The 120,216-nt window shown below is 37.8% G+C and overlaps 7 protein-coding genes across 11 annotated transcripts; 2 read left to right on the plus strand and 5 right to left on the minus strand.

The window, feature by feature from the left end:
- Positions 1 to 2,567: 2,567 nt before the first annotated feature.
- On the minus strand, positions 2,568 to 7,124 carry ran (RAN, member RAS oncogene family). Of its 2 annotated transcripts, none has more exons than XM_056250265.1 (7): positions 7,026 to 7,124; positions 6,347 to 6,417; positions 4,157 to 4,241; positions 3,899 to 4,024; positions 3,626 to 3,813; positions 3,046 to 3,216; positions 2,568 to 2,953 (listed from the first exon to the last, which is right to left on the minus strand). In XM_056250265.1, the coding sequence occupies exons 2-7, from the start codon at positions 6,377 to 6,379 to the stop codon at positions 2,909 to 2,911; spliced, it is 648 nt and encodes a 215-aa protein (XP_056106240.1). In that variant the 5' UTR covers positions 6,380 to 6,417; positions 7,026 to 7,124; the 3' UTR covers positions 2,568 to 2,908. The 2 variants fall into 2 exon arrangements, with proteins under 2 accessions (XP_056106240.1, XP_056106241.1); XM_056250266.1 differs by lacking the exon at positions 7,026 to 7,124 and adding an exon at positions 6,918 to 6,939.
- A 3,085-nt stretch (positions 7,125 to 10,209) lies between these two features.
- ndufs8b (NADH:ubiquinone oxidoreductase core subunit S8b) lies at positions 10,210 to 13,437 on the minus strand. 4 transcript variants are annotated; one of them, XM_056250137.1, is made up of 6 exons: positions 13,259 to 13,435; positions 13,069 to 13,134; positions 12,901 to 12,990; positions 12,305 to 12,477; positions 12,101 to 12,229; positions 10,211 to 10,707 (listed from the first exon to the last, which is right to left on the minus strand). In XM_056250137.1, the coding sequence occupies exons 1-6, from the start codon at positions 13,326 to 13,328 to the stop codon at positions 10,576 to 10,578; spliced, it is 660 nt and encodes a 219-aa protein (XP_056106112.1). In that variant the 5' UTR covers positions 13,329 to 13,435; the 3' UTR covers positions 10,211 to 10,575. The 4 variants fall into 4 exon arrangements, with proteins under 4 accessions (XP_056106110.1, XP_056106112.1, XP_056106111.1 ...); XM_056250138.1 differs by having other exon boundaries at positions 10,212 to 10,707; positions 13,069 to 13,122; positions 13,259 to 13,434; XM_056250135.1 differs by having other exon boundaries at positions 10,210 to 10,707; positions 12,901 to 13,134; positions 13,259 to 13,437.
- A 17,373-nt stretch (positions 13,438 to 30,810) lies between these two features.
- On the minus strand, positions 30,811 to 37,841 carry rad9a (RAD9 checkpoint clamp component A). Its single transcript, XM_056250267.1, has 11 exons — positions 37,532 to 37,841; positions 37,293 to 37,363; positions 37,088 to 37,210; positions 36,234 to 36,348; positions 35,652 to 35,751; positions 35,453 to 35,559; positions 35,273 to 35,379; positions 32,247 to 32,311; positions 31,545 to 31,652; positions 31,258 to 31,453; positions 30,811 to 31,162 (listed from the first exon to the last, which is right to left on the minus strand). The coding sequence occupies exons 1-11, from the start codon at positions 37,602 to 37,604 to the stop codon at positions 31,040 to 31,042; spliced, it is 1,188 nt and encodes a 395-aa protein (XP_056106242.1). The 5' UTR covers positions 37,605 to 37,841; the 3' UTR covers positions 30,811 to 31,039.
- Positions 37,842 to 39,369: 1,528 nt separating this feature from the next.
- Positions 39,370 to 45,574, plus strand: zgc:113229 (uncharacterized protein LOC550612 homolog). Its single transcript, XM_056250269.1, has 5 exons — positions 39,370 to 40,353; positions 42,236 to 42,372; positions 42,633 to 43,152; positions 43,265 to 43,486; positions 45,362 to 45,574. Exons 1-5 carry the CDS (start codon positions 39,562 to 39,564, stop codon positions 45,557 to 45,559), a joined length of 1,869 nt encoding a protein of 622 aa, XP_056106244.1. The 5' UTR covers positions 39,370 to 39,561; the 3' UTR covers positions 45,560 to 45,574.
- Positions 45,575 to 46,460: 886 nt separating this feature from the next.
- On the minus strand, positions 46,461 to 52,124 carry p2rx3a (purinergic receptor P2X, ligand-gated ion channel, 3a). Its single transcript, XM_056250270.1, has 13 exons — positions 51,887 to 52,124; positions 50,492 to 50,627; positions 50,311 to 50,382; positions 50,145 to 50,214; positions 49,912 to 50,011; positions 49,707 to 49,784; positions 48,906 to 49,047; positions 47,690 to 47,826; positions 47,518 to 47,611; positions 47,356 to 47,421; positions 47,190 to 47,267; positions 46,988 to 47,100; positions 46,461 to 46,620 (listed from the first exon to the last, which is right to left on the minus strand). Exons 1-13 carry the CDS (start codon positions 52,018 to 52,020, stop codon positions 46,605 to 46,607), a joined length of 1,236 nt encoding a protein of 411 aa, XP_056106245.1. The 5' UTR covers positions 52,021 to 52,124; the 3' UTR covers positions 46,461 to 46,604.
- Positions 52,125 to 60,138: 8,014 nt separating this feature from the next.
- ssrp1a (structure specific recognition protein 1a) lies at positions 60,139 to 84,808 on the minus strand. Its single transcript, XM_056250271.1, has 18 exons — positions 84,650 to 84,808; positions 84,021 to 84,076; positions 82,599 to 82,784; positions 81,745 to 81,850; positions 80,616 to 80,809; positions 80,440 to 80,540; positions 78,958 to 79,087; positions 74,353 to 74,456; positions 74,140 to 74,268; positions 73,304 to 73,525; positions 72,481 to 72,553; positions 70,405 to 70,534; positions 63,741 to 63,786; positions 63,515 to 63,650; positions 63,077 to 63,244; positions 62,280 to 62,380; positions 60,710 to 60,872; positions 60,139 to 60,629 (listed from the first exon to the last, which is right to left on the minus strand). Exons 2-18 carry the CDS (start codon positions 84,072 to 84,074, stop codon positions 60,561 to 60,563), a joined length of 2,112 nt encoding a protein of 703 aa, XP_056106246.1. The 5' UTR covers positions 84,075 to 84,076; positions 84,650 to 84,808; the 3' UTR covers positions 60,139 to 60,560.
- A 2,736-nt stretch (positions 84,809 to 87,544) lies between these two features.
- On the plus strand, positions 87,545 to 98,044 carry clcf1 (cardiotrophin-like cytokine factor 1). The gene is made up of 3 exons (XM_056250139.1): positions 87,545 to 87,936; positions 94,888 to 95,039; positions 96,551 to 98,044. The coding sequence occupies exons 1-3, from the start codon at positions 87,921 to 87,923 to the stop codon at positions 97,505 to 97,507; spliced, it is 1,125 nt and encodes a 374-aa protein (XP_056106114.1). The 5' UTR covers positions 87,545 to 87,920; the 3' UTR covers positions 97,508 to 98,044.
- Positions 98,045 to 120,216: the final 22,172 nt, after the last annotated feature.

Below are 120,216 nucleotides of genomic sequence, written 5' to 3' on the forward strand. Positions count from 1 at the left end.
TGTCCGGGAATTTGTATATTCTCAAATGTCAGGGTGGCACAATGGCAAACATGGGTCTTTTATTATGTATTGACAAGGTAATAACAGTAAACATGATAATGCATCATCCAGAGGAGCCCAACTGATCCTTGTGGTAGTGAAAAGGTTTGTAGATCTCTCTCATATACTGGTCAAACCTGCTAATTTCAAGTATGGGACGGTTGGTACACTTTCCATGTCAGGTGGTACAACTGCAATTTATACATACAACTATTTGGTTGTACGGCCTGACATAAAAACAGTCAAAAAATGAATTTAAACACGTTGAAGTGTTATTTAACAACTGAAACTGGTTTAAACACATTGAAAAAAAATGCTTTACATCAGTTTTGAAGCTTTATTTGTCAGTGACCCAAATATAGACACCAGCTATTCCAATATTGACTAATCTGTTTCAGTTATACTGAATCCATTATATCACATTGCTTTTTGAGTATTAAAGGGCACAGATTCCACGTTTTGTGATAACTGACAGATAGGTTCGATAATAACTGAAATGCGTAATTAAAAAAAAGGCTTATTTTTATTAACTAATCTAATTATTATTATTTTTTTACTGTGATTCAGATACTAACTGTGCTTCTGACATGAAATAACATAGGCATATTTACTAGATTCTAATACTTACTGTAAGGAAACTTTTTCACGTCAAGACTTTTTGTCTTTACTGTGCAGTGTATCATGGGATATATATATCTGGAGTCAGAGATCATTGAGAATAGCCCACTTCACCACACATAAAGCACGAGAGCTGACATTCATTAACCCTCTGTCCTCTGTCAACAACAGCGAGAGGACGAGGAAGTGCAATCATACATCATTCACGGGTGTCTTTTTTATTATTAAACTTCACACAAACAAAATCAATGTAGGCTACAGTCAGAACTGCAATAATACATATATAGCCACATAGAAAAAGATAGGCGTACCAGGGGGTCGGCTAAACATTGTGTAAATATATTAAGGACTCATATAGAAACAGTTTGAATTGCTTTCTTATAATGTGAAAGAAAAATAGTCTTGATATATAGTTGATTTTTTTTTTTTCAATAAACAAAAACAAAGGTTATTGTGTTTTACATTAAAACGGGTATCTCAGCGATCACTGTCCTTCACGTGACGTCGCTGACGGTGATTTATTATTCTCGTCATCAGTGAAGTGAATCAAATGCAACGGACTGTAGTTTATTCCCAAACGCGACGGAATGTGTTTATGAATCATAGACAGTGAAACAATGTTTCACTATACCCTTCCTTCTGGTTTGTGAACCCTAGACTCCAAAGACTGACATGAGTAGCATGAATTAATATTTTCTGCTCTCTGGTGGCCAAATCGTAGTATTACGTAGTAGGCCTGAAGGAATTGCGTTACGTCATCAACGGAAACGCACCCGTTACTGATTATTTTACTACACTATTGTCCTTTCCTTTGTCATCAAAAACAAAACTACAAACTTCTTATACTGTTTGAAGGAGAATCTCGTATTACTTTATAGTAGCAATCGACGGCTATTGTGATAGAAACTGGTTACCAGTCCATGTTCACATTTTGCCTGGTCAGTCAACAGATATAAATTACCTTCCGCCTGGCAACAATTTATATTATAGCCTAGTACTACCAGATACATTTTAAATAAAAATCATTATAATAGATATTACATAAAGTTGCTTACATAACAGCAACGCTTGGTTTTATAACCGAAAAGGCTCTTAGACTTCAGTGTGATGAATACATTTATCATGGAATATAAACAAATGTTTGTATAATTAAAAGCATTTTATTTACTTTAAAAAAAAAGTGCCTAAATTGATTTTGGCCCGTCTCATCGCAGTCTTGACCTTCCTGACTGTAAGCAACCATAAACTATAATCATTTTAACATTAAAGGCAATTCAAATCTCACATTTAATAAATCATTTGTCTGATTAATTTGGAATTTTCACTTAACATTTATTGCATTTTTATAAGGTTAAACACTTTTCTTTTAACATTTGATGAAAACACTTCCATTATACTGGTTTTGAAAAGTGCCACATACTAACTTTTCTGCTAAAGACATTTCATGTTTATTGGCATAGCATTCATTTAAATACGAGCAACTATTCCAATAGCACATAAAAATGACAAACTTATTACAAGGAAATCCCATAATTACTTTACAATAGGAATGGATATGAAAGTAACACAGCTTGAAAGGCTTGGTGTAAAACCACATCAGACCTTAAACTAAATGAATGCGGTTTTATTTTTGACAATGGATAGATCTTGGACTCAGAAGCAATTCACAATCCACTGCATAACTCGCAGTATTTAAACATCACAACCAGTGACCAGAAACATGCCATTTTAGACCTTTCAAGCATTATGATGCACCATTGTCTCCGCAAACCCAGAGAAACATCCAGAGCCACGTATCCTGAAACAGCCTTAACATGTAAAAAAGGATTCACCATTGACAAGTAGCCCACTACAGTTTCATCATTTGCTTTAACAGTTATATTTTTTCGTAAGAAAAGACCAAGCAAGGATTATTATATCGAGAATGTTTTTATTCCAAGAATTCCTCTAAGTGCTTAGAGCTTTACATAGAGAAGTAAGCACTGGGACACTCGACCTGCTCACACCGTTGAGCGCGCGAGTGTGTCAGTGTAGGCATGTCTGCATGTGTGTGTCTGTCTGGTGGTAACAGTTAGCATGTCTACAATGAAATGAACCACACAATTTACTCAAATTCAAAACACAAAACAAACCAAAAATTGAAAAATAAAAATATTCTGCGCTGGGAGTTACAGTAAAAGGGGCAGGGAGAGGAACCATCACTGGAAAATCGCAGTGACATTGCCACAAGGAGGTCAGAGGGGTTAACAGGTTAAAGGTCGTCATCTTCATCTGGGAGAGCTGTTTCTGATGCCACCTAGAAGAGACAAACATTACAGATTAAACACTTTTTGGGGGGGGGGGGGGGGGGGCAGAAGTAACTGACGGGTCACCTGAGTGTACACTTACTTTCAAGTCATGCTCATACTGTGCAGCAAGTGATGGGTCCATAGCAATTTCAGGTGGTGCAAGGGCTGGCATCTCAACAAACTCCAGATTAGGATCTCCAATCAGTTTCCGTGCAAGCCAAAGGAAGGGCTTCTCAAAGTTATAATTACTCTTGGCAGAGATGTCATAGTACTGAGAAAAGGAAGAATCTCATTAATGGTCTATAACAGCGTGACACGCAGTCTTTACTACAGCACATCTGAGTGAAACCGGACCACAGGGGAAATGTGAGGGTGACCATTTTAAAACTCATCTTTTCTTCCATATTGTGATGCATTAGGATTAGGTTCAATTGATTGGATTTTGATGCATTGCACTCAAAAGTGGAGGCAGATGAATGTGAGCTTGCAGAGACTGGGTTTAAGCGACTAAGTGATTGGAGAAGTCCTGCATGTGTCACCGGAGAGACATTGTAAATAAACAAACTCAAAACTGCATTAATGAAATGGGCATGGATGAACTGTTTACAATAACACGCATTTAGATCACAGATGGGGTGAATTATTTCATGTCGACTTTGAGTTCAAAAGGTTCACTGTACCTGTAGATTCTTCTTACGATGGAAAACAATACTCTTTGCTTTGACCTTCCTGTCCTTGATGTCCACTTTGTTACCGCACAGCACTATGGGAATGTTCTCGCACACACGCACCAAGTCACGATGCCAGTTGGGCACGTTTTTATAGGTCACTCGAGAAGTTACATCAAACATGATGATTGCACACTGAGCTATAGAGGGAGACAGATACACATGTTAAACCACTGCTGTACAGTAAGTGGCCGAAAAGTGTACATGTGGTAAACGGCAACATACCCTGGATGTAATATCCATCTCTCAGGCCTCCGAACTTCTCTTGTCCGGCTGTGTCCCATACGTTATATTTGATGGCTCCTCTGTTTGTGTGGAAGACCAGGGGATGTACCTCAACTCCAAGTGTGGCTAAGACGACACAAAGAAACATTTAAGAGCTGCTCATCGCTGTGACTGTCGCACCAAAGCCACACATTCCTCCAGAATAGTTGCGTTGAGATGCCACAATAATGAAATGAGCAAAGACTCCAAAAGACTTACCAACATATTTCTTTTCAAACTCCCCAGTCAAATGTCTCTTCACAAAGGTGGTTTTCCCCGTACCTCCGTCTCCAACCAGAACCAGCTGTGGATGGGAAAGAGTTTGCATGAGTGAGCAACACTTTCCAAGCAACCAGTATTACAATAGCTGACACAATAGATTTTTTTTAATTCCAGAATCGATACTAATACAAAATCAATTACTTTATTTTTGTCCTTGCTTATAGAAAAGGTTGGCAGAAGTTAGCCACTTTTGTTCCAACAGAGAATGAAATAAGTATTTATCTATGAGTGTTAAGTGACTAAATTTCTCTTTCAAATGGACACGTGTGAAAGCGTTGTGAGAATGAATGCACTGAAAAGCCTTCGCACTACTCATTTGCTGAGAGAGAACTCAGCTGCACGATAAATCTTCAAACACCCAAACGATCTTCCAATTTGTCCGTCTATTAAACCTTTAACAAAATCATATTGCAACATTCAAATCTGTGTTGGCGCTGCCGCTGACCCAGAGTTGTCATGAAACCGCTTCACAAACAGTCTATTCAACCTCATAATATAATTATTTCTGTGATACAATAGTTCTAATTATCATAAAAAGTACTACAGAGATAAAAGTTTTAAGTTCAAATATAAACGATGGTGTCTATGGCAGCGATCAAAATAAAGTAAATCAGCTTTTGATAGAAACTTGGCACCCAAAATAATTACATTGTTTTGCCACTAGGTGGCAACAAGCGACTTAAATGTATTTGTTATTGATTCATTTATTCAAGAGAATGTAGTACTGTACTATGCTTCTGAAATAAAACTCAGAAAAATTTGATGAATTGTTTTTGTAAATATGACAACACACAATCAGATTAACTGGATCAGGGGCCTGTTCTTTAAACGTGGATTCCTCCGTTATCTGGATTTTACGGTTGATTTGTCATGATCCAGGATCGTTGGGTTCTCCGAAGATTATCCCGGAGTTGAGGATTAGATTGCATCTTTTTAAGTGGACGCGTTCTTAAAAGAGTACCTGATTGAACCAGGGACAGTAATCATTTAATATAACTTAAGTTAATTTGAAGATAATATGATGTGTACTCTATCAAACTATAGACACAGCCAGTATTACTGATTTATTCATGAGGGAATTACAATATTATAATTTTATTGAAGTCTTTAGTCTGAGCCATACATTGATTTGAAAAGCGGCAGCTACTTTATGGGAGTGGCTTGATGCAGCGATGAGAATTGTCCATAAACCATTGAATATGCCATTTTCAAAATATAAGTTAAGATATCAGTGGTCACATTTGTGATAAATCACAGCCTGATATTGGATAAAGTAACTGATTAATTTGCATTAAGATAGGTTTAAAAGTATTGAAAGCATATTTTATGTATTGTGATTGGTTTACAAATCTAATTTAATCTAACAGTTGCCTGGTAGTAAAAACAAAAACATGACTCCAATGGGTCTCAAATTTCCCATCAGTTACAATCTTCACAAAAAAGGGTTAGGCTTTGTTTTTAGGGGTGTTTGTTACAACTAATATTAAGTAACTACATGTACTTACTATAGGGTTAGTTGCATGTAACTACGCATACTTTATAGTTGTTACTATAGTACCTGCATGTAACAATAAAACCGTAAAATAAAGGGTAACACTATTTTACAGGGTCCATATTACATGTACTTAATAGTAACAGTAAATGATTCATAATTACATGCAACTAACCCACAACCAAAACCTACCCCTATAGTAAGTACATGTAGTTAATATTACTCAGTACTTAAATATAGAATTACACAAACAATGACACCTTAAAATAAAGTGTATGCAAATAAAGTGTTACCCAATAAAGTTTGTTACATTGGACTAAAACATGGAACAAGACGAAGGAACTGGGATTAAATGGGTTAACCAATTATAATATATACAAAAATTAGCCTTACATTTTCCTATGAATTTGAAGACACTGGTTTTTTAAACATTTACTATCATTTTAACCGTTTTCCTGATTAATGCACCATCATTGTGTGTCTCGAGGCGGTTCTCACGCTTATCTCTGCACTCGTTATCAGGAACAAGTATTCTAATTCACTTCCAAACAGTTAAGCAACTCATAGTGCTAACAACCGAACACTTAAAACCCTCATTTAATTATTTGTTGTAGCTTGTAGTTTTAGAGCTTTACCTTAAACTGAACTTGTGGCTCGTTCTCTGCCATGGCTGTTTGTGTGTGTTGGTCTTTGTGCTGCAGTCACTCTGCGGGAGAGATGGCGGGACGGTTAGTCACATCATACAAAAGGCCGCAACAATCACAAATAAACAACATAGTTACACAAAACTACTAAAAATACCACTTTTAACACGCATAGTAAACCCAAAAAAGCGTATAAAACTCAAAACAAACAACTGCGTTCATACACGAACAACTACCGCGTCTGAATAAAAGGATGCGCGCGAACACACGAGGCCGCTGCTACTGGAGCCTGAACTTCAGTCGCAGTCTGAAGGCCTCAAACAGGCCCATCAATCTGGAAATCAATATATAGCGCATTAAAGATTGTGAAAATTAACTACAATCGGTTAAGTTCACAAGAGAGTGAAACGAAGCAAGTGTTGTTCACGCGACTGCAGCAGCTCGCCAGCATCGCGCGCTGCCAACAACTCACGATGGCGCTACGACACAGATGAGCCATGATGAAACACTCACAACTCCACATCAGCGGCGAATAAACGCGACCTGATCGACTTTAGATCACCTTAGCACAAGTATAAAGACTTTCGGGTGTGTTTTGTTTTCGGCGAAAACAAAAACGTCTCGTTGAAATGAGTTAGTGATGAGAAGAGCAGCGTCGTTCCGCACTCACCGGTGGTGAAGTGATCGAGGAAGAGAGCAAATGGCTGCGCCCGCGCGGGATTCAGCGTGGCTCACATAAACGCTTCCGCCCCTACCACGTGACCCTCTGCTGCCGCGCGACAACTGCGCCACCTAGCGAAACTGAAGTTGAGATAGTCTTTTCTCCCCGGTTGAATATTGCTGTTGAGACGTTTATCCGAGGATAACTATTGATTGGACGTTTGTGGTTTGCTATTGGTCGATCTGATGTGAGTGACAGGTTGTCCCCGCCCTCGCGCCAGTATACATGTCATCAGAGAACAGATAGAAGAGAAACAACTTCTCACCCCACACGTCTGTACTATGGAAAAACAGATATGTTCTGAACCGCAACAGATCTCTGTTCTTTGAAGACTGGTATGGGAGAAATATATGGTCCGTAGCTGACTTAATGGATATCAATGGTCATTTCTTAAATTATGAACAATTTGGCATCAAACATAATTTCCAACCCTTAAAATCAGACTTCACTAAATTACACAGAGCGCTACCCCAACAATTTGTCTTTCTAATAAGAAACAGTTTGGCATATTATCCAATACAACCACAATTGGCCCCACTATCAATTCAAGGGTTCTGTATTCTAGATAAAAAATGTACTAACCACTTTATTAGAAATTGTTTTACTGAATACCTTTACCCTGAAAGGCAAAATAAAAATAACATCATTCAAAAATTTGATAAAGATTCAATTACTAAACTAAGAACAATGTATCTAACACTCCCTATACCCCCCAAAGTGAAAGAAACTCACTTTAAAGTAATGAACAACATTTATCCCTCTAAAGAATTACTGAGACTTCGCTTTGGTATAGATGATAACACTTGTACATTCTGTGAAAATGGTGTTGAAACTCCGGACCATGTGTTTTTCTCATGTAATGTAATACAGATATTTTGGTGTGATGTACATAAATGGATTAAGCAGCAGATATCTTCATTCCCAACCTTTATATCCAGAGACGACATTACATTTGGTTTGATTTTGCAAAGCAAGGATGTTGAGTTGTGTATTAATACAATTGTATGTCTAGCTAAATTCTTCATTCACAAGTGTAGAATTGTGAAATCATCTCCCAAATTTGTTTTTAAAAAAAAAAATGAATTTAAACTGTATATAAAATCCTTAAAAACTCTGAAAGGTCCTAAAGCTCAAAAAATATATGATACCCTAAAACACTTCCCAACTGAGATAAATGGATGAAAAAGTCTGAATTTACCCCTTATGTCATGTATGTTTTATCTAAATACTTATTATTTATTTATTTATTAATATTATTATTATTATTATTATTATTATGTTTTATTTTCCTTACCAATATCCTATTTTGTACTTGTCTACATTACATTCGTGTTGTATTAAGTGCTGCTCCCTCTGGCTATATTTTTCTTATATCCTATTCTGTAAAAAAGGAAGTTATGCAGCCATGTTTGTTTGTAAATCTTGATATTCAATAAAAAAAATAAAAAAAAATAAAAATAAAAAAAAACAGATAGAAGAGAAGATGCTGTTATAGGCTACTCTCTTGAGTAGGTACTTATTTTGAATAAGTAATTACTTCACAACCGCTATGTTATAATCTATATAGTATAAATGCGTGTAGTAGTAGCCTATAATAGGGACATAGACCTACTACATTCGTCGTTATCATGTGACCTACCAGCATCAGTTACAACTTACATCCTGGTTACATCGCTTCACTGCAATTCACAAATCCTGTCCCGTGGCCTCATGGGATAGTAAAGTGTCCACAAAATGCACACTTCGGAACCTACTCTTTTATGAGTATGGCTACTGTGAATTCGTACACTTCTTTTGTTACATAGCCTAGCCTACTGTTTTTCGCCGACTATATAGATGCGATTTCGGACGCAGCCAAGATATGCTGCAAGGAGGTGGGAGGATATTATGATTAAAGATTACGAGGACATATTTAAAAAAAATGCATGATAAATCATTTAGGCTATAATAAATACTGCAATATTCCATACATTTTATGAGACTTTAAAACAGATATAATATGGTGGCTGATTTAATGAAATACTTCAGTTACCGAGTAAATAAACATATATGACACACACAATTGTAATATCTGTGCCTATTATACAACACATCTCTAGAGGGCATTGTTTTTTGTTGTTTTAACACTGCGGGACACAGAAGATACAAAGACGGTGAACTGTAGCATGGGATTTGGTTATTGAAATAGACAAACTTGAGAAATATAGAAGGTAGGTATATATCATATGCAATAAGATATTTGACGAAATATTCAATGTGTGACATGAACAATAATGTAGGTGAAAGACCAGAATAAATATACTGTGTGTGAAATAACAGCAGTATGTTAATAATATAGATGTTAAAATTGTATGGTATATATATGTACAGTTTATACAACAATGTAAGTTGAATATTATACTGTTACTATTACTATTAAAGTAAAATAGCTGACAATAATAATATTTGTAATTGGAATGTGGTAAATAGTTAAATTATTAGCATTATGTTAAGAAATAGGCCTACACCATATTTTATTTATATAATTTCAATCAATTTATCAGATAATAAACAAATGTTATGTGAATGTCCTACTAATCTAATCTGACGCAGTGCCCAAGACACTCAACATCTTTTTTTTTTTTTTTTTAATCACGGGCTGATTTGAACTACATATCGTGCCCTGAACCCTCTTCAGCGTCTCCCTAAATACCCAGACCAAGGCAGAAACCTCTTTTCAAATGTAAACATGAGTTCACAATGGGAATTTGCATTAATCACCGTCCCAGACTTACTGGGGACAGAAGTTGATTTACATGGGAGGGAAAGAGATGTAGAGATGTAGATTAGGATGATGCTGAGGTGAGACTTGCGTCTCGCATGGTGATGCTAATTTCACAAGAGAGAGTTCAAATGTTCATACCCTGAAACGTCCTTTGTCTTCTCTGGGAGTGCTCTTCCTCAACCAGACTGCCCCGTAAGTGAAAAAGTTTGAATACGCTGATCGATTTGGGCTTTTATATTATATTATACTATAGATAATATAGTATAATAATATATAAGTAACAATAATACATAATAATAAAAAAATAATACACTTTATATATAAAATATAAATAGCTGACAGCAATAATATGTATAATCCAAATGTGGTAAATGGTTACATTATTAGCATTATGTTAATAAAAGAAACACACCATATTTTGTTTGTTATTTTATTTACATCATTAAATCACTTTATCAGAGAATAAGCAAATATGTGCATTTCCTGTAAACATTCACATTCAACTGTAATATCTGCCCCTGAGAACAACCTATTATGTTTGAATGCACTGCTTTAAAATGAACAGATAGATGAACATTCATTGTGCATTGTGTTTTGTGCGTTTAGACAGCAAATATATGAATACTTTTTGTGGTTCTATACAAAGTGTAATTTTTAGTTTCAGTAGATGATGCGGGTCGCTAATGAACTGATGTCGTCTGCTGTTTGTGTTTCTGTCAGCAGGATGTTATTTGTTCATCTGTACAGGTAATCTGCCTGAATGTTAGCAGCAATCTCGGCCTCCCATCGGTCTCCATTATTCAGCAGCTTCTCTTTATTATACAGCAGTTCTTCATGAGTCTCAGTCACATACTCAAAATTAGGGCCCTGCCACAAAAAGAAAGGAAAAATGTTTGTATCAGTGTATAATATGAACTGTTTTGGACTAAATAACCCTCAGTGATCAATTAAGTATCTCAGTGTAACATCGTGTGTACACCGGACGAGACGAAGCGACCGTTGCAAGTCAATTTGTCCTTCATGTCCGAAGTAGCGCGAGCACTTGGAGTATGTCAGGAATAAAACTCGTCGCATCCAGGAATTTGTCGTGCCGCATCCAGTGAATATCACTGGTTATAATGGGGTCTGTTTGCGTTTGTCGGGTTGAGCTGCGCTGCTTGCGTCTGACTCCTGTTCAACCTATATATGCTCCCAATGAGCCAAATAATGAGAAAGAACCGAATCTCTTACCACAGCTATGCAGACGACACACAGCTCTACTTAGCCCTATCGCCTAACGACTACAGCCCCATTGACTCCCTGTGCCAATGCATTGATGAAGTCAACGGTTGGATGTGCCAAAACTTTCTTCAGTTAAACAAAGACAAAACTGAAGTCATTGCGTTGGAAACAAAGATGAAGTTCTCAAGGCGAATGCATACCTTGACGCTAGGGGTCTAACAACTAAAAATCAAGTCAGGAATCTTGGTGTGTCTCTAGAGTCAGACTTTAGTTTCAGTAGTCATGTCAAAGCAATAACTAAATCAGCATACTATCATCTGAAAAATATTGCAAGAATTAGATGCTTTGTTTCCAATCAAGACTTAGAGAAACTTGTGCATGCTTTTATCACCAGCAGGGTGGATTATTGTAATGGACTCCTCACTGGCCTTCCTAAAAAGACCATAAGACAGTTGCAGCTCATACAGAACGCTGCTGCCAGGATTCTGAGCAGAACCAGAAAATATGAACACATCACACCAGTCCTCAGGTCTCTACACTGGCTCCCAGTTACATTTAGGATTGACTTTAAAGTATTATTACTGGTATATAAATCTTTTAATGGGCTAGGACCTCAATATATTGCAGATATGCTCACTGAATATAAACCCAACAGATCACTCAGATCATTAGGATCACATCAGCTAGAAATACCAAGGGTTCACTCTAAGCAAGGAGAGTCTGCTTTTAGCTATTATGCCAGCCGCAGCTGTAACCAGCTTCCAGAAGAGATCAGATGTGCTCCTACAGTAGTCACATTCAAATCCAGACTCAAAACACATCTGTTTAGCTATGCATTTACTGAATGAGCACTGTGCCACTGTCCGTCCGACTGTTTTTACTGTACTTTATTTTTTATTCTAAACTGTTTTAATTATTCTTATTTGTTTTGATTATTTTAATTTCTTCTATGTAAAGCACTTTGAATTACCATTGTGTATGAAATGTGCTATATAAATAAACTTGCCTTGCCTTGCCTTTATGTAATATATCTGTGTACCTCTACGATTGCGTCCACAGGACAGGCTTCCTGGCAGAATCCACAGTAGATGCATTTGGTCATGTCAATGTCATAGCGAGTTGTTCTTCGGCTGCTATCTGCACGGGTCTCTGCTTCTATTGTGATGGCCTACAGGAGACAAAAGCAATGCCGGTAGGTAATCACAGATGAGGAACATGCACGTGTGTGTGTGTGTGTGTGTACCTGAGCAGGACAGACAGCCTCACACAGTTTACAGGCAATGCAGCGCTCCTCTCCGCTGGGATACCTGCGCAGCGCATGCTCGCCACGGAACCAGGGAGAGAGAGGGCCTTTCTCAAATGGGTAATTGATAGTAGCTGGTTCTCTAAACAAATAACTCATGGTCATGCCCAATCCTGCCATACAGACAAAGAATAAAATAATCATTTTTTTATTATTATGTATTTGAACAACACAACTTTATATACTGCAAAATCTCAGCATGCAAGTCCACATGCAAAAAAGTACCATATTCAGGAAGAAAAAAAAAGTTAAAGTGCCCCTATTATGCAATTTTAAAGGTTCCTAATTTTGTTTTGCAGGTCTCCTACAATAGGTTTACAATAAACACTTTCATTTTCTCATAATATTGTAGCATCAGTGCTTTTTTCACCGTGTCTAAAACGGTTTGTTAGCAGGCAGCCAATGAAGACCATAGGCTGGCATTATGCAAATTTGTTACATTGTTACGTAGGTGTGTAAAAGTTAGGGAGACTGGAATTACTAATGGCTCGTTTCAGCAGTTCGGGTTCTTTTTAAATAGCATTATACATACAGACCCCTGAAAAATTCGGTCCACAGCAGTGTTTGTGCTGCACGGTCTGTGATGGACTTCATGTCGGTAGGCAACTCTTCAGCATTCACATATTCTACAGAGAGACAGAGAGAGGCATTGTAGGACACTGTGTGTTTAGGGTGTGAAAATGTATACCTGTGTATGATCTCACTATAGCCTCCCCTGTAGACGGTAAGGCTGAAGGGACGGACAGGTCCAAGCCTGACTGCGAAAGTGCCTTAATGAAATTAAACATAATTTTGCTTCAGTAGGAGAATCAAACTATTCCACTATGGCAGCATCTCACAGTTCATGGTCAAATGATCATTTTCTGACTGCTACATCATATCAAATAAACTCACTTGTGCGGCATGAGGAATATATTATGCGCAATGTCATCTTCATCCTAATCAGCCAAAAAGACATAAACATTTCTGTCCATGATTTAGGCAATTATGACAGTGGTGCAAATATAGACTTCTACCCCTTATATTGAGATTGAAACATACGGGGCTGTATGTCAAATGAACAGATTTGCCTTATAAGCCTGCTGGTAATCTCCTTCCTCAATCTGTCAGACCTTTGAAAATAACTTCTTTCATACAAGTAAATTATTGTTTAACAAATGCCGTATGTAAACACATCCACTTGTGTTTAGGTAGGCTAAATTTGTGTCATCTGTGTGGTTCCATTTTATTTATCATGATGATATTTAGACAGCAAGCAGTCTAAATAAAAAGCAAGCAGTTTTATATTTGTTATAAGTTTTTTTAGCTATTGTTTTTATGTAGGCTATTTATTTACCATTTATTTAGTTTACACATCTAGGCTAAACCTGACCCGCAGACTGATCGTCAAGCGTTAAACTGCATTAAACAATGTAACTCCATTGATTACCTGAATTATTCGGAAATATAGGCCTATATTTGTAGCTGTTGCGTGTTTAACTCAAAGAGATGCTTCCGTCAGTCGGTCGATCGGTGATCAGAGGATCTTGCGCTTTCAGTCAAGAAGAGCCGGTTGGTCACGTGGTGTTCCTTTACCTGCAGCGTGACAGACAAGAGAGATTTACTTTTGAGCGTGTCATTTGGCATATGAATGGAACAGGTCTAATATAGGCCTATATTTAAATGTCATTGTATTCAATCAACTTTTATTCAAGACACAGAGGTCCATAGAGACAACACTGTACAGATATACATATAAATGTAAAACAATACAAAACAATTAAGAATGATGCGGATGAGGCATCATTTATAAAACATATAGGCCTACAGGCTTCGGGTCCAATGTTTCCAAAAGCAAGATGTATACCTTGTGTCACTCTTAAAAACATCAGCTATGGAGACAATGATCATATTCTTAGACCCTGTCAGTCTTTCAACAGCGTTAAAAGTAGGCACATTGTTAGACACAAACATTTCACTGGCACTACTCCACCTAGGAATTTTATGCACTATTCTCAGTGCATCCTTATAAGCTACTTGAAGTTTTTTTCATTTTCGACTCACTAAAATTACACCACAGGTGGGCAGTATACAGTGGAGTTTTTGAAGAGGTTTTGAAGAGTGAGATTTTAACATCAGGAGTGCACATGTGGAATTTGCGTGCCAGCATGTTTGCTTACAGTTTTCCACACTGACGCTGCACATCATCATCATCACAGAGGTCATCTCTTATCACAAGTCCCAGATATTTAACTTTCTTTACAACCTCTAGTGGTTCACCTGCCAATAGGAAAGAAGGATAGACACACTTCATATCCTCCTTGGTTCTGGCGATCAATACCACACTCTTCATTGAGTTAAATTTTATATCAAACATTAGTCCATATAAGAGCCCGACCGATATGGATTTTTGGGGGCTGATGCGATGCCGATACCGATAAAATAACGCCAGATACCGATATATCGGCCGATATTATTTATGTGTATATTATAATACAGTAGCAATATTATGTATGTGTATTATAGTACAGTTCCAGTCAAAAAATTGGACATACTTTCCTATTGGTGTGTACAAACTTTTGATGGGTACTGTATATAGAATACACCGTATAAACAGAATAAATATATACACGTTTTGCAATGATCTCAAATGTGGTGATCAAACCCTTGTGTGACAAAGATGTGTACATGGTGAATGATAGAATGAGAATGATACATTTGAGCTGTAACCAAACTAGTTTGGATTGCATGTTATATTATATTATATTATATTATAAATACTGTTGCATAATCTTCACTAACAACTTTGTCTTTTAATGTAGTCACATTATATAAAACATAACTTGTATCAATAAATATATCAAAAGTGTCACTGACAAAACCTTATTATCTTCTATTTGTAGTCTTAATTCCTCTAATCTCTACCAGTGGAGGAAGAACTCAGATCTTTTTACTAAAGTAAAATTAATAATATCATAATGAAAACGTTTTTAATTACATATGTACAGTACAATTTTTAAATAAGTAGTAAGCAAAATGTAGTACTAAACGTGAAACAGTGTTATAATTTTTTAAATTATTGCTTGTGTAACGTAGTGTTATAGGCAGAATGAGCTTTAACACTGTCTACACCGGACGCGGCCTTTATTGCTCGCGTCGCAACAGCTGTTTACAAAAAGCGCCCGTTACAAAGCAGAATGGGGCATCAGTTTACTGTCGAAGATTTGTCGCTCGTGCAACACATTTTAATCAATGTTTCATCAACCAATTGTCTGGATTTAATAAATAAGAAGTAAATATAGCAGACAATATAATCAGGACTTCTCAGCTGCGCGCTTTCCCCAGTCATCACAAGCTCACACAATACGTGACAGAGGCTGGTAGCAGAGAAATGAATTCTGTGAATTACACTAGGCAAATCAAAAGTAATAGGCTACTACCCACCGGATGAAGAAGGGTTGGCTCTCAATAGAACATAAAATATTAATTTTATTTTTCGTGTTCGCATTTACGAGGAAAAAACAATGTTACGCACGTGACAAGCTCTAAAAGCGGCACTAAAGTGCAGAGACCTCGCTCAAACAGAAAGCACAAAGCCTTTCATTAAAGTGAATTTCGTTTTGTATTAATTGTATCTTAATTTTAATCATCAACCAATTGCCTGGATTTAATAAATAAGAAATAAATATAGTGGACAATAGAGAATCTCGACACGGAGGCGCCGGCGCGTGAACTGCAACTAGTCTCATAAATGAACCGAAACTCAGCGTATAGACCTGAGAAATATATATATATTGAAATGTCTATTTTTAAACAGAACGATTCAAAACGAAAGACAGACTGCTCTCTGCTGTAATCCGTATGAAATGTGCATTTCTCTCTGGCGTGTTCACTGAAGATCGCGAGTCAGCGTCGTCAACTTTGCAGCGACACTGACTGAAAACACTTGTTTATTAATAAACAATTAAAATGTCTCCTTGCTATATTTGATGTATTCACAATCATTACTTTTGCCAGTTCTTTGTGACAGCTTTAATGTGCTTTATTGGCATCGCCACCCTTACATGAATCACGCACCTGCATTTAAATTAAAAAAAAAAAAAATTATCGGCCATTATAAATGCCGATACCGATAGTTAGGAAAATGCCTAATATCGGCCGATAATATCGGCCCGCCGATATATCGGTCGGGCTCTAGTCCATATTGAGAGCATATTCTAAGTAGTTGCTTAAGGCCAGCACTGGAGGGAGACAGTACCACCAAATCATCAGCATAAAGCATATGATTAATGAGACTATCCCCCACCAAGCAGCCAGTTCAGCCCTTTAGCTCCCTAGATAAACTATCTATGTACAGATTGAAAAGCAGCGGAGACAGAATTCCTCCCTGCCGCACTCCATTGGAGACATATATGGGGTGTTGACAAACTCATCTCCCACCTGACTTGCATAGTTTGGTGAGAGTACCAAAACTGCAGTATCCTGATTAGGTAAGAGGGGACACCACGCTCATGTAGTTTACCAAACAGTTTCCCATGGTAGATACGATCAAAAGCCTTTGACGCATCCAGGAAACACATGAAGACTGTGTTATTGCGTGATCTGCTACGGATAATTTCTTTAAGTGCATAAATAGATCAGTTCCATGCTTGTTCTTAAAACCAAACTGATTATCTGTTGACGCTATGTATTCTGCAAGCCTTTCCATAAGGATCCCTTCCAGTACCTTAGATAATGTACTTGCAAGTGCAATAGGTCTATATTTATCTATACTAGTTAATTTACCAGTCTTATTTTTAACTACAGGTACTAGCAAGACAGATAACATGGATCCAGGAAGTGTACCATGCTTCATTAACCCAGAAAAGCATAGAGCAAGTAAAACTGAAACACTCAGCCTCCTTTATACAATCATGTGCATCAGCTGTAGATATACAATGGTCCAACAAGGATGTAGTATGCCAAGCTTCACTCACATGTGTATAGCTATCAGCTGGCAATAATTCCTTAGTGGACAACAGAACCTTGTTACCATTGCAGAATGGTGTCAAGTGTTGACCAAAAAGTGAATTAGTATCTGATATATCAGCATTCAGATCCCCCAAGACAAATATGGATGTATATTCACTTTCCCTTATAAGACCCTATAGAAGCAAGCTTATTCAAGTACTCATTTTCATTTTTGTGACATTCATATGGAGTGTATACATTTAAGATTATAAAAACATTCTTATTATGCACCACCTTGATTCCTATGCACCAGTCCACATCTAACCTGATCACAGTGACCAAAGGGTCAAGTTTCTTGTGCCAGAATATGGCCACACCTCCTGGGATCCTGGTGTTTAGGTCTGTCGTGGATTCCCCTGCCCCATGGAAATCACCATTTACAGTGTTAAGTTTATCCAGATCTTGGATAGCTAAAAAAGTCTCTTGCAAACACACCACATCAGCATTCTCAAAGAGCTTGTTTATGAGCTCAACAGTGCGTTCTGCATGCTGTCCAAGCTGCAGACCACGGGAGTTATAAGACACAACTCTTATAGCAGTTTATCATTGTTTAACATGCAAGGGACGCCCTTGGTTCAGGTGCACTCATCTCTGTGTTAAGTGGTGCTTTAATACCTGCCCCTACCGCAGCCCTAGGCTTGCGATTCTCATAGAAGCGCCTTACATCCCTTCTGGCCACAGCTGCGGCGCATACATCTCTGCTACTTCCTTGCATTCAGCTGTGACTTTGAAAGAGCTGTAGCGAGTATACTCAGTGCCAATCTTCTGACAAGTCACATCTCTGGAAAGTTGTTCTTTTAAATAACTAGCCAGAGTCTCTGAGTCTAAGTCAGGAGCAAGCTTTGTCACAAACACACTCACCAGAAGTTGTCACTGGATGTATTCCATAGTTCTTCTTCTCTCTGGGGCGATTCATACTAGTCTTGTTCTGCACTGCAGCTGTAGATCGTTTTCCAAAACGTTGCTTGCGCTTGCCATGCTTTAATATACACGGCTCCATGCAGGGGACATCGCCACCTCAATCCCCCTGCCAGCTGTCTCCTCAATAACGGGCGACACCGAGGGTCCGGGTGCAGGCTCCCTGTGATTTGGTCCATGGAGCTGGGTCTCCTCACTGACCATGATTGTGGCTGCATTCCCCTTGCTGGCACTGAGTTGCTCAATCACACTCAGTCGTTTGCTAATGTCTGTAGTTATTCCACGAAGGTTCTCACATTCAGTCGACTGCTTACTCACAGTATTTTTCATGGAGACCAACTCTACACTTAGGCGTTCAATCTTACTAACCAGTATTGTATTTATTTGACCTTTTTTTTGTTGTTGTTAATGTTATTGATTTACAGTCATTAGGCTTCTGATTGGTCAATACAGCTTTTTTTTTAAAAACCTCTTCAAATAACAAACAGGCATTATCATTGTTAAACACAGCTGCAATTAATCCAAGCAGCATACATTGAAAAGAAAAAATATTAACAAGAAATAACCTACAGAAATATATAAAAACAAAAGATAACAATTAAATGAAACTTAAAGTCACCATGAAATCAAAATGGACGATAGGCTAGGCTACTTGTTTTTTATGGAATATTATTATTATAAATTATTTATCCCTGCATTTCTTTTTTTTATTTAGGCATATGTGCCCTACTAATCCCTCCCTCTTGCAGTGACTTCTCTGATGTTGTGTTTACTGGCATGAGTGCGGGGCAACCTGTCACTCACATCAGATCCACCAATAGCAAACCACTAACCATCCAATCAATTCCCCATGGACAAAATTAAGTCCTGCCCTACATTTGCTCTTGTTCTAGATGCTGTTTCACTCAGATATACGTCACAACGGGGAAGAAAAGATTAGAGAGTTTTAAGGCACTCTTCTTTTTCAGATGCTTTAAAGATTGAAATAAAATGTTCATTTTTTAATCCACATTTGTGTAAATAAAACTGACCCATAATCAAAACATTTTTACACAAAAATTCGACATCTTTGTTTTGTGGTTAATAGAGCTTTCTAGCTGCGCTAAATCACAAAATACCTGTTCAACATATTACTGTGCAGATCATTATTTTTGTACATTTCATTTACAATTTTATGTTATTTTTAAAATAACTAGTTGCCTATGACAATAAAGGTCACCACTCTTTCTCAACAAATTTTCACTGGTGAAATTCATTTATTTTATTTTGCGTGAGGGTGCAATTTTCGCAACAAGTTGGTCACATGAATTTGCAAAGTTGACCAACAAAAAAAAAAAAAATGCTAGATTTGAAAGTGACTTCTGTGTGAGCTGTGCTTCGCTACTACTGGCTACTTTATCTGCCTTCACCATAGTCCTGTAGAGTGACAAATATGTATTTAAAAGTATTCAATGTAGTCTCTCAATAAATATGAGGTTAAAATAGTTGTACATGAAGTATGGCATCATCACATTGCAGTGCACTAGTGAAACTGCACTCTCACTTCCTTATGATGGTTAACACAAGAAATCACTGGCCTATTGGATTTACATAATAAAGAATGATCCAACCTGCCTTTTCCTTCAGCCAAAGTGATTCAAACACACACACACGCCCAAAACCACACACACACACACACACACACACACGCATGCATGCATGCAAAACCACACACTAGCTGACTTTACAGCGGAAGTATTAGTCTCAGTTGTCTTCCCTCCCATCAGAGGACAACTGCACCTTTCAGTGTGGCAGAAGCGTGAAGGTAACGTTTGCTCTATTGACCTTTTTTTGCTGTGTTGTTCTATTGTATTTGTCAAAAACTCTCTGCCTAATGTGCATTAGCAAACAGGGTTTAATTTCAGATCCATACATACTACAAGTTCTTTCTTCTACTAGAACTTTGCCATGAATGTTGTGTTGTGCAGTTAAACTTCCTTTTGAAATGGCGCTTGTTTGCTTACCTGAAATGAGATTGACATTTTCGTTGTCAAATGTGACATCATGTTTCTGGATGTATCTCTCTCTCTCTCTCTCTCTCTCACACACACACACACACACATAGATGTCTGTTAAACCGGACCACAGCGAGGATGAGGAGGGGAATCATGGGCCGGAGGTCACGGTCTTGGAGACTAACCGATTTGGCTTCATTCTAGGAAATGGAGAAACTGACAGGTCCGTGTTGATGTCCGTTCACTCACGTCCATCACAGCTTAGAGCTTGGGTGGAGGTTGATTTAAGTGTTTATCGCTCCCAAAAAGCCCTAGTTGACCACGATGTGTGTTATACAATGTCTAATCTGTGGTCAAGGCATTTTTTTATCCTGTGTTGTATTGATAATTCAGTCATAACTCACAATCTTATAAGCAGCCGTTACCTTTTGCACCTCTTACTCTAGTTTTCTCCTTCTCAACATCCTGTCATGTTGCTATAGAGATATCTGGCCTGTCAGAGTGTGGTTTCCTGTTTTCTGTCTGTTTGCCTCTTATGACAGTTATGCTTTGCACTGGTATGGAGACGGCTTTAGTGAGAGTGTTAGGAAGCAGGGTAGAGGTGTGTGATTCTCTGCTTCATTGGAAAATGTTTTTCACACTGACTGCACAGTCCCAGTCTCATTGCACTATTAAGACTGAAATGCTGCAGTATATAGTGGTGTATTGCTGATTGTGTGTGTGTCGTTGACAGTGACGGTCCATGTCCAGAGATAGTGAGACATCGAGAGTCCAAATGGCTCAGCCTCATGACTCAATGGGAGCAAGTCATGGAGAAAAAGAGCAACAAGGTGTGTCTATCTCGCTGTTGTAGACTTGTGTTTGCATATGTTAACAAGAATGATCATACATCTTATCTTAGGCATGGGGGGGCCCAACCATCATTCTGATATTTATTGGAACAAAATTCTATATCTACACTAGAAAACCTCATAGAAACGTGAGGAATTCGTATTTAGCATATAGGAGACTTTTACAATTCACATGGAAAAACATGGAAAAATTGTCAAGCGAAGTTAAATGTTGTGGTGGCACCACTTTTTAAAAAAAATGTTAAATCATTCAACTTTATAATCGTGCAATAATGAGTAATAATGTGTCAATCCCTTGTGAAAAAGAAGTACACTTCAGCATATTCTTTAATACTTATCAATAATATACTTAACTGATACTATAATATACTTATACTCTGTAAAAAAAATTGTTGTTTCAACTTAAAAAAGTAAGTGTTCGTTAAAATATTACGTTTAGTTGACTTGAAATGTGAAGTACTAAGTGACAACTTGAATATTTGAGTTGACTAAACTTAAAATTTTATGGCAGCATGAACACGCTTTTAAATTGAAAAAACATTTTTTTTTTACAGTTTACTATTATATGTAGTAGGCTATATGTATTATACTTATATAGTACAATATACTTATACTATAAGCGCAAACTGAATGTAATGTTTTAGGACAGTTAATTGCATGTTATTTGAATATTAAATTAAAATGTATTATTGTTGAAATGTATAAAAGCATAGCTGAATGTTTTTTTTGACTCACTTATATATTTAGTACATTTTTATATATAATTTATGTTAAACTAAAATATACTTTAATCTTTCTGTTTCTCTGCATGTCATGAATTTGTATGACATGTTGTATGACAATTTGTCATTCCACATTTGTAATAATGAAGTTGCATTTGAATACATGTATATATTTTAACTGTAAGTATTTTAAGTGTAAGTATTTTGACTGTAATTGTAATATTGAATTAGACACTACAGTTATGATTATTATCAAGTACTTTATGTGTGCTTAAGTTTGTTAGTCAACACATCAAAATAAGTGTACTTCTTTAAAGCATGCCAAAAGATTATTAAAACAAGTATTTAAAATGTACTTTAATTATTACAAAGTGTAGCCTACTTAAGTGTGTTAAGAAACAGTCATGTACTCTTTAAACACACTTAAGTGCATTTTATTAAATTAATATTAGATTGCCTTCAAGAACAGTTTTTAAACATATACTTTTAAGATTTGAAACACTAAGTGCACATTCAATACAATTGAGAGCACTTCTTTTTCACAGGGGACAGTATAACATTTTCAAGTTATTTGTAAGTTTAACAGCTGTATTGTAGAAGGCTATTTGTGGAACTTATAAATTGATAAATCAATTTTGAGTTAATGAATTGGGAATGTGTAAATAGCCCAGCTGTTTCACAAGCTTTCACTGGTCCATTGGGAAAAAAAGTTTACTGTTTGAATTAGACATGGGGAAAAAACAATACATCAAACGTTTTGAAAATAAATTTATTCAGCTATTTCTGATCGTATTGATTCTTTGAGCATTGATTTTTTCAGTTGATTAATGTGTGAAACCTCATATGTCATTGTCAGTGGGCCCGCATATGATACAGGATGTTGAATGTCAAATACTGCAGGCTGCAAATGAGTGCTATATGTAAGATCATCTTAATTAAATAGATAGTTCACCCAAAATTGTCATTACTTACCCTCATGTTGTTCTTAACCAGTATGAGTTTCTTTCTTCTTCTGCTAAACACAAAAGATGATATTTTAAAGAATGTTGGTAATCAAACCGTTTACGGCATTGACTTCTGTAGTATTCTTTCCCTACTATGGAAGTCAGTGGGTGCCATTGAACTGTCTGGCTCAGCAACATTATTTAAAATATCTTCTTTTGTGTTCAACATAAAAAGAAACTCATACATTTTTGAGTGAACTATCCCTTTCACGCATTCGGGTTAACTATTAAAGAAATGCTTTATCAGATTTTTTTTCTGAATATGCTAAAATATCCAAGAATTTTGGAGTCATTTGCAGTCAAAACAGCATTTAATTGTCAGCATAAGTTTTACAATATCCAGCCACATCGCTCAGCTCTCTTCCTGTCTCAGGTCAAAGGTCAATGTCAGAAGGGCATCCCAGCATCCGTCAGGGCAAAGGGCTGGCCACTGCTCTGCGGTGCTAAGGATAGAAAAGACAAAAACCGTGATCTCTACCAAGTAAGTGATTTGTTGCATTTGTATCATGTTTTTATATTCTTATACACTGCTTTGCCAAAAAAAAAATTAAAAAAAATTGCTGTTTGATTTTAAATAGGCAAATGCTTAAGAGTCTGTGATTGGATCATTATTACTGTGATTATTATGTTTCTAACATGGTTGGGAGGAGCATGAAGAATCATTGTCACACAGGAATCGGCTCCTCTGAGTCCAGACCTTAAATTCACTGAAAGTCTTTGGGATGTGCTGGAGGAGACTTTACAGAGCGCTGGACTCTTGCATTGTCAATACAAGATCTTGACCAAAAATTGATGCACCTCTTGATGGAAATAACATCACAACATTTATTTCCATCACGAGGTGCATCCATTTTTGGTCAAGATCTTGTATTGACAATGCAAGAGTCAAGAAGAACTAGGGTTAGAAGAACTGTTGCCAAACAAATAAAATGTTAGAAACATAATCACGGCAATAATTTGCCTATTTAAATCCAAACAGCGACTTTTTTTTTTGGCCAGGCAGTGTATAAGCCCTGTTTGTTCTGTGTTAGCATCTAGTCAAAGCTCCAGATCATCAGGGATGGACCGATGTCATCAAAAGAGACACAGACAGACAGTTTCCCTTCCATGAGATGTTCCAGTCCAAAGACGGCCATGGGTACTGTCCTTTCCCTTCCCGTGCTGAATGCAATGCGCTCTGTAGCATTATAAATCACAACATTTCTCATTCTGTGTCTGCTTCTGTGTGGTCTCTGTATGAGTAGTCAGAAGGACTTGCTGGAGGTCCTGAAAGCGTACACTCAGTACCGTCCCGACGAGGGCTACTGTCAGGCACAGGGTCCGGTGGCCGCGGTCCTTCTGATGAACATGCCTGCTGAGGTACCACTCCTGTCATGACTATACAGCACATGACAGAGCTATAACAGAATAAACAACCAAATAATACGCAAAAGGCCGCACATTCATAATTTACACTACCATACAAAAGTTTGGGGTCAGTAAGAATTTTATAATGTCTTTGAAAGAAGCATCTTATGCTCAGCAAGGCTACATTTATTTGATCCAAAAAATACAGTAAAAAACAGTGATATTGTAAATTATTATTACAGTCTGAAAGAACTGTTTGAATGCATGTAATTTAATCCTGTGATCAAAGCTGCATTGTCAGCATCATTACTCCAGTCTTCAGTGTCACATGATCCTTCAGAAATCATTCTAATAATGATTTGATGCTCAAAGAACATTTCTTCTTATTATCAATGTTGAAAACAGTTGTGCTGATTCATTTTTTTTTTAAATGGTTGCATGGTTTCAAATAAGAGATGATCTATGGATAAGTTTGCAAATGAATGTCATTTTGTTATTGCATAATTAAACACATATGCAATGTTAAACATTTCAAACACTACCATTTATTTGCCACATGACCTTATTTTGTGATTAGGGTCCAGCTATTATTTCAGAAAGTGTATGCATATGCTACTGCAGAAATAGTTAGCATTGAATGCTAGCATGACATTGCGTAACTCATTGTCTTAATGTTTAAGGAGGCGTTCTGGTGTCTGGTGCAGATTAGTGAGCTCTACCTCCCTGGATACTACAGCCCTCTGCTGGTAGGGCATCTTTACAGTAACCACGAAAATAACGGTTAAATGTGCATGAAAATTGATAGATAAACTTTTATTATCCTTTCTCTTTAGGAAGGTGTTTTATTCGACGCTGCTGTTCTCTCAAGTGTGTTAAAAAAGCTGTGTCCAGCTGCACACAAACACCTGCAGAATCAGGGGGTGGAGCCTCTCATGTTTGCCACTGATTGGCTGATGTGTCTGTACAGCCGTCACCTGCCTTTCAACACTTTGCTCAGAGTCTGGGATCTCTTTTTCTGTTATGGTTTGTTTTCAACTATATATCTGCAAGATTTAAAGGTGCACTAAGTAATTGTTAGTTTGACTATTAAGCCGGTGCACACTGTACGATTTATAATACACTTGTTTATAATTGTATTGTTTATAATACAATTGTTTCAACCCATGGTTGGGTCAAATATGGACAAACCCAATTGTTGGGTTTAAAAATGCAATTGTAAACCAACGCTTGGATTTGTCCATATTTGACCCAACCATGGGTTGAAACAACCCAGCATTTTTTAGAGTGTAGTCTTTCGCGACGACTGTTGATTGTCAGACTGTACGAACACGATCCCCGCTGTAAGCCAATGTCACACTGTAGGATCTGTTGTCTTCAATGTCAAACTGTACTTGAGTCAGGACGCGTTAAAAACGGACGCACACAAAAAAACTCATGCAGAGTTTTACATCATCAATCCGTGACACTTTCGGTGTCTGTGAGCTGCATTACACACGGGATTGAAATGATGTCTAGCAAAGAAAAACAATCTTGAGCGTTAATTTTGAAGAAAATGAAAGCGAAGACGTGTGTGTGGAGCAAGTGGTGGTTTGTTGTTGTCTCACTAATTGCGTCATCAGGTTCTGCGCGGTCCTATTGCAATGGTTTTTTATTTGATGGTTGTTGTAGGAGAAGTCAAAGTGCAGGACTGAGCCTCAAAACTTCCGACACTGCCATAATTTCGTCGGAGGTAAAAATTGAATCGCAAAGGTCATTAATCGGCTGTCGGCGAACATGTCAAACTAGCGATCAAAGACTTCAGTCAGTTGGCTTGGCGGCCATCTTGGCAAAGCCCCTGGTCAGCTACGGATGGGAACATGGGATTTTTTCATTCATTCTTGACAAGTCTTTGTTAAAGTGTTATAATCTATGGGCCAAAACAACCAGCAAATCACAACATTACAAACTTAGATTTGAAGCCAAAAGGTGTTTGAAACTGAAAAAAGTACCAAACTGTTTACTAATGGTTTTAGTGAGGGAAATAACTACAATCCCATGAAGCATTGCAAATCACAATCGAATTAAAAACAAAAACGTAGAGATATATAAAACTTAATTTAAGGATATTCATTATATATAGAAACGCTTTAATTTTCTTTCTTTTTAATTGCAAAATGTGCACATATAAACACATATTTAAGTAGTCAACATTTAAAGTGGATCTAAACCTTTCATCAAAGTTATACATTAATTTTGAACAATACCCGTTCTTGTCTTAGGACAACTTTGATGAAGTTTTTTGATCCACTTCAAATGTTGATACTGTAGTTAGGGAGTAGCGTAAGGATACTGACTCAATTTCGTAATTCGTAGTGCTTCGTGGGACTGTCAGAGACTTTTGGCACAATTTGCTTGTTGCAATTATGAGTTTTTCTGTAGAATCATGGGTAATGTAGTTTTTAACCAAGAATTCTGCTGTTAAATACAAGCATGTAAAAATAAAAAAATAAATAAAAATAATGTGGAGCATTTACCATCGATTAACAATCTCAGAACTCACTGAAGGTCTGTTTTTAAAGGTTTATAAGTTATCGTTCAAAAACAATTTCCCTATTGAGAAAACAAATGTTTTTACTTCCAGAAACCAATGGTTGCACTCTCTTTTCTAATTATGCAAGTACAACTCAGACCTGCTTGATTAACATGTTAAATATCCAATGATATCCAAAAAACCTATTGTCTCATCTAACTGAAGAGTGGGACTTCCATTCCTACAGCCACCATTTTAAGACAGAGTTCCGAAGCATATATTTTTGGCTCTCATATAAGCAGATTAAAATGGAAGCTTGTTTCTGCCACGGAATTATACTATTTAAAAGATAATTGCGACTTTTTTCCCTTGCAATTGCAAGTGTATATCTCACAATTCTGAGAAATAAAATCAGGATTATGAGATAAGTCGTCACAATTAACTTTTTTTATTTTTTATTCAGTGGCAACAAGCTTCCGTAGATTAGACCATTAGGCACGTGAGCTAAACAAATATAGGTGAGCATTTAGTTTCTGTACTAAGGATGTCTCCATCCTCTCCTGCAGCTCTGTTACACAGCAGAAAAAGGGTTTATAGGCCACTAATCCTGCTGGAGTTCATCATTTGTCAAAAGTATCACCCTATATTTTGATTTAAAATACTTAGTGCACCTTTAGTGCATCTCTTGGCATGTTGACCTGTTGTTGAAGTCCATGAAGTGACCACAGCTGGTGTGGTGTGTGTGGCAGGTGTGCGGGTTTTGTTTCAGGTTGCAGTAGTGCTGGTGCGGAGATGTCTGGGAGAGGGGCGACAGCGAAAAGAGTGTGATGGACAGATGGAAACCCTGGAACGACTGCGAGGTGTTAAAGAGCGTGTACAAAATGAGCAGACTGATGCCTTTATCCATGAGGTAATATTACTGATATTGTATTTCAACTAATCTAAATAAAGTCTAAAATCTCTTTTTGGCTGTGAAATTTTGCTAATGTGACATCCTGTTGGTGTGAACAGGCCTTAAGTCCAGATAGATTTCTTTACTCAAAAACACTGTTACACCCTTAGGTATGTTCAGTGTCCCTGTCCCTGTCGGACCTGCAGAAACAAACTGAGAAAGAGCTGGAGAAATGGAAGAAAGACAGACCGAACTCGACCTTTGACCCACGAGGGCGCTGTTACGGATATCGGATGGCATGGGAAAGAGTGCAGGACAAACAAAAGGAACACGAAAAGAAGGAGCGACAGAAGGGGAGCCTGATTATTCCTCTAATGCGCTCACATTCTTCTCTTTCTCCTTCGGTTCTGCGCAAGAAATGGAGGAAGAGGAGCAGTAAGACTGACACAGAGGAGTGGGATGGAGGGGGAAGAAAATTCTCACGTAGTCTGGTGGAGGAGAGCGACGAAGAGGAGATGAGGAGGAAGAGTGTGTGTGGTATCGTTGGGGAGCAAAGGGACAAACGGGACAGGCTAGCAGATGAGCTCTGTACACACAAACACAAAGACCGCAACACACATCCAAACATCTCAGTGGTGGTGTCCTCTAGTATTGACTCTGATGTTTTTGAGAAAGAGCATAAAGAAGCATCTTTAAACCAACAGAAAGATAATTCAGCAACAACACAAGGTGACGAGAAAGAAAGGTGTGTGGTTGAGGAGACACACCATCATGAACAGGACACAAACCAAGATGAACTGAGTAAAGAAACGCAAGGACATCAGGATGAACAGAATATAGAAAAAGACAGAGGTCAAGATGATAAGAGCAGAGAAGCACCAATAAATCAAAAGGAACAGAATACAAACAATCAGACGTGTCAAGATGAACAGACTGTGGAAGAGAAGGCTTTAGAGCCAGATGAAAGTTCACCTGTTGAAACACCACAGGAAGAAGATATACAGACTGTTTTCAGTAAACAGGAAGAGGAAAGACAGCCAGATAGCAACATCGAGGAAGCAGAAATACAAACAGAACACTGTGAACAACGAGAAGAAACAGAAAATAGGTTGCCAATTGAAGACAACTTGCAAAATGAGGAAAGTATCCCAGAGAAAGAGGTACAGATACATGTTGTCCAGGACAAAACATCTAGCGATCAACATGAAGAACATGAACATTCAGAAAGGCAGAAAGAAAAGGATTTGTACATGCACACAGCTACAGAGGAAGATGAAGAGCCTGGTGAAAAACATGATGTAGACGAGGAGGAAGGTTTTCAGCAAGAAGAGTTTAATGTCCTCCCTGAGGAGGAGAGAAAGGAAACCAAAGAGATAACAGAGCCTTCAAAGATGTGTGAGGAGAAAGATGACAAGAGATTGGGGGAAGAGAGAGACAATAACCCATTGCAAACATCTGAAGCATCCTTCTTACAAACTGAAGAAGAGATTGAAACTGAGAATCCGGAGAGATCAGCAGATCCCGTACAGCAATCCCAATCAAGCGAGCCGGAGCACAATGACATGGATGCTACCGTTACATCCGAAGAGTTAGTGCACTGTCCAATGGATTTCACTGTGAAGGATACAGAAGGATCTGGCAACCCAGAGCAGATTGAATCGGATCCTGCTGATGGCACAAACACCCTTGAACCAGATGCAACAGTAGCATCAAGACACTCTGAAAACAGTGACAATGATGCGGCCGCTGTTGCCACATCTAGTAACAAAGAAATCAGCGAAATCAATCCCGAAAATATTGAAGAACTGAAATCACCAGGATCTGAAAATACAATATGTTGTGAAGTCAATACAACTGAAGAATCAAGCAACCTCACACACAATGCAGAGGATGATACTATCCTCTCAGAAAGAAGCAATGAAATGCATGTTTCTCCAGAATCTGGCAACCCTGAAAGCAACACGCTAGATTTTACCACTGAATGTGGCAAAGAAAGTAATGGTGTGGAAATTGCTGTTGAATCTGGCAATCCAGAGAGCAATATCGTGGATTCTGCTATTGGCAACCCTGAAAGCAACGTGACAGATGTTATCACTGAATCTGAAAAAACAGAAAGCAATGAGGTGGAAATTGCTGTTGAATCTGGCAACCCAGAGAACAACACAGTGGATTCGGCTGTTGGACCTGGCAACCCAGAATGCAGTGCTGTGCATGATAAAACTAGATCTGGCAACCCAGATAGTAATATAATAGAATCGGATGTTGGATCTGGCAACCCAGAATGCAGTGATGTGCATGTTACAACTGGATTTGGCAACCCAAAGAGTAATATAATAGACTCGGATGTTGGATCTGGCAACCCAGAATGCAGTGATGTGCATGTTACAACTGGATCTGGCAACCCAGAGAGTGATAAAGAAGATGCAGCTGTTGTATCAGGCAACCCAGATTGCAAAGAGGTGCATGTCACAACTGAATCTGACAACCCAGAGACCAACAGAGATCATGTGACTGCTGTATCTTGCAACCCTGAGTGTAATACAGAGGATTGTGCTGTTGGATCTGGCAATCCTCATGACAGTGAATGTGCAATACCAGGAAACAGCCAGGGTTCAGAGTCTCCCTTTTTAATTCAATCTTCAAAATCCCCAAACCCAAACATCCCGCCAGCTCAGCTCTGTGTGCGAAGGACTTCCAGCTCGCGGGTTTCCTATCCCACAATCCTCTCTGAGGACACCTTCAGAGAGCCACAGCAGCAAGAACACATGCCTTCAGAAAATATGACACACACACTTACACAAGACACACACGCTCAGCCTAGCTCACCGACAAAGTCAGACAATCCAAAACGTCTGGGTCTGTTCCGTCGCCTCCGTGGGGAGACCAGTAAAACCACCATCCCCAAAATCCTCATCCAGGACTTTAGCGAGAAAGAGGAGAAACTGACGGCGAAAGAGAGGAGGAGGCGGAAGAGAGAGAAAGAGCGAAAAGAAAGGGAAGAGAAAGACAGAAAGAAACGAGAGAAAGAGATGGAAAAGGACAAAGGAAAAGAGAGGAAAAAGCCTCAGACACGAGGGAAGAGTTTCCAGGTGCTCAGCAGGAAGTGTGTCGATGACGTCGTGTCCACGGGGAACAGTGGCTCTCAGACATCTCGCTCCAGGAGAAACTCGGACCCTTTTTCTGACAATTATTTCTAAATAATCAGAGACTTGACCAAATATTCGCATTTCACAGTGCGAGTGAGACGTTTTAATGTGAGCCGTGCAATGATTTGACGTGGCTTGTTATATTCACTGCTTCATCTCTTGGTTTAAACCCATTATTATTTTGATAGAAAAATAAAATCAGGAGGAGAAGTGTGTGTGTAAAAGTCTTTAGCAGTCTTTGTGAGGTTGCATGTGGGAGTCTCTTTCCACATCGTTCACTTCTGAGTTCAATCGATGGGGCGGTTATGATGTTTCTGCCTGATTTTCGTCTTCACTGTCACTTGCGAGCACTTCCTGGCTCTGTATCGTCTGATTGGTCAGCTGAGACAGCGTGGGCAGAACTGAACCGAAGAAAAGTGAACAAAACTGAAAGAAAAGAAGGCAGGGATAAATAATCAGTGAGATATGGGCATTAGGTTTTATGTTTTTAAACAAATGTTTTATTTAAAAGATTATAGTACCTTTTTGTTGGGAGGTCCTTCTGCAAGTGCTTTCTCCTGCTCCTCTTCACTGGATGGGTGTTTTCTGTTATTGGTGGGGTGCGGGGGGGATGTGGGTGCATGTGACGGTCCAGGAAGTTCGCTGGTCTCCATGGCGATGAGAAATGAGTCCATGTCGTCATTCATGAAGTCGTCTGTTGGTTGCTCGGTATCAGGGCTGAGGGGAAAAAAATGATAAAAGTACCAAATAGACATGAATCTAACGTTTATAGGATTGATTATATTCCATATTTCATGATTTGACGTACTGTTTTGTGTTGGATTTGCCGTGGTTCTTTGGATGCGAGTCCTCTGACAGTGTAGCGAGGACAAAATTAGCCTCCAGAACACTGTCTGTTACACTCAGGATTACTGGACTGAAACACAATCACATACACACATGGGTGAGAATACACTGTGATATAATTTTTAAACATACACACTACTGTTCAAAAGTTTGAGCTCAGTAATATTTTTAAAATAAATAAATTAATTTTATCCAGCAAGGACACATTAAATTAAACATTTATAATGTTACAAAAGATTTCCATTTCAAATCAATGCTGTTCTTTTCATTAAATAATCCTGAAAAAAATATCACTGATTCCACAACAATGTTGATAACAGCACAACATTGATAATAATGTTTCTTGAGCATCAAATCATCTTATTAGAGTGATTTCTGAAGGATCATGTGACACTGAAGACTGGAGTAATGATGCTGAAAATTCAGCTTTGCATCACAGGAATACATTACATATAATTACAAATAAAAAATAAAACAGTTATTTACATTTTTTACATATTACAGTACAATACATTTTACATTTATTTTGTAATAATATTTGAAACTTTTCAATGGTAGTGTACATAACATTTTTGAAAATAAATATTTAATTTTGAAAATTAAAAAATAAATAAAGTGGACAAAACGTGAATTTGGGCTAGTTCATGAGCAAATATAAACTAACCTGCCTGGCTCATCAAAATACATAGAGATTGGAAGACCAGACGACTCAGCAAATACAAGCAAACCCTGATGGAAAGCCAGAGAGACAAAAAAAAGTAATGCTATAGCATTCTATGGCTAATTCAATGGCAAAATCTTGGTTAAATACATTAAGGAGAAACAAAAAAGACAAAATCAAACATTACATTTGACACCAATCAAGTTTTTACTATAACAAATGTACCTTTTCTTCTTGTGCATGATTAATCAGGGCAATTAAAAACTAATTTAAAAAATGTAAGTCAAATGTAGGTGGATGTAGGTCATGGGCAGTTTTAAGGTAAAACGATGATGATGATGATGATGATGACAATTTAACAAAGGTTTTATAAAATTATAAATCTCACATTTCAACCTTCAAACAATTTTTAAGAAAAGGGAAAAAATGATAAATGATTATAATAAGAAATAACTATACATTTTCTTTATAAGCGCCTTTTACAACACTCAAGGTTACCTTACAAACTTTCTTAAAGGGGTCATATAATGCCATTTTCATACAAGTTAATTTGATTCTTTAGGGTCTAAATGAAAAGTTTGTAATATACTTTTATTAAAAATTCTCATTAGTATTGTAAGAAAACACTCATTTTACCTGGTCAAAAACAGCTCTGTTTTCAGCACGCCGTTTCAGTGCATATGACTTTAAATTAGGGCTGGGCGATATGGCCAAAAAATCATATCTCGGTATTTTTTGGTTAAATGGCGATATGCGATATATATCTCGGTACTTTCTACGTTTTTTTATTTGGATAAAGAAAATCTGTATTTATTTAAAAAAATGTTATTTCACATTCTGCCCAATGATATCCTACAAACAATGTTGATATTGAAGGATATGGAAACAAATATAGTGAATGTAATGTAGGCTATGCAATATATTATGTGCAAAAAGATTTTGTTTTTAATTGACTAAAGACTAAACAAAAAATGAAAATAAAAACAAAAACAAAAGCACAAACTAATTATATTAGCCTGCATTTGATTACCCCATTATAAATGGTCACTTTCATAAAAATATACTTGTAGGTTTAAAATTCCACATATAGTAAATTTATTGTCTCCAACAACAAATATTTTAACAATATGTATATTTTAGTCAGAATTATTGCGCTACTCTTCTATTGTGCTCGTCTGTTTGACGCGCATGCGCGCGGCGGCGCTAGTTCACAGAAGCTTGAATTTTAGCGGAGATTCACTTGCAGAAGCTCGTCCTCTCCTGACAGTGAAATGGACATATTTGTTAGACTCTAACATTTACAGATGGAGAATATACCTGTGAAATGTAAGTTGAGCACTGAGGAAAGCACCACATCTCAAACGCATTAATCAGCGCAAGTATTTATCTGTCAGTCAGCAACAGTATCTGTCAGAGCATCTGACAGGACAAGCTGCTTTAAACTTGTTAACTATATCTTAGGCTACCAGTTATTTTGAAGCCCTGGCTTAATATAAGCTTGTGTCATGTTTAGGACAAATTGTACTATGTAGCTACTTTCACTGCAGTAGCTCACACTGCGACCTCCGCTATTTTTCAGATGTCCTCATATCAAACTACTGTATCGATATAAACGGTATCGCCTCATTCCATATCGTTTCAAAAAAGTATAGCGATATATCGTACAAACTCGATATACCGCCCAGCCCTACTTTAAATGATAATGAGCTTCGCTCACTCCGCCCCTCTGTCCTGACACAATGCACTGGAGTGTTGCCTTGACAACAGTTGAGGGTATATTATGGAGAGAGAATGGCAGCGGGAGTCTCTGAGGACACATCTGTGCAACCGTATCAGTTTGAACCGGAGTCGGACCGGAACAAGATGACGGCCGCAAAGAAGTTCCACAATTAAGGACGAATCGAACAGGACGTTTCTGAATGGTTGGTTAACTTAATGTCACTTTGATCTATTTTTGTATGTACTGGCATTGTAACGTTAGAGTAACTTAGTGAGATGTACGAACGCTGTGTGTTTACTGATGTATACGTACTCAGTTTGTAATAACACAATAACCATAACGCGTTGTTCATTATAAACGTGGGATTATGAATTATATTGAGAACGTCGTATAGAAAACATGCCGTAATGTACCCTGAGTGTAAACCTTAGCCGCATTCACCGTGAAGCGTGCAAGCGATTTGCAAAGATTAATATAAAGGTTAATAAAATTTTACACTCACTTCTTCTGGAGGTGCAGCAGGAACACGAATAGTTGGTACCGATTCTTTTTTCAGGAGCAGCTTCTTAGCAATACCAGCTTTATACTGACCCTCGTTTATAAAGCAGTCTGGTGAGAAATGATTCGCGCAAACATGAAAGCATTGACGTTGCTCGTGGGGAATACTCCATTCGAAAACAAAACTCAGCCACTGCATCTTCAACGGTTCGGATTTAGGAACATCAAAATGACTGTGTTCGTTATTACACCGAAGAACAGAACACCACAATCGCTTAGACGCCATTCTGCTCCAGCTTATAAACAATGGCGGACTATGATGACAGCTCGCTCAGGGCGAGGATGTGTTGAAACGCTGCTGTCAATCAACAATCGTGGGAGGGGTGTCCGTTTTATTGACGTCACAAAATCGAACGGCTCAATTTGAGACAGGGGAAAACATATAAGGAGATTAAAACAAAAACACTGGAGAGATTTTTATCATTATATGATGGTTGTGTACAGGCACTGCCAACACACATTTCAGTACAATCAACTTGAAAAAGTGCATGTACCATTATATGACCCCTTTAAAAATCAGTATAACAATAATAGACAAAGCATACTATAATATACCGGTACACTGCCCGGCCAAAAAAAAAAAGAAGCTGTTTGGATTTAAATAGGCAAATGCTTAAGAGTCAATGATTGGATCATTATTGCAGTGATTATTATGTTTACAGAAATATGTCACACTGTTCTAGATGTGTTTTCTTTGAGACCTATCTTTGGGTTTGTATATATGAATGTTTGTGTGAGTTCACACACTCACCCTGAGCTCTTTGAGGCAGAAGGTGATGCTGGTCTGAGTGCTGATGGCAAAATGATCAAACTCCTCCGAGCTCAAACACAGTTCAGTCATCATTGCCCGTGATGGGTCTGAGAGAGGAAAAAACTTTGACTTGACTTGTTTTCTGCATAGCAGCAGAATGAAGACTGAAACCGCTGATACCTGCGTCCTCCTCGACGTGGTTCCTGAGCCACACTCGATCACTGCTCACTGACAGATTCACCTCCTCCTGAGATGGAGGGAAATGCAGAACTGTGTCCACCATCAACCTACAGTAAACAAGACAACATCATTAAACACACTCTAAAAGGTACTGCAAATGGGTTGATATTAATATCGAGGCATTAAGATTAATGTAAACCTGGGTTGAGCTTGTAGCACGTTTGCACAGCTTTCTTTATCAAACACGGCCTGCAAACTCTCACAGTCCTGAAAGGACAAATTATGTGTTTTCAAGAGCCCTGTAACAAACACACAGTTTAGTTGATCATACTGTAAAACATGCCATTTCTATGCAAGATTTGTAACAAGTTCGAATGAAATAAAATGTATTTGTGTACTATACCTTAATGAAGGTTAATCAAGTCAAATGTATTTGTATAGCGCTTCACACAATACACATTCGTTCAATGTGGCTTTACAGAAAATCATGATGTTAATGTGTATAGTATTTTAATATCTTTATGCCTTATAGTCGCATTTAGCAGATTAGAGATTGGTGATGATAATATAGTTTACATTTTGCAATGATACAAGCAGTTGAGATTTGCTATATAGAATATATTGTTTTACGTGAGTCTATACTGTATGTTTGTGGATGAAGTTGGATATTCATAATTTATATAATCAACTTTATATATAGAGCTATGTGATGATATGGTTTACATTTAATCCTACTAACAAAAAGCATGAAACAATGTTGTTTTTAGGGGAACGTTTTTACCGTGTTTACAGTGCAGAGTTATGGTCAACCGACTCTTTTCACTGTTCAACTGAATACGGCACTTTTCTACAGAGCGATCCAGAGACGACAGGGACTTGAACACAGCCTGAACACTCTGAAGAACACAAGAAAAAGACAAGTAGACTTCAAGAAGATTTTACATTCTGAAGCGCAAACGTGCTGCGTAACACGAGAATGAACGTCATTGGTTCTCGCACATCAAGCAAACATGCTTGAGCTTCCGTTTACCACAACTGATGTGTGAGTTGATGAATGTTTATATGTGAATAAAAGACTCAATTCAATCTGTTCATCATATAAAGCAATCGAGTCTCTGCAGAAAATTTGGAATAAACCCCTCAATTCATATGGATTAGTTTTACATTCTCTTTATGAACTCTTTGAAGTGTCAAATTGGTAGTTGCGTAGCTGTCAATGGAGGGACAGAAATCTCTCAGACTCCATTAAAAAGATCTTCATTTGTATTTCGAAGATGAACGAAAGTCTTATGGGTTTGCAACGACATAGGGGTGACCCTTTAAAATAACTCTTGAAGAAACATCTCATTACTGGTGCGAGGGCAGGACAAACCGTCACTTACATCAGATCGACCAAAAGCAAACCACAACAATCCAATCAATTCCCCACGGACAAATCAAGCTCGTCCTACATTTAATTGTATCACTCAGATATAGGCTACATAACAATAGGGAAGAAAACACTATAGCAATCTGATTCATGCCGACTTTAATAGATAGACACATTATAGTGTATACGTGATGCATTGACAAGTATTTAGTTCCCAAAATATAGAGGAACTGCAGAGACGGAATTAACAGAACAGGAAAAGTTACCTTAATGGGTATTTTGCAGCGAAAGCTCTGGTCTGAAGGAGCCTGATATTTCTGGAAGAAGAGAGGAGACAGCAGGAAGCAGGCAAAGGCTGACCGGGAAGAGTTAACCGACCGAAGGGCCAACTAAAAACACAGAACACACACAAGTCACATTATTTTAACAGCTGACATTAGTCTATCATAAACACTGGAAACAAACACATACCCCATCCTCCACAGGCTCCAAATACAGCTCCTCTCCGATTCTTGACAGCGAATGTATGGCTTTTGCTAAAACTACACACACACACAAAAAGGTGTGCATGACTAAACTTCTGTTCATAAAGCCTTTTTATATAAGAGCAGGGGAAGTTCACACAGGAAGCTTCTATGTAGCATTTTAAGTTTAATTATAATATAATTTTGAAAAACACGTCTCGTCCTGTGAACGGCTTCAGTTATTACCTTTCACGTTTCCTCCGGTTGCAACACAATCCATTATATTTTGCTTGTCAACAATATTATTTTTAAACAACATAAATTATTTACATTAATTTTCCTCCGGCTCAAGCTGGTGTAAGTTATGTGTAGGATCACGGAACCGGCCACATGACGCAAGTAGCTCATATAACGCAAGAAACTGCTCGTGAAGATACGTTTAAGAGCTGTTATCTGTTATCGCATAACATAAAGTACACAATTCAGACTACGGTGAACTTTTTAGAAGCTGATAATTTAAGATTTTGTTTACTTCGAATCCGACATGTGGCGCGTATTTTCTGCTCTAGCCAATCAGAGGGAGGTATCAGATACAGGTGTTTGCGTCATAACAAAGCGCCCAACAAAATAGAAGGTCCCAACCGTTCCAACATGAGCATAACATTACGTAAGGAAACTACTTAAACATCAAGAACAGGTTCTGCAGGATCCTCTTCAAGTTAAATGACAACACAATTATATTAATCATAATACTTTATAATTAGTTTAAATAAGAATAGAAATAAACAGCTGTTTGATAATTGTCATCTAAAATGTCTGTAACAACAGCATCACAGCAATATTCTATATCCTATGTTAACATAACGTATTTTTGTTTGAGGCATATTTTCTTTTTTCTCCTCAGCAAAATTTAGTTTGAGCCCTTTGTTAATCTGTCGTTGAAGTATTTAAATCAACATCAGCATTATTCTACTTCATTAATTTCTTATTGCCTAGTTTTGATTTACTTTACCATAGTTCTTGCATTGTAACAATATAATTTATTGTTTTTTACTTTCTAGTAATATAAATCTTTATAGTTAAATAAATCTACAGCAATCTAGCTAAATACCATTATTACTATTAGTGTTATAATAAAAACAGTGATTTTGCATTAGAGAACTGCAGTATGTTGGCTGCTTAAAGGGATAGTTCACTTTGAAATTAATTTTTGAAATGTTTTAGCTTACCTCAAGGGCATCCAAGATGTAGGTGTCTTTGTTTCCGCAGTAGTTTCAATTTTGATATTTTTAGGTCAAACTGTTCTTGTCTGTCAGTCATATAATGTAGGTCTACGGTCATTACCTCAAAGAGCATGCACAGAGAAGTCCAAATTAAACATGATTTAATGACTCGTAAATGTAAGCACACATTGATGGCCTAAGACACGAAACGAGCGGTTTGTGTGAGAAAACGAACAGTATTTATATTGTTTTTACCTCTTGTAACGCACAGACCGAAGCGCCCGCGCCCTCAGATCACTTGGACATGGCTGTGGTTAGATGATATAAATCGAGGTAAAAGACGAGGTAAAAACGATATAAATACTGTTCTTTTTCTCACACAAACCGCTCGTTTCGTGTCTTAGGCCATCAATGTGTACTTACATTTACGAATGACTGACAGACAAGAACGGTTTGACCTAAAAATATCAAAATTGAAACTACTGCGGAAACAAAGACACCTACATCTTGGATGCCCTTGAGGTAAGCTAAACATACCAAAAATTAATTTCAAAGTGAACTATCCCTTTAAAAGAAAAGAGGTGACCAATTAAATGAAATCGCTCCACGTCATAATAAGACATAAAAATGTTCTCAAGGGTTTAAAACACAGTGTCTTCGTCATTCAGCGGCTGGTCAGAGGGAGTGACAAAAATACAAAATGTTTCGTCCTGACACACTCGTCTTACCTGTCCATCTGGCTGTTGGACACACCTCTTTCCTCTCTTTCTGCCTTGAACTATTATTCATAACACTCCTTCCTTTTGCAAGATTTCATAAATCAAGAAAAGATTTAGAGAGCTAACAGGAGGGATGAAAACACGGGGAGCTGAATGGCGGACAGAAATAAATACTTGTATGGACTAACATGAGGATATAAATGAAGGATCTATGGAATTGTCCAGCATGGGTGAAAGTTGAGCGTCTAGAGTGAGTCTGCTTTATTGTGTACATCTTGCCTCTATCTGTGAGTTGACTCTACTCATGTGTGCGCATGTGGTAACATAGAGCCCAATGGAGGAGTTGAACCCTGTTTCAGACACTCATGCCTTACTTGAATCTATGCTTCAGAAATTACAGCTAAACACAACAACCAACAGTAGCTTACATGCTGATATGCAAACACGTAGTCCGTATGAAACAGGGGAGGATTCATCTAAAGCAGCAGTTTATTCGTTTCGATTTTCTTCCAAAAGTAAAGAGCGAGATGGAAGCACCTCAGTTTGGAATAAGAGGGAGAATCCATGGACTCAACAATCTTCTAATTTTGAGGGTGCATTGACTCCTAAGCAACCCGTCAAAAGGATCAGTAAACACAACTCGGGATTCTCTACTAAACCAAAACGGCCACCATTAATTTGGGGGGAACACACACGCTTTACGTCAGAGAGGACCGATGATGTCACTTCCTGGGTCGGAGACAATCAGATGCCCAGGCCAGAGAAGATGCAACAATTTTCTCTGGAAGGGAACACCAGCTCAAATGTGCCACCGTTATACAAAACAGAATCCTTCCAAAACCCCCCTGACCTTCTGGCTCCAACACTGACACCATCATCTTCAGTGGTGGAAAAACCAGAGGTCAAGGGTCAAAGTGGTACATGGAGCTGGGTTGCTGTGAATGAGAAAATTGAAGGCATCAGACCTCACGAGCAGTCAGGAAAAACGACAAAGACAAGTAGGAAGAAGTGGGGTGAAGCTAAAAGGTGGGCTCAGAATGTGAAAGAGAGATGGAGAGAGAGACACAGAAGCACAATGACCAGACAAAGAGATGATGGAGAAAGACTAGCGCAGAATGAAGTACAAGTGAGTATTTGTGTCCGCTTGGTTTAATACTGTCCAAGCCAGTTTTGTACTAGTTCTTTGTCTATTAGTGGAGCTTGCAATATTAGGCTACTACACTGAACCAAACACTGCAAACTTGCAAAGTTATTAAACTAGCCTAATTTAGAATTCACGACTGTTGTTGGGATACTTTCGTTTTCATTTTCAGTTTAAAAAAAATTTATTAATCATTTGGAAAAACAAAACATAGAAACACTTAGCGTGAGCGTACAACCAGTAGTATGACCGGTACAGTCTGTTTGGATACTGAACTCCATCCATCCATCCATCTTCTTCCGCTTATCTGGGGCCGGGTCGTGGGGGCAGCAGTCTAAGCAGAGATGCCCAGACTTCCCTCTCCCTAGACACTTCCTCCAGCTCTTCCGGGGGGACACCGAGGCGTTCCCAGGCCAGCCGGGAGACCCCGGGATAATCCCTCCAGCGTGTCCTAGGTCTTCCCCGGGGTCTCCCGGTGGGACGCGCCCGGAACACCTTCCCAGGGAGGTGTCCAGGAGGCATCCGGAACAGCTGTTCGAGCCACCTCAGCTGACCCCTCTCGATGTGGAGGAGCAGCGGCTCTACTCTGAGCTCCTCCCGAGTGACCGAGCTCCTCACCCTATATCTGCGGAGAAAGCTCATTTCGGCCGCCTGTATACGGGATCTTGTCCTTTCGGTCATGACCCAAAGCTCATGACCATAGGTGAGAGTTGGAACGTAGATTGACCGGTAAATCGAGAGCTTCGTCTTGCGGTTTAGCTCTTTCTTCACCACGACAGACCGCTACATCGACCGCATTACTGCAGAAGCTGCACCGATCCGTCTGTCAATCTCCCGTTCCATCCTTCCCTCACTCATGAACAAGACCCCAAGATACTTGAACTCCTCCACTTGAGGCAGGAACTCTCCACCAACCTGAAGTTGGCAAGCCACCCTTTTCCGACTGAGGACACTAAACTGTTCTGAAAATTAGGAAATGATGTCAAGTATAGCAACCACCTAACAACTGCATAACAGTGTGCTAAAAAACACTCAGAATGCCTTAGCAACAGAAACTGTCAATCGCCAGTTGGCTGGCAATGCAATGTTGTGAGAACATAAACAAACGTGAACGATGCTCGGGACAGTTGATGGGCCAGTGCTGCATCGTCAAAAAAGATTAAACCTTGGGAATTTAAATATTCAAACGTTAGAAGACGCAAAAGGAAACTCAATTTGTTACTTGCACGCTGTGTGGGAAGATTTGTGCGTGCACACATCTGAAGCGCACACAGAAAGCCGTGTCTCAGACAGCACAGAAATACTGAATTGAGCTTTCTTTCATGCCTTCTTGCGCTTGAATTCACAAATTCAAAAATATCCGTCTCGGAGAGTATCCTAGTAAACATAGTCGGTTATATCTTAAGTGAACGTAAATAGTAGATGGAAGAGTAGATGTGTACCTGTATCAGTGTATTATATCTTAATATTAGCCTAATATTTCTGCTGCTGTCTGTTTTATTGTGTTAATCAAACAACAAAGGACAAAGAAAAAAATCATTCACTGCTCTTGACTGAATAACCTTTTTAACTTTAATCATGATTAATTTGTTTAATTTATGCAATGAAGACTATCCACTGTTATTTTACATTTGATTACTTTATTCAGTGTCTCTACTGTTACTGTACTCTAAAACTACTGTTGTAGAGTACAGTACAGTAGAGTACAACCACTCAAAACAGCCTAATGTGATGTGCCTAATGTTGTTCCAGTAATCAGTTGCCCAAACAATTCAGCATCATGACAGAGACGTTTTGTGGGCAAGCACAAGCACCATGCAAAATGTAGAATTATTTTAAAACACTAGTCCTTTCTGCTTATATTCAGAGTAATCTATCGTCATTATCTGGGCCCAACTATGTGAACAACACACCTACGGCACCCACTGAGGCTACAGATATCCACCATGAACCGATCAACAGAGCACTGGATGAATATGGCCCTGCTTCGCTAAGCTACATGAGGTAAACACATTAGAAATATGCAGCAGACATAGTTATCATTCCACGTGTCTGATCCATGAATCACTTTCTTTTTCTTGAAAAACTCCTGTCTCATCGAGAAAGAATGTGTGACCCAGTTAGGGCTAAAATAATGAAAACACAATAAAATATGAGAGCTATTCAGAGTAAGGGTGCACCTATTAAATCCTGGTTGAGGCGGTTTTCATGACTCAACCCCTATCTTTCACCCTTCTTCTCAGTAACAGTCTTTTCTCATTTAGCACTACTTCTAATTTGATGGAGGAGATCTTCAGCGGGACAGAGTGGGCTCAGTTTCTCTCAGTTAAATGCACCACGCAGGACCAATCAAACGAGCCACAAATTAATATCAACCAATCACGTGAAGAACAGCGGAACAGTAAATGGACTCAAAATTACACAACCGATTCTCATTTAGGTATGACTAAACCTTTGCTCTCCGAGAGCTTTGCCTCCGATAAACCTGTTTACAACCAAACCGAGACGTCCCAGATGAGTGTTCCTTCATCACACGTTACTGATCTCACCACAAATACATTACAAACTTCTGACCTGTTTACAAACGTGTTACAAAACGGCAATCTGAAACTCAATGAATCTCACCAAACGACAAACGAACAATCACAGTTTTCCCAGCTTGATCCGAACAAATCAAAGGCAACTGACCATAGCGATCCACAACTGATGTCTAGTCAAGTATCTGACCCCAAACAAGGTGGGACGGAGGATTTCATACCTCTCTTGGACCTTTCACTCATTAAGGTGAAAGTATAAGCATTAAGAAACAATACTGATTTATTAGGTTGTTAGTAATTAGCAACATGTTAGAATATATGTTAATTCTTTCTTATTTCTTTTCCTTCTTTTCTCTCAGCCAATGGACAGATGTTCCATAAAATCCTATGGATCTATGAGCCGTAAAAGAGAGCATTGGACAAAAAGGAGAGATCCATTTAAACACACCACACAAGACATGGAGGACGAGGACCACAGCAGCTCTTTCATGGCCACAGAGACTTCAGACTCACCCACGTCTTCACTCAACTCGCTGATGGACTCCATCTCAGTGTCTTCTTTGGAGACTGCGGTCAAAAAGGTATGATTTACTACATGACAGAAGAAAATATGCATTCAATAAGCCAGTTTTAAAGTGCCCCAATTATGCTATTTTAAAGGTTCCTAATTTTGTTTTGGAGGTCTCCTTCAAAAGGTTTACATGCATCCACGGTCAAAAACACTTAATTTTCTCATAATATACAGTGTAGCATCACCTCTTTTCTCACAGTGTCTGAAATGATTCGATAAAGGATTCAGTCTCTATAAACCCCTCCTTTCCGAGAGTCTACTCTGCTCTGATTGGTCAGATTGTCCAGTCTGTTGTGATTGGTCTACTCTGCTCTGATTGGTCAGGTGGCCCAGTCTGTTGTGATTGGTCTACTCTGCTCTGATTGGTCAGATTGTCCAGTCTGTTGTGATTGGTCTACTCTACTCTGATTGGTCAGATGGCCCAGTCTGTTGTGATTGGTCTACTCTACTCTGATTGGTCAGATGGCCCAGTCTGTTGTGATTGGTCTACTCTACTCTGATTGGTCAGATGGCCCAGTCTGTTGTGATTGGTCTACTCTACTCTGATTGGTCAGGTGGCCCAGTCTGTTGTGATTGGTCTACTCTGCTCTGATTGGTCAGATTGTCCAGTCTGTTGTGATTGGTCTACTCTACTCTGATTGGTCAGATGGCCCAGTCTGTTGTGATTGGTCTACTCTACTCTGATTGGTCAGATGGCCCAGTCTGTTGTGATTGGTCTACTCTACTCTGATTGGTCAGATGGCCCAGTCTGTTGTGATTGGTCTACTCTACTCTGATTGGTCAGATGGCCCAGTCTGTTGTGATTGGTCTACTCTACTCTGATTAGTCAGATGGCCCAGTCTGTTGTGATTGGTCTACTCTACTCTGATTGGTCAGATGGCCCAGTCTGTTGTGATTGGTCAACCACTTACGGCTTTAGAAACCAAATGTTGCTGTGTGTCTGAATTTCAGTTCCGGATCTTCCTCAGCACTTGAAACACAGTGATACAAACAGTATCGGTCTTACTGTATCAATTCGAGCCAGAGTCCTCATCCTTTGGAAGTTCATGCAAAGTGGATTTGCTTTGGCAAACAAACAAAAACATAACAGGGGAACTTTAACTGATAAATAACCTGATTTTTTTATGAAAATTAGTATCAGTTTTGTGGTGTCATTTTTATTAAACATGGAAGAATTGTTTAACCCCTGATTAAAGTTTAGGGTGTGAACATAGTTTGTTAATACAGATGCACATGTGTTGTTATGTCAAGATGATTGTAATTTAAGATGCGTTAATTGTTGGGTGGTGCTGAGTTTTTAGCTTGTCTTATGACACAGGCTACTACGGTGTAGGTCACTACAAATTTCTTTGACAGATTCTGTAAGTCACACTTTGATTAATGTGTAACATCAGCAACCTACACTGCTATGAGGACGATCCTCATTACTTTCAATAAGCATGTACATTACCATTCAATGGTTTGGGGGCAGTAATGTTTAAAAATAAATGAGTACATTTATTCAGCAAGGATGATTGATGCTGTTTTTTTTTACTTTATAACTCACCATGATATACTGGTGTACAAGCAAGAGTTTATCTTGTTAAACCAGATTCACCATTTAAATAAACATGAATATACTGTCATATTTTTGTTTCACAGAAGAAAGTCATACAGGTTTACAGAGAGATGAGGCTATATTGATTATGACAGAATCTTCATTTACAAGTCAACTATCCCTTTAAGTTGAGTTATAGAACATAGTCCAGCATGAACAGGCCTGCAACAGCTGGTCTTTTCAAAAGGCGATTCAGTTTATGTATCCATTGTAAACACATTATATAATTTCCATTTTAATCATATTGTCCACAATAACATCATGTCATTCTTTCTATTCGTCTCCCAGAGGAGGATGGAAGGCACTCAACGACGCGTTCGATTCTCTGAGGAGGTCATCATCTTAACACCCAGCTACTTGCCAGAGAATGACGATGACGATGATGAAGATGATGATAATGATTGCCCAGAGGAGCCTTCTCCCCGGCCTTCAATCCCTAAGTGGAATGTGTCTTTAAAAGGAAAAAGTGCAAAGTACAAATTTTAACTCCCTTTGCATCTGACTCCACCCCTGAAATTCTGCAGTTCACATTTACTGTAAGACTGGCGAGACAGCACAAATAAGAGACAATTATGATTAATACATTTATTACGAAAACCAAAATCATTTTAGATTGTGATATGCCAGTGCTATATTGATATGCCATTCAATTAAATTTAAAAATAAAAGTGAAATGTTATAAAAATAATAATAGAATTATTTCACAAATTCATGTGTAAAGATGTCATTTTATAAGATTAACATTACTTACAATCTCCAAGTCAACAGAATGAAAATCCAGCTGATTTAGACTAATATTTCACACTAAACACACTAAATATCCATGAATCCTGAATGCACTTTTAGCTTCTGAAAGGATAGTGTCACATATCATCATTTTTATCTGTTACTTAATGAATAAATTACTGTTCTTTGTTTGTCATTTCATTTGCTGCTGCTTAAGTATTGTATACTACCAGTCAAGTAAAAACAAAAGTTAAAGAAGTGAAACAAAAAGTTATAGAGGTTTAAATTTTATGAACATTTTTGATGAATAATTTTATCCAATTGGCTTTATAAAAAGCAGAAGCAGAAAACAGGAATAAAGCGAGCATTTTCTTTATAGGCCCAAACCTGAGAAAATGGCACCATCTGGTGAAATGAAAGCCTATTAACAAAGACTGCATCATTTAATAGTTAAATGGCCCTGGGATTAAAAATTGTAGTTTTAATGGGGTCATTTTTGTCCTTAAGGTTAATTGTTACTATTTTGTGTACCCAGTGTAAAATAGGTTTATTAAAGGAAATGGGGGTGAAATGGTAAAATTCCAATAAAAACACACACTTGTGCCAAAATGTATGCAGTTGGCATTTACGTGTGTATTAATGGTCAAAAAAAGAAAGAAAAAAAATGTCTATAAGGATGCACAAGGGTTAAATGCTTAAAACATACATATATGAATTGTGAAAAATTGTGCATTTCTTTAGAAAATAATAGGTTGATTAAAACTGTAAAGCAGCCAACAAGTGTCCAGCAAACATGGAAACTCCTTCAAACTCCTTCAAGCCTAAATATAAGATAAGAAAAAAGACATTTTTGATTGTTTAACATTTGTTAGTTCTGTGTAACTCTCCTACTAACATTTGTTATTTCATATAATTTCGATAGTTAGACTTGATTATTATTCTAAATTGCAAAAAAATAGTAAGGATAAAAAATGACTTTTGACCTCTGGTGTATAGATGTGTGTTTTCTGAGGGTTTGAGGCTGAGGGAAGATAGCTTTACTTCAATGCATTAACAACCCTAAAGGTTCACAGACTTAAACCAAAGTAAGGTATGTATACTATTACTTGAAGAAACTGCAAATAATCTAAAAATAAGTAGTAGAATTATTTGAAAGTCTCATGGGTTTGTTCGGGCCGCGTGACTCACTCCTGTCGTCCAATAGAAAAGGTCCCTGAGTCATTTGAGCTCTTCCCCAAAGCTTTGATTGACGCCTGGCTGCCCTGGTAGGGTCTGTTTGACTCCTGCACAATCTCTGATACCTGTTATAAAGAGGGTAGAAAGATAAGACATCGCTCTACTTTACCTCTGCATATATAAGCAAACTCAAGTCAGATAAACAATCTGGCACCTCTTCAAATTTCTTTGCTTTGTACTCGTCGGCCCCTTTATGGAAGTTGAGAAGGATGATGTCACAGAACACTGTAGCCTGCAAAAATATACAACAGTCAAATATGTATGTTTTTTTTTTTTTTTTTTTTGCCAGCATTAATTTTTGCATTTCACAATGATCTTACCAATCCCACTGAAGTGAATGCTGCGACCAAATTAATCAGAAATGGCACAGTGTTAAACTTTCCCGCCTGCAAATAGATACGCAAAGTTAGACACACACAAGGCCATATGTGTCACAAAAGCTGCTTTATATAGCGTATAGGGCGGCAGTGTAAAATACCTACATTGCCAGACACTATTATTTCAAAGCGGATGGCATAAGCTTTATGAAGCGTTCGATACTCAGTCCCATCTTCGGACTGATAGTATTTAGCAAACCTGGAAGAGACAAAAACAATATGCAGTTGCAGAAAAGCCGGAACGGTGCATGAGTAGCCGAGTGTGTTCGTGCGCTACCTGAAGTTATATCCTTTAGAGGCTTTGCTGTTCTCAAAAGCAGCATCTAGGCGTGTGAAGAAGTACTTGGGTTTGCAGTTCTCCACATCATAGTCAAGATTACACTTCCAGTTGATGTTAATTCCAATCTCTCCTCCCTGACAAAAAACAAAACAAAAACCAGGCAGTAATTTCATTACATGTGACAAGCTGTTTCCACATTAAAGCAGATTATTCTAGTATTCATCCCTCTAGGCCAGAATTAAACAGAATCCAGCTCCGTCTTTTCACCTACTGTATTTTTGTTACACGTGACTACTATAAGGCTAAATAAGTAGGTGTATGGAAGCTTGTTTGTTTGATAAAAAAAGCGACTTTTAATTTTAAAGAGATACAGTTCACCCATAAATGAAAACTGTCATCATTTAGGCTACTCACCCTCATGTTGTTTCAAACCTGAAAAAGATGATCTTTTAAAGAATGTTGGTAATCAAAAGTTGACGGTAGCCATTGGAAAGAAAAGAAAATACTATGGAAGTCAATGGGGCCCATCAACTGTTTTTGATTACCAACATTCTTTGGTAAGATTATCGTGACATGCAAAGATTAATGCTGACAACAACAACAACAACAACAAAAAAACATACATATTTGACATAGGTATAGAAGGATATTTTTGAATATCCGATTGTATTTGTCTGAAAGATGAATGTCATACACGAATAGGATGGCTTGAGGGGGAGTAAATCATGGGCTAATTTTCATTTGAAAGTGAACTACTCCTTTAAGACCACAGTGTATAATCTTCTGATGGCTACTTCCAGATAACGCACCGTCACAAAGCTCAAATCATCTCAAATTGGTTTCTTGAACACGACAGCAAGTTCACTAAACTCAAATGGCCTCCACAGCAGGGACGTGCAGACAGTTCCTCAGGGGCAGGGGCTCAAATGTAAAAAAGGGGCATAGGCTATATATATACTAATAGTAATATAAGTATACAAGTAGCCTACCGGGCAAAAGTTTGGACACTACTATTTTTAATGTTTTTGAAAGAAGCCTTTTATGCTTATCAAGACTGCATTTATTTGATCTAAAATACAGAAAAAACAGCAATATTGTGAAACACTACACTTTGAAATGATTGTTTTCTATAATTATATACTTTTTGATGTAATTGATCTCTTTGGAAAATTGAAAATAGGAAGAGATGAAAGGCAAAGCTGAGTTGACCTACACGTTTAGTAATGTAGTCCAAACTTTGATTGAGTTGTTTCAGGATATGTCCCACTTTGAAGATCGGACAGAACGGGTGGCGCACCGGGTCATATGTACATGTCTTAATGTAAGACTGGTTTAAGCTTGAAGGGAAATTGCCCCTGTGAAAGTAAGACAGAAAAAGCACATCAGTAGTCTGAAGCAATATTAGGCTATTGTTATTATTTGGGCTTTCTTTCAAAAGGGCACTATATTAATTATATTTAGAGCTGTCAATAAATGTAGGGTTGTTGATGAACATTTTTATGGAATTATTGACATTAATCAAATTAATCACAAGGTGATTGAACTTTATTACACTATTGTGGGCATATTAATAAATCATTGAATATATGAACAGTGCAGTCAACATATTGAACATAAGTCTATCACTTTGGCCACAGTCCATTTTGCAATGAAGTTGTTTTTTTTTTTAAATCACATTTTAAAAATAATCAATTTTGGTACATTCATACACTGGAAAAAAATATATGAACAGTAAGTCATGACAACATATGTTTTTACATTAACTCGTCAAAAGAAGTTAAGCAGTTTTAAACTTTTTTATGTTAACTATACAATTTTCAACTCATTTTTTAATGCAGTTTAATGTAATTTAAGTTGAAATTACTTATACATCTAAGTTGATTGTACTTAAACAATTAAGGCAGCAACTTTTTTAAATGAGATTCAATTCTAAAAATTAATTTTAAAATGAAATGGCTTCTCACAACACAACAGTATATAGTTTTTAATCCTTGTGCAAAGGTAATAAACTCACCTAGTGACATCGAACAGAGGGAAGCGAATGCTGTTTTTGATGAAGATTGTGAAGTTCTCCACCTCTTTCATTGGCGTTCTAAGAGTGAGCAGATTTAATAATGTTTCTAGCACTAAAACTATCTATTTTGGATTGCAAGACAACTCCCACTGTGTAGGCCTACAGTATTTAAATTACAAGTCCAAAAGGTTGCACTTTTTCTTACCCAGAAACGTTGTCATCCTCTGCAGGGCACCAGCCTTCAATTTCACACATTCCTGTACTATTTGTACTATTATCGATCAAGCACGTGCCTGTTAAAATACCTGTACAAAAAGGAGAGGTGTATCAAGCAACCTAGAAAGTATTAGCATGCTTCTCTGCTACATGGTTACTCGCTGAAGTACTATATAAGTAGACCTGAAAGTGATGTCAGCCGTAGAAAGAGAACAAACTCACCATTCCCTATATTTGAGCTATTATTCTTATTGCAGTCATGATCAGTTGTGCAATTAAACTTCTCGTCAGTCTGACAGACAAGGGAACAGTAGAGAGAGAGAGTGTGTAAGTACATAAGGTCGCATATTTAAAGTATATTTAAAGTCAGCTGAGGTTTGGGTGTCACCTCAGGGCACGATCCTTGCGTCTGATTGGCTGTGATGACCATGTTGGTGATGATAGAGAACGATGAAGCACCCTGAAAAAATGTGTTGAAAAGTTCACCTCAGACCAGGACTTTGAAGAGAAGGGGGATCCAAAACGTAATTGTGTTTCATATTTCAACGTTGAAATGTGCATTTGCTGACCTGTGATGGAACTACATAGTCTGCTACGTCCATCACACGGTTATTGAAGTAGCCCAAGCCCTTCACTTTGGTCATGACCGCATACTCAATCCCAGTGTCCCGTTGCTGATGTCCTTTTTCATGCAGGAACACCCAACTAAAAAAAAACACGCGCACATAACAACAAATAATCGATCTAACCTGTTCACTATTAAGATCAATGATTTAAAAAAAAAATACTTTTACTATTCTCTGGCTAAAAAGTTAGTTAGTCATCTAAATGGGTAATAAACAGGCTATATATCTATAAATAGATAAATGTATAGATGGATGGATGGATAGATAAATATAGATAGATGATAGATAGATGGACGGATTGATATAGATAGATGATAGATAGATAGATGATAGATAGATAGATAGACGGATGGACGGATGGATGGATGGATGGATAAATATGGATGGATGGATGGATAGATATAGATAGATAGATGATAGATAGATAGACGGATGGACGGACGGATGGATGGATGGATGGATAAATATGGATGGATGGATAGATAGATAGATAGATAGATAATCAGAGTCATTAACTAATTAATGGTGCACTTACACCCATTTACACACTTACGAAACAAAACAGGATGGATAGATAAATATAGATAGATAGATAGATAGATAGATAGATAGATGGACGGATTGATATAGATAGATGATAGATAGATGATAGATAGATAGATAGATAGATAGATAGATAGATAGATAGATAGATAGATAGATAGATAGATAGATAGATAGATAGATAGATAGATATATAGACGGATGGACGGACGGACGGATGGATGGATGGATGGATAAATATGGATGGATGGATGGATGGATAGATATAGATAGATAGATAGACGGATGGACGGACGGATGGATGGATGGATGGATAAATATGGATGGATGGATGGATATATATAGATAGATAGATAGATAGATAGATAGATAGATAGATAGATAGATAGATAGATAGATAGATAGATAGATAGATAGATAGATAGATAGATAGATAGATAGATAGATAGATAGATAGATAGATAGATAGATAGATAGATAGATAGATAGATAATCAGAGTCATTAACTAATTAATGGTGCACTTACACCCATTTACACACTTACGAAACAAAACAGAAATAATACATTTCAGCAGTTATATTAATTAGTCCCAAACCTTCATTATTCAAAACATTTACATGTACATTTCCAAAGGTTAATTACATTTTCTGCTCTTCAATCTCAAACACCACCAAGTACAATCACTGCATTCAACCCTAATTTCTTTTTCCTTTATTTACTAGCCCTTAAACCAACACTAATATTTAAAATGAGTTTAAATTAATATTAGCAACAAGGACATAATCAAAGCTTACCAGATAAAATACAGAATAATCAACAGCTGGACGAAACGGTTGATGATTCCAACAGACCAGCTCTTCACCACAACTGATTTGGCTGTTTCGTAGACGAAGAAATCAGTGACGAAGTGCAGCACTTTGGGAGCCATAGTATTAGAGTGTGTAGTTTAATGCTAACAAGTGTACGCTGAAGAAAGTCTCGAGATCCAGTGCAGGACAAGCCAGTGTGTTCCTCACTGCTGTGCGTCTGCTGAATGAGGGATCTTCCAGTTACAACACTTGATGCATTGGGGGAAAATAAATACTTTTGACAACAATTTCCCTCCCCTTTTCATATGCATGCCTCTCCTCCATCAGACCCCAAGGGGCCTTGGCTGCATTTCCTTAATAGCCTGCTCATTTGTGTCAGGGTTGTTGCAGGATACTGAAGACGAGGGAACAGAATTTAAATGTAGCTGTTTATTCACAAACTCAGGATACATGAAAACACAGGAACTCAGGAAAACAACCATACACCGACGACGATCAACAAACACTGAGGGAAAACACAGGGCTTAAATGAACGGGGACTAACGGGATAATTAACTGAACTCAGGTGATGGGGATTACTAATTGGCTTTATGCACAGCTGCACTACTTCCTGAACTTCAGCCAGCTCCTTTGTTTCCTGTCTGCCATTATTGGACAAACTGATTAATCCAGGTGTGCCTGGCCTCAGTAATAATAATCAGGCACACCTGGATTAATCAGTTTGTCCAATAATGGCAGACAGGAAACAAAGGAGCTGGCTGAAGTTCAGGAAGTAGTGAAGCTGTGCATAAAGCCTATTAGAAAGACCGGGAAAACTAACAGGACTGAACCAAAATCACAATAGACAGGGGGAAACAAGATCACAGAACACATCAAAACGTGACAATTTGCTCATCTCTTCTCAGCTTTATTTGAGGGAATTTTTTTTTTTTACAAACCAAACCTTTAATAAATATAAACACATCACTACGTCTAATTGTAACAGTTGATTTGCGAAAGCTCTTTACTGTAAATTTACGCACATACTGTAAATTTAATGTATTCCACATTGTGACTCTGCGTTTGTTCCATTTTGTCTTTGGCATCTTCACCACACATACAGTCACTGTATGCATTACCATTGTTGTTTTAATTTCGCCTCCAAAAAGTTACAATCATATAGGTAAAAAAGTACATTTCTAAAAACTCAAAACTGTTCACCCTTGTGGCATAGCTATCAAGTCAATCATTCAAAACCTGCCAAAGTCAATCTTCATAGGGAAGTTGATTTTTAACGATAACTTTTAAACCTTTAAAGAGGTTGTTAATCTATGATATTTGCTGCTGTTGAAGCTGTCTGCATTTTTCAACTTATTTTTTAAAGTAATTGTGTTTAATAGCAGAATTTGTGGTGAAAAACTACATAACCCATGATGCTGTTCCACCAATTAGAGTAAACAAGCAAAATACACCAAACATCTCCTTAGCTCCGCCTACTCCCATGATGCACTGCAAATTAAGTAATCAAGTCGATCTCCCTACGCTCTCAAAATACTTAAATATTTGTGTAATCAACATTTTTAAATGAGTTTTATATTTCTCCATTGTTTTTAATTTGATGTCATTCGCAATGCTTCATGGGATTGTAGTTCTATCTGTCATTAAAGCCGTTAAGTACACAGTGTTGTAACCTTTGTATTTTTGTCCAATTTTCAAATAATTTTTTGCTTTGAACCAAAGTTTTGTGATGTGATTCGCCTCGTGGCTGGTTGGCTTTGTTCATGGCTTATAACGCTTTAACAAAGACTTTTTTTTTTTGATCCCAAAGGGAGAAATGACAAAGTGGCATCGCCAACTACTGGCCTGGCATGTATAATACAGCCTTTTTAGTCATTTTCGCAGATCCGTGTGAAAGGGGATCGGTTTGACAACGTTGTCGTCTGTTTTTAGTACATCGTTGTTGTGTAAACATACCCTGAGATCCTCCCCTCAACTACTACTTTCTTGCCTACAAAACCGTGATATTAAATCAAAAAAAAAAAAAAAAAACTCTTTAAAGTAACAATTACTGGTTACCACTTTTTACAGTGCATTTCATCATTCAAAAAGCATTTTCATTCAAAAAGTTAAAAACTGGGAACATTTTACTTAAAAATGATGAAGAATTACAGGGCAAATACATATATAACATGGACTATAACAATTAAAAACACAACAGCCTCATTTTGTTCAATGTTTGAGGGTCCCATAGAAGACCTTTTGTTTCGTTTTACAACTCTCATGTTCTCAGATATGGTATTTCTAGTTTTTTTTTTTTATTAAGGTGAATGCTTTGAATAAATGTAATATCAAACAAGACAATCTGCTGATTATCAACAATCTCAGATTATACACATTTCGTAATTTAACACGATTTTATACTTGCACCTACTTTTTAAGTGGATAAACTGATGTTGTTACAACTATTGCTGGTCTCTCCAACTCGCACTCATTTTAAACCAACACTATGGCTGCGTCCGAAATCGCATACTCTCTTGCGTAGGTTTTTATTTTGAATAAGTAGGCTACTTCACGACCATTAAAAAGTACGTTCTATATAGTATGAATGTGTGCAGTATGAATATAATCCGGGCGTACTACATTCGTCATGTTGTCATTATCATGTGACCTACCAGCGCCAGTTGTGTCGCCTCACTACCATTCACAAATACTACTCTCCCGTGTCCTCATGGGAGAGTGAAGTGTCCATAATATGCACACTTCAGAATCTCGCTGGAAGAAGTAGGTCATCCGGGTACTTTTTGCCTACTCTTTTATGAGTACTGTGAATTCGGACATAGTACATTTGTCACATAATGTTTTTTGCCTACTATATAATAGGGAGGCCTATATGCGATTTCAGATGCAGCCATTCTTATGGCAATTCTTAACAATTTTTTTATATTAATCCGTACGATATGTTTAGGAGGCCATAATGTTTTTTTATTTTCTAAAAATCGTATGTTTTCGTATGAAATCGGCACCTCGCGAAATTACGTTTTCCTATGAGATCAGGATTTGTAAACTGTAATGCCATTCGCCGTTTGCTACTGTACTCCAGACAGGTTCCCTTTACAAACAAGATGAGATGGAACTGCCAATCATAGAGTATCCCGCTCTATTTGACAAAGAAAATCTATAGGTAGCCTATACCCAGTGTTTGACGATTTTAGAAACGGACCACTTAACGTAAAAATAGGATCAAAGTGATAAAAAAATAAAATAAAGCTGTTCGCCATCATACTGACTAACCCATTTACTGATGGAGGATGCTCTGGCCTGGACATTTCTGGAATCGTTTGCAAATTGTGTCCACTTAAAATGAAGATCACATTTCCTCATCACTGAAGTGAGCCCATTATGTTTGTGGTCAATTACAATGTCACGTCATCTCCAACTGGAAAGCTTTCAGAGAAGCATTTTTGAGTGGACACAACTTCCCATAAATTACACATGCGTTGAGCACTGGTATTATTGATATCGCACATGGCACAAAAAAATGGATTATCCTTCAAAGACGACATACAACGACCCCCATGAGAAAGAACAGGAGTTTGACAGCGAGAGAGGCTACTGTATGTTTTGTTTTGATTTATCTATTTTATATAGGCTATACCTATATCATGTATAGGGTAATGTTATTTAAATTTATTTATTTTAAATCATTTTAAAAAGGCAACAGAAAGGAGGAGAGAGTCTTCAATTTACTTTTACATCAGACCATCAAGCACAACTTCATCCGTCTCTCTTACCCCTTCTTGTCAAATTAAAAACCACATCTTTTCAACTTCCCTTTGCTTTTGCCAGACCACATATCTTCACTGAAGGACTTCTGCTGTATTAAAAGCCACAAGCTCTCATTGTAAGCCATTACTGGTACTTTATACCCCTGATGGGGTTCATTTACTTGCCTTTGAGTGCTAACAAAATCCTTTTGGAAAGGGTGATTGGTTGGGTCATCTCAGATGTTTGACAGCACATGTGCTGCGTTGGGACAATGCCTTGCTACTTAAGCAGGTTTAATGTTCCGTAATTTTTCCGTAAAAAATGACAGGATAAGCTAAATTTAACAGATAAAGCAGGGCCGGTTCTAGACATTTGGAGGGCCCCCATCTGTCTATCTATTGCAGTAATTTGTTCAGTAGGCTCATTTATTTACAGTAACACCCAACCACTGTTTGGGATAACGAACAGTTTGCCTACTCAATACAAAAAACAAAAAAACGACATTACATAGCCAAAAAAAAAAAAAAAAACTTTCCTGGACACCACTTCAGCAAATGAACAACAGTGCTTTTATTATTTTTTTCCTGTGTATCAGGATTTCACCCTTCTTTTGAACCAATATAGCAATTGCAGTAGCCTATGCTATAGCCTATACACAAATCAACTGCTAGTGGAAGTACAAGAGACAAATACTGAACAGAAAAAATGGTTAGTTTCTTCATAAAATTAATAACAGTAGGCCTATATAGCATATTTATGGTTTTAAAACTGAAATTAAGTATTGTGAGAGCAGCAATGTAATCATCAGCAGAATTTAGAAAACGCATGACAGCTGGGGTACCACCAAATAAACATCAATGAACGTCCGAAATTTGAAAGATACAGAAATGTATCATGTCTCGTCATCGTTCAATAAGTGTTTAAACCACGGAAAGACGAGAATAAAGCCATATAGCCATTCGACCATAGCATGTTAGTTTGTGGAAAAATAAACTCTAAAGAGGAGCATTTTGCTATTAGGCCCTACATATATTTTAACGTTTAAATCAAAGATGTTATAAGATTAGGCTACTATAAAAACAGCATTATATTAATTGTGTAATGTACGTATGGGTTAATTTTAATACTTTAATAATAATACCACCTGACAGGTTTCCCTGTTGTTTACAGCTTTGGTTGAGAGAGATTTGTTTCCTTGAGAAAAATTAACATGTAGGTCTTGAAATTGAATCGCAAGCTTAGGGTGTATCGAGTCACAAGTTTTCAGCACTTCTAGTTCATCAAGTTTTTTTTTTCTCAAGGGATTTAAAAAATATACAAGTGGGTTTAAATTGCCCAAAAGTTCACTTTTACAGCCTTGTAAAGGTTAATACATAACCTTCTACTGCATGCATTTTGATGGCACATGGAAAAAAAATTATTCCACATCATTTCTTGACTAATTTGGGAACATTTTATTGATTTATTGAAAATGTTCAGTTAAAAAACATCCAGTATGCGGCAGTCCTGTGGGCGAAAATGCCTTGTTGATGCTAGAGGTCAGAGTAGAATGGGCCGACTGATTCAAGCTGATAGAAGAGCAACTTTGACTGAAATAACCACTCGTTACAACCGAGGTATGCAGCAAAGCATTTGTGAAGCCACAACACGCACAACCTTAAGGCCGATGGGCTACAACAGCTGAAGACCCCACCGGGTACCACTCATCTCCACTACAAATAGGAAAAAGAGGCTACAATTTGCAAGAGCTCACCAAAATTGGACAGTTGAAGACTGGAAAAATGTAGCCTGGTCTGATGAGTCTCGATTTCTGTTGAGACATTCAGATGGTAGAGTCAGAATTTGGCGTAAACAGAATGAGAACATGGATCCATCATGCCTTGTTACCACTGTGCAGGCTGGTGGTGGTGGTGTAATGGTGTGGGGGATGTTTTCTTGGCACACTTTAGGCCCCTTAGTGCCAATTGGGCATCGTTTAAATGCCACGGCCTACCTGAGCATTGTTTCTGACCATGTCCATCCCTTTATGGCCACCATGTACCCATCCTCTGATGGCTACTTCCAGCAGGATAATGCACCATGTCACAAAGCTCGAATCATTTCAAATTGGTTTCTTGAACATGACAATGAGTTCACTGTACTAAAATGGCCCCCACAGTCACCAGATCTCAACCAATAGAGCATCTTTGGGATGTGGTGGAACGGGAGCTTCGTGCCCTGGATGTGCATCCCACAAATCTCCATCAACTGCAAGATGCTATCCTATCAATATGGGCCAACATTTCTAAAGAATGCTTTCAGCACCTTGTTGAATCAATGCCACGTAGAATTAAGGCAGTTCTGAAGGCGAAAGTGGGTCAAACACAGTATTAGTATGGTGTTCCTAATAATCCTTTAGGTGAGTGTATAAACTATATTGCCAAAAGTATTGGGACACCCCACCAAATCATTGAATTCAGGTGTTCCAATCACTTCATGGCCACAGTTGTATAAAATAAAGCAGCTACTGTAGGCATACAGACGCTTCTACAAACATCTGTGAAAGAATGGGTCGCTCTCAGGAGCTCAGTGAACTCAAGCATGGTACTGTGGTAGGTTGCCACCTATGAAATTTCCTCACTACTAAATATTCCACGGTCAACTGTTAGTGGTATTATAACAGTGGAAGCAATTGGGAACAACAGCAACTCAGCCACGAAAAATCAGCCACGGAAAAAAGTCAATGGCTACAGACCTCCAAACTTCGTGTGGCCTTCAGATTAGCTAAAGACCAGTGCGTCGAGAGGATCATGGAATGGGTTTCCATGGTGAGCTGCTGCGTCCAAGCCTTACATCACCAAGTGCAATGCAAAGCGTCGGATGCAGTGGTGTAAAGAGCAGTGCCACTGGGACTTGCCTGACTGCATTGTGCCAAGTGTAAAGTTTTGTGGAGGGGGGATTACGGTGTGGGGTTGTTTTTCAGGGGTTGGGCTTGGCTCCTTAGTTCCAGTGAAAGGAACTCCTAATGCTTCAGCACACCAAGACATTTTGGAAAATTTCATGCGCCCAACTTTGTGGGAACAGTTTGTAGATGGTTCCTTTCTGTTTGGTGTCACTTTGGGTGTTCCTGTGCACCCAGGAACCCTGCATCTTCCCTTCTTGTAACACATTATTTGCCATTGTAAAGCATTGTTCAAGACATCCTTGAAAAGTACCCCTTACATTTGTGAACAAGCAAAATAAAAAAAACTTCATTAAAACCTGCCAAAAGGTGAAACCTACACCTTCATAGACACACACACATATTTTGTTATGTACAGTTAATGTAATTTTAAATAAGATTACTAAAGCAACTCACAACATGTGCTCCTCTGACCATGTGCCAGAAAAGGACGTCCCACCTTGATGGTGACTCCCAAACCTTATTGGACTGTTCTTTGATACTTTTTCAAACATTCTAATTGGTCGCAATCGTTTAAAAAAAAAAGTACTGAACATAGGGCTTAAGAAAACTTTCCAGGCAACGCTGTGCCGTAGAGGGTTAAGAATGATTATATATATATTTTAAAATCAAGACTGAAAGTTGTCAGACTCAGTGATAGTGACGCTGAAGTCACGTGACCCGTGATGTAGTGAGTTTATAGCCTATGTTTAGCTTTCTACTAATAATGTAATGTAGTTTTTGATTTGGGACTCAAATGAGATGGACGATAGGTTAAAACTGCTAACGCTCTGTGGCCAATTTTATCTGCATATATGTAAGTCAGTGATTTTGCGTCAATTAAAGTTATTTTATGACTCTCTTTGTTCATCATTTAACAAGAAATCTGTTGATTTAAAAAAAAAGTTATTTATAACCTTGCTCTACTTCTAGTTTCTTATCCTGTTTTCCTAAGTGTTTTTTTGGTGTGATGTATGTATCCCGTTAGCTTTTAACTTCTGTCATTTGAACTTAAGTCTTAACAATGCATAAAAGCTGTTCATTTGTGAAGATTATCATGAATAAAACATGCAAGACTTATAGGTCTTTGTTGGTCAGTCTCACAGATCTTATTTTCTGCAATAATCCAAATAAATCCTGTTGGGTTTTTGTTGAGGGAACCAGGGTGATGCCGACTAACAAAAATATGTCATCACTTCAGCACTAGGGCAAGGCATGTTAAAACACACCTGCAAACGGGGAAATATTTTGTGGCGGGGAAATACTTAGTTCACTACGTTTTGTACACAGTCATTTCCCCACTCACTGGCGTATTTACTCAACAATCGTATATTCTTGAACACAAAGGTGTCACCAGCTTTTTGCACAGTTTAGAGCAGTGGTTCCCAACCCTGGTTCTGGCTGTACTACCAAATGCCAATTCCACTGAATAGTTCTTTAGACGGTTGACTTCAGCACCGCCTGAACAAGCCAGACATAGTAGGTCTTCGCCATAGAATAGAAAAATGTATTTGTATTAGAATTTTTTTTTTTTTTTATATGTAGGGTATACTTGAACCACACACACACATACTTAATCACTCACTGAACTTTTATTGCAAAACAGTGACTAACAATTTGATAGCTAAAAATACAAAACATGTTAATGAAATAAACAAAACATTTACTGAAGTGCAGTCTTTCCATTTTGAAAAAAGGCAAAAAATTGAAAATCCTCAACAAGTAGGTCTATCCACACTTCCCTGAATTATGACAGTCTACCAAAACCGGAGAAAAATAAAATAAAATAAAAACCGGAGAGTTTCTGGTGTCACTCTCAGAGGAGGGAAAAATGTTACCGGACTATTTCCAAGTTCTCAGTCTGAATGGAAAAATATGTGAAACGTGCGTGGAGCGCAAACAGCATGGGAGCAGAAAGTCTTGGTCCAAGTACTCATCAATTATTCATTTGTGAAACCTGAGATGTGGAAATGTCTTTGTGCTGTCAGTGTGACATCAGTCAGATCCTGACTCCTCTGAGCTGGCTGGTGTGGAGGCGGCTTCCTCTTCCTCATCATCAGAAGCCTGCAATAGATTAAGACAGGTTAAATTCATGCGAACCTAAATAACTGATAAACCCAAGAGGAAACGCATCATTCACACACCTTGCGTTTGCCGCTTCTGTCGTGGTCAGATTCAGATGAGCTCTCCTCGCTGGAGATGAACTCTTTGCTCTTAAAGCTCTCGTTTCCACCTTCTTTCTTTTTCTCCTTTTCCACTACACTCTTTTTCTTCGCTTCCACCTTCCCTCCTTTCTTTTTCTTTTCCCTAAAAGCAGAAGCGATGACTGTGTCAATATAATGCAGAGCTGCAAGTAACACTCATTTCAAAAGAACAAAGTTGATTTTCTTACATTAATATTAATTCACCTAGAACACATTAAAGGGATAGTTCACTTTGAAATACATTTTTGGTATGTTTTAGCTTACCTCAAGGGCGTTCAAGATGTAGGTGTCTTTGTTTCCGCAGAAGTTTCAACTTTGATATTTTTAGGTCAAACCGTTCTTGTCTGTCAGTCATATAATGCAGCTCTATGGGGTCCACCTCAAAGAGCATGCACAGAGAAGTCCAAATTAAACATGATTTAATGACTCGTAAATGTAAGTACACATTGATGGCCTAAGACACGAAACGAGCGGTTTGTGTGAGAAAACGAACAGTATTTATATCGTTTTTACCTGTTGTAACCACAGCCACGTCCAAGTGATCTGAGGGCGCGGGCGCTTCGGTCTTTGCACCGGAAGTGATCTCTCGCGCGTGTACGTCACTCATTGTTTACACAGAACAGAGATTGTAGGTAAGACGGCTAATTAAAATGGTACTAATTTGCGCTTATCCGGGATGTTTAAACCGTCGTAAAAGAAAACAATTGAAAAAATAAAACAATTGTATGAGTGACGTACACGCGAGAGATCACTTCCGGCGCAAAGACCGAAGCGCCCGCGCCCCTCAGATCACTTGGACGTGGCTGTGTTTACAAGAGGTAATAACGATATAAATACTGTTCGTTTTCTCACACAAACCGCTCGTTTCGTGTCTTAGGCCATCAATGCGTACTTACATTTACGAGTCATTAAATCATGTTTAATTTGGACTTCTCTGTGCATGCTCTTTGAGGTGGTGACCATAGACCTGCATTATATGACTGACAGACAAGAACGGTTTGACCTAAAAATATCAAAATTGAAACTACTGCGGAAACAAAGACACCTACATCTTGGATGCCCTTGAGGTAAGCTAAAACATACCAAAAATTTATTTCAAAGTGAACTATCCCTTTAAACTGATCAAAAGATTTCTCACATCTTTTGAACTTTCTACTCAAAGAATCCAGAAAATGTATCACGGTTTCCACAAAAATATGAAGCAGCACAACGGTTTATAACATTGATAATAATAAGAAATGTTTCTTGAGCAACAAATCAGCATATTAGAACAATAATTATTGTAATATTTCACAATATGTACATCAAATATATGCAGCCTTGATGAGCATTAAAAAAAAATGGTAATGTATGATTAATCTGCTGGGTTCTTGGTTAAAATGTAATATCTTGCCTGATACAAATTGAAGTTTAAATAAATGATATACAATACAGAGAATCATTTTACATCGTAAAGCATTTTTGCACACTAACAAAGTGCGTGTTTGAGATTTGGAGATAGTTGGCTCACTTAGAAACAGATGCCGCTCCTCCTCCCCCTCCACTCTTTTTGTACTCCTCCATGGCTTTTACATATTGTTTCTTGGCCTCTTCTGCTTTTTTGTCCCACTCCTGCGAAACACACAAGAGACAATTAGCTAAACATACTGCTGAATCATATAAACAACAAGTCGATTGACTATAACAGCATCAGTTTATGCTTCAATCATCTGTCTGCAGCACAATAAAACAAACCACAGACAAAGATTCAGTAAGTGGCTAATGAATGTATTCAGTAGTGCAGCAGTTACTCTGCATATGCAGGAAAGAAAGTAAATTGCCAGAAAACTACACTCCATGCATAAAACATGGAATTTGCCACAGAACTAAAGTCCATAAACAATGTGTTTTGATTGAGGAAGTCAGGGTTGTGCAATACGTTTTAAGAAATTAATGTTTTAATATGACCACCGATAATGGCACTGTAATATTTGCGTACTGGATGTTGATTGCCATTTTCCTAAAATCGAAGCTCAACACATTTTCACTCCAAAGGTGGCACAGACAGAAGCGCTTCTGAAGTGGCATTTGGGTGTTTTTACACAGACCGTTTGCATTTACACAGCATTTAAACCAGTATATTTTGAGACTAGGGGTTGAGGTGGGTCAGAACAGGCATTATTTAGTCTGCAGCATTGTATCTATACACTCAGTAAATGAAATGATATACTAAATATATTTTCATCCCTTATTTTACTTAATAGGGATTGTGCAGACTTTCTGGTTATTGGTGTGTGTGTGTTTGTGTGTGATTTTAATGCAGCGGACCTCTTTCCGGTCTTTGCCCAGCAGCTTCCACATTTCTCCAGCCTTCTTGGAGATTTCAGTAACTGATATCCCAGGATTCTCACTCTTGATGCGTTCTCTGTTGCCGTTCAGCCACAGCATGTAAGCGCTCATCGGCCTCTTAGGAGCAGCTGCGTCTTTCACCTTTTTCTGTTCGCCACAGAGAGAGGAAGTGAGGTTTAATAAAGTGCACAAGTTGGGGTAACGTGGGTTTCGTTTTCTGATGCCAGTAAATGTATTAAGGTTTTTCACAGTGATGTTTATCGTGCGCAGTTTTACCAAACAAGAACAAACAGGCATGGTGTCAAAAGCACCACTGTGCATCTCTCTGATGTCTTTAGTCTTTAAGACATACTGATATTTAATGTAAAAACTGATATTTCAGATATTAGTGACAAGTTGCAAAAAAAGGTCCAAGACCTCTCTCCGTGGTTTTCTCTCTTTCTTCTCTTTCACCACTTTCTTGGGCTTCTTTTCAACTTTTTTCTTCTTTCCTTCATCTTCACTGTCACCATCCTCTCCCTCGCTGACACTCTCTGAAGCGTTACTGTCATACCTGCACACACACACACAACATTATATTGTTAGAGTAAAAGATTGACAAATCATCTAAAAATCAAGAAAAGAAAAGTTTAAAATCCCTTACTCTTCTGGGACGTCGTCATCCTCTTCTCCAGGGTTGAAAGACTCATCTACAGGAAGATATTAGATATTAACTACTATACAGAATTCAACATATTCCACTAACAGCTTACAATTTGAGTTTCCATTACTTGACATGCAGAATACTTCTTAAATCTTCTAAAAATTACTTTTTTTGGGGTAGCTTTTATATGATCATTTTGTAATTATTTTATACTGTACTCTTCATAAATTCATTTGATTGCATGATTTCATTTTGTATTTGAAAGTATTTATATTTTATTGAAATAGCGCATTAGTGCCCGCCCACTTTTTAAGTGCCGGCGCCTACACGTCATGAAACAAGCGCGCTCTCCACAAAAACACTTATGTGCACATTTATCTAGGTTAACATTAGAGCGAGCGGACTTGTAAAGTTGCTACTACTTCCATGTTTAAGTGATGAGACATATTTGAGGTCGATTAATGATAGGCGAAAGTTTGGATTTCCTGCCGTTAATGATCTGCCCCTCACGGACTGCGTGATTTCGCCACTTCCTGTGGAATATTTTTTCTGCGACTAACCGACTAATTTTGGTCGACCAAACCTCTTCTAGTCGACTAACGGTTAGTCGAATATTGGGGGGCAGCCCATATATATATATATATATATATATATATATATCAGTGTTGTAGTCGAGTCACCAACTGTCAAGTCTCAAGTCCCAGTGTTCGAGTCACCAAAGAAGAGTCCGAGTCGAGTCACCATTACCTGAGTTCAAGTCCGAGTCGAGTCTCGAGTCCCGTGTTCGAGTCCGAGTCGAAATTATATAGGCCTACACTTAAGCCAAATCAAGCAACATTTTTCAGGCACTCTTTCTTGCAGCTAGAAATGTGTATGATATCACTAGAATTGCCTTTGACCTTAGTTCAAATCATTGTCAGCTGTGGCACGATTATATTTATTTAATTGTTTAAATACATTTTTGGATGATCAGTCAACTGGAATGGATAAAGAAAACAAAAAAGAAAGCCTAATTGGACAGAGGAGGAGAAATGCATTCTTCTTGACGAATATGGTAAAAGAAAAACAATTTTGAAATTTTGAAAAGCAAACTAAATCCCAATGTAACTGCGGCAAAAAAACAGAAAATGCAGTGCTATAAGCAGTTGTAACTCCGCAGGAAAAGAGTGGTTGCGATGTGTGACATAGTTAAGGTCGCCGTCTAGTTTGTTAGCTAAAATAAACATAATTGTGTTATTGTATGATAAGTGTTATTGTATGACTTTGGCTCAGCACCAGCCATAGCACGAAAGCACAGTTTAAATCTGGCAGTTCTGTCACGTCACTGTACGTTCGCTCCTTAGTGGTCAGCTCAGCTGCTGCAAAGCGTGCCAAAATCGAAATTGCTGATTAGATGTAGAGGAACTTATCTAGTGTTAAATGAGTGTTACGTTATCTCTCTCACAAGAGTGCAGCGTAAAGTGAGTGACGTCAGTGAGTGTGTTGTCAAGCAAGGAGAGCGAGCGGTAGCAGTGTCTGTGAGGGAAAAAATAGATCATGGCCGGTCTAGCACTCCGAAACAGAAAAAGTGTAACATCTTATATCAAATTTTTATAACCTATTTAGTCAGAAACAACGTCCTTCATTTGATGAATGCTCAAATCCGATTTTATATATTCTCAAGCCCGAGTCCAAGTACTAGTCATCAGTCCGCGAGTCCAAGTCAACAAGGTGCTGAAAGCATTCTTTAGAAATGTTGGCCCATATTGATAGGATAGCATCTTGCAGTTGATGGAGATTTGTGGGATGCACATCCAGGGCACGAAGCTCCCGTTCCACCACATCCCAAAGATGCTCTATTGGGTTGAAAACCGGTGACTGTGGGGGCCATTTTAGTACAGTGAACTCATTGTCATGTTCAAGAAACCAATTTGAAATGATTCGAGCTTTGTGACATGGTGCATTATCCTGCTGGAAGTAGCCATCAGAGGATGGGTACATGGTGGCCATAAAGGGATGGACATGGTCAGAAACAATGCTCAGGTAGGCTGTGGCATTTAAACGATGCCCAATTGGCACTAAGGGGTCTAAAGTGTGCCAAGAAAACATCCCCCACACCATTACACCACCACCAGCCTGCACAGGAGCGACAGTGCACGAGAGAGACCGAGTGTCCAAGAGCGCGCTCGAAACTGTGCGAGAGATACCGATTGTGTCTGCGCGCGTGAGACACCGAGTGTGAGCATTAGTAAATTGCATTAGTAAATTTGTACATACTACATAGTAATATATAATTACTATATAAGAGGCATGAAAGTTCGATTAATGGACTCCAATAATCAGTATACAAACGTCTTGTTTTGAACTATTGTTTAGTAAGTAGAAATAATTCGAGCACATAAACTTTCATATGGAGGATTAAATAGATTCAATTTATGCAGTTAGACTTCACAACTAATCACTGACACTGTACCACAACATTTTACATTTCTTAAGCGTCAAATAACAATGACTCTGAATTTCATGCATTAATCAAACTTCCATAGTGCAGTTCTGCCTTGACATGTTCTCATTTGGTTACATTCTGCTATGGAATATTTGTTTTTTATTGATTGTATATTTTGGGCGTTTTATTCACGTCCATTATGCAGGTACAATGCAACTAGTTTATATTTTTGCTTCGTAAAATATATTTACACAATGTAAAATGTCAAATAGTGCCCTGTTGAAGTTTTGCTACATTTTCTTTATTTTTATTTATTCTTTAAGGAGATGCACTGAATTTTGGTGAATAAGAGGACCTGTTTTATTTTGATGCACATAGTTGTACATTAGCAGGAATGTAACACAATATGGATGTGAAAGCAGTTATAATTAGCCTATGTGACAATACAATTTGTTTTGGTTAAAATAAACAAACAATCGTGATAATTAATCGTGATCTCAATATTGATCAAAATAATCGTGATTATCATTTTGGCCCAAATCGTGCAGCCCTACTTCAACTGTTCAATTTTGGTGAGCTCTTGCAAATTGTAGTCTCTTTTTCCTATTTGTAGTGGAGATGAGTGGTACCCGGTGGGGTCTTCTGCTGTTGTAGCCCATCCGCTAGTGTTGCTTTCGTCAACGAAAATTATGACTAAATATCGTCGTCAACGAACCTTTATCACGTGACGAAAACGAGACGAGACGTAAATGCTGGTCATGTGACAATGACTATAATTAAATGTATAATGCAATATCGTTGACGAATAAAAACGAGACTAAATGTGGTTTACAAAATAAAAACTATTCAAAAATGTCTCTTCATTTTCGTTGACCAAAATGAGACGAAATGTTATTTAACGATATTTCGTCTCGTTTACTTGCATTATTATTATTATTATGCAGCATTTGTGTTTCCTGTGTCACTTCAGGGGCTGCACCAGATCGCACTGCAGGCAACTTCACATCCTCAAGCCCCACTCGCGGTATTATTTAGAAGATGCAGCAGCGCGAGTAACGGCTGTTTCACACATACTCCATGTGTAGTGCGTATGCGGTGCGTGTCGCGGTGTGTATGCAGGAGCAGAACGCGCTATTGTGCTTTCACATGTGCTGCGTTTGCAGTGCGCAACTGATCTACGGCTGTACCACAATCACAACATTTATTCTCTATTTTTTATTTCAAATCAATATTTTTAGCCTACATCCATTATGTCGTGTTGTTGAGGTACTGTGTAGATCTCTGCTCTGCTGTTATGCACGCACCGCTCCTGGAGCGCATTGCCGGACCGCATCCGCGTGCGGTGTGAGCGCTCTAACCATAGGCTCTAACCTATTAACATGGGTGCGGGGGAAAATACGCACCACATACGCACTGCAAACGAAGTATGTGTGAAACAGGCGTTAGCATAAACGACAACAAACAAAGTTAAGTCTGACAGAGAGAAAGGGATTCGTCTTTGGGAGAAAAAGAAGAAATGACATTTGGAGAAACTTTCATTTCATCATGTGTGTAGGGTAGGCTACTTCTAACATGTTTGGTTGGTAAAATAAATATCAAATCAGAGCGTCTTCCATGTCTGGAATGGATGTATTCTTGAGTCTATAAGGTAACAATAATATAATAAGATAACTATAAAAAGATAAGATTGTTTGAAATGGGTTTGGCAAAAAGAACATTTTGGTTTTGTCTATACTACTAGTTACTTATACTATATTGACTGGGTTAAATAGAATTGCATTACTAAAAAGAGACTAAAATACAATTTTCGTCGACTAAAACTAGACTAAAATGTCATCAGTTTTCGTTGACTAAAACTAGACTAGACTAAAAAGAGTATGAACGTGGCTAAAACTAATAAAAACTTAAATGACAGCTTGACACAAAGACTAGACTAAAACTAAAATTAAAACAGGCCGCCAAAAACAACACTACCATCCGCCTCAAGGTTGTGCGTGTTGTGGCTTCACAAATGCTTTGCTGCATACCTCGGTTGTAACGAGTGGTTATTTCAGTCAAAGTTGCTCTTCTATCAGCTTGAATCAGTCGGCCCATTCTCCTCTGACCTCTAGCATCAACAAGGCATTTTCACCCACAGGACTGCCGCATACTGGATATTTTTCCCTTTTCACACCATTCTTTGTAAACCCTCGTCTAGCCTAGTTGTCTGGCACCAACAACCATGCCACGCTCAAAATTGCTTAAATCACCTTTCTTTCCCATTCTGACATTCAGTTTGGAGTTCAGGAGATTGTCTTGACCAGGACCACACCCCTAAATGCATTGAAGCAACTGCCATGTGATTGGTTGATTATATAATTGCATTAATGAGAAATTGAACAGGTGTTCCAAATAATCCTTTAGGTGAGTGTATATCAGTCCCTCCAGTTTTTCGCGATTCTGCGATCGCTGAATACAACGCAAAATCAACAAAATGTCGCATTTTTTTGAGATCCTGCATAATTCCTAATTTAACCGCAAAATAATCACAAAAAAAAAAAAAAAAAGACCTCACAAAACATTAAATTATAATCACCCAATTGAAATATCTCTAGTTAATTAAACTTTCAATGCATTTTTACGTGGGTACAGATGTTGCGCACGCGTGATGTCTGTGAGCGGTCTGTCAGAAACATGGCGAAAGAAAAAGCGTCTCTCCTGCCCTCTCACATAAGCGCCCAGGCTTTCATTGTGCAGTACGGCAAACTTATTAACGAGTTTAACATGATTGAATGACATAACAAAAAGTATGATATGCTCGATGGTACTAAAAAGAATTATTAAAAGCGCAGTATACCGTGAAAGAGAACTAATTTCAGCCAGTCGAGTGACAGTCTGTCTCTGACTGCAAGTGTGTGTGTGTGTGTGTGTGTGTGTATGTGTGACTGACTGACTGACTGCGTGTCACCGCCTGTCGGCCTAGTTAGAATATTGAATTCTCTTTATAGCGCTTGAACAAATACACATAGCTACAATTACTTCAAAGTATTCATGTTGGCAAGTATTTACGTAAAACAATCAGTAATAACTGATTGGGACGTTTGTCATTACTGTAGTAGGTCTTAAAGTGACAGTAACCTAATTTACCTGCTGTTGTTAATGTTAATCAAGCAACAACAATAGGCTACAGCACAATAAAAAAAAAAGAATTTGATTAGACCAAATAAACAAGCTTTATGCATTTTGTTTGTGATTTGTGTCATGTATGACTATTGTGCATCTGACATAATACTATAATGGTAAATGTGATGTCCTAATTATAAAATATAAAAATCGCAAATTTTTTCACAAATTTCTGGAAATTACCACCACAAAATCAGTCATTTTGATTGCAAAAATCACATAAAAAAATCGTTAAATCCTGGAGGGACTGGTATATACTCTTTTGGTAGTTTAACAGCTTCTATTGTTCTTCTCATTTGGAAGTCGCTTTGGACAAAACATCTGCTAAATGATTAAATGTTAATGTAATTGACAACTTACTGAACTGATATTCAGTTTAAATATGACGTAATCTTTAACTGTGCCCCACATTTTGCGTACCACACGGTTTCCCACCATTACAAAAAAAAAAAAAAGACGATTTTTATATCATTTGGGCTTTTTACAGCATAAAGGGATGACAAGTAAATCTCAATCAGTTAATATTTACACAATGGCAGTGTTGACTGCATTCGTCAAGCTCAACCTTCAACCCAGTTACCATAAGTAATAAGATCAAACTACGGTAATCATTTTCTTTAAATATTTGTTTGAATTTATAGGAAATAAGTTAAAGGGTTACAAAAGATTATATTTAGAAAAATATGGGTAACCAAACAGTTGATGGACCCCATTGACTTCCATAGTATGGAAAAATATACCATGGAAGTCAACGGGGACCATCAACTGTTTGGTTATCGACATTCTTCAAAATATATTCATTTGTGTTCAACAGAAGAAAGAAACTCATACAGGTTTGGAACAACATGAGGGCGAGTAAATGATGACAGAATTTCCATTTTTGGGTGAACTATCCCTTTAATTGTTCCAAAATGTAGCACCTACCTACCCAGTACTTTTTCTCTCTCTCAAATTTGTTCAAATTTGATGTTTTACCAACAGAGGATCACAAGCAATATTTTCTAAAGGTTAAGCACCTATTTAATGTATCGAAAAATAAAGTTGGCATTTTGTGTTTAAGTTGTGGTGTGTCATTACCGCTATCGCCCTCGGATTCATCGCTGCCTTCTCCCTCCTCTCTGATCTTGCCCTCTTGTTTCATCCTCTCCAAGTAAGCGTCATGCTGGTCTTCATCAGAGTCACTGTAGCCTTCTGCTCCTTTCATGCCCTACCACACACAAACAGTTCGATAAATCATGTGAATCAACACATTACTGGGTATGCTGCTGCTGTCCATAGGAAGTTAATGTAGTGAAAGTGTCGCCATCAGGGGCACTTTAGTATAAACACACACGGAGTCTGGATCATAGAATTAGAGGTTCAAACGCTCTTCCTGCTTATTCCCAAGAGTGCAAATCCATCAACAGAATGGATTGTTTATTTAGTTAAGACCAGTTTCTTACTGCGCATTCATCCATGCGTTAAAGGAGAACTCCGGCGCAAAATGAACCTTTGGTCTAATTACACATTGTTACCTAGTCAACCGTTATCTGAGATTTGTTTCCATGATTATCGAATGTAAATAGTTTTATCTCTAAAAACAGTTTAGCCTATAAAGCTAGTATAACGCTAGTATATTGGGCATAGTGTAATGACAAATAAAAATTGCTTGTTAATACCACTAACAAGGCTCAAAATAGCCCCACACTAACACGGTAGCATAATGAGGGTCCCTACCTTCAAACCGAAGCATTGAGAACTTTGTCTTTTTATACGCGAAGTTGACTATGTATAAAATATCTTCTTATTAAACTGTCTGGACACTGACAAAGTTCTCAATGCTTCGGTTTGAAGGTAGGGACCCTCATTATGCTACCGTGCTAGTGCCAAAGGTTCATTTTGCGCCGGAGTTCTCCTTTAACGCTGCATACGTGTACATTTGGGTGTGCCCAGAGAAAAAGCTCCTAACATAACTTATTAAATTATAACTCAAATGACTTTTGGAACAAAACAAACACTAACACTCAGCCATCAGAACAAGCTCAACCTCAAGGAAAAAAGAAAATTAAGAAATGAAAAATAGATCCTGCGCATTAAGGCTGGGCCACATGTCAAATATTTACTTTATATTTCTTTTTTTTATTAAACAATACTGCAAATAATGTGCTGATTTTAATGCATGTCACATTTCCGTAAATCAGTTGTTTTATATACCGTTTCAGTTCACGTGATTCAATTCACATCACAGGTTGTTTCCATTCACTTTATAATGCGATTAAAGCAGTACTTGTGATCAAGTTAAGTCATAATTACTATACTGTGATTAAGCAGAGTAATCATATTCTACAGCAGTTACGGTTACTGATGATTTAATTGCATTACAAGACATGTAAATGTAATTGCATTTCTGCTCTGAACAAAGTGCCAATATGCCACTGCTGCAGATATATGACGTCTCACACTCAGGCGCCGGTTTGAAAGCATGGAGGAACAGAAGCCGCCACACTCATAAACATGCATGCGTTATACTGGTGTTTAAATGCTGTTTTAATACAATTTTGTATTGAAGGTTTAGTATTTTAATATATTTTAAAATGTAATTTATTCTTGTGATGGCAAAGCTGAATTTTCAGCATCATTACTCCAGTCTTCAGTGTCACATGATCCTTCAGGAATCATTCTAATATGCTGATTTGCTGCTCAAGTTATTAATGTTGAAAAATGTTGTGCTGCTTAAAATTGTGGAAACTGATACATTTTTCAGGATTAATCAAAAGGTTAACAAAAACGTATGTTTGGAAAATAATGTTTTGAAACATTATAAATGTCTTTAGTGTCCCTTTTGATCAATAAATGTGCCCTTGCAGAATAAAAGCTACATTCCTTTGCAAAATAAATAAATTAAAAATAATAAAAACCTTGCTGATCCTAATCTTTTAAACGGTAATTTCCTTCGTTTAGTGAAAAACTGTGTAGATAAAAAATGTATTTTTAGATAGATTCTTGCTCTAAATATAATTTGCTTTAAGGCGGCTTGACTTTTTCCATGCAGCAAATGCAGACATATAATTTTAAACTGGAATGCAATTAATTTTGATTATAATGCATAGACTGTGCATAATTCTTTTGTGCATTTTGGCTCAAACCGAAATGAATGTTTGAAACACAACATACCTCTTTAAATCCTCTGTTCTTGATGTTCAGTTTCTTGGCATTGACAAAGTCGAAAAGCTTTCCATATTCTTCCCTATATAAGACAGAAGAGACGTGATCATCATTTGTGAGGACTGGAAAGACTTGACGCTTATGCCTAGTTAATAATAACTCGTTACATTTATAAAGCGCTTTACATATGGAAGGGGGGAATCTCCTCAACCACCACCAAATGTGCAGCACCACCTGATGATGCGACGGCAGCCATATTGCACCAGAACGCCCACCACACACCAGCTTATTGGTGGAGAGGAGACAGGGTGATGAAGCCAATCAGTGTATGGGGATTATTAGGAGGCCATGATGGACAGAGGCCAAGGGGCAAATTTGGCCAGGATTACGGGTTTTACACCCCTACTCCTTTTTTTTGGAAGGACATCCTGGGATTTTTAATGACCACAGAGAGTCAGGGCCTCGGTTTAACGTCTCATCTGAAGGACGGTGCTCTTTGCCAGTATAGTGTCCCCGTCACTACACGGGGGCGTTAGGACCCGCACAGACCAGAGGGTGAGCGCCCCCTGCTGGCCTCACTAACACCTCTTCCAGCAGTAACCCGGTTTTCCCAGGAGTCTCCCATCCAGGTACTAACCAGGCTCAACCCTGCTTAGCTTCAGTGGGCAACCAGTCTTGGGCTACAGGGTGATATGGCTGCTGGTTAGGACAGGCTGCTGCAGATTGCAGAAATGTTGAGAAAGACATTCTCTCTTATGATTGAGAGATGAAGGACACTGCTGTCTGTGTTTTTTAGGGCAAGGTGTGATGATTTGTGGGTAATGTAGTTTACCTCTCAATGTTGCTGAAGGTGAACTGGTTTTTCTGCTTAGTCTCTATTTCAAAGTCAAAGGAGCGAGTGGTGGTTGTTCCTCTGGCGAAGTTAACGCAGGAGATCTCCTCGAAGCGCAGGTGAACCGGTGGCTTGTGCACATAGATAAAGCCTCTTTCCAGAGGATACAGCAGCCCTGAGCTCGCCTTGTACGCACATGTTATACACTGAGACCCGGAGTGACTACACACAGAGAGAGAGAGAGAGAAAAAGACTGACATCAGTAAAGACATTTCATTTCAAAACTTGATCTTGACACATTATGAATATGAGAACTACGGGTGGGCAATATAAGCAATTTATATCACAACATTTTGGGCAAACATTTTTTTGTTACTAATAACGAGGTCAGACAAGGAGGGCAACTTTATAGTAAAAACTGAAGTTGTAATTTGAATTGAAAGAGACTGTTTTTTCATGTTTAATACTGTAAAGCTAATTGCTTTAAAGCAATCTATTGTATAAAGCAATGCAAATAAGGCAGTGGCTATTTGCACTAAGTGAAAATAGCATATTTTCTTAGCAATAGATTCTATTTAAACTGTAAAAAGAGCACTATTTTCTTTGCAATAAGTGTAAATAGTAGTTAGATAGTAGTATTTATACTTATAAATAGTGGCAGATACTATTAGTTTCTTCAGTGTTTCCGCACCGTTGGCCCTAGTCGGACGCTGTTGTTGTTTTTTGGCCGATTCAACCAGAATAGAAATAATACTAGAATATCGTCCACCCCTAACGAGAAACAGAAAAACGCGGAGCATAATAACTTCAGAAGAGCATTTGCTTGTGAGCGTTACCCCTGGAAGTTTCCAGGCACTGTGATCTTCCTGTTGACCAGAGCCTTCATGACCCTGCTGACAATCTCATAGAGCGGACCAGACATGTTCTTACTGAGCTTCCCTTCAAAACGCTTCTCCACCTCATCCCTAGAGAGAAGAGAAACAGATGCCATCAGCAGAGCCAATGGAGGTCAACATCTGAGAGACAGACAGAAAATCCAGAGAACTTACTCGTTCATGTTGAGAGCAAGACTGAGGTCTTCATCTTTGGAGAAGAGGAGGATGAGGAAATGATAACGTGTCTGACCCTGCTTAATGGGCGGGTCGAGACTGATCTGGAAAATAAAAGGATCAAGACTGGGTCAAGAATAAACCGACTAAATAACCATGAAGCAGCCTTTTCACAAAGATTTACTGAGCTCATTATGAATAAACCTGTGATGCAACATTTAACCAGCAGGTGGCGGCAGCACCGACGCATTATTTAGCATGGGACACATTAGGTACATTTACATGCACTAGTAGTCGGAATGAATCCAATCTGATATCAGATTCAGGAAGTTCTATATGAACCCTAAATGGTGCAATCTGATTGACATTATTTACATGAGCACTGAGTATTTAACATCAAATTTAAGACATTTTAAGGGTGGGTTGCAACAATAAATATTATTAACCCTCTGGGGTTCCTCATTTTAGACTCACACTCAGGACCTTCGGGTCAAAAATGACCCGGAGGGCGGCATTAAGATACATTTTATTTGAGTAAAATCAATGAAATATATTTTTGTTCAATAATATTTTTTCTTTTCTTTTTTGGTGTTTTGAGATAATTTTATAATTTATAATTAATATTTATGCAATAATTAAGACCCATTTTTTCCCATTGAATATAATAGAAAATTTATATATATATATATAATTAAAAAAAATTTTTTATTAAAGCTGTATTTCATTTTAGAGTCAAGTCTAGACCTCATGAAAGCAATTTTTGAAATGAGATCGGAGCCATCTGGTGGACACACTGAGCATTTTTATCACGCAATAGCACATTTTTACCACTAGTGGATTTACAGCTCTCTGTAGAAACCTATGGTAGAAACACTCTAGTGATTTTTTCACATATTGTTTAATTTTTTCAGGTTTTTGATTTGAATATATAATAACAGATTCTCAAAGACTATATTTGTCATTTTTTTTAATAAAAAAAAAATAATAATAATTTGGTTGGTTTAAATGGTAATTTTAAGAGGCAGTTTTACTTTATAATACAGTCAAACCTAAACATTGCATTATAAAGAGAACAAATGGAAAAAAAATTGTCACCCATTGTTTTAAGAGATTCACCCCTTCACTGTTGTGTGCTTTTGTTCTGCATCCTGGCTGTTTTGTAGATTGTATGCACAAAAAAACTCTGTATTTTCACATTTTTGCCAATTTCCCATTCATTTCCTATGGGGGTCATTTTTGACCCGAAGACCCTGAGTGTGACTATTTTTTTTACGACCACTTAGACTTTTAAAATCCTTTCCCCAATTTTTTTGGGTGTTCATATACCAAGTACCAAAAAAGTCACCAAGTTTTGGACCATTCCGATGAAGCTACGATTTTTAACATTTTTTTATTTAAACGCTTCGGGTCATTTTTGACCCGAAGAACCCCAGAGGGTTAATCTTAAATCGAGGTTCATTTAATAATTCTGTTGCACCGAACTTTAAACTAGAGATGCACCGATTACAATTTTCTAGGCAGATCCCGATTTCCGATTTTTCCTTGAGTTTGACCTGCCGATACCGATTTTAGCCGATTCCGATTTCATTTTTTCAAACCACTTTACAGCACACACAAATATTTATTTTCTATCTTCTCTGTAATAGAACATTTTGCATAGAACTTTTTTTTAACAGATAATCGCTATAAAATAGAAATATATAAATTACTCCTGGTGTGGGAAATTCACACAGATCTAAAGTGCAGTGTTATGGAAGAACCATTTCCTTTTCACATCCAATATCCAACTAAAATAAAACACACACACACACACACACACGCCTATTGCAAACACTTGTACATCATTGGCAAGTTATATTTCTCAAACAGTTCTTCTCTCATCTGACACATGTCCAGCCAGGCTAAACAGGACAAGTGGAGCATGTGCAGGGAAACGATTGGGAAATAATAAAAACAAGTTTAAATGGGTAAATTTTCTATAAACGAGCTCCCGACGAGCTGGATGGCGCCTTGTATGGCAGACACCGCCGTCGGTGTATGAATGAGTGTGTGAACTGTGAATGGGTGAATGTGAGGCAAATGTAAAGCGCTTTGGTGGCCATTGGGTCTGTGAAAGCGCTATATAAATGCAGTCCATTTACCATTTTAAATATTTTTGAGTCTTCATTTTCTTTTCTAACATAGCCTAGCCTACGTCAGTTCTTAAAACACACCAGACATGCAAATTCTGTGCATTTTGGGCACTTTTTGGATGAAATCATATTTATTTTGTCCATCAAAAGTATGTTTTCACTTAAATTGAGCGCAGCATAAATAGACTCGGCGCCGAAACCCGCGCTTCACCGCTGCTCACGCGCCGCTCCTGCTCGACGCTCACGCGCTGCTCCGGCTCCCGGTGTGAATGAACTCACTGATTAACATGCACGCCGAAGAAAAAAAACGCGCTGCTCCCGCTTGCCGTGTGAAACGGCCGTAATTCATGAGGTTTCCTACATGTGCGCGTTCCGTGAGCACGTGTGATGCTGATGTTGCGCAATGTTAATCATGCGGCGCCCGAGTGCATTTGACCGGCATAAAATCGGATTATGTCAGACTGACCGGCCGGTCGCCGATCATGGCCGATCACGTGAAAATCGGCCGATTCCGGTCACCAGCCGATCAATCGGTGCATCTCTACTTTAAACCTTGTTTTAAACTAAGCAACTTTACATTTAAACCATCATTTTGATCCTGGATTTAATTTACATTTAAGATAGATTAACTTTAATCCTGTTGCTCCATAACTTTAAACTCAGATTTAAATCTCGATTATGGATTCATTTACAATATAAAATATCTGGCTGATTGAACAAAGACAAAAATGGTATGTATGGCAAGAGATCTCAGAGAGGCGTTTATTAAAAATAAAAATGAAAGCGCATCGAGCCGGCAGTGAGCTTGCGCCTGCTATCGAGTCCGGGATGCAGATTCGTCACTCATCTCGGTGTCGGACAAAGAAAAAAATATAGGAATGTTTATTATTGCCAGCAGAGGTGATGATGAGGTGAGCTAGTTTCTCATGCTCGCTCCACGCGTGTCGAGCGGTCACAAGCGGTGTGTTTGCGCTCTGGAGAAATGTCAAAGGTTTCTATTTACAACGTGTTTTTGCAGCGTTGATCAATGTAGCCAATCACAAACATTGATGTGAATTTCTAGCCTGGAGTCGGCCAGAGCTACTAATGTCAAGAGTTTTTGGTGGTCAATAGAAAAGGAAATGGAACATTAATATTGTTGCAATGGCGAAACCATCATGGCGAAGAACATTAATCATAAATGGAGGTTTAAAATCACAGGTTAGAATTCTAAACCTAGATTTGTTCATCTGTGTTTAAAATTAAGTGGTGCAACAACTCGATTTAAAATAAAAACCAGATCAAAAAATCCTTGATTAGCTTTAAACTTTGATTAATTTAATCCATATTGGTGCAACCCACCCTAAGAATATTTATAATCACAATATAAATAAACCTTTACGTTAACGTATACTTTAATCATAGCTGTCAACAATTGGTTTTCAAAATCCGGGAGATTTGTGTGTGTGTGTGTGTTTTGGGGGGGGGAGGTGTGCTCGCTTTCAGGTTGAGCTTTCCACGACTGCGCAACTGGGGTGTAGGTTGCCAGGTTGAGATGACAAACGGGTTGAAATTGTATATGATGTGTGGATTGTGTGAATATAATGCATTTAATACAAGATCTGGCAACTGGTCAACATTACACAAACATATTGGTCCGATTATTCATAAAGGAGTTTGGGCCATGCAAATTACGGGAGTTTCCCGGGAGAAATAACAAACCGGGAGGGGTCCGGGAGATAGGGCTAAAAAAACGGGAGAAACCCGGGAAAAACGGGAGTGTTGACAGGTATGCTTTAATGCTCTGCCATGACGGTTTAAGCTTGACGTCGACTAGTCGCTGATCACGGCCTATAGAGGGCGCAACAGGATAAAGCTTTGAAGTCCACTTTTACACTGTTTCCAGCAGTTAAAATGACAAATTATTGCATACTCCACTACATATGTTTGATTATACTATCTGGAGCTTATTGTACACGCAAATTATTCGCTGCTCAAAAGGCGCTGCTGCATTGTAACACACACACACACAGTAGCTCGCACATCACACGCAGATCATGAGCACACAGGATCATTCAGGTGCGCAGAAAGGTATTGTCAACACTGCTCTGTGATTTATCAATAAAATAGCTTAGAAACTGAAACCTTCTAGCATATACTTCTTAGTAACTAAAACACACAGCTTCACTATTTAGTAGACGCTGCCAGATCAGCGACTAGTCGACGTCCACTCGACTTTAAATCACATAAATGTCGACTAAAAACAGTCTGAAGTTGTTCAACTTGCGTACGTTTGTTTTAATATAAAATGTACACGGCCCCTTCCAAACAGTTCGAAATTTCAGTCAGATCAAAATTGCGATGTTTACATTAAGCTTTTTCAGTCCGAGTGGCCATCAATCTGATCAACGGATTATTTTGACAAGTTAATGTAGCTATTGTTGAGTTTCATTTATCTCTGGTGGGGAGGAGCACATAAACACACACAACTCACCACAAAGAACATCTGCCTCTGGTCCTTGTGTGGCAGCAGGAAGAGACGCAGGACAGTGGTGTAGGGGATCTTATAGTCAAAAGTCTTGCCATGCAAGTGCAGGAAGGAGGGGTAGATACGAATATCATACCTGAAAGAAAAACACTAACTGAGCCAAACAAAAGACTCATATACACGTGCATCACTTAAGAGACACGCAGAGCTCCAGACGGTTGCAATGCAGTTTCATTTGGTGTAACAACATTCAAAATCAACTAGTCAGTCAGCCTTCAAGGGATAGTTCACACAAAAATGAAAATTTTGTCATAATTTACTCACCCTCATGATGATCATAAGACTTGTTTTAGAAACATAATTGCTTGACGCTTAAAAACGAACCTTGTTGGTTCTCGCACACCAAGCAAGCGTATTTTATCTTCTATTTGCAAATATTTGCCATATTTGATTATCTTCTATTTGCCATATTTGATATATATATATATATATATAAATACACACACATGCATGTATATTTAAGAAAAAAATATTATTTATATATAAAATATTTATATTTATATAAATGATATATAAATCTATATACAGTATATACATGAAAATATTTCTTAAATATATACAAGCATGTGTGTGTATTTAAATATATAAAATAATTATACACAGTGCACCCACATATATTATGTAAAAAAAAACTTATTTTGGACGTGATTAATCACGATTAATCATTTGACAGCCCTATGTAATATGTAACGATGAAGTTTGCAGTGGCTTCATAAAAGCACTATATAAATGAAGGTGACTTGACCGATACCAAACTGCGCATTCTCACTCTCTCTTCTCTCGGACAGCAAAGTGACACACACCCGCCTCCTCTCACTCTCTCGTCTCATTCGCTACCGTTGAATAGTGCTTGCATTGCGTGTAATTTTACTCATTCGCGCAGGTTTCACGCTCAGACTATTCATTTTCTATTAAGAATTAAATCACTTAATTTTTTACATTTGATTACTTTAATACATTTCTTTAGTATTTCTTACCTGAATACTACTGTTAGACCCACCTGAAAAACTTAAAGCCATGTTTATTTATTTTGTCTCTTTATTCTATTGTATTTATTTGTGCTATGATTTTCAAAAATTTTTTCTTATTATTTTACTACAGACTGTTGACTTGTCTTTTTCTTGTAAATGTAGTTCAACGATTCAAATAAAGCTGTGTGTAAGCTATTACAACAAATTCCTAAATAATCAAAAAAATGCTAAGATAAATGATCTGTATGGCAGTTTTCCCTGTGGTATTGAAAATGGTATCGAATATCGATTTTTTTTTTTTTAAAGTATCGTATCGAAGTTGGAAATTCCAGGATCGTGCCAACACTAGTTTGGAATGACATGAAAGTGATTTTCATGTTTGGGTGAACTCCCCCTTTCACAACTAGTCAACCATTCTGGCCAAAGATGTGTATGGTCTTAACAAAAGACAACTTGCCTTCCTCTCGGCGTAAGGCACTGAAGTTCTTTAAAGATACACACGGCATCTCCAGTAGCTTGGATGACGTCTGCCTTTGAGAGGACATTCTGAGCGAATGCCTACGTCAGAACGAGAGAGAGATCATCAGCATCAACTGGTCGCAAACCGACAAACACATTCACATACACACGCACCTCCACGGGGTCTGTGCCGTCGTCTCCAGTGTTGGGCGGGACATAGAAGCGGACCTCCATGAGTGACACCTCCGCATCATCGTTCTGATGGAACTCCACCGTCACCTCGTTCTTTCCCGTTGCACACTGGGATACGCTGGACAGCGGGATCTCAAAGACAGGACTTTCGCTCACCTCAAATGACAGCAGAGACCCTGAGCACACACACACACACACACACACATAAGTAACCACAGCAACATTAGTGTTTTTTTGATTGGCCTAGCTCTTATTTCAGCCTCACTATCTTAAAAGCAGATTTTTTTTTAGTATACCGTTCAAAACTTTGGGATCAGGAAGATTGAGAGAAGTCTCAAATCAAGCCTGCATTTATTTGATAAAAAAAAATACACTGAAAACAGCAAAACTGAAATATTTCTACAATTTAAAAGAATTGTCTTCTATTTTAATATATTGTAAAATGCAATTCATTTCTGTGATGCAAAGCTGAATTTTCAGCATCATTACTCCAGTCTTCAGTGTCACATGATCCTTCAGAAATCATTCTAATATGCTGATTTTATGATCAGGAAACATTTATTATTATCAATGTTGAAAACAGTTGTACTGCTTAAAATTTATGGAAACACAAGCAAAGTTTTCCAGGATTTGTTGATGAGCAAAGTTCAGAAGAACATCCTTGATGAATACATTTAACTTTAAAAAAAAAAGAAAAAAAAGTTACTGACTTTTTTTTAACCATCTTTTCTACAGCAGTTGAATATTTTGATGCCCGAGGAGATATTTATTGGGAATATGTTTTGAAAAATCCAAATAAACATATAGTGGAGTTGTGTATTGGAATATATAGGTACCATATTGTAATTGGCCAATAAGTTTATCACCATCAGTAGATATTGTTGGTATCCATCTACAGTACTGTATATTAAATTGCACAATGCTCACTAAATTTTCATGTTTAAAATAATAATTTAACAACAATTTTGACATTACAGAACTTTTAATATCAGTCATTGAGTTATCAGTCACATTCAGTTATCAGCCATAATATGAAAATAATTAGCAGCTTGCCATCAGACAATTTTAATTTCATGAATTACTAGTAGCATGTGTAGATAGGTGTGTGTACCTGAAAATTTGGCGGTGCCCCAATTCCAGCCCTTCACACACATATCCTTCTCTGCCAACTCCAATTTGTAGTTCGCTTTGAAAAACGCTGAGATTTTCTCAAAATCCTACGGGAGGGGGGAAGCAAAAAGGAAGGAGAGAGCAAGAGAAGGAAGAGATAAACAGAGTTAATGCCTCACTTCCCCTGACTCGCTTTCTCATCCAGCCCTGGGTTCATTAATAAAGAGAGTTGGCAGCGGCGCTCGGCCCGCTGGGACGGTGGAGGTGTGTGTAATCCGGCCGGAGGCTGATGTGGAGCACGCTCAATCAGCCAGTTTATTTATCCAGCACTGCACAATCGCTTCCACATGTCACTCCACCAGGTGTGTGTGTGTGTGTGCGTGCGCTAATGAGCTTGGCACTGGGCGACAGAATCCCATCACTTTAACATTACACAAACCAGCATTCCCTGATCCTCAAAATATTGCCTTTTTTCCCTAAATATGAAGACAATGACGATGCTGGTTCAAAGTTAGCTGTTAAACAACACATCTAAATACACAGCAAACAAATACACACTCATGTCAACTTTGTCTATGTTACATGTAACAGATTCTTCCGGAGTTACGGTACACTGCTTAATAATAAACACCACACACACACACACACAATGACTTCATACAAACACACACATACAGAGCAAATCCATTATATAGGAGGCCAGTGATTAACCCCGGGAGAAAAGCATTCCTTAACATCTTGAATTACACACACATTCCTTTGACAGAAGAAAAGACACATTATAGCATTAAAGTATGTTACATTTATGGATATGCAGCTCTGATCAGTCAACTATTGTTTGCCCAACACACTCACTGTGTCTTTGAAGCCGTCGTATTTGTAGATGTGTCCAGTGCTGGTGACCAGTTTGATCCCGTGACCCAGGCAGACCCGACGCCACTGCGCGGCAGAGAGTTCGGGCCCCGGGATACTGTCCACCTTCCCCGTTTTGTGGCTTTTATAGACCACAGACTGCTTGCTGAACCTCAGACGGCCATCGTTCTGACAACAAACACAGACAGAAAGAAATGTGTGGAGAGCAATTAATTATAGATCATTTACTATGCTTCTGATGTTATTCTGTACGGTGAAATAACCGCATGTATATTACATATTTTCTGTACATTCTTCAATGTTTCCATCTAAAGACAAAGCTAGCAGGTTCCTGAGTAAGTGTGTTTGGAAGGGCACATTATTGCTGTAAACAGCATGCAAATTGTCTCAATGCATTGACAAATGTATGCAACACTGCACAATGCATACTTCTGTGTATTGATTTTAACCCTGACATATGAAATAGTGAGAAAACTCATATTTTGGAAGAGTTTATTGAACATTTAGACAAAATATTAAAGACTTTAAAAACGTTTTATATCCTATTTGTTGTTGATTGTGAGAATATGGAACCCACACTCGAGGAATGTAAAAAAAAAAAAAAACACACCCTTTTAATTCAGAGGCCGAAACTGAGCAAAAATATGCAATTCGCTGCAGTATTTACAGGACCAAAAAGTTTGACGAAATTCTGAACGGCTGTAATGTAAATCAACGAGATCTTTGTAACACTATAGCAGACTTCCATAAAATGCATATAAATACCAGTTGTTAGTTGTCACTATTTAGATGTCTCAGTAAAATGATATTTAAATGCTTAGTTTTTGATCAAAGCACTGTAGTTTTTACTGTGGGGGCAAAACATATAATGACGATTGATAGATGAATAAACAAACGTTCCTCAAAATCAAATCATATTTGATACTTACATTTTAACATGCTTTTTCTAAAAATTGATATCTGGATAATTTAGTAGGAGTTGCTTCAGTCCAGTAAGTGTTCATCTTGAAATACTACTAACAATATAAATGTTTTTCTTAAGATTTCACAGCTTAAGGACACATGTATCACATCTTGAAAGATGTGCATTTTTACAATTATACTAAAAGGCCTTTTGTATGCTAAAAAAGTATGAACTACAGACGGCAGTAGATTGTGTACAACAGATTTTTCAGCAAAGTTTTCATCGTGTTGATAATTTAGAGGCCTTTGAAATGTGTATCAAAAATGAAGCTTTATTAGGGTGGAGATAGTAAGCAGTATTCAGTAGAGTGCAAGTATTCTAATCTAAACACAGCCATGTTCTGGTGAGGAGGTGAAAGGTCAAACTGCGACACCTAGGGGTCACTCCACTGTTTGCTGTGTGTTTTTTTCCATCTTCGAGTGAAAGTTAATGTCACCTACCCAAGATCCCTTCGACTCTTGATGGATGTCATTAAACTCCAGAGTGTCTCCCATCTCTGTAAAATATAAATATTAATATCAACACAGAAATAACACAGGAACCGCATACTACTCGTACTATTTCTACCATTGGAAATGTATGGTTTAAAAAGTAGTACGAGTAGTATACTAACATGCGGTTCCGAATTCAACACGCATTCATAAAGAGGTGATTGATATCAGTTAGTCTTGCTCTGAAGGCTTTAATTCACTTCTTCACGAGCTGTATTGTGTGTCCAATCATATTCAGAATGGGAGTTGCTAGTGTTTCTCCCTCATCAGTGGTCGTGTCTCTAACTTCCTGAGCTGCTTAAGTTACGTTACCTAGACAGCATTTTGTTCATCGTGCGTTTCAACCTATTTTTTTTACAGTCTATGGTTTTAACAGTTGAATTCTAGAGATAATTTCAGGGGATGCGAAAGCGCTAATGAGGACATAACATGCTGTCTATGTAGGAAAGCTCGCTGTGTTTTGGGACACCACCACCAGTGTTCGCACACTGCAGTACATGTGGAGCGGGCGAGATTCATTCAGCCGGCTTGATTTAAGATCATCATCAGTACATTACACAAACGTATTTAGCACTTACTTTGGGTGAAGACCGATTTTATGAACGTATAAGCGTGTTTCCCGGTGTTGAAGAAATTTGATGAAAACACAAATAACTGCAATGATCAAGCTCTTCTATTCTCCTGTTTCCCGCGTCAAACCTCCGGGTTCTGAAGAAAGACAGTAACCCGGAAGAAGTGTTGAAGGGTCACGCGTTTCCATGACTCCGCACTCACATGTTCCTGACATTTTAAAAATATTTTTCAGAAAATATTTCCCGTAAAAACTAATTTGCTTTAATGACTATTGTATTATATATTTTAAATTTCGAAAGTAAAAATACATTTAAAATGTGGTTATAAAAAGATAATCTATTCTGCATATATAATTAGCCTTGATTGTAACTTAACGAAATAAAATATTTAAGCTCATATAATTAAAAACACGTTTAATATTAAAAAGGTGTTATTAATAGGCTATGAAATAATACAAAACTGCTTAATTAAATTAAATTAAACCTCACATAATAATAATAATACTTGAATATTAAAATAAAGTCTGTATTCGTTCCCTTCCCTTACATCTTTGACGTGCAACTGGGTGGGTTTCTAAATGCTGAATAGTTTTGTACAATAAATGTTTAATAAACATGACTTTAGTTTTTTTCTTAATAAATGCCCATTTATAGCCTAACCACATTAGCTACCTAAAAGTTAAAGATAAAATAATCTTTCTACGCAACTTTATCCATGTATTTTCATTATTTTAGTTATATTCAGATGCACTTTAAAATATTGCATTAGATATAGGCCTGATAATTTAACGGTGTCCAAATATCCTCCTGGGACCCAGGAATAGACTTTTGTCCACTGTAGTGGACGTTATATTTTAGTGAATTTCTTTGACATCATACATCACATGTCACACCTGGGTGTCCTGTAAAGAGCACATTCAGGGCTTTTCAGAGATACCAAATGTTTTGTAGTTTCACCATGAAAACAACTTCTCCTTGGTCTTTAAAAAGGTCTGACATTAATTTTGTCATCAAATGTAGCACTCTTATGGAAATATGATAATATATTATAATTATAACTTAAATTACTACTTTTCAAATTGTATTTCATAAAGCAACATCTCAGGAAACCGTTGTGGGGTTTCAAATAAAAAAATGACTTTCTGTTACAGAACAGGACATTGATTTCATTCATGTCCACTGTAGAGGACATCAGGACTAAAATCATGTTTATCAGGCATTTTGGGAGACACAACAAGTGAATATGGAAATAAATTATACATCAATATTCCTATGAAATATTAGATATTATTATTAAAATGTTCCTAATTATTACTCCAATTATTACACTTCTTTTTTCATTAAATGTTACTCCAAGAACACATTAATGTGCACATTAGATACAGTGTATAGATACATTACATTGAATGGGAATATTAATTTATGGCCATTTAACCCACATATTGCATAAAGTAAAATGGTGTATCAATTCATTTCGTTATATCTTTCATAACTTAGTTGAGAATCATCTTTATAGAAATTTTGCTTTAAATTTTGCCGTCTGCCCGTCTGCCCGTCTCCCCGTCTGCCCGTCTGCCCGTCTCCCCGTCTGCCCGTCTCCCCGTCTGCCCGTCTGCCCGTCTGCCCGTCTGCCCGTCTGCCCGTGTTTGTATTGGAGCCTTTGGACTTTGAGTCTTCAATCCACACCACACCGTGACACCTATAGTCTCTCACATTATCTGATTGACACTTAAAACTTTTAGTTTAACTAACTAGCAATACAAAATGTGATGGATTCCTGAAACAATATGAACAATTCCTTTGTAATGGCTCTGTTCAGGTTTAACCAGCTTTCTCTCATATTATATATTATAATCATATATTTTCTCTTTTCTATCTCTTGTTGTTTCCTTATGTATAACCCTTTATCTTTATCTTTCTCTTTATCCCTTGTCTTTTTTTATCCTCTTGCAAATGATTCTTAATACGCTGTAAAAAAAATATTACAATATTATATGTATATATTCCTGATTTGTTATCACATTTTTTTTTCTTTTGTCAACTCAATTTAGATAATTTAAGTTGCTGTTGATTAAACCTTTCTCCCTCATTGTATCAACTCAAATTTTTTAATTTCAGTGAACTTAATATTTTAGACAAGGTTACTTTCTTTTTTAAGTTAAAGCCACAATAATATTTTAGGATATATTTGACACTTTACATACCAATGATATTTAACTGTAATGTTCCCCTGAAGGTGTTTGTATATTTGCATCTGTTTCTTGAAAATGGTTAAATGATGAAGAGCTGTAAGATCCCAGTGCTAAACAGCAGAGGACGCCAGCAGCATCACGAATCATCACATCTAACACCAGGACGGTGATCAGTCAAACATCACAGGCTCACAACAATAATCACAATGTTAATCCCGTCTTGTTCTTTTAATGTCATGTTGCCTGTGAAATGAAGTGCTTATCCACTTACACACCTCTGAAATAACCCACGCATGTAGCATTTCAAATCTCAATAATCTCACTGTCAATAAAGGTAATACCAGAGGAATGACAGTAGGCTATGACACACATCAAGCACGAGACTAGGTCAGAAAACACACCAGTCTAAACACTGCCCGTTCTCAATGAATAACTCAATGCCAAATTATAATTGAGTCACCGAATCCGAGAAAAAAAAAAACACATTGTCTATGTTGTTGGTGAGAAAATAAATGGCACAATTATGAAATATCTGTCAGGAGTGTAATTCCTCCCAGCTTTGTGGTTTCAGAGTCTCGTGGCAGGGTCCTCACTTCAGAGAAGATGAATCAACAGTGAATCACTGAAGAGGAGGAGAGAGAGAGGGACTGGGGGAGGAGGAGAGGCCGGGGGACAGAACTTTCTCTCAGGCATGTGTATAAAATCACTTCAGTCAGTCACTCAGTCAGTTTCATCGACACTCACCTGGATATCAGAGCACGCGCCCGCGCGCGGTCACCCGACAGCTGTCAATCACTTCACGCGCTCACTTTCTGAGACTTTATTTAGGCTACTGTATTTATTTACTTTTTTTTCTTCTTTTTTTTTTACATTCACATTACAGGTATTTTATATATTTCTCTTTATATAGCGCTACAGGCACGCGCAGACTAATCCAGGTTTGAAAAAAAAGCTCTGGGAGAGTTTACTAAATCACCGGGCAGCGCACGAAAACAACAGTAATTTTTATTTCATCAAAAACTCCTTCAAAACCTCAAGAAGAATAAACGGATTGGAACGGAAATAGGGGATTCCTTTCAATTAAAATGCGTCGCTGGAAAGGTAAGTGATGAGCGACTTTGGCTTTTCACAGTTCATTTTGGTATTGACAATTATTATTATTGTTAGATTATTTTGAAATATAATTATTTAAATATAGGCTAATTGTTTGTTACTTTCGGAGCGTCCACAATGTTTGGGTGTGTGTGTGTGTGTGTGTGTGTGTGTGTGTGTGTGTGTGTGTATAGCCTATGTTTGCTAAATTTGTTTGCAAGGTCGCCAGAAGGAGAAAATATAGTGAATGCATCTTTAGTTTGCTTGCGCATGTGATACACTTTTCTGTTCTAAAAACAATTTCAAAAGCTCTCAAAGATTGATTCCCTGAAAGTTTGTTTTTGAGAGGCCTAAGCATTGCCATTCAGTGCAGCAAAATAAGTGAATTTCGTTTAAGCAAGTTAACGAAAGGTATTTTATAGCTCGGAAATAGCTTTTCTTTTCGTGTAAAATAATCGATTAAATTGTCGCTCTAAAGGTCAGTTATTTTTATTTGCATAAATCAGTGAAACTTGACGTGTAATAGGAATTTTCAGATTACAATTAGACTTCAAACAATGTTGTAACACGAGTAGCCTAAATAAATTTGAGTTTATCCAGTTTGTTGTGAATTTCACAAAACATATTAAATGATAAAGAAAGTGAATATGGATTATAGAAATTACACGTGTAGGCCTACACTGTAAAAAAAGTTATATTTTTAAGTACAATCAACTTGGATGTTTAAGTCATTTCAACTTAAATTACATCAAACTGACTTAAAAGATGAGTTGAATCTTTTATAACTTATAAAAAAGTTGAATATTGCTAAACTTATTTTGATGAGTTAAAGCAATGTAAAAACATATGTTGTCATAACATCTATCATATCATTTTTACAGTGTTCAGAGATTATTTTGTTCTAATAAGTCAATTATATATATATATATATATATATATTTAAAGTAGGTATTTTTAATAAACAAAAGTTGTTTTTTTCACACTACAATGACTTTTTATTACTAACTATTACAAAGCATTTCCAAAAATATCAGTATCAAGCTCAAAAACTAGTGCTAGTATCTCAATAGAGCTGCTGTTATTCCTAAACCCAAACTCTCACACAAACCTGTTGATTTCTGAAGATTTAAAGCATTTTAGACTTCTTGAAATGTCCTCACACGCTCATTTTTGTCATGTTTCACCCCATTTCCATAATTCTGTTCCCCATGAGCATATAGCCAAACCTGTGGACACGCACATACTAAGACTAGTTATGCTTCTCTTCTTGTTCTCAAGTGCATGTGGTTCATAGGGCAAGCTCGCCCCTGTCTTGTTAACCGACACTGATATGAGAAAGTACATGATTCATGTTAGTCAGGGTCTAAACACACAAACCCACACACATACACACCACCTGTCTTCAGGGAGCCTGTGAAAAGGAGGAAGAGTGTGTGACGAAATGATGCGATTTACGCCTGAACAAAGCAGCAGAGCAGTCTGTCACGCTCACACACACACACATTCTCTTTTTCCGTGTTACAGTTCATTTTGTCCCACATGCACGCTTGCCCCAAATGCATACATGCATCTATCACACACAGCCCAAACTGCCAAATATACTCAAACTCACACAGATGGTTTCAGAAAAAAAGAAGCCCCAAACCGTTAACATGTCACAGCGCCCCATGCATTTGCATTTTAATCCACGCAAAGATGCGGACAAGACAGTGGGTTTTTGGGGAGGAGAGAGAGAGAGAGAGCATGTATAAGCGAGGTAGAGGGATGAAGAGCTTCAGGAAGTGCAGGGCTTAAGGAGAAAGAGAGAGACGGAGTGATGGAGGAAAGGAAAGAGGGTTAACACAGCCCAGATTCCCTCTAAAAGAAAAAGGAGAGAGCGAGCACAGGGGAATGATATAAAATGAGTTGGTCACGGTTTGAACAGTTACACATGCTGTTTACATTTTTCCCAAATTAACATGGCCCCTCGCTTCACCAAGCCCCTTTCTCTCTCCCACTTCTTTCTTTCTTTCTTTCTTTCTTTCTTTCTTTCTTTCTTTCTTTCTTTCTTTCTTTCTTTCTTTCTTTCTTTCTTTCTTTCTTTCCTTCCATCTCTTTCTTTCCATATTTGATCTTCTAGATTGGACGTGCAGATAGTTGCTCTTCATTTAGTTATATTTATTTTCAAGAGCGGGTCGTTTTGGGCGACGTTAAATGAGAAACTTGAGTCAGAGAGATGGGGAAATGGTGAGGGGGGAGGGAAGAGATAATTAAAAAAAGCAAGAGAGAAAAAAGGAAAGGTAATTACAAAGTGCACCCGAATTGGACTGAAAAAAAAAAGAGACAAAAAAAAAAAACCATGAGAAAAAAGATGTGAGGAACGTGAGGGTTTTTGTTAACGCAGGTTTTATTGTCCATTCCTGCTTTGTTCTGAAGGTCCTTGGCAAAGCCGGCAACGTTTGAGGCCAACTTCCATCAATTTAAATTTCAAACTAAGTATCCTCGGGGAGATTGAGGAGTGTATGTCCCCTTGTAGAGATCACGGAGAGCAAGTGTGTGAACGAGCGAGTGAAACCTGGTTTGATGTATCTAGAAACAATTGATGTCCATCATGCATGTAACGGATGCATTTATATTCTAACATCCTTCTGAGTGCCCTGCATGTTAGTTTATATGTGTGTGTGTGTGTCTAGTCAGTGAAGGAATGCACGTTTGATTGAGTGCAGACGGCACATAAATCTCTATACTTTAACTGTACACAGACACACAACATGACCCTGACCCCTTTCACAAACACACACTCGCTCATGAATATGAAAGACTAGGCTCTTTGTGCACTGAACTGACCAGCCCATCATATGGGCAATATAACTTTATATGATGTGATAGAAGGGAACATGTTTTATGATATTGCACCATAATGCTGAATTCTTGGTATTGTTGACTGGAGCCTCCAAGACTCGTCTGTTTAGTGTTAACACAGAGGCAACAAATCAGTCAGAAGATGGAAGGCGAGAGGCTACGTGTGCATGTGTGTGAGACAGAGAGAAAGACAGTGCAACTGACTGATATACCGATTTGACATCATATCATTGCTGCCAGCTGTAGGCTCTTTGCAAAGACACACACGCACACAGAGAGAGAGAGAGAGAGAGAGAGAGAGAGAGAGATCTGTCCTAATGAAAGCCGTGGTTATTCAATAAAGTCGCGGGGGATTTGTTTCTGGGGTTATGTAAATATGCCAGTGCTCTGTTTTAGAGCTGTTGTGCTTACATCCAAATAAGCAATAAGAGAGAACAACATTCTTCATGTGATTCTCGATTATATCTACTATGCCATGAGAAAAACAGCAGTTCACAAATCAACAGAGAGTTAAATTGTTTGCTGAGAAACATCTCTATTATTATTGCTCAAATGCATATGGATAGGAATTAAACGCCGTGATGTCAAATCATGCTGATTGTTGAGGAGATTTGTGATGTTGCTTTTCTAAGCAATCAGATTTTTACGATTTCTGCCCGGCGACAATCATCGAAGGACTTTTGTACAGGCAAATCCCACTCATGTTTTTTCTTTTGAAGTATGGATATCATAATAATGATGTTATTAGTACTATATGTGGCGCCTTTACTTTCACAGGAAAGAGAGAAAACGAGATCTCTTCGATATCGAGATCTTCTCCAATTTTTTTTCCAGAGAAAGAGACCCGTATGTTTCTTAGAGTTTCTCTCGAAGCCAAGATACCAAAGTCTGCATTAAAAATTTTGAGATCTCAATATAAACTCAAATATTTTGATCAAATTCTAATGTCAGACGTTATTTTAAAGCTTCAATATTTTAAACTCTTAAAAAGAAAGACTCCAAAAGATGCTGTCATTGGTTCACAAATAACCATATTTAAAAGAACATTTTTTTTTTTGTGCGATGGAAAGTTCTTCATGGAACCAACCATCAAAGCCATAAAGAACCGTTATTTATATATTGTACAATAACAATTGTCTATCACTATTAGTCCTCGGAAATATAAAACATTTGAGTCAATGTTAATGCTTTAAAAACATCTCTTGAGCTCTGAAAGAGAAACCTTGGAGCAATAAAATGTTCCTCACGGTACTCTTATCCAGTTATTTGTTGGAACAAAAGACAATTATAATAAGAATAAGATGTCGGTCAGTGTTTATAAGACGTTAATGGATGATGTTAGTGGATCTCTTTTCTTATATGTTGCTATAACACACAGAAACATGATTCAATATCTGATGTTTTCAATAAGCCGATTATGTTGGATCAGCATTTTGGATCCATCTGAGATGCACTGCTGAACTCTTTCACTCCTGACTTATCTTCCTGAAAGACTTTGACGATTATTGTGACCTTGGGTTGAGGAAAAGGTGTGTCAGGAGTGTGTGTGTTTGTGTGTGCGTTTCAGGTAGCGTTTTAGATGAGCGTTTCATGAGAATTCTTCCCTCTTGAAGGAGAATGAGTGAATTAGAGTGGAAAGAATGGGAGAGAGAAAAAAGAGAGGAACAGAGTTGAAAAGAAAAACTGGCTGGGCTAATCGAGGTTAATAAGCTGTTGTTATTTTGGCCGGGGGCAAAAAAGAGATAAACCACTTTAAAGAAGGGGAGGAAACATAGGCGTGTGTGTGAGAAGCTAAAAAACTTGACAGGAGGAATATGAGGGGAAGGAGAGAGAAACAATGTGTGACAGCGAGACAAACGCGTGATCGTGATGAAGAGAGCCGGGAGAAGAAAGGATTGAGAAAAAACGGGGATGATGGGGGGTTCAAGAAGAGGAGACGAACAGAGATAAAAAGGAAAAGCAAAGGGGAGGAGGTGCACATATTTCACACCTGTTGAAAACACAATGCCTCAAACAAGTAATTACACATCTCTGCCATGTTCCTCTGAATGCTTAACACAAAAAAGAAAAAGAACAGAGACACTGAGATGTGTTTGGGCCGGATGACTCCCTGAGGCTCGCACACACACATAATAGGAGCACTGTGTGACCCTTTTCGAAGTCCGAGGTTCATTCTCATTTGCTGCCATTTTCCCAGCGTGATTTCTGAGGACACTGGTCTAAAAGGGTCCTCTGGATGGGCACATTTACACACACACTCACGCACCATACCAAATGTAACAAATGCACTGGTCTGTGTACAGGCATGTATATACACATAATCCAAAACAGAAACCTACAAACACACTCCAAAACAAAAACATGTCCCAGAGTAGAGGACCACACACACTTACACCCTTGAGCTCAAACACACACACACACACACACACAAAAGTACTGTGCTATTTGTCAAATGATAAACTATAGATAAATGGTTGAAAATGATGACTACATTTATTGACACTTTCTGATTGACAAACAATTTTTTTTGCAAAAAATAGCTCAGGAAAGTTAGGTTAGCTCTGCAAGCATAGCATATTCTCTTTTAGGGCTAATTCACACAGAATGCGTTTAACATTTTTTTAATGCCGTGTCATGGGAGAAATTTTGTGTATATTTGAGCTGACTAGCGTAGCATACAATGGTCAAACATGTCCATGTTTACATTGAAGAACAATGGAAAAATAGCGCAGTGAAATGAAAAAATGCACAATTTATGTTTGAACGTTAAGACATGTCCATTGAACGGTTCTTTGAGAAACTGAAAATGGTTCTCCTATGTGACATTTCTGCAAAACCAAAAAAAAAAAAACCTTTTGGAATCTCTAGTGTTATTTAATTGCAACTTGCTTTGAAGTTTTGTTATTTATGGGTTGACTTAAGGAAAATGTTAAGTATGGATTGTGTTCAAATATACGTTCATGTAAAAAGTGATCAGTTGACTTAACTTAAAAAAAGTGAGGAAACCCATTACCTTAAAATGATTAAGTAAATAAACTTAATGCGTAATTGAAAAAAATAAGTTATGTGGAATTGTCAAGTTCACGTAACTTAATTTTTTCAATTACGCATTAAGTTTTTTTAAGTCAACTGATCACTTTTTACAGTGTATCATAAAAAAATCTCATAAATGATGAAACAGAAACGGATCATTTCTTCTGTATTGTGACATCTGACTGAAATTAATTATCAAAAAAAAAAAAATGAAATGTGGGGGGAGGGCTCACCATAAGATTGGGTTATGACATTTTGGTTAAAAATTACAAGGTCAAAAAAGAAAGAAAGAAAGAATTTAATTTCATGCTGAATTTAATGCATTAAAATATTGCAGTAAGGGACATTTTAGCTGTAAAGATATATGAAAACATATCGGTGTAATATACTGTATATAAGATTTATTTCAACCTTTTATGGCCCGCTTCAGTATGAACACAAATCCCTTTAATAATCCTATGCAGAACTTCTCTCTCTCTCTCTTCAAACAAACTGTACCAGAGGCCAGTAGCAGAAGCAGTGCCAGACATATCCGCATGAAATTGTAATCTCTATAATCAAAGTATAACATAAAACTAACTGTTTAATTCTGAATACCTCAAAAGAATTACAGTTAAAACCACTATATTACAAAAATGACGCACCATAATCTCTGTGAACTCATATAAACCAAACATTTATTCAGAGCTGATTACAGACAGATTTTCTCTGCTTCATGTTATTCCTCAAACAAAATCACAGTCTTCATTTGTGTTATTTGAGAAATAACAAACTTATTACACTGTAAAAAATTATGTGATCAGTACGTTATGACAGCATGTGTTTTCACTCATCAAAATAATTTAAGCAATTTTCAGTTATACAAGATTCAACTCGTCTTTTATTCAGTTTAACGTAATTTAATTTGAAATGCCTTAAACATCCAAGTTGATTGTACTTAAAAATTTGAATGCAGCAACTTTTTTGTTTTACAGTGCATTTTTACTAATGCACTGACAATAACCAGACAAGAGAATTGGACATTAAATTGTCATTTGTGCTTTTTCACGGGACTTCAATCCCTGTTTTCTCTGCTTTGTATTCCAGTTGCTGAGGTTGCTGTACTGCTGTTTTTGGTGGGGTGTGTTCATGCACTGGACCGCACACTCATGCTGTCCAATGAGAGGAGCTCGATAGAGAGGACATACGAGCTGACCAAATACCTGGACCACCAGCTGAAGGAGATCAGAGACACCTACGTGAGTCACAATCTGTGTGTGTTTTATCAGTGTGTGGCGATGAATGACGTTTTTGTTTATAGATGTTTTCCTCTGGATGCTCTCGCTCTTTTTTTATCTCTTTTGCCTCTTCTTGACTGTATTGTGATACATGCTCTAGTTTTATAATTAGCTGTTTTTCTAGTATCTCGTAACTGACCTAACTTTTGCCAGCTAATGGTGTATAAAGACCCTTTTAAATGTTTTGATAGTAGTTTTGTTAACTGTGTTTATGTGTTTACTTGCTAATGAAACAGCTATTGAAACAGGAAGTTGGGGTGGGACACACCAGGGCATGTCCTTTTCATATTACCTAGTCAATATCCTTTAGTTAGCTTAAATATAGCATGAAATGAAAATTCACCCTATTTTCTAAATGTATATTATAATTCGTAATGCGAATAATTAATCCGTGTGTATGTTTAATTTTCTTCCTGGTGAACTATGCAGGACTTCTCATATCATTTAGACGATTAAACCCGTCCATGCATGCTCACGTTCATCTGCCTCCACTTTTGAGTGCATAGAACCAAGTAACCAAGTACATATAGAACCAAGTTTTCTTTTTCAATATTCTATTTCATCCAAAGTTCCAATAGTTCATCCAAATTATGAATATTCTGTCATTACTGACTCACCCTCATGTTGTTGCAAAACTTTTCTTTCTTCTGTGGAACATTATTTTGAAGAAAGTTTTTGGTTTCCATTGATACCATTTCACAAAATAAAGAAAGTCGTAGAGGTTTGAAACAACATGAGGGTGAGTAAATGATGAGAGAATATACATTTTTGGCCAACTAAACAAAAACATACCAGCATACCGTGACTTGCTACTTTCTAGTCAGAAGCAGATGGTATGTAATATTTAAAGGGATTGTTCACCCAAAAATTCAAGATATGTCATCATTTACACACTTCAGGTTGTTCCAAACCTTTATGCATTTATTTGCTCTGTTGAACACAGATATTTTGAAGAATGTGGGAAACTTAACAGTTCTGAGCCACCATTGACTTTCATAGTATTTTTTTTCCTACTATGGAAGTCAGTGGTGCCCTAAAGTGGCCTAGTTACAAACTTTCTTCAAAATATCTTCCTTTGTGTTCAGCAGAACAAAGAAACTCATACAGGGTTGGAACAACCTGCGGGTGAGTAAATGATGACAGAATCTTCTCACACTCCTAAAATATAGGTTCCAAAATGGAATTTTCATTTTCAAGAATATTTTGGGTTCCCTAAAGAACCTTATAGTGATCAGTCCTTAAAATAATAATATTTCAATAATCTAAAGAACATGTCCACGATAAATAACATTTTCTGCAATGGAAAGTGTTAAATGTTCGTCATGGAACCATCAATGCCAATGAAGTACCTTTATTTTAGAGTGCACTAACATGCAATTTTGATTTCATGGGGTCTTGAAGTGGGACATCTAAAACCTGACAGAATCAGTGTAATTGTTTTCTAAATATCTCTCCTCATCTCTGGTCCTCAGCTGTCGTATCTTGGGCCTCCATTCAGTGATCCCGGCTTCTCTCCTCCACGTCCCAACAGCTCCTCTCTGTCCGTGCCCAGTGCAGCTACACGCGTGGACTTGTGGCGCGGGCTGGAGAACGGTGCCCGTCTGGCACAGAACCAGCGGGCGTACAGCATTCTCCTGTGTGCCGTGAGGGAGCTGGCGCGCTCCACCCTGTGCCCGTACCTCCAGAGCTCTCTCCTGCACTTCTGCTCCGGCCTCAGCGGGTTACTCGGCTCAATATCCGGCCTGATGAACGCCCTGGGCTACACCAACCTGCCGCCCTCCACAGGATACGCCACGCCCGCTCAAGGATACGCCCCACCCATGTCGTCACAGTTTCAGGGCGTGAGCGAGAACAGCCCCGCCCCTCTACGGAGTTACGTGCCTCGAAACAAAGGCGCTCACACCGCCTCCGGTGTGAGAGAGGGAACGACTCGGGCGGATCTCAAGCGGGACAGGGAGAGGGAGCGTAGGAGGAGAGGGAGGAGGAAAGAAGGAGAGAGTTGGGTCGCCAAAGAGGAGGGAGAGAAGGAGGAAGGAATGGAGAGATGGGGGAAAAGGAGAAGACTGCTGAGCTTGGAAGAGGAGAAAATGATCAAACTGAACAACATGAACTACACAACTTTAAAAGTCGGAGACGGATACCGAAAGCAGCCCCTACTCTTTTCCTCACCATCCCTCCATCCTCGTCGATCTATCCGTTCCCTGCCGCCTCGTCACGCTGGTCTCTCTCCTCTCTCGCTCCTCTATCAGTACGGAGGGCCGGCCGCTGAGGTTCACGCTTTGCTGGCGGCCCCTGTGATGTCATCACATCCCACTCCTAATGACTTCTCCCGGAAAGTTGAAGGATTTTGGGTACTGCGGGAGCTGCAGAGCTGGCTGTGGAGATCCGCGAAAGACTTCACCAGACTGAAGAAACGGCTACGCGCTTGAGAGAGAACAAAGGCTCTGGTCTAAAACCTAGTGAGCTGCCTCGCTGCCCTCTAACAACTTGCGGTCACATTGGTGAAATTTCATGGACAAAAAAGGGTTGTCTATTGACAATAGTGTAGCGATGTATGAAGGACAGCTCACACAGAAGTCACTTTCAGACCTAGCAGTTCTCTGCAAATTCACATGACCAACTAGAACCTGTTGCGAAATTTGCATTGATGCAAAATTCCCAATTGCATGGATTCCTATTGAAATGACTGGATTTCACCCGCAAAAATATGCCGGACAACAGTGAATGTGGCATACAGCATCTTAACAAGGATGATTGAAGCCTTATAAATGAATGATCCAACTGATTCCAACAGAGGTTGATGATAGCTTGTTGCTAAGCTACCAACATGACACTCCAATCAGAATAAAAAGCACAAAATGCATACATTTTGGGTAAAACAGTCAGGCAGGCAGTTACTGTGAACTTTTGATACTTTTCAACATTGAATGAAACATACATATGTTTTAATCGAGATTTCTAATGCTTCAGCCCCATGTTTAATTCACTTTTTTCACTAGGCGAGGATAGATGATTCACTAGGATAGATGCAATGCTGCCTCACTTTGGTCAAAACCAAATGTCGTCCATGTCAGGAGCTTGGATATGATGCCTTAAAATGCTGCCTGTGGAAGCAGCTCACTAGGTTTTGGAACAGAACAGAAGTGTGTGTGAAACAGATTGATTCAGGCTCTATGGATGGAGATCTAAGGACTTCAGATGGTCACGCTTTGCACTAAATCCCCAAACAGAAAAGAGCCGCCAGTACGTCACAGACAAAGGGAAGAGAGCGCTCATTGAGAGAGCGAGACGTGATTCAGCAGAAGGAAAGTGAATCATGTTTGGAGTCATGCAGTAGTGAAAGGGTCAATGGGCAAAGTGGAGGAAATGTGGCATAACTAAAGAGACAATGGAGATTTTTTGCTGCCTCAAAAACTGAGTCAGTAATGCCTCATTGACACTGACTCGTCTTTTTCCAGACACACACAAATACACACCCACACATTTGGAAACAAATGCACAAATTTGATGCTCAGATGGTGTGTGTGTACGAACAGAAAAGTGACCATGAAAGTATATTATTCAAAAAGGTTTATAACATTTTCGGGCATGGTACCATGGTAATACTGTTTTCTAGAAATGTACAATGAGAATAGCATGGTGATTTTTGTAGACACGTGCAGTACTATGTAAATACCATGGTACGTGAATGTGGTAATAATTCAGTACCATGGTATATATCAAAGTACCACAGTATTACTATGTTTCTTGGCACGATACCATGATAATACTGAGTTTTCTGGAATGGTAATACCATGGTATTTTTTAGGGAAATGTGAAGTACTATGTAAATACTATGGTGTGTGAATATGGTAATCATTCAGTACAACAGTATTCCCATTTTTAAAAAAGATAACAGTATTCTTGAAGTTTCATTGGGGTATTAGGGAAATACCGGAGTATATAATAATATATGGCATTTACATGATACTCCAGTGATACAAAAAAAGCACAAAAAGTACCATAATGTGACATATTTTTGTGGAGAACATGGTATTCTTGGTGTACCATGTAAATTCCCTGGTGCAGGAGTTTCAGTACCATATAAACTACCATGGGATTTGATTTTTAACATAGTTTCATGGCAATCGGTCAGTACCATGGTATGTTTTTTGACAAGGCACACCATGGAACTCTTTGAATTTAATATAAATACCACTATATATAAATATGATAGTCATACAGTCCCATAATATACTATAGTATTACCATTCTTTTACCATGTTACCACCACAGAGCTTTTTTTTTAATAGATAAGGGATTCTACAAACATGAAAATGAGTTCTAATGCAGATGAGAGGGTGTATAAATATGAGTGTTTGTGTTCAGTCTGTACATTTTTGTATGTGTGTATATGTCTGTTATATTTATTTAATACTATTTATTCTCTGGGGCATGACATTATGATGTCACATGTTTTTTTCAGAGTACAAAAGACCTTTACTGACTACACTTTGGGTGTGTGTGTGTGTGTGTACTGTTACCCCTTGAGGAAAAACCAGAGGGACTGGAAGGATAGCGAGTTTTATTCGTCTGTCTGAGCGAAATTTATGACCACTCCATTCTTTCATGTAATCCCACATCCTCTCATCCCTCTCTTCCCCTCTATCTCTCTCTCACGCCTCTCCTCTTCCCTAGCGCTCACCTACTGACACACACACATACACACACACTTACTTCACTATCTAAATGGGAACACTGCATAGACTTCTATTGTTTTTATGTTAAGGCCCCACTTCATATTAAGTGACTGTAGTAAGATTTTAATTAATAATTTGAAACAATGCACTTATTGTGTACATACATGTTTTTGTATTTTAAAAATACATGCGTTAATTTCTGCAATTCCATACACTGTTGGGTAACACTTTATTTTACAGTTACACATTACTTTGTGTACTTACTAACAGTAAATTATGCATAATTACAAGTAACTAACACTAAACCAAACCGTAACCATACCTCTATAGTAAGTACATGTAGTTAATTAATATTACTCAGTACTTATTTGAGTAAGTACAATGTAACAACGTCACCTTAAAATAAAGTGTAACCCATTGTTGGCCTTCCATTAAACCATTAAACGTCCCCATACCAACAATCTGTCCCTAAACTTAACCGTATCAGAGCTCAAAAAAGCAGAAGTGTTTTGCAATATGAACACAATAAGTATATTGTACCTAACAGTTATTATTTTTTAATGGATAATTCGTTTAAGTAATTTTTACAAGGTTGGTAGGTTTTTATCAGGTTTAGCTCATTTCTGGGTACAAATATGTCCCCAAACATGTAAGTACACACACACATACTGTACATACACAAGATAAAAACAAAATGTCACATGTCATACTGACTTATGGCACAAACATCACAGTACAACATAATCAAATTAACGAAAGTTCAGACGCTTAATGTTTCTTTTCCCCAGGCTATGTTTGGGGTAAAATTAAAGGATCAATGATAATTTGTGTTTACCTCTGAGCAACACACCTGCACTGGAGTTATCACGGGACAACCACACCCACACCCACACCCACACACACACACACACACACACACACGGGTGTGACGTTCTTTTATGTGTAATTATCACAAATTACGGGAAAACATGAGTTTTGTGAGAAGGGAACACTTTCTCTCTCACATACACACACACACACACACACACACACACACATGGCCGACGACTCAGCGAAATGCGTAATGCAGAGTCCAGTCGGCTTCGGCCCCTAAATGGATGACCACACATCGGCAACAAAGGCCGCATTGTGCGCCTGTGTGTGTGTGTGTGTGTGTGTGTGTCATCACGTGTCGCGTCACTGAATCAGCGCGGGAGACTGTTTATGCATCTGCGCGACTGTAAAGTAGTTTTATTTGTTTTACTTTAAAAGGCCCTTTTCCGACGCCTCTCATCTCGTGCCATCATCGCGTCTGCCTCTATCTTTCAGCCATATGTGCAGCAGGTCGAGAGCAAATCTCCACTGCCAATCACGCATTAAATCACTCGTCTGTCATCAGGTCGTCAGCAGCAGCCTATTTAGTCCATCTTTATAGCTCCCTCCATTCTCATTCTGTCTTTTCGCCTTCTTCCGCAGCTCCTCGTCAGTTTTTCTTTCCCATCCTCGCCCATCCTTTCCCATCCCCCCCCCCCCTCTCTCCCCCCCCCCCCCCCCCCCCCCCCCCTCCGTGTCGAGCCCTGATCACCTGCAGCACATAAAAATTCCTTTTTTCTCTCTCCAGAGGATTGCGCCGCTGCCTAGGGAGTTTCTGCATTCCTGTTTCTCTCTCTCTCTCCGTCTGACTCTGCCTCCTCCTCGATCCTACTGTTTTTTCTCTTGCCGTTCGCTTTGTCTTTCCCTCTCTCACCTGTGGCCCAGCCCTTCCTGTTACCTCACGGCACCCACCACCTGCCGCGCCCCCGCCCGCGCCGCGCCGCGCTTCTTTGGCTGCAGGGCTGGGCTGACTCTCCCAAAACGCTCGGTGCGGGGGAAAGCTAGGGCACAGGTTGACTGATTTATTACCTAATCAATTGATCCTCCCAGATAAGAGTCGGTAACCACAAGTTCATTTATGTACGCGAATGTTGACTGAGCCCTCGAGGAAAAAACTGACTTTAATGTACCGTGGCGTGTTTTAGTGTTATTCAACATGCTTTCAGAAAAGATTATGGATGATTGTTTTGGATTGCCTACAGAGAGTTTGGTGTAGGCCTACGTGTGTGAATATGGGTGAATGAGTCAAGTGTGTAAAGTTGCACCTGTGAGCTGGTTATATCTACCGACTATGTCAATATCTTAACTGAAAAGACACCCTGATTTGAAATGCTCTACAAAAACAATGCTCCTCCAAGGCGGTCTATAATACCTGGAGAATACATAATACATTATCTCACTCAACTAAGTGGTTGATGGCACCACCAGAAGGTGCACAGTCCATTTTATGCTCTCCAAAAAAAGAAAGAAAAAGAACCAGGCACTGGTAAACCATCATGAATTATATTCTGAAATATTAGCCACATACAAACGTTTGGGGTCAGCCATTTTCTTTATGTTTTTTAAAGAAGTATCGCTAGTGCATGTTGTAAATATCTATTAACCATTTCATGGATCATGCTAACCAGCCAATCTCTTCCCCGCATCTGAATATGCCTACATCTCTACAATATTAGTAGATGAAAAGCAGTAAGCAAAGTACACTGTGAAACCAAATGAGTCAAGTTAATTCATTTAAAGGGATCGTTCACCCAAAACTGAAAAATCTGTCATATGTACTCACTCTCAAGTTGTTACAAACCTGTATTTCTTTGTTATTCTGAATACAAAAGATATTTTGAAGAATGTGGGTAACCAAACAGTTGATGGTCCCTATTGACTTCCACAGTATTAGTAGCCTATCCCCTAGACTTTCATTTTCATTTGTGGCAGTTTGCCATTGCGGCTTGCTAAAGAGATACTCAAAATTGACATGTGGCTTTAACAACCACATGCATTTACACTATTTCAGTTACGTCTGGAATGCGTCTCAGACTACTTTCTGAAGTGATTAGGGATCTGATTCCAAAAGCGTTTCAGAGGGTATTTACACCTGGCCTTTTCCCGATTGGATAGCTATCCGATCAGAGAGAACGCATGAAGTGACTAGGCGTAAACAGGCCCTTTGAAGAACACATGCAATGGTGCCTTAGGTTTTTGCTAAATATTATCTTAGAAGGCTGCATAATGTTGCTGGCTACCTTTTGAAATCTGTTGCACACCTGTTGCTTTAAAATGCTTTTTAGGTAGATAGTTCACTAGGTTTGGAACAAAGTACTGAGTGAAGAAAAACTGGCTGATAGAAGTAGTTAACTAGCCAATGGTTTGGTTTAAAATGCATGTTGGCAGTTTCTCAGATGAAAAATAGGGTTAGCATGTGTTTGAGTGTTTGAGTGTGTGTGTGTGTGTGTGTGTGTGTGTGTTTGTGTGAGAGAGATAGAGAGAGAGAGATAGAGAGAGAGAGAGAGAGAGAGAGAGAGAGAGAGAGAGAGAGAGAGAGAGAGAGAGAGAGAGAGAGAGAGAGAGAGAGAGAGAGAGAGAGAGATAGAGAGAGACATACTGTAGGTGATTGTAATAAGCTCTACCAGAGAGGATGAACTCAACTGTAATGTGAAGGACACACAAAGTTTGATGAACACAGACGTTTGTCTGTGAGCGTGTGACTAAGTGAGTGAGTGAGAGGTAAATAAAAAGCTTTTAGTGTCAGAGATGGAAGGACAAAGATTACAGTCACAAAACCTCCCACACTGTCTTACCAACATGGCACACTCATACGTATCCTATCTGATTTGTCTCCACACACACACACACACACACTGGGCCTATTTTTGGAGGCTTTTAAAAGTTCCAAGAATCTTTAACATAAACTAATGAACTGTAACAGTTCCTTAAAATCTGGATGAGCATGTAATGTTCTTCCATTCCGTTCTGCTTCTCCTCTGTCTCTTTCATTTCGATCTGTTGTTTCTCCGTGAACCAAACACAAGCTGACAGGTGAAGAATGGCTTTCTCACGCTGCGAGCGTGAGCGTGAGGTCTCGCGGAGGATTTCGTGAACGCTGTGCACGCCCTCGAGGGATTCCACTTTTACAGCAGTTAAATTAGGTTGGCTAAGTGCCACAATATGAACATCTAAAAACAGGAGCTCATTGAATAAGAGGAAAGAAATTCTTGTCTATTTTCGGTCAAAGTTATCGTATGACATTAGAAGACCTGGAATATAGTATAATAAAATGAAAGGTTCTTGATTGGCATCATAGGCCTATTCAATCAATTTGGTCGATCGGATCACCAGTGGATGATGGTAAGGTGTAAACTGAAACGTTTTGAACTTGTCCACTTTCGACCACTTCCAGAGGTAGTTGAAAATGCAAATTTTCTAGTATTTTGCTAGTACGTTTACGGTACGTTGTGTCCTTGTTCGCCTTCGTTGTTTGGAAAAGAGTAGCGTCAAAATTCTTCAGAACATCTCATTTTGTTTTCCACGGAATAAGGAAGTTTCAGTGGGGAAATTCCAATTTTTTTTATTTATTAATCAAATCCTCCGTAAGATCTTCATTTATTAAGTGCCTTTGTTATTTCTGAATAGATGAAACGCAGCATTCTCAAATGCGACCAAAGTTAGAATTTACCGAGAAACATCTTGCCAAACGCTTTCCATTGTATTTGACCACTGAATCCAGTGAAGTCTAAGGAGCATGTTTACGTTCCATTCATTGAGAACTGTCAAGGTGGAAACATGTTGAAAAGATGAAAAGTCAGCGGAGCCTCCTTTAAATGCTTGAGCAATACTGTCTAGAATCACACACCTGTTTTTGAAGCAAAGGGAACTACACATGCACATAAACGCACACCCATAAGTAAAGTTTGGGGAAGCGATCGGGGAGAAATTACAGACATGTGTGGACTCTGAAGGTAGAAGTCAGTTGTACGAACTCTTGACATGAAACCATGACCTTTGGAGATCTTTACGGAAGCAGACTTAAAGACAAGAGTTAAGCTACTGACATAGTGTTTATATACATACCACTATGTTAGAAAACTCAACTGTCAGCTTAACTAGACGAATTGAACAAAACATTGTCCATGGAGCATTTTTTTTAGATAGACAAGGGTGTGTGATCAAGCAGACAAACAAATGGACTTTTGGCCCTTTCAAGGAATGTGTAAAACAGGACTTAAATTTTTAGATAAAGGGTTAGTTCACCCAAAAAATAAAAAAAATCTGTCATTAATCACTCATCCTCACCTTCGCTCAACTTTGACCTTCGCTCAACTTTGACCTTCGCTCAACTTCGGAGCACAAATTAAGATCTTTTTTGACGAAATCCGAGAGCTTTCTGAACCCCGATAGACTGCAACATTATTACCACTTTCAAGGCCCAGAAAAGTAGGAAAGACATCGATAAAATAGTCCATGTGAAGCGCTGCACTGTGTTTACAATTTGCAATGATTTTTAGAGCTGTCAGGACGGATTTACCGGGAGATTGCGTTCCTCTGTCATTAGTCTGTGCGTGTGCACGTCATATAGGCCTAAGTAAGAAAAGAAGGGCTGGCTACTATATGCGGTGGTAGGTTTCCCGTTCCTGTTATTTTAAAACAGTCAAGCATAAGTTATAGCCTATTGCCTTTGCCTCACATTTGAGATGTTATTTGGCCTATTTTGAAACAATGATGTTTTCAATAAGTCAAAAAACAGTGACATAAATGCTATTACCTGCTCGACACATCTGTCTTTCATTCGTTTTTTTGTTGTTGTTTTTTTAATTGAGAGCTTTGATGTTGTTGGTGACATTCGCACTGATAAAGGATCACTTGTAACAATGGACAGACCGTACACTTCAAACGACCAGATTCATCCGCGCTGAAGACGCAGAGCCGAAGCAACGCAAACACCGAAACCAAGTTCCTCCGCAAGTAAATTGCAGTTGGGCCAAAAGTAAGGCTCTTTGGAAATTTAGAAGATACTTATTTTTAAAAATGCTTTTAATATAAATTGCATTTAATATAAATTGCATTTAAATAAAACAATGCATTCAACAGATTTATTTTAATTGCTGGAGAGGGGACAATATTACTGTAAAAAATGACATGATGAATAAGTTATGACAACATATGTTTTTACATTGCTTTAACTCATCCAAATAAGTTAAGCAATTTTCAATTTTTTTTATACAAGATTCAACTCATTTTAAGCCACTTTAATGTTCTTTAAGTTACTGTCACCGTCCCACAGGTGGGACGTTTGCCATTATATTTTTAAAACAATAATATCTTAGTAAAAACCTTAAGTAATATTGACAAACTATATATCATTTGAAAGCTTACAATCTCTAGTTTCCATATTTGGTGATTGATTTTCAAAATAAATTACAGAGGAGCCGTAATTTATCAATTTGCGACAAGAATATTTTCATACTCCCAAGGCGTGTTCAGACCTTTATTTTGAAATAGCAATGAACATGAAAAATCATGAAAAAAATTGTAGAAACCTAGTTTGTTTTCATGCCAAGAGTTCAAAAGATAGCATCCATTCAATTATTTTAGAAAAAAAGGTCTGAAAATGTTTTAAATATAAAGAAAAAAATAATAAATTCACCATTTGTGATGACGCTATGACGCACATGCGTGTTCTTTGTATGTGTTTATTAGAGGTTGAATTCATATCAAAATCTGCCAAACTTCCCATACTACTTCTGAATAGGATCTCTACTTCACAAATTGTATTAAAATTGTGGAAATAATGGTTCATATCACTCAAAACACATTTGGAAATGGAGGCGCCCTTATATGGGCAGTAATGGAGTCTGGTTGTGACCTAGTGAAAAAGTTTGGTACTGCGCCCAAACAAAATCTTACTGAAAGCACATTTTTTGAGATATCAACCTAAAATTTGAAACACAACTTGTTCAGATTTTTGGCTTTGATTTTTCTGCAGTTTTAGAGTAGCCCAGGTTTTGAAAATATATATTTTATATAAAATATGAATAATTAATTTTTTTACATTGTACATTTCCATAAACTCAAACTTCTATAACTTTTTTTCTGTTTCACTTTTTTAATTTATTTCACTTCTACATAAATCTGCCAAATGTCTTCTTTAAAACAAGACCAATCTTACGTCTATATTCCAAAGCATTCTTGAATTACAACCATTTATGTTCGAAATTTGCATTTTCATGTCTATTAAAAAAAGGGGGGGTGACAGTTAACAGGTTAAAATGACTTAAACATCCAAGTTGATTGTAAATATAAGGCAGCAACTTTTTTTTGGGAGGGAGGGGGGCACTTTAGTTTCATTGTGTTCTGGCAAATAGTTATAATCTAACATACACAATTCTCTCTCCAAAAACTATGTTTTGTGCCTTAATTGCTTTAATAAAAACTAATGTGACTACAATTTGAACCTTCTTGGGAAGTGCCTTTTATTGTCAAAATAATAGTTTCTGTTACAGATTCTGCACCTAAAGTTTTTTAACATGTCACACAGCACCAGTAAAAATGATCAGGATGTCATGAATGACATAATTCTATAATCAAACTCGATCTCTCATGCGCTGCATATGAGAAAACGAATGTCTTTTGACAAAAGGAGCTGTGATCTTGTCAAATCTCATTGCTGATCTGGTCTAAATAAACGTTTTTATGGCAGCAGCACTGTAGCTGGATCTCAGAAGTGCTTTCTGTCATGAGCAATCACATAATCAGCAGAAAACACAGCGCCGCTTCAACAGCACAGTTTACAAGTCTACAGAAGTCCAGGGGTTTGTTCAATTTGACGTTTACAGAGTCTGCAGAGAGGGAAATTGGTCTCCTTTGGCTCAATTTATCCCAGCAATGGAGGATGTGTGAACAGTTTATGAGGGCTAACTGCATGAATGACAACACTATTGTTCTTTATCCTCAGGATGGGTGAAGGAGCGGATTTTAATAACACCATTTTAGACATTTAAGACACCTTTTGTTGTTTTACAGTTTAACCCTATCCACCGCTTTCCCCCCTCACATTCTCTTCTCTTCCACTGTCATCCATCATCCGTGTCGCTGGGGGTCACAAGCCACCGATCAGTCTCCCACCTTAAACATCACCTCTTGCTCTCGCTTGTGTATTAAATCAATTGATTCGAAGCAAGTCTTAATCATATTGATGGTTAAGGTTACTAAAATAATGATCTGTTAAATATATATGTTCATCTATTAGACTGGAAACGCTGTAGTCTGATACTATACGCACACAAAAACCCACCCCAATTTTAAATTGAAAAAAAAATAGTTGAGAAATAGTTGAGGCAACTCAAAATATAATGGCTACATAATGTCTGACTTTTCTTAATTTTTCGACTCAACACACAAATAAAAGTTTTAGCTTTCCAATGTTGAGAAACGTTTATAGTACACTTCAAAGTTTTTTTTTTTTTTTAGAAAAAAAAGGATTATTTGAGTACATTTTACTAGGATATTCTATCTCAGTTCCAAATTTCATGTTTAATTCAATATTATTTGTTTGTTTATTTGTGATATTTACTTGCAATTTATGAGTGAAAATGTTCACTGTAAAAATGATCATAATTATATAATGACAACATGTGTTTTTTTACATTGCTTCAACTAATCAAAATAAGTTAAGCAATTTGCAATTTTATTTATACGCTATACAAGATTCAACTAATTTTTTCAAGTCAGTTTAATGTAATTTAAGTAGAAATGACTTAAACATCCAAGTTGATTGTACTTTAAATAAAAAATTTAAAGCAGCAGCTTTTTTTACATTGTACGCCATTTTCAGTGTAATGTGATTAATTGACATTTTTGAGTTCTCAAAATGCAACATTTCTGTTTCTGTCAGTCACTTTAATTTTTTGATTTCTTGTCAAAGCAACTAAATATTATCCAGCAATTAGCATTTAAAAATTTTTGATTTGTCATTTATTTAACACTGTTTTATATGTTTGCCTCTAAAAGAGGGAACATCAACTTCACAACATAAGTTTAAGAAGCACATATAGACCCGACAAAACATAAAACTCAATAATGGGGACAATTAACAACCACATCATATATTTTGAAGTATCTTATTTCATGGTATTGTAACTCCAATATAATCACTAATTACAGAAATAAAGTCTTGGTCACAATACTTATAATAGAAAAAGAAAGCAAATGAAGTGCGTGTTTACTGAATTAATATGATTAAATGAAAAACACAACAAATTCAAATGATATAGTGCCAATAAGAAAATAAGTGTTTTGGTGCCACCAAGTGGATATGAAAAGCAGCTGTTTGACTCTGTGTGAGCAATCCTGGCCCTCAAGGGCCAATGAGGGCAGAAAAGAGCCCCACGGTCGGCCCCTCACAGATCTTCTGAAGAAATAACAATAAACTTAAGTCCTGTGTTTCTGCCTTGGAAGTGGAGTTCGTCTTTTACTGAAGTTTTACAATGAAACTCAAGCTCAGCCAAACTCCAAACGTTGCCCGGGGACGAAAATTAAAACCACATGAGAGAGAGAGAGAGAGAGAGAGAGAGAGAGAGAGAGAGAGAGAGAGAGAGAGAGAGAGAGAGAGAGAGAGAGAGAGAGAGAGAGAGAGAGAGATGTCTGTTTATATGTTCATACTGATTGCAGTCTGGTCATCATTAAGAACAGAGAAATTTAGGAACGATAATAAGGTCTAATTTGAGAGGAATTTAAATCTCACCAAAGCATTTGAGATCGTTTGTTAGGTGATCAACTATTGTCAGAGTGTATTTGTAAATCACAACATAAGGGGTGGGGTGTCATTTCTTCAAAATCTGAAATTCAATTTAATCTGATGAAGGAAGATGCTTGTTTGTGATGTATTTCCTGATCTGTGTCTGTGCCAAAAGGTTTTGTGCTGGCATTTTGATGTGTGCTGTCTGTTTGAGCGTGTCGTGGATATTCTTATTATGTATACAACATATACAATCTCTGACTTCTTCATCACAGACAATTTAAACAACTTGCAGTTGTTAAAATAATAACTACAGTATGTCAAGGTAATTTCCTGAATTAGGCTACCTACAATACAATACAATACAATACTTCCCTGAAGTAAGGTGACGGCGTCCCGTCAAGAAGCTACTATCACTACCTCAATCACACATAGATGTTCTGTTGTTGTCTTTTGAGCATCTATTTCTCAGCTGCGCAGCATTTACCTGGCACGACTTCCAAGTTGCTCTTTGTAGAAATGAAGTTTTATTCACAGCCGGGAGATCACTGGCCACAACAACCAAGTGAGTCTCCTGAATAGAAAGATACATGTACATTTATATAATACACAGCAAAAACTCCAGTGTAAAATTAACTCTCCTGGGAGTTTATTTGGCTCCAGACTCAAGAGTGTTAAAGTGTTAAAATATGAGTGTTAAATTAACACTCAAGAGTGTTAAAGTTAATGAGCTAATTAAGTGATTAATTGAATGATGATTGACCATCATTGAAGACACCTGATGTTCACAAGCAGAATCACTGAAGGAGAAAATCTCATTTTCGAAGTCACCATTATGGTGATCATTGTTTGCTTTAGTTGGCCTCTTGACCCTTAAACTATTAACATTAGATTTAGTTTGGCTGTTGTAACTGAGTTACAACTGCCATATGAACTAAGAGAAAAGGTGATCAGGTGGTGTTGGTTATGGTTTGACATAATCATCGTTTGACCAGAATCACAAAACTCATTTAGAGCGTAAGGTTTACCTTGTTGATTACAGCAGCAGTATACTTCTATAGCAAACGTTTTTCAGCACTTTCAATATAATCCAAAATATTTCTTAAAATTAGTTCTGATCAAAAGAGTTTGAAAAATGATTTTATTTAGACACACTGACATCAATAATCAGCCTGTGAATCTCAACAATGGTGACAATAATAAAGCATGTTGAAGTGCATTATGGGCTCCACCAATCAAAACTCATTCATGGCTCCCATCATGCATTTCAGTATGAATAAATTATAATCTGAATTGTGTTACGTTCCCTAACCGTCTAGGGGTCGGAAGGAGAAGTAACAAAGGAAAGAAAACGTAAAAATTAACATAAAAAAAGGCGAGAACACACTTCAATTCCTCTGTCCCAGAGTGAAGACCACACTAGATGATATATGAATCAAAGAAAGGATTTTATTTACAATTGCAAAGTAAAAGACAAAACACAGGTAACTGGGAGCAATGGCTCAGGGAAGAGCAAGGCCCAAAATAACAAACAAAACAGCCCTCTACCTAATTTAGGAGGAATCCTAAATAACCTAAGATTAAAGAAAAAGAAATAAACGACATAAACTTCCCTCAACTCCCTCGCTATATCAAAAACAGGGACAAAAACAGTATTAAAGAAAAAAGGCACTCACCCCCTACAGCTTCCCTCACAAAAGAGCTAAACAGATTAATAAAAAAATCACTTCTGGTTGATTTCGTAGTGAGAACAAGATCTCAAAGTATCAGCCACTGCTGACCTCAGTTAGCCACCGCTAACTCACAAGTTTAGTCTCACTATCAGACAAACGTATCAGAGACGCAAACAGCGTTCAATCTGGAGCAGGGGAGAAGTGTGTCTTTCTCTGCAACACTGGACTGCACCCTTATACTCTCCGTCTCAGGCACACTCACAAACGAGATACAGGTGCTGATGATTAGGCCTGAGAATGAGTAGAGAGAAAGAGAGACAGCAAGCAAACAAAAACACAGGACACCCAACCATGCCCACACAGTCATAAATGATCATAGTAACAAATAAATGAATGAATACGTCCTTGGACGTAACACTAGATAAATAAATAAATGAATACGTCCCATGGGACGTAACAATTGTCTTAGTAATTTCCTTTTCCTAATTGAATATTCTGTTTGTCACCATTGTTTAGATTCATACACTGATTGTTGATGTCTGTGAGTGCCTAAAAGAAAGATTTTTTTATCAGAACAACTTTTAAGAAAGCATTTGAATTGTATCAACAATTCTGGATCTTTCGCTGTAGAATCACTGTGATGCTGTAATCAACAATATACATTTAAGTCAGAGATTAGGCTCTAAATTAGATCAGATTCAGGTCAACTGATGATTTTGTTAAAACATAACCAACACCATCAGTCACCACCATCAACCTCTTTGTTCATATGGCAGTTATAACGCTGTTACAACAGCCAAACAAAATCTAAAGTAAAAAATGTAAGGGTTAACTGCCCAACTGAAGTAAACACTGATCTCCATAATGGTGACTTAAAATTGTGATTTTTCACCTTCAGTGATTCTACTTGTTAACATCAGGTGTCTTCATTGTTGGTCAATCATCACTCAATTAATCACTTAATTATCTCATTAACTTTAACACTGCTTCAGTGTTAATTTAACACTCTTGAGTGTGGAGTCATATAAACTCCCAGGAGAGTTAATTTAACACTGGAGTTTTTGCTGTGTACAGTTGAGTAAAACTCAATGTCACTCAAGTCTTCTTCACTGTGATTAGTTCTGGTGATTGGTTTGTAACAGTGTTAATTTCGTTGACGAAAATAACGACGAAAATTATTCGTCAACGACATTTTTTCACAGACGAAAACGAGACGATAACTAAATAAAACCTAGTTTTGAATGACAAAGACTATGACGAAAATCTAATGACATTTTCGTCAACGAATAAAAACTAGACGAAAATGTTAGATAGTGACGATTTGGGAAGCGATCCGTCAGAACTGATGTCCTGAGCGTGTGTGATAGATGCGCACATTTGTAGGCTACTGTAACGTGATCTACCCCGCGGTCATAAAACGTTAAAAAATGTGAACGTCTGGGAGAATGAGTAGAGCAGACATATAGATCTGAATAAGAGTGACGATGCAAAAAAGAGTTCTATTCGGTGCGGTTTTCTGTGCGCACACACCTAACCCGAAGCGTGCAGTCATGCACAATACACCTACAGCGCGCGAGTAGGCTACTGAATTGAGCTCTCTTTCGTGTCTGAATGGACAAATACACACAACAGTATGTCTAAATGTCCGTTTTGGAGAGTATTCATGTAAACTATGCTGGTTATGTCTTAAACTGTGAGTGTATCGGATGTGCATCAGTGCAATTGTATCCGCATGTCATTGGACATGATCCGACGTCTTAAAGTGACAGTGGCAATAAACCTAATGCGGTCCGTGTCCTTAATTTTGATCAAGCAACAAAAGAAAAAGAGAAAAGCATTCACTGTTTGTTAATAGCTTTAATAAGGATTAATTATATTGAATTCATACAAATAAATATGTCTGCTTGAAAGAATAAAGAATGATGTATGCAAGTAGTTATAAGGAATGCATATATCATTCATTGTAAAGAAGACTGTGTTGTACTTTAGGAAAAGTGGTTTTATTTAATTTTAAGATATTTTTTAAGTAACAGCAGTTAAATCTGTATCTGTATTGCATGTTCAAACTTAAAAATCATTCATATTAATAGGTTAATAGATGTTTTCTCCGGGAGTAAATGGGTTTGGAAATTTTAGAGAAATTCTAAATTAACGCATTACAATTGAACTAAACCCATTATATTTTAGTCGACTAAATCTACTGTAGATTTAGTCGACTAAAATGTTATTGTATTTCGTCGACTAAAACTAGACTAAAACTAAAACAATTCAGATGACTAAAATATGACTAAAACTAAATGCCATTTTAGTCAAAAGACTAAGACTAAAACTAAATAAAAATTTGCTGACAAAATTAACACTGGTTTGTAATTATCCAAGCTAATCATATGACTGTTAGTTCTACTGTGTAAAGCACTTTTTGGTTAAGTATATATGGCCTTTGACCTAAGCATCCTTAGTCTGCATTTCTCTACATTTAATGTTGAAAATACCCATTATAAAATATTTCTATCACAAGCATCAAACACAACATGTGATATTTACAAAGCGCCATGTGTCTTTGGGAACATTTGTGTCTGTTTCTTCAAATTAGCAGGCCTGTTTGTAATGCAAATTGCATTAATTGTTTTTAACACTTCAGATTTGAGAAGAAACTTTTTTCATTAAGAGTATGTGCTGAAAACACCAGTAATGGATATTATTTTTAGATTTAAATATACTCTACATTGTCATTCAGTATATTTCACCTATATATTTACAAAAACATTTTAAATAACACAATGTAACAATGCTACACATTTTACATTTGTAAAATACATTTGTCCTAGATACAGGTAATTGTAATACATGTTATGATATAAATAAGCAGACTAAATTGGACAATACATGTAATTTTACTGTACAATTGTTTTGGGGAAAAAGTGATTTGACAATCCATGGTGAAAAAAGGTCTATATTAGACTACATTCAAAAAGACAATGCAAATAATATACATATAAAGTAAAAAAAAAAAAAAAGTTAAATGAAATTGAACAATATACATTTGTTTTTTTGGGGGAAAAAAGTTATTTAATAATTTATGATGAAAATCGGCCTATATCATATTAAAAAACCATACATGTACAGTAGAAATATAGTTATTGTACAAAACAGGATTTGATTAGTTATAATTCAATATGTCCAAGTAGCAGGTTGGTATTTAAGGAGCTGAATTTCCATTTTTTAATCGCCTTTTTATTGCCAATGTGTGAACAGCTTCTAACTAAACTTAAAAAGAGAGAGCTTCCCCGACTTCATGTTGTTTATGAAAACATGTCTGATTGTGGTTACGTGAAGGACTCCGGACGTTTTTGGTGGGAAAATCCAAATGAACTGACGGTTACGCGCGATCCCGCGAACCTCTCTTTTTTTTCTCTGACACGTGAAACGACTGCTTAGCCTACAATCAATGTTAAGGATTATGCCGAAATAATTCTGTAGTGTAATGTTCATGTATTGTGCAAAGAAAAGGATTAACTCAAACTATTGTCTCACATAGCCATATAGTCTCAATTTACTTTTAAATTCAATACATATCATAACAGTGTAATTGTGAGCTCGTGCTGCAAACATATTCACATTGCTAAGATTATTTCTTAACTGCTGTTTTCTCACAGCTGTCATTTTGTTGTGTTTATTTTGTTATTGAGAGAAAAGTGCAGCACATATTTACATATTCATCTAAAAGTTCGTTTAATAGTAGGCCTATCGCTGAAAAGGTATTCCCGGTGTCGTTAATAACAAGGGTTTCTGAATTCTACATATAGCCTGTTTAACATTTTACCAGTTAATAAAACATGAACTCTAAATATATAGGCACCAAAATGCCTGTAAAACCACTGTATTTGTATGGTGAATTTCTAGCAAGTTGCCTATAGCTGCTTATTAACATTACAATATAAAGCAACAACATCTAAAGATAAACGCATCAAGAGGATTCAAGACAGGCTCACAGGACATTTTGAGATCAGCTATGGCTTGCGGAACAATATTTCATCAGTATAAGGTCATAAGTTTGGCACAATGTGTGTCAAATAATGTTTAAGACAGATGTTCTGATGATCTCTGGAGTCTTTAACACACACGGTTCAGTCTCACTAATTCAATGACATCACAACCATTCATGACAATTACAAACCACAGGTGCATCTGGACATTGTTTACGATATTAAACTAGAACATAACATTTCTGTGTCTAGACATAAGAGGTCATTTTCAATACAATCAATAAATATAACAGAGACACAAGATGGCAGCAGCCGTGTTTGCATGAAACAAGAGAGAGCGAGTCTGCAGTCAGTGTGATACGAGAGACATGAAAGATTCCCGGATGGGCGGTATGTTATTCAGCGTTGCTATTGACGACAGAATGTCAAGCCTGACAAATCAGAATCAAGTATTCCAGAGAGCCTTGTTATAAAGAAAAATAGTGCAAAGTAATAATGCATCCTGTTTTGATCTAAATCCACCGATTTGCAGTAGAAATTTTGCTCGGCTTATTGAAAGTTGAAAACGGGGGACCAGAAGATATTACACATAACCTCCTTATTTAAGATGGTGTGTGTCAGATGTGACGAGCATCAGTGACATTTTCACTGATAGTCTGTCTCCATGGTTACTGGCCCACCTGTTCTTCATCAGCACTGATTCAATATCTTATCCCACTTTTTTTGTTGTTGCATGTTTTCCTATACTGGGCTGGGGTAATTTCCCTGTCTGGATTCTGTTTATAATTTTGAGTTCATGATCCTAATCTGTATCTTTGACTTCTCTCTTTGAACGCCCCTCTTATGTTTGGATTATTGGATTACATCAGCACCGAATTTGGAACTGATTTATTGATGACTGAAACTGGACTGCAGATTTAGCTTTGAAGCTATAATTGTTCACAGGGATGATAATCAAATGTCATCGATACTGAAGGCGTTACTTTGAATCTGTAATCTATTCTGAGTGTATTTATCAGTACTGTTCGTCTGTGTTTTCCAGAACCCTTTTATTCATTGGCTTACTCCGTCATCGAGAAGCTTCTACGAATCTTAAATTCAAACGTTGTGACTTAAAGTCTCCCTGTGGTGAAAATCAAGCTTTTAATGTTGTTTATATGTTTATTTTTTATTTTTTATTATGCTTTAAAACAAATCATGTGCAAATGCATAAGTCAATGCCATTGCTTGGTATTTTCTCCTTAAAACTGCAGTGAACCAAAGACAGTCTCAAAAAAAAAAAAAAAACGCGGTTTGAAATCACTGGTGTTTCTGACGTCACAAACTACCTTGTAACCAAATCAGGTCAACGTGTGATCGTCAACGAGTGGATCTCTGAGCTGGGCTCCGTTCAGCCCCGACAAAACGTTGCACAACGTTTTTTAAACAGAAACGGTGATGCGTTGAACGCACTGTTCTGATGACGCAAGAGTTGCATCTATGGCAGCTGAGAAAGGCCATTCTTAGTGTTCTTTGTGAAGAATTTTCGGAGCCTGATGAAGGCGGTATAAATATGTGTTTAATACTACAAAATATGCCCGATGTTACAGTTACTGCACTTGCCGCCCAGAACACAAGAGAACATCCCAATCGAGTGAAGGGATTTGTGGAAACTGAAATGGAAGCACACATCGTACCTAATTCAGACTAAAACACATCTATTCAGCCTCACATACTGACTTTATTTGTAGTTCATACTGTTTTAATACCCTGTATTTTCTTTCTCATTTTTAGGAAAAGCACTTAATTACCATTGTTTATTTCTATACCAAATGTCATACACTTGCAATGAAGCTAAAAATATAAACAACTACATCATTATGTTGATATCCTATATTTTTACAATAAAAACTTACGACAAACATGTCTTCTAATATCCTCAGTTGTTGCGTATACCGAGCTGCATCGAACACACTAAATTACTTTCCTTAAACCTTGTGCAGTTCACTTTAATACTGCTTGCTTTATATACATGTTGCTGCTGATTGGACTGCAGTTCTGACACACCCAACAAAAAAAAGAGAAAACGCCTCTCAAACCCCGTTGCACACTGTTCCACGCCGTTTCCAGGAAACATGACGTTCAACCCGGAAACCGAAGCAAAACGTTGCGCACCGCTTTGACCTTGAACGTGCCCCTGGTGTGAGTGAGTGGAGGCGGGGCTAATTTGCATATTCATAGAACGCGTATACTAAATGAGACAAGGGTGTAGGGTGTACAGTTTTACATTGTGGTGTAAGTCATTAAATTTTGTTTAATTGGCATATATAAAAATTTTTAATGTTAATTTTATGTCAGAGATGTTAAAGTCGGCATGAAGCGGAAGTTACGATAGTCTTTTCATCCCTTTTGTGGCGTATACGAGTAGTCTTGGATTGCCAGACCTTCAGCAAAGCCACTTGAAGGCAAGTCTGCAAGGTTAGCAAAAAAAAAGAGAATAAAAAGCGCATTGCCTGCATGCTAACGCTGCGGTACACAGGGAAGAAGTCAAGAAGCAGGTTTTTTTAAAGGTGCTCTAAGCGATGTCACGCGTTTTTTAGGCCAAAACTTTTTTTGTCACACACAGCAAACATCTCCTCACTATCCGCTGGCTGCCTGTCCCCTGAACACACTGTAAAAAAACGCGGTCTCTGCAGACACCCCAGGCTCCACAAACGGCAACAAAAACAAACTGGGCTTACCCGCACCACGAAACATAACAAACTGTTCCAGCCAATGACCGACAAGAAGGGTTTGGGGGGTTAGTGTGCGGATGAGGAGGAGGGAGGGTCTACCTAGCCTCCGTTTTGTTTGACAATAGTTCGAACGTCAACAAGAAGTGACGTCACCCAGGATCGCTTAGAGAACCTTTAAGGATGTCAATGGAGAAGAGAATTCACAACACTAAATAAACTGCTTTTGTGAAAAGGTTTATTATTTAATGAATCGACAGCCTGTCCGCTAATCTTCAACATGTTTGCTCTCAAACGTTCATTTGGATTGATCTGTTTTTAGACTTTACACTGAAAAAAAAACGCTGTTTTGTAAAAGATGTCACAGACAATAGCGCAAACAGGTATGGCTTCACATTCATTTCTATGGTATACGTAAACAGTGATTGACGGTCGCACAACTCTAAGGAAAATTCAGTGATGTCAAGGCTGTAATGAAATTGTTTATCAAGGTGATCCAAGTAAGGCTTCTTCCAATGGTAGAGCCATGGACTCTCTTATTGCCCAATAAGACCTTCTCTGCCTTCAGACTGATGGAAGAAGGTCTGGACCCCATCACAGCTTTCATTGGCAAGGCCCGCTCAAGAGGATGTCTGACCGACATGTAAAGCAACCAGTCACAGTTAATTTTGTTTTGTGTCATGTTTAGGGGTGTGAAAATGTCAAATTGACCATTTCCAGGTGGACCGTTAAAGAATGCGACACAGAATTCAACCAATCAGATGACGACTTAGAAACTCTGAGGCTGTGTCAGAAATCGCCCCCTATACCCTTAAATAGGGCACTATTGAAGGGAAAGCCATTTGTAATGGTGTCCGAAACCATAGAGGGCATTTTTAAGTGCACATTTTCAATCCCATAATGTACCGCAACAACACAATAACAACCAATGTACACTCAATACCCATAATGCACTGTGAGGGTCGTGCGGAATGAATTCCCGCGTCTTACCACAAGATGGCGTCACGTGATAAGAGCAAGGGGGTAATCCATCGACAGGAAGTTGAAGCCGGCCGGGTGCCGCCATGTTGTAGCAGAACTTCACTTGCGTTAGCATTTCCATTGACTCCCATTCATTTTGGCGTCACTTTGACAGCGAATAACTTTACATCTGAGGCGTTTAAAGACTCCATTTGTCCATGATTTATTTCTAAAGAAACACGACAATGTATAAAGGGCTCCATTACCTTCTATGTTACATTATGGCCCCGTAGAAACAGTTTTAGTAAAAATAGGCTAACGATTGCGTCATAACCACTCGACTCTCTGTCGCGCTGTTTAGAAATTACCGTACAGACAGCAGGAGAAGCTCGCAGGCAATCGGGGGGACGTCCTGTCAAGGGAGAAGCCCATAGATAATGAGTCCATAAAAGCAACGGAATACTTACCCCTCCTCACTCACGCCAAAGAACTCTTTGCTCAAGTTCCCCGTCTCTGCCAGATTAACGTTGGCAATTTTCACGCACAGCTACTAGAAGATTCACATCTGTCAGACAGATTGCGCACGTCATCAAGCTTAGTTTGAGTCGGTTTGAGTCTGCGCGTCAGGAACGGAAGTGCTCAAAAATCGCTAAAAATGGGCTTCAACTGTCTCAACTGAGTTCCAATGAGATGGCTCTGTCCACTTCTTATACTGTCTATGGATAAGAGAAGAGAAGTCACTGCAAGAGGGATGGGAAGTTATTTTAAAGATTAAAGATTACGAGGGCACATGAAAAAAAAGACAAATAATTTTGAATAAATACGGCAATATTCCATTAAAATATAAGAACAATTTTGATTTCATGGTGACTTTAATCAAACAGGCCTCACAGCTCAAGATTTGCTCCTCGAATGCTTTTTAAAACGTCACTGGAAACCTAAATTTTTTGTGAAATATATGCCATGTCTTTGTAAGAAAAACTGATAAGGACGTTAAAGACCTCGATAAATAACTTTATTGCAGCATAGCAGTGATAAAGTAGCTAGCTACACGAAGCACCTTAGTCCAGCCTGGTCTCATTGTTAATACGTAGGTATTATACGTTATTTTCAAAGATAGAAAACGTACGTTTTTGTACGTTTGGACGGATGCTGAAACGTATAATATGGACGTATTTGCAACATTTAAACGTAACATTATTACGTTTTTACAGCTACAAAACGTAAACTATTTACGTATATTTCATATCACAAAGATATCTGTATACTTTAATTTTAAAGATAAATGTAATTAAGATCCCTTAATCCTACTCCCAAAACCTAAACATATCCATTTTATACAGAATATAAAAAGGATAAAATGTAATGGACAGAGGTAAATGGCAGTTTTATTAACAATATAGCATTAAAATATATTTTGAGCCACTAATCCTACTCATACCCCTAAACCTACCCATAACCATTCCTTAAAACAACGTAGGCTAACACAATTATGAAGAGAGAGAAAACAACATAACAGACAGACAAGTATACAATTTCACAATCATTT

The sequence above is a fragment of the Rhinichthys klamathensis genome, unplaced genomic scaffold (assembly GCF_029890125.1).
Source record: "Rhinichthys klamathensis goyatoka isolate OS25496 unplaced genomic scaffold, OSU_Roscu_1.1 h1tg000068l_1, whole genome shotgun sequence".
NCBI classification, from domain to species: Eukaryota; Metazoa; Chordata; class Actinopteri; order Cypriniformes; family Leuciscidae; genus Rhinichthys; species Rhinichthys klamathensis.

Bases quoted from the DNA above. Each gene is read 5' to 3' on its own strand.
- ran (XM_056250265.1), bottom strand. From the start codon at position 6,379: ATGGCAGAGAACGAGCCACAAGTTCAGTTTAAG. The intron at 4,242-6,346 runs GTAAAGCTCTAA...TCCCATCCACAG, and splicing joins AGCCACAAGTTCAGTTTAAG to CTGGTTCTGGTTGGAGACGG. The intron at 3,217-3,625 runs GTACAGTGAACC...TCCTTTTCTCAG, and splicing joins ATCGTAAGAAGAATCTACAG to TACTATGACATCTCTGCCAA.
- ndufs8b (XM_056250135.1), bottom strand. From the start codon at position 13,328: ATGTTTATGTCTTTTTGGCTGATTAGGATGAAGATGACATTGCGCATA. The intron at 13,135-13,258 runs GTGAGTTTATTT...AATTTCATTAAG, and splicing joins ATATTCCTCATGCCGCACAA to GCACTTTCGCAGTCAGGCTT. The intron at 10,708-12,100 runs GTACACAGATAT...TTTTTGTGGCAG, and splicing joins CTGTGGACGCAATCGTAGAG to GGCCCTAATTTTGAGTATGT.
- rad9a (XM_056250267.1), bottom strand. From the start codon at position 37,604: ATGTTGTTTAAAAATAATATTGTTGACAAGCAAAATATAATGGATTGT. The intron at 37,364-37,531 runs GTAATAACTGAA...GTGTGTGTGTAG, and splicing joins AACCGGAGGAAACGTGAAAG to TTTTAGCAAAAGCCATACAT. The intron at 31,163-31,257 runs GTACTATAATCT...CTTTTCTTTCAG, and splicing joins AAGGACCTCCCAACAAAAAG to TTTTGTTCACTTTTCTTCGG.
- zgc:113229 (XM_056250269.1), top strand. From the start codon at position 39,562: ATGGAGGAGTTGAACCCTGTTTCAGACACTCATGCCTTACTTGAATCT. The intron at 40,354-42,235 runs GTGAGTATTTGT...GCTTATATTCAG, and splicing joins TAGCGCAGAATGAAGTACAA to AGTAATCTATCGTCATTATC. The intron at 43,153-43,264 runs GTGAAAGTATAA...CTTTTCTCTCAG, and splicing joins TGGACCTTTCACTCATTAAG to CCAATGGACAGATGTTCCAT.
- p2rx3a (XM_056250270.1), bottom strand. From the start codon at position 52,020: ATGGCTCCCAAAGTGCTGCACTTCGTCACTGATTTCTTCGTCTACGAA. The intron at 47,827-48,905 runs GTAGGTCAACTC...GTTTTTTGTCAG, and splicing joins TGGACTACATTACTAAACGT to GGAGGAGAGATTGGAATTAA. The intron at 47,612-47,689 runs GTAGCGCACGAA...TGTCTCTTCCAG, and splicing joins TCTAAAGGATATAACTTCAG to GTTTGCTAAATACTATCAGT.
- ssrp1a (XM_056250271.1), bottom strand. From the start codon at position 84,074: ATGGGAGACACTCTGGAGTTTAATGACATCCATCAAGAGTCGAAGGGA. The intron at 63,245-63,514 runs GTCTTGGACCTT...TGTGGCGAACAG, and splicing joins AGAGAAAACCACGGAGAGAG to AAAAAGGTGAAAGACGCAGC. The intron at 62,381-63,076 runs GTCCGCTGCATT...TGTGTTTCGCAG, and splicing joins TGGGCAAAGACCGGAAAGAG to GAGTGGGACAAAAAAGCAGA.
- clcf1 (XM_056250139.1), top strand. The intron at 95,040-96,550 runs GTGAGTCACAAT...TCTGGTCCTCAG, and splicing joins AGGAGATCAGAGACACCTAC to CTGTCGTATCTTGGGCCTCC.